A 144,179-nucleotide genomic window follows, 5' to 3' on the forward strand; every position below is an offset into this window, starting at 1 on the left:
TAATAATAACCCTTCCCACTGACCATGGTTGACTGAGTCGGAGGTGGCCAGCTGACCCAAGCAAGGCCCATCGGAATTCTTTCCTAAGACTTTTCAAATTGAAATTAAGAAAGGGAATGAGCCCTCTTAAGATTGAGCCCTTAAGAAGACAGACAGGTGTAGGGGAAGAAAAAATTTTCCTCAACCCTCTTAGGGTCCCTGGCTGGGTCTAAAAATTAAACTGACACAGATCAACAGGACAAAAACGTACACATTTTACTGAATTTTTACATGTACATGGGAGCCTTCACAAGAGAATGAAGACCCAAAGAAGTGTCCAGAGCAAGAAGCTTTTATACCTTTTAGACAAAGAAACAATAAATTTGTGAACAATTGACAAGAAAAAAGGCTTGGGTTAGGGCTGATAAACCATGATGAAGTAGCTAGGAAGGTAAGGGTTGGTTTAACAAGGTTTGTTTGTACAGATTTCTCAGTCCCAAATTCCTGTGTCTGGCGTTAAGAATGTCTCCTTACTCCTGGTGCAGGGAGGGTACCTTCCACTTGGGAGATTTATTTGTTTCAGGGAAGAAGAATGAAGGTGGAAGGGGTCAGGGTGACCTTCCTGCTTCTGTCATTGTTTTTTTTTTTTTTTTTTTTTAATTCCTTCAGCTTAAGATAGTCAATATGCCAAGGAGGCATATCTTGGGGTAGTGTGTCCTGAATGAACTCCATCACAGGGAATCCTGGGCAAGCCTGTTTCCCACTAAGTGAAATAAGACCCCAACTGAATGGAGCTGAGTGGCAGAGAGTAGCTAAGAACTTGGAGCAAGAGAGAGTCTTGACAGTGTCCAAGCACCTGGATCCCACCCTGCCTGAAGCCCAGATGCACCCTGGCCCTGCCCACAGGAGGAAGTGGCTAGTTCCAACCTGAGGGGATGGGTCAGGACATGCTTGGAATGAGACTTGGAAGATGAGAAAGACTGAGAGAGAAAGAAACACAAAGACCTGGAAGGTCAGAGTCACCCAACCCAGAAGTGCCAGTGGTGCAGGTGGCTGAGCAGAGTTTGGGCGAAGAGGGTCAGAGGTACAGAAAAGGCAGGCTGGGGAGGCAGGGCCAGATCTGGAAGGAACCTGTAAGCCAGGCTAAGGAGTTGGAGCTTTATTCTCTAGCCACTGGGACCCAATGACAGGTCTTAAGTAGGGGCATGAAGCTCGTTCCAGTGGGAGTACGGAGGGAAAACTGAAGGGGGATAGGTAGGACCGGGGGTGCCCATTGGGAGGCTGCTGTTGAGGTACAGGTGAGAGGGGAGGAGAACCCAAGCAGGGCGGGAGAGCCTCTAACTCCCAGTATCAGCCCTTCAGCCCTTCCCACAACCGAGTGTGGCTGGGGCTGAGGGAAGAGGGGAATCAAAGGGACGGGGACTATGTAGCAGCCTTCTGGATCGTTCCACATGTTACCCCGGGGCACCTAGAGCACACACGCCCACCCTTTGCCCATCTTGGGTTCCTCAAATGCTAGGTTTCCTCCAAATACACACAAGGTAGCAGGTGGGGCTCCATGACCTGATACTTATTCCATGGCCTCTATCGGGGTCCACAGGGGAAACAGCAGCTCCCAGGAGGGTGTTCCCTCTCTCTCCTGGACACACGGGCTCCTAGCCTATTAATCGCCTTCATGATTCCCTCTTTTGTCTACTCCACAAACCATTCCAAATTCCTGTGCCCAGGCAGTCCTCCCAAAGTGGAGACACCCACCCACGTGGGGCCCTGCCCCTAAATACAGCTCACTTCCCTGACTTTGTTTATCCTCACTTGATGCCAGGTGATAACATGGGGACCTGTTGCCGGGACGATGGAGCATGGCGTCGGGATCCATTAACTCTGGGACTTGCTCTGATTTGTGCCACGTCCTTGGCCACTGGCAGGATGCAAACCACTGCCGCCATCCCACCAGGACCGTCTCCTCTCATTTCACCTCCTCTTCCTCCAGGCTCCCTCTCTCCTTCCCCTCAAGATCTGAGGGACCAGTGCATTCCTCCTGAGTTTGCTAATTCATCTCCTGTATCTACCGGCAAACTTGACTTCTCACAAACCAGAGCTGCCCCCTCTCACCATACGTTGTACACAGCACGCCCTCCCTTTTGACGCAAGGCATTCTAAACTTACCTGTCAAAAGAGGGAGCTCAGAGGTAATTATTTCTCCCATCTGCCCTTCCTGTTTCATTTTTCCCTCATGTTGCTCTGCATGAAAACGTAACACCGATAAAATAATGCCATCCTCATTACCGTAATCCCCTTATTATGCTACATAACCAATTCCTAGGCCCCTTCTGCAAAGGGACAGTCCCCTATCCAGCCCGATCCGCATCCAGGAGCCCCTTCTCCCCCACTGCAGATGGAGGGCTTTGACTTGCTTCTTTGTCCCTTAGTACTCTGTAGCTGGTAACCCCTGCCACGTTTTGCAATGGTTTTTTTTTTTTTTTTTTTTTTTGCGGTACGCGGGCCTCTCACTGCTGTGGCCTCTCCCGCTGCGGAGCACAGGCTCCGGACGTGCAGGCTCAGCGGCCATGGCTCACGGGCCCAGCCGCTCCGCGGCATGTGGGATCTTCCCGAACCGGGGCACGAACCCGTGTCCCTTGCATCGGCAGGCGGACTCTCAACCACCGCGCCACCAGGGAAGCCCTTCGATGGTTTTTTAAGTGCTGTGTTGCTCATTGTAAAGGTAAGCTTCTTTCAGGACAAAAACGCAAATTCCCTTTTTGACACAGCAATTCAGGGCCTTCTGTGATGTCAAGAGGTATATCCTTAAAAGCACCTGTCGCTCAGGACAGGAAGAGACACAGCCGATCGTAGGGACACTGACTCGGTGTCAGCTCCTCTGCAAAGAACTCTCCTCCATCCCTGAAGTCCTTCCACTGGGGCCCATTCAGGATCCCCGCAGGCAGAGTGTCGGTGGGTGTGGCGCAAAAGAACCATGCAAACTGACCTTCCGAACAAGGGGCTTCCGTGCAGCATCGGGGAGATGTGACTGTCTGCCCTCCCGAAGGGATCTGAGCTGTCTCCAGAGGACGCTGTTTCAGCTCCCCGTCAAAAAGCAAGATGGGCTTCCAGTTCTCCAACAGGGACTTGGGACACAGCTTTCCTTACAGCACGCTCAGAGCTGGGCAGGACTCAGCCCCACAGATGCTTCTGGCCCAGCTCCCTAAGAACAGTCCCAGACGATTAGTGGGGACCCTGCAGCACCGTCAGCCTCAGGGCTGGCCACCAGCTAGGCGCTTGGGTTCCAGTAGTTGTGGCTCATGAGCTCTAGAGCGCAGGCTCAGCAGTTGTGGTGCATGGGCTTAGTTGCTCTGCGGCATGTGGGATCTCCGCGGACCAGGGCTCGAACCCGTGTCCCCTGCACTGGCAGGAGGATTCTTAACCACTGCGCCACCAGGGAAGCCCCCCATAAATACTGTTAATCTCCTAGCGAAACAAACAGAATTTGTGCTTAAATAACTGTGTTTCCTGCAGGGTTTGCAAATTTCTGTTTTTGACTCTTGGCTCAGCTTCCTGGAATTGACTGCAAAGTGTGTAGGTGTGGGCCTGCCCTGCCCTAGGGCATCACTTGAGATCCAACTGAGGACCTGAATAGAGAAACTCAAGCCTTTCCCCAGGGAAATACCAAACAGCCCTAAGGTACAGAGCATCCAGTGTCATTTTTTAAAATGTTTTTATACACTTTAAAAAATGATAAAAATGAAAGGGAGAGAACAATAGAAAATATTAGCTCCTGAGGGTTGTTTTTAAATCATCCTCTAATTTTCTCCCCTGGAGTTTCATATATGAATTTGTTTTTGAATAGGAAAAAAATTGTTTCTCCTTTACTCTCACATGCTGCTTCTGCCATGCTCACACTTCCGTGACCAGACGCGTGGGTATTTTCCCACTCCAAGCAATTCTGTGAAGCCAGCTACTCGTCCTACAATTTAACTCCATTCTGACACTGTCTACCTGAAGTTAGCCTCAGATCCCCCAGGTTAAAGGCTCAGCCCCACAAGACCGTCCCCACGCTTCAGACGCCAATCATAAGTCCGTGTTATCACCTGTGCTTCGGACTGACTGGCTGTAAGTCAGAGGTTCCCACCATCCCCACCTTGGGTTTGATAATTTGCTAGAGCAGCTCACAGAACTCAGGGAAACAGTTTACTTACTAGATTACAGGTCTGTTATGAAAGGAACATTATACAGGTCTATTATAACTCAGGAACAGCCAGACGGGAGACATGAATATGGCAAGGCATGGGGGGAAAGGCTTCGAGCTTCCATGCCCTCTCCAGGCACACCGCCGGCACACCGCCAGCCCACCCCCAGCACCTCCACATATCCACCAACCCGGGATTTTTACGGAGACTTCATTATGAACACGTGGTGGTTGATTAAATCCTTGACTACTGGTGATTAAGTTGATCTCCAGCCCCTTTCCCCTCCCAGGAGGTAGGGCTGAGAGTTTCAGCCCTCTAATCACATAGTGGATTCCCCTGGCAACCAGCCCTCATCTTTAGGGCTTTTCCAAAAGTCATCTCATTAATATGAACTCAAGTGTGATTGAAAGAGAATTGTTACGAATAATAAAAGACACCCATTTTACCTTCATTGCTCTGGAACTATTTCAGGAACTGGGATCAAAAGTGAAACATTGTAACAAAAGATGCCCCTATAGCTCTTATCAGTTAGGAAATTACAAGGGTTTTAGGGGTTATGTACCAGGAACCCTGAAGGAAGACCAAAATAAATATACAACGTGCTGGCCAATGGAATGCGGGAAGAATTGTTGAACACCACTTCCAGGTCTGAGCTCTAAAATTCCTCCTTCATGAGGTTTCATTTCCTTTCTGCCAGCTGAATGTAAAGAAGACAAGACCTTAGAAGATTTAAGACCCACATCATGGTAGAAACCTGGGTCCCTAAATAACAGAACAGAACAGACTAAGCCCAGCTGCCCACTTCCCAATAACCAGTAGGAGACCTCATTGGACTGTGACGTGAGCAAGAAGTGAAATTTTACTGTATTAAGCCATTGAGATTGAGGGAGGGGGTTTGGTATCACTCTACCCCATTTGCCTAGTAAAATAATTTTAAAACTTTCACCCAGAAAGTTTACAAAACAACCTCCATATCTGATATGCCTTCCGCCATATTGACTTATACTGTGCAAATCAAGAATCAACCCGTCGGGGCTTCCCTGGTGGCGCAGTGGTTGAGAGTCCGCCTGGCCGATGCAGGGGACACCGGTTCGTGCCCGGGTCTGGGAAGATCCCACGTGCTGTGGAGCGGCTGGGCCCGTGAGCCATGGCCGCTGAGCCTGCGCGCTCGGAGCCTGTGCTCCGCAACGGGAGAGGCCACAGCAGTGAGAGGCCCGCGTACTGCAAAAGAATCAACCGGTAAAAAGCAAAGAAACAATTTGATTATTATGTTTCAGTTGCAAGGTCATAGTGACCTTACATTTAGATATTTCCCAGTATCTTTACAAATAATTACCATATTTTTTCTCCCATCCCCAGGAGTCTGGGGAGCCATACTAAAAAATAAAATAAAACAAAATTCAACAAGTCACAACCACAGGAAGTTTTGGTGCAAATACCTAAATTTTAGCATGAATTAGTACACGTTATGCGCATACACATAATGTACCTCCATTCAGAGGCCTCCTTATTGGGAGGGGAGGGTTTTCAGCTGGCGCATTCTCTCCATCCAGCTCCCCTGGTCCTTTTGTTCAAGGCTGCTCAGTGGTAAGACGTCTCCCTCGACCCCCAGTCTGCACTCACCCAGCACCTTTCTGGCTTGTGCTGTCATCACAGTTAGTGAATGAACGTTGATTGGTACTGTCAATTTGGTTCATTTTCCTAATTGACCATGTTGACACCTGGCAGCTGAACAGTTTGTTCTTAACTGCCTTTGTCTCAGCTCCCACCCAAACAGTCCCAGAAACTCAAAGGCGTTGGATTCGAATGCATGTTGGGGCTTTTTTCCTGCTTTTTTCTTGCCGACTCCCCCTCCCCACCCCACCACCCAACACACACACCCTTTCTCTTTTCTTTCTCCTCCGAATCCTACTCTCCTCAAGATCTGGCTGGACCACGGAGTTTCTCCTGAATTTATCAATTGAGCTCCTATTTCTACTAGGTAATGTTGATGCCTTTCGATCATGCTATATAATGGATATCTTCCTGATCAACAGTTATGTCACAATATCACAATCGTGTACTAGATATGTACCCAATACACATCACATACATGACATGTACTCAATCCTATTGCAAAAATAGATGATGGCCGAGGGGAGGGGAAGGATCGCAGGCAGATTCCAGGGGATCTGGCTTGCGTGATGGGAAGAGAAGCGCACTTAGGGGAAGATGATTGTTTCACTTTGGGACGTGCTGTGTTCGAGGTGGTGTCACCCAACCCGGTGAAGATTCGCATGGGTTTATGAACAGGTTTGCTGGGCACTCTCCTGTGCAGATGGAAGATAAAGGCATGGGTGTGGACCCTCTGCCAGCCATGCTGTTATAGGGGCTTCTGTACCCTGGGAGCAATTGGAGCATCTGAGTCGTGGGTATCAGCCAATTCTGGGCAAAAAAGGAAATGAAGAAGCATTTTGCCATCCAGCAAAGCATGAGGGCGGTCAGCATGTTTTTACCAGGGAAACAAGCTCTGCATCTCACCCTGCTACTCTTTCAGGGAGGAAATACAAGCAGAAAATCGCAGGCCCCAGCTCCCCGTTGCCGAGTCAGAGTGGCCTCACTCAGGCTCTTTTTTCCCCTCCACGGTAAGGATGGAAACATAACTGCCTTCACACGGCCAGCATGGAAACTCGGTGACAAGCCTCCGATGGGAGGAAACAGGGAGGTCACAACAGAGCCAGCTGCAGGTCAGTGGGGTCTGTGCCTTCTGCCCTCCCTATAGCGAGAAGGAAGCTCTGAGCAATAGGGCCATTGCTCAGAGGGGAGCAGGGGGCTCAGAGCTGGCTTACAAATCAGCTGCACTGAATCGGGGAGCAGAAAAGAATCTCCTGTGGTGACAGCAACTCCCAGGACCGAGGCATTCCCTCTCACTCCTGAGCATCCCCAGGCTTTGGCTGGGTGTGGTAGAAATGGCGGCCCAAAGAGACAGTCATTTCTGAACATGCAGCAGGAGAAGATCAGAAAGGGATGGGGCCCACACAGGGGCTTTGGGAACCTGCACGGCCCCCTCAGCCCTCTGCTTTCTGATGCTCTCCAAAGCTAGGAGACCCTCCAAGATAGTGTAGAAAGATTCCCTGCACTAAAGAAACTGGGGAGCTGACACCACATCTACTTCTGACTTGCTGTGTGACCGTAGGAAATCACTGCCCTTCTCTGGGACTTACTTTCCCCACAAGACACATACAAGGCAATTAGCACAGTGAGAGGCTCGTAGCAAATGCTCCATGAATATTAGCTATTCTGATGATGATGATGGTAATGATAATGTCAAATGGGGCATTTGGACGAATGACCCACCTCTAAGGCCCCTTCCTGCCTTACAGCCGAACAAGCAAAACATCTGTATTTAGGAAGCTGATATAATAGTAATCATAGACACTGTTTACTAAACTCCTGTGTGCTGGGCACTGGAGTCACATTATTTCATTTACTTCTCAAAAACACCTTGCAGGGCTTCCCTGGTGGCGCAGTGGTTGAGAGCCCGCCTGCCGATGCAGGGGACACGGGTTCGTGCCCCAGTCTGGGAAGGTCCCACATGCCGCGGAGCGGCTGGGCCCGTGAGCCATGGCCGCTGAGCCTGCGCGTCCGGAGCCTGTGCTCCGCAACGGGAGAGGCCACAACAGTGAGAGGCCCGCATACCACAAAAAAAAAAAAAAAAAAAAAAAACCCCTTGCAAAGTAGGTAATATTAGCCACTATTTGGAAGATGACAAAATTGAGGGCCAGTGAGGTGAAGTAATTTGCCCAATGTTACACAGTTAATAAATGGGAGAGCTTGGATTGGAAACCAAATCTTTTCATTATACCAGTGAAGCCACCTCTGTAAAAAGAGAGAAGACTTATCAAAACGGTGTGGTATTGGCAAAAGACACATAGACTAATGGAACAGAATAGAAAGCTCAGAAATAAATCCAGGCATCAGTAGTCAACAGATCTTCAACAAGGGTGCCAAGAATACACAATGGGGAAAAGATTATCTCTTCAATAAATGGTGTTGGGAAAACTGGATGTCCACATGCAAAAGAATGAAATTGGACCCTTATCTCACACCGTATACAAAAATCAACTCAAAATGGATTAAAGCCTTAAACATAAGACCTGAAATTATAAAATTACTAAAAGAAAGCATAGAGGAAAAGCTTCTTGATACTGGTCTGGGCAATGATTTTTTTGGATATGACACCAAAAGGAGGTAACAAAAGCAAAAATAGACCAATGGGATTGTGTCAAGCCAAAAAGTTTCTGCACAGCAAACAAAATATTCAGTAGAGTAACAGGCATCCTGTGGAATGGGAGGAGATACTTGCAAAGCATATATCTAATAAGAGGTTAATATCCAAAATACATACGGAATCCATACAATTCCACAGCAAAACATTTAAAAAAAAATCCAAATAAAAAATAGGCAAAAGGTTTGAATAGACATTTCTCAAAAGAAGTCATACAAACGGCCAACAGGTATATGAAAAGGTGCTCAGCATAACTAATCATCAAGGAAATGCAAATCAAAATCACAGTGAGATAGGGGCTTCCCTGGTGGTCCAGTGGTAGAGAATCCGCCTTACAATGCAGGGCAGGCTGGTTCGATCCTGGGTCTGGGAACTAAGATCCCACATGCCACAGGTCAGCTAAGCCCACACACCACGACGACTGAGCTCTCGCGCCTCAACTAGAGAGCCTGCACGCGGCAAACTACAGAGCCCATGCACTCTGGAGCCTGCATGCCACAACTAGAGAGAAGCCCGTGCTGCAAGGAAGAGCCTACGCGCCGCAACGAAAGGTCCCGCACGCTTCAACGAAGATCCTGCGTGCCGCAACTAAGACCCGATGCAGCCAAAAATAAAATTTAAAAAGAAATAAATAATAAATAAATCTTTAAAAAATATCATGGTGAGATATCACTCTATACCTGTCAGAATGCCTGTTCTCAAAAAGGCAAAAGATTAAGTGTTGGTGAGGATGAGGAGGAAAGGGAACCCTTGTGCACTGTTGGCAGGTTGGCAGGAATTAAATTGGTGCAGCCATTATGAAAAACAGTACGGAGGTTCCTTGAAAAATTGAAAATAGAACTACCTTATGATCTAGCAATCCCACTTCTGGGTAAATAGCCAAAGGAAATGAAATCAGGATCTCAAAGAGATTCTGCATTCCCATATTCATTTCAGCATTATTCATGATAGCCAAGATATGGAAATAACCTCAATGTTCACCAGCAGATGAATGGATGAAGAAAATGGGAGAGAGATATAGAGATAAGAGATAGAGGAGTATGGAATATTATATATTATATGGACTATTATTTAGCCTAAAAAAAAATAAGGAAATCTTGCCATTTGTGACAACATGGATAAACCTGGAAGACATTGTGCTGATTGAAATAAGCCAGATGCAGAAATGCAAACGCTGCGTGCTTTCACTTATATGCAGAATATAAAAGAGTCAGAGCTGTAGAAGCTGAGAGTAGAATGATGGTTGCCAAGGGTTGGGGGTGGGAGTAGAAGAAACGGGGAGATGTTGGTCAAAGAATACCAGCTTTCAGTTATAAGATGAATAAGTCTGGCTATCTAATGTACAGCAATGTGACTATAGGTAACAATACTGTATTGTATACCTAAAATTTGCTGAGAGAGAAATCTTGAGTTCTCACCACCCCACCAAAAGAGGTAACTATGTAAGGCGATAGGTATGTTAATTAACTTGATCATGGTAATTATTTCACACTGTATACAATATCAAAGCATCAATTCATACACCTTAAATATATAGAATTTTTATTTGTCAATTATACCTCAATAATGCTGAGAAAAAAAGACAGAGAGAGAAAAGCCCTATATCTAAGGTGACAGATAACCTATAGTCTGAACCCAAACATTTCAGTGGATGACCAACTGTCTTGGTTTGCCTGGGACTAGGAGTTTCTCAGGACACAGGAAAGTTGGTCATTCTACTTTTGAAAATGAAAAGGAACGTGACCATTCATTCAATTTGTGATACTTTCTGGTTTTCCTTAGGATTTCTTCTTTGATCAATGGATTTTTAAAAGATGTGTTGCTTCATTTCCCAATATTTGGAGATTTTCTAGATACCTTGTTTTTTTATTTCAAGTGTCATTTCATTTTGGTTAGGTAGCATCCTTTATATGGTTTTAACCTTTTAAAATTTATTGAGACATGTTTTGTAGTCCAGTATATGGTCTAACTTGGTGAATGTTCCATTTGCAGGAGAAAAGAATATATGTTCTGCTCGTTGGGTAGGGAGTTCTACAAATACCGATGAGGTCACATTGGTTGATAGGTTTGTTCAGATCTTCCATATCCTTTGTCTATTTGCTCTATCAGTTACTGAGAAGGGGGTAATAAAATTTCCAACTAGAATAGTAGATTCATTTGTTTCTCCTTTTAGTTCTGTCAGGTTTGCTTCTTATATTTTGAAGCTCTATTATTGGGTACATTTAGGACTATGTCTTCTCAGAATTGATCTTTGCATCATTATGAAGGGCCCCTCTTTATCTCTGGCAATATTCTTTTTTTTTTTTTTTTTTTGCGGTATGCGGGCCTCTCACTGTTGTGGCCACTCCCGTTGCAGAGCACAGGCTCCGGACGCGCAGGCTCAGCGGCCATGGCTCACGGGCCCAGCCGCTCCACGGCATGTGGGATCTTCCCAGACCGGGGCACGAACCCGTATCCCCTGCATCGGCAGGCGGACTCTCAACCACTGCGCCACCAGGGAAGCCCCTCTGGCAATATTCTTTATCTTGAAGTCTAGGTTAAATAATTCATAAGCTCCCTTCCCACTCAGAAAAGGAAAAAGACAAGAAAGCATGTATGACTCTGCAGCAGCCCTGACTTATTTGAAGTCAAAGATAGTCTGTGTTTTTTCCACTCCCTCTCTTGGAGCCTGACAGATCTCAACATTTAGAGCACCCATTTATACAAAAAGAAATGGTCTGTTTGATTTAAACCTTCCCAGATGTAATTCCAATTCAGTTGCAGGGGAAGCAGCTGTTTATGTCAGATGGGCTGATAAGGCCCTTTGTCTTGGGGAAAAAGCAGCAATTTATCATCTCTCTTGGACTTAAATCCCTGGGCTTTGGGGGGTGGGGCGGATGCTAATTCTGCTCCTTGAAAACCTCAAGAACATAGGTGACCTTCTCAGCTAACAACCTCCTTCTCGGTGGCTTGTCTATCATTTCATCTGCACAGGGATATGCCTGGATGGGGTAGGGCCTCGGGTCTTGTGGAATAAAATCAACAGTTTTAAGGAAGGGCACCACAAAGCCAGATCTTACAGAGGGACTACAGGGATATGAGGGGAGTAAAAAAGAGAAGCCACAGCTATATGCATAGTTTCTAGTTTAAAAGACAGGGGAATGGTGTTCCCAAGGACTGGAACAGGTGCTGGTTGGTCCTGTACTATTTCAGTTTTGTGTCTTCCATGTTCAGCACAGTGATAAGTACCTAGTAGACGCTTAATACATCTTTTTGGGTGATTCCATAAATAAATGAATGAAACTGAAGTCAGAATGTGCTCTCAGGGAAAGTAAAGGATAAGTCAGGGGTCAAACCCCTGCTTCTTTAGGGTTCTATTAGTCAGGGTTCAGTTGCAGATAACAGTAAGCATGATAGCTAGTTGAAGCAGCAATGAATTTAATGCCAGGAATCGAGTGCTTACAGAGTCATCGGAACGGATGAAAGAATAAATGATCTCTAGTCTGAGAAGAGATTCCCCAGAATGCACAGAACTGGTCCACCAAGGGAAGGGAACTGCTACTTCTACTACAGTCAGGAAGCTGCAGCTGCCAAGAAGCAGTTGCTGACTGGAGGTCTACACCACCAGGGGGCAGGGGCCAGAAGCGGCCCCCCGCAACTGCTGGCTGCAGAGCTACACCGTGCCTGCTGGAATCCACTGCAGCAAACAGATGCTTAATGCACTTCTGAATCCAAGTGTCAGCAAGTGCATCTGATAGTCAGTCGGAATCACTTCTGGAGCCACACCCGCAGGGAGTTTGGGAAATTCAGATCTTAGCTCCCAAGACTCTGCCATGGAGGAAGTTATCCTAGATGGAGGTTGGAACAGAAGTCTGGGGGTTCCGATTCTAAACTTTTCAAGAAAATCATGCTGGCCAGACAAGACACATCTCAGCCACACCTGCCTCTCTCTGCAAGCATGAGAGTCCTGGCAGAAACCAAGACTGGAGAGGCTGGGCTGAGCCTGGGACAGGGAGAAGGGGCAAGAGAAGCCAGCAAAGGAAGCAGGAAAAGCAAGAGTGGGCGTGAGGGGGAGAGAAGCCAGGAAGGTGGGCGTGGTCGGTGATCATCAGAGAAGGGGAGGCTGGTCAGTGGCCCTTGGATTTGACCCCAAGAAGCTCCTGTGAGACTGGAGGAGGGAGCAACAGGGGAGAGCTGGGAGGGAGGGAATAAGACAACGGTGGCCATTTGGCAGGATCTCATAAAGCTGGAGAAGCACAGCCTGAACCCTTCTGGGGGAAACTCACACACAGGCTCAGAGAGACAAGTACAGGCACGGGGACACAGAATTAGGGGAAATTACAGCGTGAGGGCTGCACAAAGCACTCTATCTATACAGTGAATACTTTACAGAAATGAAAAGGAAGCATGTGTGTTACCTGTCACACACACCAGTACAGATTTCAAAAACAAAATGTTGGGTGAGAGAAGCAGGAAGACAAACGACGTGTACAGAACAATATCACTGATTTCATTTTTTAAAATGCACACACAAAAAGCACTGACCCTGCTTATGGACACACAAGTGTATGCTCACTACAGTGCAGAAGGGTCCACAGCAATCTCGCTCGACATAACCGGGGCGTGGAAGAGTGAAACATGAGAGAGATGGGACCCGACAAGATGGCATCATTGCTAACGTTCACTATTTTTTTAAAAAGCATGGAAGAAAATAGGATAAGCTGTTGACAGCTATTAAAGTGGTGACAATATGGTCGTTGGTATATTCTTTTTGTACTTACTTTTCTGTGCAATTTAAATTTCTCACAAAATAGATTTTTTTTTTTTAAGAAAAGGAGGTGGGTGATGCTGAAGTGGTTTTGCACATTTAATGCAACTCAGTGAACATTTGTTTCTCGCTGACATGTCTGGATCCGGTGATTGCTGTCCAGTGGGGCCCAGCAAATCCTGCTTCTCCGAGGTTTAGGCAAATTGATGGGGCTTCAGGCAACTCATTTCCTCATACGAAGATGCTCCTTAAAATCATCATAGCTTCTGTTCCTGGCGGTGCCTCTCTCCCCACCCCACGAAGGCTCAGCTCCCCATGCCCTGCTCAGATGAGCAGGCTTAGCAGCCTGCGGGGAGGCGGACGGGAACCCCAGCCCCTGGAGCCCACTGCCCCCTCCAGAGCAGGAGGGAGGGACACCTCAGGATCCGTGGTCCCTCTTCAAACCCTCCCCTGAGCTTTCCCCTCACCCTAAGGACTCAGAGGGAGTCATAAAAGGATCTAAGGAAAGCAGGAGAATCAAGGCAGGGAAGCAGCCTCGCAGCAGATGGAGCCTCACCCGTGGGGTGCTCCCCACCTCACGTCTCAGGCTGTCTCCTCCACTTCCAGAAACTCTGCTCTCCTGGGCAGAGACTGAGGGTCCCCTGGCTGAGTACCCACCAACGCCAGGCTCTGAGGCCGGCTCTCTCATCTCCCAGAAAGCCTGTGGGTGACAAGGTTCTCTGGTTACAAGCAAGAGAAATTAACCCTGAAGAATGAAAGCACAAAGGAGTCTATCGGAAGATTGGTTAGCTCATGGAAGTGACAAGAAGGCTGGAGACATGGGATCAAAAGAGGACCTGGAACCCAGGCAGATCCAGGGGTCTAGGAAGCAGCCCTCGCAGTGGTCTTGTCAGGGCTTGGCTGCCAGGATGAGGAGCACCAGTCATCCTGAGGGTGTCCCCACCTGGAGTCACTTCGGCCCGGTTTGGTCATGTGATCACCATGGCCAGGGTAGTGCAGGACACCTTGACTTATGTCCCTCGGAGATTTCACACGGTGGGGAGGTAATTCCCCAAAAGTAAATCAAGGAGCTGTTACCAAAGAAGGGAAAAGAGATGTTGAGCTGCCAATAAACAGCTCATTTTTAGGACTGTTACAACAACACGCATTTTACAGATGAGTAGACTGAGACCCAGAGAGTTTAAATCATTTTCCCAGGGGCACGCACTTAGTGCGGAACTATGATTCCAGCTCCATTCTGTGGGCTCCAAAGGCCATGGCTCCCCACACTGTTCCCATGACTCCAGAGACCACAGCAAGTCGAAGGGAACAAGCATCGCCCCCAAAGTCAAGGCCCTGCCTGAATTTCACCGCCATACACCGGTCGTCCGAAAGCTACAGCTTCTCAGAATGTCCGTGCATTCTCACCCCAGAAGGGAATTAAGGCCATGACCAAGCTCAGGACGTATTGCTGTGATGCAGCACGCTGCTGGAATAATTGTCTTATTATAGCAGGCCCAGGGATGTCATTTCTCAAACCATCTGGCTGGAGTACGTGACTGGGAAGGACAAATTAAGATGCCCTTGGAGAGACTAATCAAATAATAAATGGCAGACACGCTCCAAGAGCTCAGGTTCATGGAGAAGTAGCCTGGGAGCTGTTAGGGGCTCAGCGCCCAGGACAGCTGAGCCAGCCGGGCGGGTGCGCCTGCGCTTCTGCCCACCCCTCTCTCAATGAGGAGGCACCGCCCTCCCGGTGGGGAGCGGGGAGGGGGAAGGAAACTGGGTTCCGAGTGGGAAGCTTTAGGCATAAATGAAATGAGCTTGTTTCTCTCTCGAAGAGCCCAGTTGATCACACCCGGGGTAAAACATCTCGGATACAATCTTGTCAACATGATAATAACCAGTATTTAGGCTGCGCTCTTCTCCCAGAGACGCTGGGAAAAAGCAGGGATGGCTACACTTATACAAACATCTTCCGTCAGAGAGCTGACTTCTGAACACGGAGAGGGCAGCTTGGAACTGGCCTGAATGTGTTTCAGATGAAGAGATGGCATCAGGCTAAATGTTAAGGGACAGTCCTCTTCTGCCTGGCTCCCTAACTCGTGCGTGCATGCCGGCGTGCGTGCGTGTGTGTGTGTCTGTGTGTGTGTGTATGTCCTACAACGCACAGGACAGCCCCGAACAAGAATCATCCAGCCCAATACACAACAGGGTTTCTCCACCTTGGCACTAGGACATTTGGGACTGGTTCATTCTTTGCTGTGCGTGGCCAGGGGCTGTTCTGTGCGTTGGAGGATGTCTGGCTACATCTTGGGCCTCCACCCACTGGATACAAGGAGCTCCCCACCCCTGCCTCGCTCCAGCTCCCTTCTCCTTCCCAAGTCCAGTCCCACCAGCAACTCGGATAACCTAGGTCAGAAATTGCTGAATGGTGGGCCAAACTGGGCCTGTTTTGTTCAGTTTGCTAGTGTTTAATGCTTTTAATCAGCTACCTACTGGCGGAACAAGTCAAATTTCCATCTCATCCTGAGAATTCAAAAAGCGAGAAAAAAGCCGACTTTCCGGGCTGGAGCAGGGTGGGAAGTAGGGGCTCCAGGTGCCTTGTCACCATGGCAACCCTCCCTCCTGCCCACACTCACTTCCACTCCCCTGAGTGACAGCACCAGGTCAGCCTACACGCATATGCGGACGTGCTCCTGGTTGGTGCAGGTGCTGCAGCTGAGACCTGGAGCTCTGGGCATCTCTGGAAAACACCTCCTCCAGACCTGAGGTGGTCCTGAGCGTTAGGGGTTCCCTAATACCACTCCCAGCTCTCGTTCCAAGGCACCTCACCATTCCCAAGGCTCTCTCACAGTCTCAAGGTCATCTTCTTCATCTTTGTAACAGTCCCAGAAAGTGAGAGGCAAAGGTACAATCTCCCTCAGAGTACGGGAGGGGAAACTGAGGAACTCAAAGAGTTCACGTCGGGCTTCCCTGGTGGCGCAGTGGTTGAGAATCCGCCTGCCGATGCAGGGGACACGGGTTCGTGCCCTAGTCCAGGAGGATCCCACATGCCGCGGAGTGGCTGGGCCCGTGAGCCATGGCCGCTGAGCCTGTGTGTCCGGAGCCTGTGCTCCACAACGGGAGAGGCCACGGCAGTGAGAGGCCCGCGTACCGCAAAAAAAAAAAAAAAAAAAAGAGTTCACGTCACTACACCCAAGTGACCCCACATGCAAACAGAGGAGCTGGTTGGAGCCCAGGGTTTGCTCCTTGTTATCAGCTGGATGTTTGGGTCCCCCCACCCGCCAAACTTCACATGCTGCAACCCTAGCGCCCAGTGTGGCTGTGTTTGGAGGTGAAGCCTCTAAAGCCCTACTTAAGGTTAAATGAGGTCATGGAGGGGAGTCTGCTCTGATAGGATTAGTGTCCTTACAGGAAGAGACACCAGAGAGGACCGGCTCTCTCTCCCTCTCCCCCCAGCCCCAAATGTGCATGACCGTGTGAGGATCACGTGACAAGACAGCCATCTGCAAGCCAGGAAGAGAGTCCTCAAAGCAACCAAATCTGCCAGCACCTTGATCTTGGACTTCCAGCCTCCAGAACTGTGAGAACATAACTATCTGTTGTATAAGCCACCCAGCCTGTGGTTCCTGAGCAGACTAAGATATACCACACACCATTTTATAAACTGCTTTTTTCACTGAATAGTGTAGAGTGGACATCTGGTGGGGTCCTTCCCCGTAAGGGCTACCTTGTCACTTTTAATGCCTACGTTCAGCTTCTACTAAGTGTTTCTGAAATCGAGGCTATGGATGTGTCAAAGCAACGCCTTCTTTCTGTCTTGGGGCAGGGGCTCCCTGAGGTCAGGATCCTGAACCTGGCTGAAGGGAGACCCAGGAAGGGCCAGGACCAGCCTCGGGCAGAGAAGTGAAGGCACCACCTGGATGAGACCCCCGTCACAGCGCCTCCTTCCGGTGGCCAGGGAGGGGCTCCCTGTCCAGTTGCTCTGGGGGCTCCCTTCTCCCCTCCCTCAGCACGCCCATCACTCTCAAGCTGCTGCCTTGGGAACTTGCCAGGCGGAGGTTGGTGCCTTCTCAGCGTCATGGGGATAATGGTGCTGAGTCACACAAGAAGTCTGACTCTTTTTCAGCTCAATTTTTCTAATTAGGGCTGGGAGAGCGTTCTCACCACCACCCCGGCTGGCTGCTTGCAGTACCCACCCCTCCCGTCCTCCTCCAGGCACAAGTCCCCCTTCCAGTTAGAGGGCAGGAGAGGCCCAGCTCCAACCACTAGCGCTCTTGACGAGAATCTGCCCGATGCTGAGGCAGGTCCGCTGAGCTCCCAGGCCTCCTGCTCTCAAAGCCCTGGTGCCTATGCCTGGCCCAGCTGGGAACAGGGACCCTGCGGCCTCCAGAGGATATGCCCGGTGGGGGGAGGGTGGAAGAGCAGGCCAGGAAACAAGGGATGCAGGCCTCCCTCCTCTAGCTGAGTCCCTCAGTCCTTGCGATGCAGCTGAGCCGGCAGCCCTCCTCCCTTCCCTCTCCCGGGGCTGCCTCTAAGATTTCTGCTTCCCAAAGACAGCGCGAGGACAAAGAGCCACTCCCAGCTGCTGTGCCCGGGCATCATCCTGAGCCTTCCTCACTTAATGCTCAGCTTATCTCTGTGTGGCAGGTCCTAATGCTGTCCTCCTCCACGATGAGGGAAAGGAGACGCAGAGAGCTTGGGGAGATTGCCCAGTGAGGAGGTGGTGGCAGTGGGCTTTGAGCCCAGCGCGCCCACTCTAAAGCATGGTGCGGTAGAGCCTGGCCGGCTGGGTGCAGTGGAGGAGGTCCTGAGGGTGGCGAGGGCATCTCCCCGGGGTGGGAATGAGCAGCAACTGTCGCCACGCCCCGACGCTGCTCTGCTCTGCGTAACCCATGTCTGACCCTTTGATCAGGCTGTGGTGGCCTGAGAGGGGTCCCCACGCTCCTTGTCATCGGGCAGACTTGCCTGGTGTGGGTCTTTATACACCCCTTTGAGTTCTCGTGCCCAGATGGAGCATCCGCTGGAGAGGCCCCCAGCCTCCCACGGCTGGGCTGGGAACATGCCTGGCCCTGCCGCCTCCCCAGGAGGCCGGGGGCCCTCAGCTGAAGCCCATCCCGGGAGCCTCCCCACCCCATCGGTCTGAGCTCAGCCTCGGGAGGTACAGGCCCAGCCCCACACGCCAGAGGCTGCTCCATCCCCAAAAGCCCGGCAGAAGGTTCCTGCTCATTTCCGCTCCAATTTCCTGGCTTCCTTTCGTCCTTGACACCTGCTTGTCCAGCCTGTTCCTCACTCTGCCATCCACTGGCAACCAGGGAGGGGGAAGGGATGACAAGATGTGAAAGACACCAGGAGACACTAGTCCAGCCCCAGCCCTCCATCCCCGAATCAGAGGGCAGGAGACCAGGTCTGGGTCTGTCTCCCTCCAATCCTGATCAGCTCTGGGGTTCAGCTGCCTCATCTATGCGATGGACATGAAAGTTATTGACCCACCCGGAGGCAGAGGCCTGGACCACAGGAACTCCCGAGGGTATGTCCCGCTCCCCAGCTGTCTGATGGGCTGATTCTGGGGCCTGGTACCCTTCCTCCCAGGTCACAAGTAGCACTGGGGATCTTCAGGTGCACAGAGAAGGCTGCAGGATCTAATCCTTCTCCTGATTTCCAGGGCGGGGCTTGTCTGGCCAGTCTGTGACGCTGGCCCTGGGGTGGAGCTTCAGCAGCCCCTCCCCAGCTAAGGAGGCTCCCCTATGATGAGGTGGGACAGCCCAGCCCCACTGGAGGGAGTGCTTCTCCTCCAGGTGAGAGGCTCACCCTTGGGCTCCTGGGCGCTGCCTTCACCGCTGCTTTGACGTGTCCTTGCCGCCCTCAGTCCAGCACATGGTCCTTCATCACTGCAGGAGGATCTTCTCCTTTAGGGAACAGGCAGCAGAGGAGCAGCAGACGCAGGCCTCTGTTCTCTGACCTCCAAAGGCCACGATGGGTTCAAGTTTAAGAAAAAGCCTTTGATCCCCCTTTCTTGCCACTGCCGCGGAGAGAGATGGAGAAGGAAACCCTCAGAGGCAGACAGTCAATGCCACTAGGGGAGTAGGGGGAGTGAGGGTGCTGCGTCCAAACTCCTCCCAGGCCCCACCCTCGGTCTGGGCAGTCTGCCTGCTTAGCCACGGGCCAGGCTTTGCCCGAGTTGATAATGTAGGGCCTGCAGCACCTCTCTGGTCTGATGGCCTGGCTGTGCAACCTTGGGCAAGTTGCTTAACTTCTCTGAGCCTCATGCCTCTCAACTGTCAAATGCAGCATTTAGATTAAAAAGATTCTGTTTTCAAACACTTTTAGCAGCAGAGCCCTCCAACGTATAAGAAGTGAAGGCAGAGGCTGATAAATCTGGGGGGTTTTAGAACAATCGGGGGCTCAGCCAAAGACCTATTTTTGTGGTTCCTCTCCCCAAGGCTGGCTGAGAGACTCTTCCATGGACACTAAAAGCAGCCCATTCACCAAGAATCATTTTGCCAAATACCAAATCATCCGAAGGAATTGAAAATATCTTACATGAAAAATTAGCATGAATGCTAAAAATCTCAAATGCAATGCTGGTGATAGTCTTTCTGCTGATGAAATATCTTAAGCAAAAGCAAACTCTCCTGTAATAAGCTACTAAATATTGCCTTTACCAAATCAAACAGGAAATCTGATGATGTAGACAAATCGGTCATTTGGTAAATTGATTGGTGAGTTTTCTTAGAATTCAGATTCTTGGGCCCCACTCCAGACTCACTGAATCAGGGTCTGCATTTTTTTTTTTTTTTTTTTTTTTTTTGCTGTACGCGGGCCTGTCACTGTTGTGGCCTCTCCCGTTGCGGAACACAGGCTCCGGACGCGCAGGCTCAGCGGCCATGGTTCACGGGCCCAGCCGCTCCGCGGTATGTGGGATCTTCCCGAACCGGGGCACGAACCCGTGTCCCCTGCATCGGCAGGCAGACTCTCAACCACTGCGCCACCAGGGAAGCCCAGGGTCTGCATTTTTAAACAAGGTCTCCGGGATAGTCCAACTTGTCTTCAAGTTTGAGAAATGCTAATTTAGAGCAATGATTTTCGGCCTTGGTTACACATTAGAATCATGAAATCATGATCTTGAAGAGATATCTGCACCCCCATGTTCACTGCAGCATTAATCACAATAGTTAAGACATGGAAACAACCTAAGTATCCATCACTGACAGATGAATGGATAAAGAAAATGTGAGATATATATGTGTATCTATATACTATACTATACATAATATAATATATAATATATATAATATATTCAGCCATAAAAAAAAGCAGGACATTCTGCCATTTGCGACAACATTGATGGGCCTTGAGGGCATTATGCTAAGTGAAGCAAGTCAGATAAATCAGACAGAGAATGAAAAATACTGTATGATACTTATATGTGGAATCTAAAAAAGCTGAACTCGTAGAAACTGAGTATAGATTGGCGGATGCCAGGGGCCGAGAGATGGGGGGAAAGGAGATGTCGGTCAAAGGGTACAAACTTCCAGTTATAAGATGGATACGTTCTGGGAATCTAGTGTACAGCATGGTGACTATAGTTAACAATACTGTACCGTACACTTGAAAGTTGCTGAGACAGTAGGTCTTAAATGTTCTTGCCACCACAACAAAAAATAGTATGTGAAGTGATGGACTTGTGAACTACCCTTATTGTGGTACTCACTTTGTAATATGTACACGCATCAGACCATCACACTGTACACCTTAAACTTACACAATGTTGTATGTCAATTATATCTAGATAAAGCTAAAGGGGAAAAAAAAGAATAATCTGAGGAGCTTTTAAAAACCGTCAGTGCCCAGATGCCAGCCCCAGAGGGTGTGGTTTCATTGGCTGGGGAGTGAAGTCTGCGTTCCCTGTTTTCCAGCTCCACAGCTGTCTGGGGCCTCTATTTCTCCATCTTCTCCCTCCCCTCTTGTCCTCCTGGGGACCTGGGAGCTCCAAGCCGTGGTAGATGCTCTCACTGGGACCTGATTTCTATCATCTGAAGCTGACAGTCAGTCACAATAAGCCATCAGCCAGGGAGATGCGCCCCTTTCAAAACAACCCACGAGTTGCATCCCTGTCCACACCACTTTCCATGAGACTAATTACTGACAGGATAACAGTCCCAGAAGCAACCCCTGCAGATTGCAGATCAGTGGGACCCGACCTGGAGCTGCGCCAGCAGCAGTGGGGACAGAGGCAGGGCCAGCACTCACTGACCGCTTACTTCCTGGTCTGCTCCCAGGCCCATGAGTAGGTCTGGAAAAGACATAGATCAGGGAGCAGCCAGGGCCAGAGGGAGGCTGCTGGGCTGGGAGATAGAGTCATGTGGGGTCAGGGGAGAGAGCCAGAGGTGTGAGCTCCGGCCGAGTTCAAAGCCAGGATTTTAAAGGCCCCTCGAGAGCATCTACTTTTTTCAAGCTCTAGTACCCCAGCCTCACCTGGAGGGCTTCTTAAAATGCCAATTGCTGGCCACCCCCCCAGAGTTTCTGATTCTGTTGTTCTAGGGTAAAGCCCAAGAGTTTGCAATTGAAACACTCTGAACGGATGCTGATGCTGCCAGTCCAGGGAGCATGCTTTGAGAACCACCGCCCCTGAGAAGATACTTTGAAGCAGCCCCTCAATCACAGACTGCTTGGCATAACGGTGGTTAGTGGAGCAGTCTCAGGGGTCAACCAAACCTGGGCTGGAAGCCCAGCTCCACCACTTCCCAGCTGTGTGACCCAGGACAGGTTACTTAAACTCTCTGTGCCTATTTTTCTTTGTGCCTATTTGCCAAGTGGAGCCAAAGACAGTAGCTATGCCTTAGGGCTGTGGGGAGGAGTAAGAGAAGGAATGCCTGCAAGGTACCTGGAGCACTGAGTGTCCTCTTGGCACTCCTTGCCTGAGCTGTGGCCAGGACGACTCTGGAGAAGAACGTCTATACCTCCTGTGAGCCTGGCCCCTTCCAGTGTTCAAGTGTACTTTTCCAAATTATTTCTTTTAATCTTCAAAACAACACTTAGGAATAGATGCTAGTAATACCCGCCCCACCCCCATCCTCAATTTACAGATGAGGAAATCTGCTCAGAGAGGCCAAGTAATAAGTCCAAGTTCACACAGCTAAGAAGTAGTGGGGCCTGTGCTTGAACCCTGGCTACCGACTCCCTTGCCCTCCTACCATCTGTTCAAAGGCACTGAACTGATGTGACCTCAGCCTGTGAAGCCTTACTGGGTACAAACAAGTTGTGTCCAACAGGGTCTTAAAATACTGAGAATGGCTCAGAATCTCCTAGAACATGGGGTCCTCCAGTTATCAGTACTTTCCTTGCTTCTAGAGCCGTGCTGCACAATACAGTAGCCACCAGCCACATTTGGCGACTGACATTTGACTTTCAATTTACTAAAATTAAATAAAATTAAAAATTCAGTTCTTCATTTGCACTAACCGCATTTCAAAGCCTCAATAGCTACACATGACCAGTGGCTACCATACTGGATGGTGCAAATCTAGAATCTTCCCACCTTCACATAAAGTTCTATTGGGCAGCACTGCTCCAGAACCTTGATCTAATTATTCTCTGTACTTTCCTGTATTATTTTTTTCTAAATAAAAAGGAAAAAAGGAGGGGTGGGGGGGAGGAAGGGACGGGGCGGGGCACGAGTTGTGCAGTCTGCTCTGGGGGTCGTCTGTCTCCTGACACAGATCAGGCATTGCTGTGTGTCTTCCTGAGCTAGGCGAGTGGGAGGCTGTTCTGGGGAGGGTTAAGCAAGAGGCAGGCTAAGACAAGAGAGTCCTTAACAGCCCCACAAGCAAGAGCCCAAACACTGCCTGGGGGAGACCTAGAATCTCCACCAGTACAGATGAGAAGCCCATCCACCGGCCTCTGCAGGGACCAGACCTGCCTCTGCTGGTTTTCCGCCTGTCTGGCAGCCTGGCTCAGAGGGCAGCTGGGGGTGGCAATGAGGTCTTCCCTAGCAATTTCCCCGTCTGAGCCTGACAGGAGGCCTTTGAAGACCATTCATCTGCTGTGTTCCCTAAACTGCGGTTAGGGCCATTTACCTCTCTGTGTGGCGCATGAGTGATGCCAGCAGAGGGACACTGCCAACCTCTCCAGGGAATGGGATGAAAAGGGTGGGATGGGACTGACGCTAGAGTCCCAGACATATGCTCAGAGGCTCTGGGACTCCCATGGGTTTCGAGGACAGTACCTGGCAAAAAATAAGACACTCAACAAAGAATTGCTGAATGAACAACTACCTTGATGGGTGCAGATTCTGCAGCCAGACCACCTAAGATCGTACCATGCTTGCTGGCTGTGCCACCTTGGACCAGGGCCTAACCTCTCTGAGCCTCGTAGAGCTACAGCGAGGATGAGCCAAGAACACGCAGGCAAAGAGAGAGCGTATGTAACACGGTGCTCGAGAAACGGCGGCAGGGCTTCCCTGGTGGTGCAGTGGTTGAGAGTCCGCCTGCCGATGCAGGGGACACGGGTTCGAGCCCCGGTCCGGGAAGATCCCACATGCCGTGGACCGGCTGGGCCGTGAGCCATCGCCGCTGAGCCTGCGCATCCGGAGCCCGCAACGGGAGAGGCCACAACAGTGAGAGGCCCGCATACCGAAAAAAAAAAAATGGTGGCAGCTGTGATAAGGGTGAAAGTCCACCTGCCCCTGAAAGATTGGTTTCCACCTGACGGGCCTTTGACTTCAGCCTGGTCTTATCATCCATGCTGGGTCAGCAGTGTGTCTACAGAGAGAATTCTAGCAGCTGGTACGGTGGCTCGACACCTACCTGGGCTCTGCTTGCCAAAGTTCCCCTTCCCAGGGCTCCCAGGGTCCTGCCTGGCTTGTCTGTAGATGCTGTCTACACTCCCCAGCTCCTGCTCTATGCGCCTCTCAAGAGCCTCACCACAAGGGGCCCCAAGGGTGAGGCAGCACAGAGGGAGACTCTGCTCAGGCATCCTGAGTCCCAGCCAGGGCCCTCTCCTCTGCCAGGTGGCCTCAAATCCTCTCAGGGTCAGTGCTCCAGAGACAATCCCCCTGTTGTCTTCGAATGTCAGAACAACTGCTGCTGGTATTCAAGGGCCCTAGCCCACTAGCCCAGAACTCGGAGGTCATAGAATCCACACCAGACCAGCCTTATTTCCTCTCATACCAAGAGGCCAATGGACCCCCTTGAATAACAACCCTCCTCTCGCCATCCCAGAATTTATTCACCAAGGCCGCGTGAGTAACATCCAGGGATGAGAGTTTACACACCTCTTGGTTAATGGCTTTGGGTCTGCCATATCCAAGAGGTAAGTTCTTTGCCTCTGGCGGGGAAGGAAGCAGTCTCCTTGCTGTTGCAGGCACTGCGTAGAGAACGCATTGACCTTAACAAATTTAGTGGTTGCAAGATTCTGTGTTACCTCATCCAGGCTGGACTGAATGCTCTGCCCAGCCCAGACTCACAGATTGCAAAATACAAGGGCAAGAACAGAGATCCTACCAAGCTCACTCCTTCCCCTAGATAATGAATGCAGCCAGGCCTGGTTGCCAGAGCAACCGTTCAAAATCCATTTATTTGAGGAAATCAGGAATCCTGTTTATGCCCATTAATCTATATTAATAAAGCCTTTGACGGCAGAGGGCTCTGGAGGAGGGAGTCCAAACCAAAGCTTCCTCCCGTCCTGTCCCATCCATCCCCAGCTAGCTGGGGGAATCACTCCACCCTAACTGGGCCAGCTGACAACAGGCCCCCCGGGGCTAAGCAGCAGCAGAGCTCACAGGGCTTGCTGGAGAGGGGGACCCCAATCCGGGGAGGCTGAGAATGCTCAGGGAGAAAACCATCACGAATTCCAGAAAATGTACCCTGCATGCTGGGCCCTCACTGAACGCTCAGCTCCTCCCAGCTACCCCCAAGGGCTCTGTGTGTAAACCTACAACACAAGGTGCCCCATCAGCCCCCCACCCCAGGTCCTGGCACCAGCGTGGGTGCCCAGGGTACAGTGACAGAACTGAATAAAAAGATCAACTAAATCTGGGATTCTAATTTTAGCCCTAGATGAGAAAAGTTGAAAGATGACTTAAGAATTAGTCTTCAATTAGAAGACTTCATAGAAGTCAGAACCTTAGACTTAGTCTAGCCTGTGTCCCCGCGTGGGCTGGGCCCCACGTGCATCCGAGTCACCTGGAGCGTGAGGCTGAAATGCAGGTTTCTGGGCCCTGCTCCAGACCTACAGAATCAGAATCTCCGGGGTGGCGGGTAGCGGGTAACAATCCCCCTGGGCGATGGCTCTGCTCGCCGAAGTTCAGGAGCGCCCCCTTCTCACCAGCGAGAAGAAGAGGGGCCCCCAGTAAAGTGATGCCAGGAGGAGGCCTGGGGAACAGCTCTGAGAGACGCTGCCATTGCTGAGCGGGGACAAGGGCGGTGGCCAGGCCTTGATTCTTCGGGAGGCAGGTAGATGGAAGGTTCTGGACCTAAGGGGACTCGGGCTCTGGCAGCTCTTTCAGCCTGGCAGGTGGAGTCTTAGCCCAGGGGGTCTTCGGGAAGGAGCACACCCACTGGGCTGGGCTCCGCTGCCATGGGGTGGCCACCGAGCTGCAGAGTTGACAGTGCAGGGAATGGCTCAGGTGGGGCTCTGCTTTGGGTCTGGCCACCTTGGCTCTGCCACTCAACAGCTGTGTGACCCTGGGTACTTCTCTGCGTATCAGCTCCTCATCCAAAAATTGGGACTAGCCGGGGCTCCTGCTCCCTGGGGAAGGTGAAGGTGGGGGGCGGGGAGGGGCGAGAGTTGATGCAGCTGTTCGGTTGCGTTTGCTCTCAGGTCCTTGCTGGTTCCCCGATGCCCACCCTCATCTCTCCCTGTTTCTGAGCAGACAAAGGGGAGGAGGGGCGGACGGGAGCTCCAACTCCGCTCCCAGCCCTAAGCCTTCCAAACCTCCCGCCTGCGGGCCGAGCCCCATCACTTCCTTCCCGGTTCCTGGCCCCCACCAGGCTCCTTGCTTGGGAAGAGGCTGCCCACCCTGCAGTTAAGTGCTCACTCATGCGCTGTTTTATTAATCACATCTTTAACTGCCCATCAGGATCAGTTAGACCACAGTGAGGCTGCCAAGATGGCCATTGCAGTTAATAGTGTCCCAGCTGACAAATGAGCCAATCTGGGCAGCATTTTGGGGGTAAATGATTGGTTTCTAGTGAGGGTCCTAAAATGCTGAGGAGGCTCAGAGCCTCCTTCCCAAACTGGGGTCTGCAGTGTGGCCCAGGACTGAGAGCTCAGCCTTTGGGGACGGACCCAGGTTGGACCACAGCTCTGTCCCCTAGTAGCTGAGGGACTTTGAATAAGTTACTGAATTTCTCTGAACCCCATTTACCCCATCTGTAGAATGGGGCTGAAAATGTTCGTAGCTCCCTCCTGGACTGCCTTGGGGATTAAATGCCACAGTGTATGTAACGTGCTTCACCCGCGGCCTGACGACAGTCAAGCTCAATAATTGAAAGCTACTGTTTCTACCCAAGGCTTTCCTTCCCACTCCCGAAGCCTTGGATGCCTAGGTATGGAGGTACTAAGATGGAGCCGCTTCAGATTACCATGGAGATCATCTAATCTAATCTGCAGAGGCTGCTCAGCGGCTGTTTGTTGAGTTAAAAGAAAACAGGAATCTAATTTTAGCCCAAAGAAGAGAAAGTTAAATGGCAACTTGAGTAATGGGCTCTGGCCAGACAGCATGATAGTAACTGCGGCTGTTTCCAGCACTTACTATGTAATAACTGCTTTCCCTTAAAGAAAAAAAGTCGCTTACATTCACTATCATTGTAGCTACTTTCATTTTCCCCAGACAATTACTAGCCCCACTTGTAGTACAAGCCCAGTGTATCTACAGGTGGGGAAACGCAGAGCGGAGTCACAGCTCTAAGTGGCAGAGCTGAAGTGTATCTGCCTTCCTGGAACCATGCTCCTTCCTAACAAGCACTGTGCACTGAATGTCAGGAGGAAACCCCAACGGCAGCTGGCACAGCACCAGTTCTCACACCTCTGTGTCCCCTGGGGAAGGGGACGGAGGGATGCAGCCCAAAGCAGCCCTCCAACATCCCTTGCTAAGTGAGCGGACACAAGGATGCCGCCACAGCAGGCGCCGGCAGTGTCCAGGTGCATGGATGCAGCAGCGTCCGAAGGTGATGGCCCTGTGGGAAAGTGGGGGCACTTGGATTTATCGCCAGCTGGCTCCCCAGGGCCACCACATGATGGAAGCCACTGCGGAGCCAGACAGCCCCGGTCGGGACCCAGGTCTGAGCCTCATGTGGACAACAGGGGTAGTAATGGTAGCAGAGTGAGGACACAAAGTGTGCAAAGTGCCTGGCACAGTGCTTGGCACGAAGCAAGGGCTCGCTAAAGGGGGCTTTATTCCTCAATTGGCCTCATTTCGAGAACAGACACCGAGGCCTTCAATTCAGCGTCCTGCTCAGGACACACAGCAGAAGGGGAATGGAGGCCGAGCAAACCCAAACAACGGTCCCCCACCCCACTCGCCGTGAGCCAATTTCTTTGTTTTACAGAGGAGCCTGGAGGTCAGAGTGGTTCAGTGACTTGCCTGGTGTGAATGAATGGTGGAGCCAAAATTCCCAGCTGGATCCAGATTCTGGGAAGAGGTTTCCCTACAACAGGGTTCAGCCTCCCCAAGTAACTTTGACCTTGGCCTACATCTCTCTCCCTCCAAACAGCAATGGTTAGTCACTCAATCGTGTTTTCTGGTTGTGCTGGCAGGACAGTCGTTTTAGCTTGGGGAGTGTCTCTGGCCCTGCTGAGAGCGCCCACTCTTGACAGACCTGTCGGGCACCTTTCTCTCCGTGTGCCCCATATGTACCCTCTTCCCGAATGCTGGGGCACTAGGCCGGGGCTCTGTCTGCAGGCCCAGAGGCCACTCGGAGCTTAGGGGCAGAGAAAGGTGCTGACACAGAGACGGCCTGCAGGCTGAGGGCTCAGCACCCATGACGACGATGCTGTCTGGTCTCGAGGTGGCTGAGTTCACACCCCTTGGACACCCCTGCCATCTAGGCAGCTCCCACAGGAGGAAAGGAGCACCTGCTGGGCGCCCACTCTGTACCGGGCCCTGTGTCAGGGTTACGTCTTGAAGCCCTTACATCAACTCCTGCCAGTGTGATCATTAAGGACCAGCTGCTTTGTGACAGCTGGCTGGCCTTGGACAGGTCACTTCACGCCTGTGAGGTCCAGCTTTCTCACTGGAAAACGGAGCGGTCACGAGCGTCAATTGAGACAGAGGAATAGAGTGCTTCCCACAGTGCCAGGCATGCAGTGAAGACTGGGTCACTGTAACAGTAGTGGAAGTTGTTATTCTGAGACCTGAGGATGAGAAACATCAAAGCCATGGAAAAAGTGAAGGTGAGAGCACTTTGGTTTTACAGTAGAGGAAACTGAGGCTCAGAGAGCTGAAGTGACCTGCATGGGGACACACAACATGAAGGACGGGGAGCTACTGACCCCAAACGCACCCGAGTCCAGAGCTTACGTCGTCTCTACTGCACCACACGGCCTCTCAGAAGTCCTGGTCCATGTCTGCACTTGCCCTCTAGGCAGTCTGTGTCTCCGGGTCCCCCATGTCTCTTGCCCATGAGAGCTCACCCTGGTCCCGGGCCCAAGATGGCCTAATGCGACTGGCAGTCTTGGGCCCTAAAAATGCTTTTACGTCAGCCCTCCCCAGAGCACCTGCCTTGCACCTGAATTTTCCCATTTCTCTTTCCAAGGCCCCCTCGCACCCCCCAGTAAGATGGCACCCCATAGTGGAAAGCCCTTTCAACGCCTGCTTTCTTCTCTTTGATCTCCTTTCCTATATTAGCAGATGGGTCTGGTGCTTTTCATCTTCTTGCTGTACTTGTAGTTCTGAAGTAATTGCCCACTTCACACTTGATTTAGCATGGTTTTCGGTAGACTCAGAACTCCAGGTCTGTGGGAACTTGGGAGGGTCTGACTCTAACCAGGTTATCCTTGGAAAGCCTGAGAGCGGACAGTGTGAGGAGCCCAGAAAAGAGGGGGCCCCTTCAGTGCCCGGGGACGACCTCCAGCTCGGAGACCGGGCGCCCAGGATGACAACTGCCCCGCCATCAAAACTTCCTCTGATGGGTTGCAATGACATTTTCTCCAAAGTCGAGCCAGTGATACCAATGTCAACCCAATTCTCTAACCCTGACTGGAAGCCAACATGTACCATCAACGACAGCAAGAGGATGCTATGAACAAAACACAAGTGATTCACACGACAGCTTGTGAAGCTCAGACCTTTCAATGTGAAGATGAACACTTTAACTCATCTCGTAACAGACTTTTGATGACAGAGCTTAGAAATGAGCCACCAGCCCCAAAAGCCACGTGCCCATTGGAATTACTGTGGCTCCCTGTATGGCTTCTAAAAGAGGAATTAGAAGCTCAGATTCCTGCAAGAACTATTATTTCATGCCCCCTTATAATTCTCTGAGAAACCCATGGGATTAAAAAAAAAAAAAACCCAAAACAACAACAACTCTCTTGGGGAAACAGTTTTAGATTTACATATGCAAGAGTTGCAAAGACAGTACACCGTTTCTATAAATCCTTCCCCCAGCTTCCCCTAGGGTTAAAACCTCACATAACCAAGGTACACTTATCAAAACTGTGAAATCATCATCAGTGCAACGCCATTAACCAAGCCACAGATTTTATCTGAATTTCTCCAGTTTCTCCACTCACATCCTTTTTTGATCCCAGGATCCCACATGGTGTTTAGTCACTATGACTCTGTAGTTACCTTCACCTGTGACAGCTTTTTGGTCTTCCCTGGTTTTTCATGACCTTGACACCTTTGAAGAGGAGCAGTCAGGTGTCCTGGAGAAAGTCCCCCATTTGGATTTGTTTGACTTTTCTCATGTGTAGACTGAGGTTACGAATTTGGGAGAAAATACCACAGAGGTGAAGTGTCCTCAGGGCATCATATCAGGGGGTAGGATACCAACATGGCTCATTGCTGGGATGTGAACCGTGATCACTTTGTTAAGGGGCTGCCCCCAGGTGTCTCTGTGATGAAGTTAGTATTTTCTCTTTTCCATACTCAGAAGCCAGTCACTGAGTCCAGCCCACACCATGGGGAAGGGTAATTAAGCTCCATCTCCTGAAGGCAGGAATATCAAAGAATTTGTATACATGTGTTAAAATGTAACTAATAAATATTTGGGGGGTGGGATAACTTTGAACTTATGCAACTATCCTATTTCTCCTTAAACAATGTCCATCCACTAATTTAGCATTCATCAGCAGATCTTGTCTATAGCACTTATTACTGCGGTTTTCTAAAGGATTTTCTATTTCCTCCATTCTATTCTATTCCCCCATTTCCCCATGGTTGGTTTAAAAAAAAAAAAAAGAAAGGCAAGCTATCCTGAAAGGAGCGGTGGGACTCCACAATGCAGAGGACTGACAATGACATCAATCTCTTCCAGAAAATTGTAGTCTGTGTGCTCCCACAAGGCAACCGGACTTAGATTTTATTATCTCACATAAGAGTGTCTTTACAACATTTTATGATGGAGAAATTTAAATCCCAAAAGAGGTTTGTTGGTTATAGCAACATTTTAAAAAGTATTGTCAATATTGTTATATATTTTTTATTGATAAAAACACAAATGTCTGCAATTTGCTAACCTTTCTTGAGGTGACAAGTCCCTGTCAGTAATATGCAATCAAGAAGGTATTTAAAAAACAAACAAAAGGGCTTCCCTGCTGGCACAGTGGTTAAGAATCTGCCTGCCAACGCAGGGGACACGGGTTCCATCCCTGGTCTGGGAAGATCCCACATGCCGTGGAGCAACTAAGCCCATGTGCACCACAACTACTGAGCCTGCGCTCTAGAGCCCGCGCGCCTAGAGCCCGTGGTCTGCAACAAGAGAAGCCACTGCTCCGCAACTAGAGAAAGCCTGTGTGCAACAACGAAGACCCAACACGGCCAAAAATAAATAAATAAAATAAATTTATGAAAAAAAACCCCAGACTTTAAAAAACAAACAAAAAAACAGACTTTATCTGACCCTTCAAGGTAAAGATGATATACTAACTATGAGTAAGAAAGCAGCTATTTTTCCTAAAGAAATTCATGTTAAGAGCATGTTGAAAATGGCTAAACATGTCTCCAGCTTTATGAAAATGTTACCAAAAACTGTCACCTATAAAAACTCTCATAAGTGCACACATGAACTTGGGAACTAAAATTCAAAAGTGAGTTTCAGCAGGTTTTGAACCCTTTTGTTAACAATAAAAATACCACTCTTGCAATTATTGAGCCAGAACAAGTTAGTGACAGTGAGAAAGATGGAAATTTATTATAAAGATTTCAACACTTTTTTTAAGACTAGTAGATGGAACTGAAAACTGAGTACTGCCTTCCAGAAAGCAGAGTCATCTGGATCCACAGATCTGAATGAGGTGGCTTTTTCAGCTACAATAGCCATTAAAAACTAGCATTAAAATAAACTTACCTTAGAATCAGACATTAAGTTGTTTTTATCATTAAGGGCTAAAACTAGGAGTTTCAAAAATAATTAAGCATTTTTAATCATACGGCTCTCACTAAACTTTTCCAAAAAAGTAAAAGGTTTTTTTTTTTACCACAATACACACAAAAAATATTTTAAAACATTTTCAGCTCATCGTTTTTCTTTTCTATTTTTTGTCTTACATGTATTAGTATAGTGCACAGACATTAATTTAAAAATATATATGTATATACAAATACTGGGGGTGGTGCTCCACATAGTGCAGTCAGGTGACTGGTTTACACAGGGTTCTGTGTTCAGACCATTGCTTACATTCTTAGAACAAACTTCTCCCACCTCAAGAAAATATAAACTGCATCATCTTCTAGTTTTTATAACTTATTTTTTCCATTTTTAGTCCACCTGGAATTTCTTTTTGGCAAATGGTGTAACTGAATTTTCTCCAGTTGTATCAGCACCTTTTACGGAATAATCCATCATGATCAGAATCATTTCAAAGAGCCACCTTTAACTACTAAAACTTCTTAAAAGCATTTGAGTCTTTTTATTTTAAACCATCTTCTATTGTCTATTTTTATACCAGTGTAAAAATATAATTGTAATTAAAAAAATGTTTTCTTGGTACAGCAAGTTCCTCTTCTTCCCCACCCCCCTTCGATGAAGACTTTCTCATCAGCTTATACTTCCATATGAATTTTTAATTTATATTTAAAATACTTTTGGCATCTGGATTGGCTTCGTGCTGAATTTAGATATTAACTCAAGAACTGACATGTTTACAATGGTCAAAATGTTCCTATTCTCAAATGCTTATAAGCCCATGTTCCTCTCCATTCTCACTCACCTCTACCCCACCCCCAAGGAAACCATGATCTTGAATGTTAATAATTCTCTTTCTTTTCTCTACAGTTTTACTACTTATGAATCCCTAAACAATACAGGCTGACTGGACTCTTCCGACTTCTTTTTAACTCAACATGATTTCTGAGACTCACCCACTGTTGATGCACAAAGCTCTACGCTGCACTTAGGGTTCCACAGAATCCCACTGCACACATATACTTCATCTATTCATTTTTACTGTAGATGGACAGCTGGCTCTCTCTTTCCCTCCTTTTTAGTTATTGCAAATAATGCTGTTGTGACCATTCCTGGGCATGTTTCCTGGGTATATACACCTGACATGAGTTTCTCTAAGAGCAGAAATCCTGAGCTATAAGATACACCTGTTCAACTTCATTAGATAATGCTGTTTTCCAAAGTGGTAGTACTGACTCACACCAAGAGTAGCAGAAGAAAGTTCCTGTTGTCATAATCTCTCCAATTTTTGGTATTTTCTGACTTTTCCCCCATTTATTTTTTTATTGTACTTGATTTTCAATGTTGCATTACTTCTGATGTACAGCAAAGTGATTCAGATATATATACTTGTTCATGTTCTTTTCCATTATGGTTTATTATAGGATAATGAATATAGTTCCCTGTGCCACACAGTAGGACCTTGTTTTTTTATCTATTTTATATATAGTAGTTTGTATCTGCTAATCCCAAACTCCTAGTTTATCCCTCCCCACTTTTCTGACTTTTTAACTGTTGCCAATTTGGTGACTAGGAAATGGTATTATATTTATGGTTTCAATGTGCGTTTCCTGTTTACTAATAAGGTTGGACATCTTTTCATGTTTATGGGCCATTTCTGTTTCTTCTTCTGTGATATGCCTACTTGTGTTTTTTTTGCCTATTTCTCTCCTGAGTTCTTGCTTTGTTACTGATTTGCATGCTGGTGCTTTTTAACAGTTATGTATACATCGTGATTATCTGTATCTTATTCCAGTTTGGGCTTATTTTTTCACTCTGTGGCATGTTTGGTAAACAAAAGTACTTACTATCAATGCAGCTAAATTATTTATCTTTTAACTCATGGTTTGCACTTTCTATCCTCCCTTCCCCAAAGTCATAAAAGTATTCTTCTGTATCATCTTCTAAGTTTTATAGTTTTAATTTTAATCCAGTAAATCTTTAATCCACTTGGGGACTGACTTTTGTGCCTGGTGCAAGTCCAATTCATTTTTTTCCTTTGCGAAGAACTACTGAAGCCCCATTTATTAAATAATCCATCCTCCTCCCCACTGCTCTGCAATGACTACCTTTAAAAAAATTAGGTTCTTGCACGTGAGTGGGTCAGTTCCTGAGCTCTTTATTCCTGTCCATTCATCTACTTATAACCTCTCTGCCAACTCCACAGTGTTTTAATCACTCACAGTATTTTACAGTAAGTTTTATACTCTGGCAGTGCTAGCTCCCCTCACACTTCACCTTTTTTAGGAATATCTTGGATATCCTTGGTCCTTTGCTCTTCCATTTATATGTTAGGATCAGCCTGTCAAGTACCATTGGGATTTTTTTGCTGGAATTACTTTAATCTATTAAAAAATTTGGAGAAAGAGTTGAGACCTAGATGATCTTCTTACCCATCACAGTCTCTCCATTTATTTAGGTCAACAAAGGTGCTTTTAAAAATTATCATTTTTGCATTAAAAGGCTTATATACATTTTATTAAGATTTTTAGGTACTTTATGACTTTTTCATTCCTACTGTAAATTCTATTTAATAACATTAAAAAAGTTTAAAGCCATTACTGCTTGTGGCTGCTGCATGAAAATGTAATTAACATTTGGATATTGATTTTGTTCCAGCAACCTTGATGAACTCATAAGTCTTCTAATTTGCCTTGTAGATATTTTGGATTTTCATAGATAATCTGATCATACAACATTAATCTGTTAATAGATGAGTCATATTAATTGATTTCCTAACATTAACAAATCTGCATTCCTGAGATAAATCCAATTTGGTCATCATTGATCATCATCATCGCACACACACACACACAAACACACACAGAGTTTTTTTTAATCACTGGTACAGAAGTGAAGATGGACACTCATCCTGAGGGCTAATTGACTGTGGTAGAATACTGAGTGTCATTATCATTTATGAGGCATCATGAATGTACTGTAAGCAAAACCATATATTCTATATTAAAACAAAGTTCTAATAAACCAGGTATCAACATAACAAGGCCAAGGACGTCTGTACAAGATTTATTTCATTAACCACGATGTTTTAGAGTGATGGTATGCACCCTAATACAGAAGGAGTGATTCAAAATCCATCAAGAGTTAAAGGTCAGAGCCAAAGTCAGTGGCTTTGAATCCCCGGTCAATAAGAGTTTCATCCACCATTTTGTTTTTCTTGGATTAATAAAAGTGTTGACGTACAGAACACCCTGTTCTAAGCTCCACTATGCTTTCCGACAAACGAGGACCACCAGGGACTAGACTTCATTGCTTCATCCTTGCTCTGGCTATGCTGGTGGGTGGCAAAAGCCTCTTGTCTGCATTTGGCCTCCCGTTTATTCTTAAGCATTCCTGTCTCCAGCCACAGCTCCCCACATCACGTCTGAATTGCACGGCTGTAATATTGACAAACAGGACTCATGAGAGCAATTCGATTGCCATCTGTTTAACAAAACATACCTTCTAAGAGAATATCCAGTCTTACTGCATTTAGTACATAGTCACAACATTGAAATGACATGTGAGAATCAATACAAAATATATTTTTTTTCAAACCACAGAATTCACCCCAGAGCCACACCATAAATTCCCCAGAAATGTAAGCCATTAACATTGCATTTCTAAACAATGCAATCCAACCAGAAATGAAGATAATTTCCAATCAGCAGGGGTACAATATATACTAGGGTCCTAGAAGAATGTACCTCTGACTAGCATGTTCTTTAATTCTCCCACAGCCACTCCACCAACGTAAGTAGTAACGGTATATGTACTTGTGCCACTTGGCTCTGGAAAGAAGTTCAAAATAGGGTCTTGGCCAGTGGAGGTGGCAAAGTGTCAATGACTTAGTTAATAAACAGTGGGGACAGAAGAGGAATCATTTCCTTTGGAAAGAACAAGTGTCCTTTCATATATCCTGGTGGCCAGAAACGGGCAAATTTCAACAAGGTAATGAAAATAACAGGAAAGCCATTTCTCCACAAACTCCTATGACCTCTATTTTAACTTCTGATAAACATGAACTTCAACTTATGCAATCTTATTGAAAACAGTAACCAAAAAGGTCCTTATAAACCTCTTCTAGGTGTCAGTCAAGGGATTCATACTCCAATCTTAAATTTTCAAGTCTCCTTAAGAGGCCTAAACCTGGGTTAAAGTAAACATAATACTCCGAAGCTCAAAGAGACACCATAAAAAAAGAAAAAAAGAAAAAAAAAAGAAAAAAAAGAAAAAGAAACCCAAAACATCAAAACAATGATTAGATAGCTCATGTAGAGGTTCTGTTTTGCTTTTTAATTGTAAAGTTTTTTTAATATCTCAGATTAGTGTATATTCATAAAGCAATGTTATCTAATAATAGCTGCTTTATTAGACAATTGAATTTTAGCTCAAGGGCAATGCCTCTTGCATAATAATCATGGAAATAATAAACTGCAATAAAACAGAAGAAACATAGAAGAAAACAGAGCTAGTCTCAATGAGAAGATGACAAAATCTGGAAGGGTTACCCTGGGAGATTAAACAGGCTTATTTAAATACTATGATACAAGTGCTCCTGTTCACTTTTTAACTCCAGAAACCAATCGTGTTTGTCAGATCACCATTACCTTTGCTAGTACATGTGCACAGACCACCACTCTGAAATTCTCCTTTTGTGCTGAAAAACTTTCACATCCCTTGTTCGGTCAGTACGGAATATTGCGAGGTGATGCATGTGCAAACTCTTCCTGAGGAATTCTTTATGTGTGCAAATTTGCAACCTGACAGAAAGCATGGCATGTAGCACGGGGAGTGACAGCTTTATGGGGCTGTAGTGCTGGAGATGCACGTGCGGTGTTAACAACCACCGGGCATCCAGTCTTCCGCAATCTCACTTACTCACAAATTGGCTTTCATCCCATGCCCCAAAGAAAGGGAGGGGAACCTCCTCAAACTTGCAAAAGGGACAGGAAAAAAAAGTAACTTTTCCACAAAATTTAATAATGTACAACTCATGCACCCAGGTTTTTGTTTCTTCTCACTAACTCTACCTAAGAACTAGTAGATTAAGAATCACAACACCAGGTTTTGCTCTCTGCCCCACAGAAAACAAAGCAGTTGGGTTAGGGTGCAGCTGTGACAACAGAGGATATGAGATGACACTGTTACTGAAGCTTAACGCCAACCTTTAAAATAAGCATCGTCTCTCAAAGCGACGATCATCTACTGATGTTACGTGTCATCATTCCAAGGTGAGTGAATTGGCTTTCTTTGGAGGATCTGGTTTCAGGCTGCACACACACACTAGTCAGTATGGCCAAACCAACTGCATGTGTTGACTCATGAGACAATCAACCTGCTTTACAATTTTCTGCCTTCGATGATTTGGACCCCACAAAAAGCCAGTGTTTAACTGGAGTGCAGAAACTATATACTGTACTGGCAAGAAGAATACAAGTAAACACAAGAAGAAAATACTTTTAGGCAAACAGTGCTTAGTCAATACAAAATGAAGGCAAATCTTATTCCCCTCATGTTGCAAACTAAGACTTTTGTTAAGAATCCCAATTAAATAAGCAAGGTCAACAATGACTTAAAGGAATAGTTTCTTCATACTGCAATGTACCTCAAGGGGCCAAAATGAGTAAGAAGCAGATCGAATGCACTGGGAGAATGTGTATATTCTTTCTACAGTGCCTTCCAATCACAGCTTTGTGCCACTAAGCCCTCACCCACAGCGAGCTGCAGCCACTGTGCAAAAATGTACAGAGAAACTTCTGCAAACTTTACTCTGCCCACTTTGTTAACACATACGTAATAATAAAAAGACAATATAAAATATTTCTCCATTAACTTAATAATGCAAAAAGCATCCAAAGATTTTAATGCCTATCCACATCCTAATACAATGCTTTTAGAGGGAACGTTCCGTTGCTGGCCAAAGGATACTCCCTTCCCAGAAAAAGCATTTGGGTATATTACTAGGATACTGAAGAATTCACCCACATTTAAAGAAACATTCCAATTTCACTCCTTTCAGAAATATTATTAAAACCGCTCAAGAGTTCAGTTGCAGGTGTTATTTATAAGCCTGCAGCAAGCATTCCATTGAGTAAAGTAAAATTTGAACTTCTTGATAAAACTGAATTCTTCCTTGATATCAGAATGTTACTGGTGTAGCAAGTCAAACTGTACAGGGCACAGTGAGAGCCTGTATATATTCTTACAGTAATTCAGTGTTTCTCAATATAACCCAAGATGCTCACGGAGTGAAATGAGCCCAATTCAAAGTCCTCCTCAAAATCCACCAACCCTGGTTGATAAGTACTTAAAAAAATAAATCTGATGACCTTACTTTTACTTCTCTGAATACTCATGTTACAGAGGACTTCTATTAGGTGACTGGATTGCTCCTAACACTTCAACCTCGCCCCCTAGCCTGCTCTCCCGAAAAAGGACCAAGTGAATTGGCAGAGACAGCTCTACGAACAACCTGCAAATCAGAAGCGTGATGGTAGGTACCCCTGATGTGTCTTCTTTTTTTGCCCCTAGTCCTCTGAAGAGGTAAATATTAGTCTAACATAGCTGACACAGCCAAAGAGAGTCAAGCACATGCTCAATTTAGATTTAAGCAAAACTGAGAAGAAAAATGTTTTTCCCTTGTCGCATCTTTCTATTTTACTTTGCCTTTCAAAAACAACTTAGAATGAGTTTCAGAGTCTTTTACAAGGAACTAAGTAGCACTGTGGGTGTATGGGAACAGAAAATATAGCGTGGCCACAGCCAGAAGGAGGCCTTAAAACAGCAGTGCTACTTTTTCTCTATTATACTCGAATATGATGTTTTAAAAGATGCAGACTGCAAACTTTTTTTAAGTACTTATCTCACTCATAAAAATGAAATCGATCAGGAATCCCACACCATTGACTATGTTTGAATTTAATTACCATATCTGCTTCCTAGAGCATCACAGGAATCAGCTTTTACCACTGGGTAATTCTCAACAATACTAAAAAGGGAGCTTTAGTGCTAAAGTACCGGCCAGCCCTAAACTAGCGTAATACCAACACTCCAGCAGTCGGTGAGAGCACGTTAAGTGACGGAGGGAATGGAAATGGCCGACGAGAGTTGGTCCCCAACATTAACACGAACAAGCCACGGTGAGGCAGGAGGAAATCTGACCAACGTGCAACATGTTTCTATTTTCCCACTTATTTAGCATCCTGCTATGAAGTCACACCTGACATCTTGGCAAGTTAGTCTGTGATACCATCAACTTTTTCAGGAAGCATTTGTGAGTTTGACAACATGGTCACAGAGCTGCAAAGTGCACAAAGCTCAAGGCACAGAGTAGAAAAGAGTTATGAACTGATGGTGCGGGCGGGGGTGGGGGGGAGAAGTTATATTGGAAGCAGAGTTAGCATCTTCCTGTAAGAAGACTTTCTAATGCTAAACAAAGACCAACTCTTTTAAAGGGGTTTGTTTTGGCTAGGGGTGAAAAATACTGTATTGTAATGATCTGCTTGATTTTAAAGCAAAAGATATCTTGCTGTATGAAACCAATATGCCAAAGTGCCAAGTCCGCAAATGAACAAAACAAGTGCTTTAAAAAAAAATAAAAAAAGATTCTTCTGCTCTTATATTTTTGGAGGAAGCTGCTGACTTTGGCTGCTGGATCTCACTTAGCAATGGTCACTCTTCATGACGCTTGTTCCTCACGGAATCTGTAGATAAAGTCATTAGAAGATTGTCCCATTTCAAAATCATCCCCAAGTCTAGCAGCAACTGTTTTGTTTTTGTTTGTTAGTTTTTTGTTTTTTTAAAATTACAAACCAAAGTAAGAACTCCAACATCCTTTTCCAAGAACAGCTTGGTGACAGAGCTCCTGAGTGTCTGCAGGACCCTGCTGCACTCTGAATACAGTCTCTGCAGCTCCAGTGTGTCCTCTTTTCAGGAAGGAAAGTACATTCAATACATTCACTATCTGTACCCTCTGGAACTTGCACATGCTGATGAGCTGTCTGAAAAAAACATCGGAAGAGTTAAAGTATCAACAGCAGACAGCATTTGATAATGGTAGGAATCTGTTTATTTGACACATATTTCTCACCCCTCTCCCAATCCCCCAAAAGGAGATCAGAGAAAACCTCAAACCCATGTGGTTTTGAATGAAGTGAAAGGGGACCAAATCATTAGGAGCTGAGTCTGGGCCCTTATCTCATTCTAGTGGAGACTAAAGAACTGGCAGCCTCTTGATAACTGCCTGAAAACTGCCACCAGCAACTGGGCTTCAGAGCTGCCACAGCTTACAGAACAGTCTGACCCTGACTGCACACAGTGCCCTTGGAGACCACCATCAAGAACACTGGACATCTTTATAGCCAGTGGCTGCCTTACATCACAAAACCATCAAGGATGGTAAGGAACATCATTACTTACTATAAGCCAACTCATCCCCAGCTCTCTTCCGGGACTGGTCACCTCTGGGGATTAAAAAAAAAGAAGAGGGAGTCAACAGAACTGACTGACAGCTTCACACAACAAAGTAGGAGAAATGAATTGGCAAAATTGACAGTGGAAGTAGCGCAGCTATTTCAATTCTAACAACCTATTTTAAAACAGACATTAAACTGAAACAGTAGCTGAGTCATTCATAACCTGAATATTCTTAGCTAAAAGGTGCTATCTTTTAAATATAGAAAGCTATTGAATAAAGGAAGGACTATCTATAAAGATGGTTTACCCTGGGTCCTAGAAATCGATTGACTAAAACATCTTTGAAGACAAATCTGGGCTCTACTATCGACATCCCTGGTGACCCGCATATAACAGGGCAAATTTCAAATATGGAATAGAAAAATTCAAAATCTTCTGCTAAAAGCCGTATTATGGGACCAGAAACTGCTTAAAGCTTTTGAAAAATCTCAGAATCTTAATGGACATGAATACCCTTCTCGCAGATAGAAGAACGTGAACCTTTACATAGAATAACCAGCTCATCTTAAACACCCACAGAATTTCTAGTTCCACTTTAGAGATAATAAAATAGAGGTCTGATTAAGTCCTATGCTATCTGTAAATCCTATTTTTGTTTCTCAGACAAATGACTAAAATGCTTAAGTAATGAGTAATAATAACCAATCCACTATCTTTTTCTTTCCCGGTCTCTTAGCAACATCTACACAGTTGACTTCTTCCTTCCTGAAACACTCTGAGCTCTGCCCAACACTCTGTCCTTGGCCACTTTTTCTTCACCATGTAAAATTCTCCTTCATCTAGGACAGCAGTCACACCAGTCCTGTGACTTGAAATACGATCCATATGCCAATGGCTCCCAGATTTCTATCTCCAGCTCTGATTTCCTCCTGACACTTTGGACTTGTAGGTCCAACTGCCTCACAGCCACTGTCACTTGGATGACTTCCATCTACTGCAAATTTACCATGGCCAGAATGCACTCCATCCCCACTCTTTCCTCAGACTTCTTCAATAAATCACACCACCACCCGTCCAATTACTCAGGCCAAAATCCTTGCTCACCCTTGACTTCTCTCTGTCCCTCACTTTGGAGCATTCTGTCCCAGCACATAATCCAAAACCAACCACTCCTCAGCCCCATGGCTACAATCCCAATCCAAACCACTATCATCTCTCCCCTACACCACTGCAAGAGTCTTAGTATTAGTCCAGACAAGAGCCAGAGCAATCTTACGTAAAAGCATACAGGGCTTCCCTGGTGGCACAGTGGTTAAGAATCCACCTGCCAATGCAGGGGACACGGGTTCGAGCCCTGGTTCGGGAAGATCCCCCATGCCGCGGAGCAGCTAAACCTGTGCGCCACAACTACTGAGCCTGCGCTCTAGAGCCTGTGAGCCACAACTACTGAAGCCCGCGTACCTAGAGCCCGTGTTCCGCAACAAGAGAAGCCACTGCAATGAGAAGCCCGCGCACCTCAACGAAGAGTAGCCCCCGCTCGCCGCAACTAGAGAAAGCCCACGCGCAGCAACGAAGACCCAATGCAGCCAAAAATAAATAAATAAAATAAATAAATTTATATATATAAAAAAATCATTTTCCCAGTCCTGTGAGATATGGCTCCTGCCTACCTCTCCAAGCTCATTTTCTACCCCTGTTCATTATACTTCAGCCACTCTGGCTCTCTTTCTGTCCCTTGGACACGTTAGCACTTCTGCACTTACTACTTTCTCTGCCTGCAACACTCTTCCCCTGAGTTAGCCACATGGCTATCTCCTTACCGTTTAGCTGGAATTCTCCTCCTCAGGGGCATTACATCACCAAGTTAGCTGGAACAGCCCCTCATGCATGCCTTGGTCACTCACTCTCTATCCCATAATCTGTTTCATTTTCTGCCTAGCACTTATTATTACTTGAAATAATCTGCTTACATGTTTGTTACTTATCTCCCAACAGCAGAGCATAAGCTCCATAAAAACAGGAACTCTGCCTGTCTTGTTCACCCAATACCTAGAGCAGCATCTAGCACATAGTAGAAAATACAAAATATTTGCTGAATTAATAAGTGAATAATTCATAAATAGCCTCTATAGATGGATTAAAATGCAGCCCAAGTAATTATTTCATGCTTTTGTGTAATCCTCCAGATTACCAAAGTTTCCCACTTTCTTTCTCTGGTTACACTCAAGACCAGGACAGAAACCTCTTGCTGAGCTGGGTGAGGAGTCTTAAGGACCGGCAGGAAGAGAACACACCAAAGGGTCTCTGCAGGGTTCTTCTCTAGGCTGAGCATCTGGAGAAAAATTTAGCACAAACTAGCTTCAGACAGCCTGAAGAGCCCTAAATAGATCTGCCTTAATACCACTTTTAAACACCTCTATTGTTAACACAGTATCTGGCCAAAGCCCGCTGAGAGTCTTATACTAGTATCATCACAGTAGCATTCACCAAGTATTCTGAAACAAGTAAGTTAATGCTGAGCAAAAAGGAAGATACATGATGGATCTTGTATCTGGAACCTCAACTTCTACAGACAGCCTTCATTCCCACCCCCCAAAATTTTTTTAAAAAATGGAACATGCAAAAATAACAGGAGAAAAATGCAGATGGGAAAACAATAGGAGGCACAAAGCATGTAAATGTGGTGTATGCATGCGAGAGGCTGCCAGAGATATTACCTAATAATGCCACAAGTCTAGAAAACTATAAGCTGCCCTCAAAACCAGACCCCTGCCACTAAATGAAAAAGCCCCAATCCTGGAGTGACCCTTTCAGCTAAGAGACCAATAATACTCCTAACAAGGTTCTATTTTGTTCCAGAAATCCAGGTAACAATCACTCAGCAAGAACATTTTACTTGCCTTTAAAAGCTATTTGGTATGCCCTCTGAAGAGGCCCATAGGCTGGTTGGAATGAGGATGCTCCATCTGAGGGCCTGCATGCTAGAAGTTCCCAAATGAGCTTATATTCCATAATGTAATCGTTGACAACAAACACCAACCTGCCCTTCCCCCAATAAGCAATTCAATTATGCAGGTAATACATAAAAAGAAAATATTGCTCTTAGCTTGTATGTTACTTCTAGCTTTGAAATAACTCCACGCTATACTTCCATGAACCTAAAGATGTTTCACCTAAACTCCAGCCCAAACGAGAATCTGTCCATTAACTGCAAAAGAGGATATATTTGACAATATTCACATATTATTTCAAAACATTTCAAAGACTTTCTCTGTGCCATCCACAATAAAGCTGTGTGCTGCCTACTCCCTACCTCACAGAAATGGAACACAGCCTTAAATAAAAAAAGAGTTTGCAAAGCTGAACAGAAATCATGTGATTGGCTAGACACAAACCATAAAATGACTGCTCATATCAGGACAGCCAGTAACAGGATTTTTGTTAGATAGCTTAGACTATATTTTTGCATCAGTGGACATCATTTCTTCCAAAACAATCCTAGCCAAATAATGGTCAAAGGCAGCATCAAGTTTGGCAGGGCAGAATATGGAAGGTCCATAGGCAAGTGCTGGAAGCACAGGCAAACTGTCTTCAGCTGCTAAGTATATGGTGCGGGCACACCCTTTCTGACCAGTCTGAGCCAGTCCAGCATGAGTCCAGAATGTCAGGTAAAGCGGGGCCTACTCTGTGCAAAGCACCCATCAGAATAAGTCACGAGGCAGCCTTTAATCCTCATAGTAAATGTATAATAATTTGTTAGCTTAATTCTAGAAATGGCTCAATTCAGTTTGTAAAATAAAACATTTTAATTTTATCAAGTTTTGGAATACTAGCATTTACATTTCATATGAAAGAATTCCACTAAGAGAAACAAAAATTCATGTTTACACCAGAAATCCAAGGCATTTCCCTGAATATGACCAACTTGGCCTTGTCAGAACAGTGCTAGGCTAATCCTTCAAAGGCAATGTTAAATGAGACTATTTATGGAGTCAGTCATCCCAAGCAACTACACACCAAACAGTCCTGCACCCTGTTCTCTTATTCCAGTTCCAAAATTAGGATTACAAAAATATCTCTGGATATGTTTAAATAGTTCCACACACTCTTCTGGAAGGTGAATTCAAGGTGTTCAGAGAAATCTACAAGAGCTATCTTCCTACACTGCTTCACAGAAATAAAAGTTTTCAGAAGGCTGTTTATTTGTTAAAGGTATCAGTAAGCTCATCTCTAAAATTAAAAGCAAACATTCAAATAAAACATGAAAAAAAGCATAAAAGACTTCAAAATTATGGTGAGCCTAGCAAAAAACATAGGAGGTATACTCAGTTTATTCTGCATTTATTTAAAAACATTTAAGGAAAAACTTTTAATCATAATTCAAAATACATAAGCCATACAGAAAAAAAACCAGATAAAGTTAGCTACATAAAGTAAAAAAACTTCTGCATGATTTCAAATAAAACAAAAAACCACCATAAGCAAAGTCAAAAGAAACTGAGAAAAATAACTCTTATCTTGGGCAAACCATCAATCTCCTCACTAGAGAAAGAGCTCCTAGAAACCAGGAAAAGAAGACTAACAATCAAATAGAAAAATGAGAAAACCAGAAACAGTTTACAGGAAAAGAAATACAAACATATGAAAATATGCTCAGCCTCACTCATATAATAAGAGAAATGCAAACGAAACCAACTCTGACTAATTATTTTTCACCTGCCAGATAGGCAAAAAATTCCAAGTGTAACAACATACTCTATAGGCAAGGCCATGAAGAACAGGCACTTTTAAACTTTGCTAGTGGATATGCAAAATAGCACAATCCCCTATGGGGGGCAATTTGGCAATTTAATCAAAATTACCGCTGCATTTACTCTTGACCCTGCAATCTAACTCAAGGGAGTTATTCTCCAAACATACTGACAACAGGTACAAAGTTATGCACGCAGCGCTCTCTGTAACAGCAGAAGACTGGAAATAATTCAGGTTGCCATCTACGGGGGACAGGTTAAATAAGGTATAGTACATCTACACAATGGAATGTGTAAGAGAGGAATAAAAATAAGAATATATACTGTGTTCGATTATATCTGTATATAAAATAAGCACTGGAGGGAATCATAAGACACTGATAAAAACAGTTGCCTAAAGGCTGGGAGCAGACAAGGAGACAGGTGGGAATAAAACTTCTCAGTATGTACTTTTTATACCTTTTTAAAAAAACCCTATAAATAAATATATCAGCTCTTCAAAAATGAACGAGTAAAATTACTACAGCATTAAATGGCCTCATTCGGTGTATGAAAGTAATTGTCAGAAATATTACAATTGATGTCAGGAGACCCCTGACCACCGGACATCGGGGAGAGAAGTCAGCTGTTAACATGCAGAATCTCCCACTGGCCTTTCCTTGCCATAGGAAAGGCAGGGTTAGCAGGCCTGTCTACACAGCTTCCCTGTGACGGCTGACTGAGCCTTTCCAGTGTGAGCTGCCAGGGAGGGGGGTAATGACCCATGGATTGCTCAGTGCCCCCTCTACCACATGAATAAAGATGCCACCAGGACAAAAAGGGAGTAAGTGCCAATCCATGGGCCAACAGAGAACAAATTATCTGCTTTCTTTCCTAACCTGTGCTGAAATTAGAAACTCAGGAACAGTGATCTTGATCAAGGCTGGTATTCTGAGAATGAGCATGGCCTCAGAGTCTATGAAAGACAGTGTCCATCCTCTGCCCCAGCCAGATAAGCGAGTCAATACCCAACCTACTCCTTGCGGTCACAACTATGCCTCAGTGAGGAACCCAGGTGTCTTCCTTTCTACAACTTTCTTCCTTTAATGCGAGGGATTCAAATAAGAGAAGATACGTAAAAGTGCTAAGTAGAGGGCCAGGATTATGAAAATATAAAGTACTACTTATTCCAATAAAGATATTAAAAAAACAAAAATAAACAAAAAAAAGTACTACTGTACCCTTTAATGATTTGGTGACAGAACAGGGTGCTTTCCCATAGGGAATCACAAAATTTTTACATAATTTTGGTTGAAAATACGCACTTTGAAAGATTTTCCGGGATAAAGCCATGATACTGAATTTCAAATTTTAGAAAAATTAGCAAAGTGTTTATAGCAAAATCAAGGTAGGCTGGACTTCCCTGGTGGCACAGTGGTTAAGAATCCGCCTGCCAATGCAGGGGACATGGGTTCGATCCCTGGTCCGGGAAGATCCCATATACCGTGGAGCAACTAAGCCCGTGCGCCACAACTACTGAGCCCACGTGCTGCAACTACTGAAGCCTGTGAGCCTAGAGCCTGTGCTCTGCAACAAGAGAAGCCTGCACTCCGCAACAAAGAGTAGCCCCCGCTTGCTACAACTAGAGAAAGCCTGCACGTGGCAACGAAGACCCAACGCAGCCAAAAATAAAAAATAAACAGGAGAAAATTTAAAAAAAAAAATCGAGGGAGGCAAATATTGTGGACACATATAAGTGATAACCTACTTTTTAAGAAGAAACAACTAGAATTTAGGGGAACAATGGAAATATGAAAAACAGAATCTGAAGGCTCTTTACCAGTTTAGTTACAATATCATTTGTTAGTTTAGTCATAAAATCATTTGCTAGTTTAGTCATAAATGTACATTATAACTGATCATAAAATTTCTACAAGGTTTTTCCAAATATTCAAAACTAGTATAAGCGGATCAAAGTTGGAAGAGGCTGTCCAGCCTAACTGCCCACCCAATGAGAAATCCCTTCTTCAAACTCCACTTAAGTGAAGAGCAGCTCCCATAAGATCAAAACCCAGCTTCAGCACTTCCACAGAAGGGAGCTTACCACCTCTCCCAGCAACACCACCTTGACTCTCCCACAGCCGTCTCCCATTCTAAGAATGCTGGCATCACTCCCCCGCCAAGCCAAAGGAAATGGACATACTTTGTCACAAAAGGAAAAGAAAACTTGCCTTGTAAAACCATTCTGTATAAGTTCTCTTTGAAGTTTCTGATCTTGAGCAGCATATTCAGAAAGTTCAGACTCCACTGCACGAGGGAGAATGTTTGGAATAAATTTAGAAAATAGAGTCGGAGCCATCTGAACCCACTCTGTGAGGGAAGGAAAAGATTCATTAAGGAGATCGTATAGACAAATTAAATTAAGTAGAAAAGGGAAAGTTTTCCTCCCAAAGAACAAGATTATGTATTAAACCAAACTTAAAATGGGGGAAATAACTAGTGCAACCCCTTCTGATAAAGAGGTTAAGTTTCCTTTCTAAATAGAATTTACAGAAAGTGGGTATTTTTATATTTTTCATGATTTAACAACATTAACAAAAATCCCTAGAGAATTTTTGAAGGAACCTTATCAAAAATTCTAAATATGGAAGAAAACATGAATGAAATAACCAAAGAATTCTGAGCAGGAGGGGACTTGGAGGGAAGGGATTTGGTGGAAATACTTAGCCCAATAAAGCATTAATTAAAACAATACACTGGCCTAAGAATAGAATAGTACATGTGGTAGTAAGCAGACATATAAAAAAAGTACCACAAAAATGCGGAGGGAGATGGGAGAGATAACTGGTAAGTACTTTTAAAATATAAACCTACTTTGACTCACATAAAATTACAGCAAATTAAACATATATAACAGTGAAAGAAAACAGAATTAAATGGTTATCAAATTATTAAGGAAAAGATAAAAGATCAACAGAATAATCTACAGAAAAATAAACATTTATTCATCAAAATAAAAAGACAAAGAGAAGTCTAAGGAAAATATCTGCATCAAACATGACAAAGATAAATTAGTATCTTTATTATAAAGCGTTTTAACAGATCAGATTCTCTTCCCCTACTCAGTGAACACTAAATATAAATACTGCCCATCTCTATCCCCTTTTGGATTCTTTTTTTTTTTTTTTGCGGTACGCGGGCCTCTCACTGTTGTGGCCTCTCCCATTGCGGAGCACAGGCTCCGGATGCGCAGGCTCAGCGGCCATGGCTCACGGGCCCAGCTGCTCCGCGGCATGTGGGTTCTTCCCGGACCGGGGCACGAACCCGTGTCCCCTGCATTGGCAGGCGGACTCTCAACCACTGCGCCACCAGGGAAGCCCTCCTTTTGGATTCTTTTAATCGAGCCCTTTCAAATTTTATCTTTTGGAAAACATCTTGGTTGTGTGTGTGTATATATATATATATATATATATATATATATATATATAAAATCAAAACCCATAAAATGTCAATGCTCTATGTAATCCAGCATGCTCATCTTAAAAACTGTAATCTAAGTAAATAATTCTAAATCTGAAAAAAACACATTTAATGCTATGCAATGCTGGGTCATTGGCAAGTTAAAAAAAAAATGCCCAAAAGAATAGCTAAATTAGAGATGGGGAAAAAAACAAACAAACAAACCAACACCACAAACACCACCAAGGCCAATCCACTCACCCGTTGTACAAACTCATGTCAAAATGTTCTCAATAGTGTCCCTCCTTCAAGCTCAGTTCAAATATGGCTTTAGAAAGAGTCTGAATTCAGTGCCCTGGGGAACCACTAACCCATCAGTCAGAGCTGGCAAGGAGTCAAATCAGTCTGACATTTTATGGAACACCAGGCAATCATTAAAATAAAGATAAAGAAACAATGAAAAGTGTATGTATTAAATGAAGACGTGCAGGATAGGATGATGGGAACTATTCCTAGACTGAGCTTCTAAAGACTAGGTAGAAACACATCTAAATAATAGATGTTATCAGAATCTCCAAGGATTACGGGCCAGGAATCTACAGTTTAACAAACTTTTTTGGGTGATTCAGATGCGTTCATTATATAAAAATCAGCACTTAAGAACTACTGCAATGAAAGAAATTTTACATTTAAAATTCAACTTTTAAAATATTTTAACCTTAATCTGTCAGATGAATAAATCTGCTTTAACAAACTAGGAACACAATGGGTATGGACAAGACAAGTAAGTGTCAAAATATGTTTAATAGTATCTCAGAAAATAGCTAGGACAGCAAAAGGTTAGCCTGTGATAAAATCCACCTTTTCAAAAGGACAGTTCTCAAATACAGAATTCTCCTCACAAGTAGTATGAAACCTATTACAAGAGCTCAAACCTGGATAAAAATAGCATTTAGATAAAGAAGTATCTATAAGTTTTTCTACCCTTAATGACTAGTTTTATTCTGCAATTTTGTTACTTATGATAAAAGCCAGAGCTGATAAAGCTGCCCACTTGGGAGGGAGAATTTAGAAATCTGTCATACTGTATTTGGATGTCTTCCAAAAGAAAAAGAAAAAAATCATTCATAACCCAGCACTAAAAGAAAAACTCGAGCTGTTTTCATCACATTTAGTAAAATGAAATTCAAAATTCTAAGAAACTGGAAAAAGAAATATATCAGTTTATTGGACACATGCAGTATTTTTGCTACTTTATATAAATAATTACTTTATAGGAATAATTTGTCTAAAAACTATGAAGAATAGAGCAAGAACTGATCCAAATTTAAGTAACATTACATTTGACTACTCTAGAAGTCACTAACTGCTGAAAGTAGCCTGAGAAAGACGGTACTTCCGGGTATCACAGTCTACCTCCAGTATCAGTTTTAAATTGGTTTCCATTTTAGCAAGCTAAATTCTGATATATCTTTTAAATTAAGTAAGTAAACTATTCAGACATCAATTAATTAAAATGAAATAACCACTGGACCCAACTGAATAGTAGTAACAACAGTTAATATTAGCATGCTCATTACATTATCAGGTACTATGTTAAGCTCTTTAGATCCGTTTTATTTCATTCAATCCTCAAATGACAAAAGAATTTCGTAAAAAGATAACTGCTATCAAAGAAGCAAACCTTAAGTTTCTACACTGAAAAACGATTTTCTACCCTGAACTTCTGCAATCTCTCTCCTATGGACATTTTTTAATTGGCTAGACAACTATGATAAGTTTGAGGCTCTGGGTTAAAAACAGAAAGATACATACAAAAGCATCTTGAGAGTCCTTTAAAATCACAATTTTTTTTTTTAAATTAATTAATTAATTTTTGGCTGCGTTGGGCCTTCACTGCTGTGTGCAGGCTTTTCTCTAGTTGTGTCGAGCGGGGCTACTCTTCATTGCAGTGCGCGGGCTTCTCATTGCAGTGGCTTCTCTCGTTGCAGAGCACAGGCTCTAGGTGCGTGGGCTTCAGTAGTTGTGGCATGAGGGCTCAGTAGTTGTGGCTCGCAGGCTCTAGAACGCAGGCTCAGTAGTTGTGGCACAAGGGCCCAGTTGCTCTGTGGCATGTGGAATCTTCCTGGACCAGGGCTCGAACCCCGTGTCCCCTGCATTGGCAGGCGGATTCCCAATCATTGCGCCACCAGGGAAGTCCCACAATGTTTTTATTATAAGACAGATACATTAAGATAATTTACAAACCATGCCTTTGAATACAGTGATCTTTGATTTTTGGTTCTGCTATTCTGACTATCTTTCTCCTCAAACTATCCTTATGAAATGACTGTAACTTTACCAACACTTCTAGATTCCTTGTAAGTTATATAATAGGCTTAACAAGATGGAGCTGTGAATGTGTATGCCCGTGCATATTTGTAATATGGGGTAGAAGTGAAGAAGAACCTCACAACAAAAAAAGAGATTAATGCCAGACATAAGATTCGACTTTAAAGTGTCTCCTACAAACTATTTCTTGTATTCCCCAAACTAGTTGGTTTTCACTAGCACAGAAAGATTTCCAAGTGAGGTCCTGAGTTTACATTTCACAATGATGAGTATCTACTCAATTTTTTTGCTATAACAAATCCAAATACCATTAGACCTCAGAAAACACAAAGAAACCCTATCCTCTCGCAGATAGGGCTGGAAGTGCCATAAACAAACATACAAGTCCAACCCCTAAAGAAATGATGAATGTTTACCTGGTCTGAGGGTGTACAGGCCTTTCACAATATTTGCCATAGTTGAAGGTGTGACCTGAAATGGTGTTGACTGGGCTTCTAAAAGTAAAGCTGAAATAGAGAGAAAATGGGTTATAAAAATGATACAACACTTTATTGATTGTCAAGGTTTCACTTTCTATCACTATTTCTCCCAAAGACTGAAGGGTAAACAAGGGCAAGAAAAGAACAGCCCAAGAGGGCAAACCAAGTATTTGTACACTAAAGATTTTTTTTTTAATCCAGTGCAGTAGAGCTCAATCTAACAAGTAGATATGTGTGTATCTGTTGAAACACGAACGGAAATGATTCAATTGATGGAGGTTCTGAAATTAAGTAAAGCTTTCTAAAAGCAACAGTATTCATGGTACTTAGTGAGTGAGCTATAAATACTTCCCATTAAGTTCACGATTCAAAAGATTTACATTTGGGGAATGAAATATTCTCTAACTCCCTCAATCATTTCCCTTTCCCCCAAATCACCCATATATGAGGCTCTTGGAATTTTTCTGAAAGACATGATATTAGTAATTCTAGTAACTGAGATCACAGTCAGAAACTCACTTTCCCAAATGCTACAACTGCAGGTACTTTTTCTTACTAAAGGTAAAGGAAAGAGATCACACTGTCCAACCATGTGACCCTGACTAAACATGACAACACAGAGTCAGTTTTCTTTTAGGTTATCTATGGTCACACAAAAATCTTATTAAAATATGTTAAATGGATACAAATACTTCCTCTAGACAAAACATATACAAACCAACTCCAGCATTTAATGAATATGACAGATACTACTGACTCAAAACGGCTCATTTTTAATTCATCTCTAAAAGACCTGTAATTTACTAACCAAATACCCATGAAACTTGGCATACTTTTCATCTAAGCCAGCTTGTAAAATTATGTAAGTTGTTTTCTTCTATCCCCACCTTTTTAAAAATGGAAACACCAGGCTTCCCTGGTGGTACAGTGGTTGAGAGTCCGCCTGCCGACCTGTGAGCCATGGCCACTGAGCCTGCGCGTCCGGAGCCTGTGCTCCGCAATGGGAGAGGCCACAACAGTGAGAGGCCCGTGTACCGCAAAAAAAAAAAAAAAAAAAGGAAACACCATCTCACTTGGCCAACAATGATTTCTGTAGTTTCAAACATGCAATATGAGTTACATTTGCAATGCCAGGCATTGCAGAATAATCATATTTTAAAATGTCATGTTTAAAAATTGAAATTCTAAATTTTAGATTCTTAGAGGCTCTTCTACTCAAGGTTCTCTTTAATTTCAACATGTACCCCAAACCCAGGGTCTATCTCTATTAATTCATCTTCCTCTTACTTTCTTACCAATCGTTTGGTTTTCAGTAAGTGTTGTTTCCACTAACTCTTCATGTTCAATCACACATTCATTATGTGGTCAAATATATACATTTGCAAACAACTTCTACATAACTATAACCACCTATGTCGAATTTGATAGCTATAAGGAAATGATAAATTCACAGGTTGTTATACGTAAAATGTACATAAATTTGGGATGAATTAACTGAAAAATAATCACATTCAGTAACAAAAGGTAAGGTTAAGAAGGTATAACATTTCACTAAAATCCTCTCCACTTAAAATTCGTTGTAGGAAAAGCCTTTAAAAGTAAAATTTTCTAGTTGAACTCCCCTTTTAAGGAAAAGAAAATGGGAATTTGAGGGAGAAGTAGCTTGAGAGAGGGAAGAAAATACTTATTGAGCATTTAACAGGTGCTAGGTACTTTACATATGTTTAATTCTCATACGCTTTATTTAATTTAGGATTTACTTTTTCACAAGCTTAATTGTCATCTACCTTTTTTTTTAGTACAAATAAGGAAACTGAGAGGATACTATGCTACCATTTCAAAGATATTAACATTACACTCCTTCTAGAATTACCAGTAACCAAGTTACAGGTGAACTCCTTAATATTTCCCCCAATGTCAGAGAAAAAAAAAAAGGCAGCAAGTATCATGCCAGATATGAAGGCACTGTCCAATGACCTGGCTGCTCCCAGCTCACTGGGTCATCTTCAAGTCACATTTTCAATTCCTCAGTGTCTCTCTGTATAGAATTGGTCTTTATGATCGCTACAAGATTCAGAAGACATCAACATTGGGGTTTAGATGCCAATGCTCTTTGATTAAAAAAAAAACCCCAAAACACTGCTAGTGTTATGTCATCCCCGTAAGTTTAATTACTTACGCATTAGGCTGTAAATGTGCTTTTCTGCAACATGTTCCGTAAACAGCTTTATAAGGTCATCTTTTAAGTCTCTGTTAAGCTTGGTTTCGATGTAAAACTTATTCTGAAAAAGAAAATAAGTTATTTTTCAGTGTATCAATTACAGAGAAATGATTAGTCTAATGAACTGAAGCACTAAAAAATAAATTATTTTAGGAAACAATTCATAAAGGCATCAATTAAAACATAAAACCCAACATCAGAAAACAAAAGCCCTGCCACTATTAGTTATAGTCTTCCTAGCATGGGGTTAAAAGCACATAAAGATAAAATGCCATAAATCATACAAAGGAACATGGGAAGATACTCAACATTAACTAGACAGGGATTCAATGGACCATACTGTATGACAGGCACTTAATATGCCCTTTTAAATGACTACATCATCATCTAAAGACAACACCAGGAAACACTAGTGAAAGGTACCCTATTTATCAATGATCTAGGCTGAAAGCATGCAGTGGGCATGCACTGGTTGACTCCCCTACATTTCACTTTAATGATTAGTCTAAGTCATTCAGCTTATGGCATTCCTTAGGGATGGATGGTCTTTGGTTCAAAGGTAGACAAGTGATCCAAGGTAACCCAATCAGACTAAGGGAAGCCTAGGCTTGAGTAAAAATCATCTTACAACCATGAGGAGAACAAGATGAAACAGATGTGTAAAGCAAAGAGACAAAAAACAACCTGAGACTTTGGTAACATTGTTGAACCACGGATTCAACCAACCCAGAAACTGCCGTATTTCTGGAGTTTTATTACAAGAGATAATACCATTCTCATTTACAAATCACTTTGAATCAGGTTTTCTGTTTCTTGCAGCCAAAAGCATCCTAATTAGAATGGTTGGCAAGCAAAAAAGATTGAATTTGTTCATGTTTAAATGTTAACTCAACGCACAGGAGTGGAAAATACAAAGAGGAATGAATGTCAATAAGTTGGCTCACTGATTCTCTCAATTCTTAACATGTTTTTTTCTCTCTAAAAAAAATCATAAGGGACTTCCCTGGTGGTGCAGTGGTTAAGAATCCGCCTGCCAATGCAGGGGACACAGGTTCATTTCCTGGTCTGGGAAGATCCCACATGCCGTAGAGCAACTAAGCCTGTGAATCACAACTACTGAGCCCACGCCCTAGAGCCCTAGAGCCCATATGCTGCAACTACTGAGCCCACGTGCTGCAAATACTGAAGCCCGCGCGCCTAGAGCACGTGCTCCACAACAAGAGAAGACACTGCAATGAGAAGCCCGTGCACCATAATGAAGAGTAGCCCCCTCTCGCCACAACTAGAGAAAGCCCACGTGCAGCAATGAAGACCCAATGCAGCCAAATAATAATAATAATAATGATTATAAAACTAACATGCACATAATTACAAAATAAAACCATGCAAAAGGGTTTGAGATAAAAAGGAGTCTCCCACAGCAGACCATCTGTCCCATTCCCAAAGGTCCCATTCCACAATGCGAAAACTTTTGTATATTCTTTCTAAAATGTTCTTACATTTTTTTGGATATGCTTTTTTCTTCTCTAAAATGAAGAAGAAAACACTTGCTAATGAAATATAACACACACTGCTTTACATCTTGCTTTTTCACCTAACATTGTATGTTGAAAAGATTCTCTCCAAAATAACACAGAGACATGTCATTATTTTTAACTGCGTATTTTTCTACAGTAAATATCCTCCATAAATTATTTAAATAGTAGTCTCCCACTGATAACACAGATTCCTCCCAATGTTCTGTTTTTTTCAGTAAAGCGTATCTTATGGAGAATAAATCATTTTGAAGGTTGGTCTTACACACATAGTTTATCTCTAGGCTACAACCCATTCTCTAGGGAATGGGTTGTTTAGGTTGTAGGATCAACCTAAGCAACCCATTCCCTAATCTAATCAACAAAGAGAAAGTGGGACAACGGTTTCTAAGGGCTGTTCTGTTCAACAGGAACACTAAAATTAAGATCCTATAGCTTTATATGTTTAAAAGGCGGGGGTGGGGGACAGGGCAGGGACACTTCAACAAAGTCAACAGACTACAAGACGTACTCATGGCGTAATTCTCCAAGTGAAAGAGATTATCAGAATGAAAGCAAACTTTACTGTTCTACTTTTTATGGAGTTACCTCCTTGGCATTTATTATACATCATGTTTTTAGATACATGTCTTAACTCTCTATTTTCTGAAGGTATGAAATCTTTCTGATATATCTTTATTTTCCAAGCACAGTATCTTCCATATGGCAGAAATAAAATAAATGTTAATTGGGTGACTGCTGATTATTAATGCCTGTCTGTTTCAGCAATGGTATTTATGAAATTTTAAAACAGAGAAAGGCTAAATAAGTCTTCTATGCCAACACTATCAACATTGCTGAAATAGATTAATTTCCATTTCTAACATAATACATAGGAAAAGAAAAATAGAATATGCTTAACTTTCTGCATCTATCTGCACTTAGACCAATAAACAAAGGTATTTGGAAAGGGGAAACAGCTCTAACTTACCATATATATGAAAAGAGGCACAATGCTCTGCAATGCTCCCATATACTGTCCAAGAGCTATATTAAATCTTTCAATATAGAGATCTGGAGGGCTGGCCTGTGAAAAAGAACATAAATGTGATCATTCCAGGAAACCAGGTATAAAGATCTTCCGGCACAATCTAAAATGCAAACGGACTTAGAACTCAATCAAAGTTCACACTGAAATTCACAATAAAGAAAGAGAGGAGGCTTACATCCTGAAGTTAAGATTTCTATCTCTATTCCAATATCCGCTATGCAAAACTGAGGTTTGATTTAGCTGCCTTTAAAATGTGTGTAACCTTCCCATGTCAGTTAAAAGGCTTGCTCTGTTAACAAGTAAAAAGGTGAATTTACACTTAAGATAAACGATATGATTTTTTAAATCACCACTAAACTATAGACATTTACTATGAGAATCAAACTATATTTGGGCTTGCAATAGGGGGGAAAATTCAAGGAAGTGATATAGGCTTAATATACTATGAGAATGGCTGTTGATATGTTAGAATTACCTTAGGCACAGTAATATTCTAAGTTGATACTAACTTGGTTGTACCACTCCTGTAGCTAACCAATTATAAACCTATTGGCTAGAAATTAGAAAGCAGGACTCAAATTTTGGTCCATATACATCTGCAGCTCTGGAGAGCAGTTAAAATAAATATAGTAATACATGACTGGCATTTAACTCATTGTTACCAAATACCATGTCATAAAGCCATCAAAAGAGAACACTTCCAATTTAACTGCACGTTGTGGAATGAATGTGAATGTGTGTGTCCCCACACAAAAACCCCTATGTTAAAACCCTAACCAGTGCAGCTCTATTTAGAGTAAGGAAGTAATTAAGGCTAAATGAGGTCATAAGAGTAGAGCCCTTATCCTACAGGATTAGTGTCCTTATGAGAAAAGACACCAAGGGGCTCATTCTTTTCCCCTTCCTCTCCCTCCCCTCCCCCAAAGCACACTCAGAAGAAAGGCCATGTGAGCACACTGCAAGAGGATGGCTGTCTACAAGCCAGGAAGAGAGCTCTCATCAGGAACCAAATCAGCTGGCACCTTAATCTTGGACTTCCCAGCCTTCAGAATGGTGAGAAATAAACTTCCGTTGTTTTAACAACTCAGTCTGTAGTATTTTGTTATGGCAGCCCAAGCAGACCAAGATACTGTGTTTTACAAAAACGTATCCATGTACTATTTCATTTTATTCCCTAAAGCTAAATTAATTAAGTACCATTTTAATGTTGAAGAAACACACTAATGGGCAAGGATTTGCCTAAAATTAGAATGACAGATCCAGATTTTCCAGCTATGAATTCATTCGTGGGCCAGGGAGTTGGGGGGAATGGGCATGGCACAAAACATCGCACAAACAAAACTGATTCCACACAAGGGCTAACTCATGACAGTCTCATCATCTGACAACCACATCATATACACAAAGTCTGGCTTTCAAACAAGTATATAAAGAAACACCACGTTGAAAGACTCCTAAATATTAAATTTAAACACTGAAATTATAAAACCATTTCAGCTAAGCTGTTTTAGAAATGTCCAAATAGTCCAATAATATTTTAAAATAAAATTTAATTCATTTTTTTCAGTTCTACTTAGAAGCTTAGATATGTGCAGTGAGCTGTCCTTTTAATTCATCTTTCATTACTGAGTTCTTACATACAGGTTTGGTGTACACTTGGTGCTTTTTTAACATTTATTTTTCTTAGTCCTCCTACTTCAATAAATTGAATGTTATTTCCATTTAACATCTGAGGCAACTGGGGCTCAGAAATATTTGGTCAACTGATTACAGTCCTACAGCTAATAAGCCCAAGAATTAAGACTCTAACCTTGTTCAAACTCAGTCCTTCCAACTATTTATAATCAATTTTAAGCACCCTGAAACTCTTAGAAAAAAATTCAGACTTCCAATTCAGGCCACTATCTACCTCTCTGCTTTCACAACCTGCTCATTCTCCCATGTAGCCCAGCACAGTCATTACATGGAACTACTAACAGTTCCCAAACAATGCCCGTGTGCTGCTTAGGCCTCCTTCACTGTATCTTCCACCTGACGCCTTTTATCACCACCCTCAACCAAACTCACCCTGGCTAACTTCTCCTACTCATCCTTCAAGATCTGTGTCACTTCCTCGAAACTGAGATATACGGCCCTTCAACAGGGCACCACCACACTTACTCACTTCTCCACTGGGTAGTCTCTGTCACTAAACTTTCAGCCCCTAGAGGGTAAGATCTGTGTCTTATCTTTGTATCTCTAGTGCAGACCACAGAACCCGAGCACAGTAGGTATAGATAAGTGCTTTTTTTTTTTTTGTACTTAGAACAGTCCTGCTTAAATCTGAAGTTGTTTAAATCTAAATCTAATCTAGCCTTGCTTAAATCTAAATTGCTATTTTATCACTTAACAAGGTTATATGACAATTCATTTAGCCCTCTGAATTTCAATTTCCATACATATAAAAAATAAGAAAAACACGAATTGTGCTATTTCCAAGATGTGCCGAGAATCAAAGAAAATAACATGTGCTTAGAAAAATGTCAACTATTACACATGCACACGCAAGTAGCAAGAGTAAACTCCTTTATGGATTAACTACCTATTTGTTTAATACTTCAGAAAAACCTATTAACATTATTAAAGGCATTCTTTGTTAACTAAAAAAATTGGGGAAAATAGTTCCACATTATGGGCAAAATTTTCACTATAACTAATGAACAGAATCACATGTAGTATCTTTCTCTAAACTGCTTCGAAGAACTCTGGAAATGATATTTCAATATTCAAAGAAATAAATTTTAGAAGTATGATATGAAAAAAGAAAATCTGAAGAGTTTTTGCATTAAAATAATTTTCCTTTTTCATAAAAGGATACTTTACCTATCCAAAAGTTAGAAGTATGAACATTGATCAAAAGCCACACTTAACAGCAGACAGAATAAATAAAATTGAATTCCTTAGTTATTCTTTTCAAGACTTCCCAAAGCCGCAAAGGTTATGAGTATTAAAAAGTACTTTTTGTACTGAATCAAATGTCAGAACATTTACTTAGCTTTTTTACTTCCACATTACATGCAGCACTTATTCAAAACCTCTTAAATGACAGACTACAAATTATAATAGTCTTCTAAAATAAATCCATGCTCTTTACTAGAAACCTAGAAATACCTGTTAGTAAAAAAACTAATCGAATTGTTCCTCCTTAAAACTTAAGTTCAGTATACTTTGGGTCCCATTGGGGAAATTGCTACCTACTTGATTTACATAATTTCACCATGAATGTATTTGGATTGGACATTAAATGAAATTTTTTACCCCTAAAATAAGCAAGCTTCATTTTCTTCTCAAATAAAATAAGAAAAAGCAATTGGCCAGAAAAATAACCATTACTCCAAACATGCTCCAACTTCTCATAACAGACTTAGATTCCCTGAAATTTGTAATATAGCTGGTAGGAATGTTTTAATTTCTTCTTCTTCTTCTTTTTTAAATCAGTAATTCATTCATCTGGTTTAAAATTCAAATTAGTTTTAAAGGGTTTAGAGTAAAGAATTTACCTTTTATTCCTTCTGCATTGAACAAACCAACACTTAATTCCTTTATAACCTTCCAGAAGAATTTTACATATATACAAAAAAATAAGAATCCCATTCATATCCTTTTTCACAGAAATGCTAACTTACAATCATACTGATCTGCATTTTTCCTAACAATGTATCTTGGAGACTGTTTTATTCTAGTGTTTCTCAAACATTTTGATATCAGGAACCCTTTATACTCTTAAAAATAACTGGAAATTCCAAAAAGCTTTTACTTATAATGTAGGTTGTATCTATTAGTATTTACCATATTAGAAACTAAAACTGGGTTTTAAAACTATGTATTAATATATTCTAAAATGACAATAAGCTCATCACATTTTAACAATATTCATGTTAAAATACAGTTAAATATTTTATATTATAAACTAAGTTATATGTAAATAACTATATTTTCCCCACAAAAAATTAGTAAGAAGAGTGGTATTGTTTTTACAGTTTTGTAAGTCTCTTGAGAGTGGCTTAATAGAAGACAGCTGCATTCTCATATCTGCTTCTGTACTGAGTCAGTTGTGATGTGATGTTTTGGTTAAAGTAAATGAAGAAAATCTACCTTCACTCAGATATGTAGTCAGAAAAGGAAGGCATATTTTAATAGCCTTTTCAAATAATTGTAGATATTTTTCTCTGAAACTTGACAAGTGGTAGTTTCTTAAAGGTTAGTTGGGATATGAAATCTGAAACTATCAATGAATTCTTGATACTCTATTATATTAAAACTCATTGTTCTATCTTCTACTTTGAATGGGTCTTTTACAGATATATTTTATAGCATTACAAACCTGTCATTTGAAAAATACTGACTCACTGAGTTATGTAGATCTAAATGTTGACACATTTCACTATACAACATCAAAAAAAATTATCACCATCTATCTCATCAGAAAAGTCTTTTTAAGTATTGGGATGTTATCAAGATCATCATTGTAGATACAGGTTTTCCAAAATTCTAATTTTCACTTCAAAGCTCAAATTTTATCATTGGCAACAAATACCATCAGTTGTTTTCCTCGAAGTAACACACTTCTTTCATTTTTCAGAAAATGTCTATTAAACACCAGTCTAAATAACCATAGTTTGTCAATCATTCTTTCAAATAAAAGGAGTGTTTTATAGGGGAAAACACTAGCTTAATAGCTAGTTTAGCTCAAAACTCATATAACCACAGAAGTGCTATTTCTCAAAACAATCATTGTTACTTTAGTACACAGCTTCCCATTTCTTCACAAAGAATATTTTTCTAAGTATATGCAAAATCACAATTCAATAAAATTAATATTTTTCACTGCTTCATCTAGGACATTCTTAAGTGAAATGCTTTTGTTTTCTGCTGTGAGTTTGTAGAAGTTAAGATGCTAAGGCACCAAGCAGTTTTACCCACCATTGCTTTTGTTCCATCAGACCAAATATTCACATAGTGAAAAGGGAAAATAAGATCTCAGTAGTATTAGAAAAACAGTTTTGATTTTACAGACCCCCTGAAAAGATTTCAGGGACGCTTAGAGGTCCTCAAACCACTTTTTAAAGAAATCTATTCTTTTAAGTACAATGTTTGAATGTACTATTTATTTAACCGGTCCCCCATTTGATAGCTTGTTGCTAATCTTTTATTACCACAAGATGTTGCAATGAATTACTTCATACAGATGCTATTTTGTAGAGAGTAATTTTAAAGAAAAATTAAGTTTAAAAAAAGTAGAATTAGATGATAATCATGTATCATCATTTAAAAACAAAATAATTTTGGTACTTAAGAGTTTTATAGAACCAATCTGCTAAATATCCCTTAAAAATATATATACATATTCACACATATATATATTTGCTTACTAAGTATATTCCTTAATTATCTTTAATTTTGCAAGCTAGATAAGGAAGCTTGGTCAGTTACTCTAATTAGACATATATTAATTTGTAGAACAGCATGACTTGTTTAAATAATTTTACTAGCCAACAGACAAATATACTATGGTCTAGGTCAGTACTGCCCAACAGAACTTCCTGTGATGATGGAAATGTCCTCTATCTGCACTGTCCAATATGGCAGCCGCTAGTCATGTGTGACTACTGAGCACTTGAAATGTATTTAATAAAACTAAGAAAGTGAATTTTTATGTCATTTTAATTTTAAAGTTACATGTGACTAGTGGTAACCAAACTGGACACTGCAGATGTAAAATAGAAATAAGTTCCACAGTTTCATAATTATATCCCTCCTCTTCTATCTACGCCCTATCCCCATCCCACCAAAATGAAACATGAAAAAAATTTAAGAATATTTGCTTTTATGTTCACAAAAACGTTGTAGTTGTCTTTAAATAAAGAAATGACTTTCATATGTTCTAATGAAATAAGGAGGAAGAAAAGATGGGAAGGAGGGATCTAATAAACATAACAAGGCCACTAACATATATCTTTGTGGAAGTAATACATGTTCACTGAAATTTTTAAAATTAAAAATGCAATTAAGAAGATGTGGCACATATATACAATGGAATATTACTCAGCCATAAAAAGAAACGAAACTGAGCTATTTGTAATGAGGCGGATAGACCTAGAGTCTGTCATACAGAGTGAAGTAAGTCAGAAAGAGAAAGACAAATACCGTATGCTAACACATATATATGGAATTTAAGAAAAAAAAATGTCATGAAGAACCTAGGGGTAAAACAGGAATAAAGACACAGACCTACTTGAGAATGGACTTGAGGATATGGGGAGGGGGAAGGGTAAGCTGTGACAAAGCGAAAGAGAGTCATGGACATATATACACTACCAAAACGTAAGGTAGATAGATAGTGGGAAGCAGCCGCATTGCACAGGGAGATCAGCTCGGTGCTTTGTGACCGCCTGGAGGGGTGGGAGGGAGGGAGACGCAGGAGGGAACGGGGAACAGATGTATATGTATAACTGATTCACTTTGTTATAAAGCAGAAACTAAAAAAAAAAAAAAAAAAAAAAAAAAAAAAGAAGAAGTGAACTTGAGACTAAAAAAAAAAAAAAATGCAATTATAGGAAAACGACCACTACCAAGAATGGTAGATAACTACCATCAACATTTTCTTCTGTTCTTCTGTGTGTATGTTTTATAACAAATATGGAATTATTTTGTAATCTGCTATTATCACTCAGCTATATATATCATTGACACCTCACAGACCAAATGTATTTCAACAACGTGATTATAATGACTGTCTGGCCCCACCATTATCTACTTCACCAGTCCCTTTTCATTAGATACTCAAAACCAAGCTCTGCTGTCTGCATCATCCAGGTTTGCATGGTACTTCAACTCCAGATTGGCACTTCAGTGGTGCAAATGTGTTGCGTGTCTTCAGCAACAATACAATCTTACATGTAAACAAAAAATGACATCACTAGTTGCTTGAGAGAGACCAGGTTTGGGAACTATGGTACATTTGCCTAGGCCAGTGAATTTCAAAGAATGCTGCTCTCCAAGTCACCTGAAGGGCTTGTTAATGATGCAGATTCCTTTGCCACAAAGTCCAGACTCAGAAACTTTCCAGAAGTGTATATTTTTAAAGAGAACTTCAGGGGATTCTTTAAACAGCTGGCCCAGCAGCTGTTAAGCATTTAGAAGCCTGTACCTTAGACCACTTCAAAGGAAAGAGAGGTGCTCTATGGGAAGGAAGTCTAGAGGATCCAAGAGAGGGCAGGGCAGTAATTACCCACCCTACACAAGGCATTTATTGCATGACAGTAGTGACACTGCAGCTGCAAACTATACTGAAATCAATAAAAATATGATACACTAACATTTTAATATTAGTGTTAAGACTATAGGTGAATTGTTCTTTTTAACTTAACAGCTTCTTGATTATTATCAACTTCAGTGATTATGAAGTTATTAAAGTGCAACGGTGAAGTTCTAACTCCACTTAGAATGCAGAAAGCCACCAGAGAACATCAGTCCTGCCCTGATGATAAGAAAAAGCTAGTTAACCTACATAATCAATTTTCTGAGCTCATCAGAGACCTGAGGTCACTACATTTTACAACTGCCATGTCCAACCAGGTGAACTGAATTCCAAAGAGTTACAAGCTCTTCTAAGGAAAGAAAGGACACGTGAACTGTTTCTCTCTAGTGATGGCAGCCATAAAAGCTGGTACAAGAACAACAGAAGCTGAAATAAACCATGAAAGGCCAAGTGTGAACTAGCAGTATAGAATCCCTGGGAGCCTCAACACAAGGGCAGTCCATACCTACTCCCCAGCTCTTTTCCATGGGTTTCCACTGGGCCTTTGAGACGAATAATTGAGGGCAGTGAAAGAGATCAGAGAGCCACCTTCTATGGCACAGATGTGCTAGGCCTGTCAAGGTTTGAGGGTGGGGCAGGAGTCCCTAAGGAAACCCACGCACACTGCGGGCCCGTCACGAGTAAACAGCTGCTGATTAGCTGCCAATGGAAGACATGAATGAAAACTGCCTATGCGCCGGACCCTACTCACCTACAAAGCAAAAGCCATTTGTTGAAGGGAAGGGGTAAGAGATCCACCTGAACCCTGGTGACCCTTCTTTTACCTGAGGCAAAAACTGTCTACTGTGGGGGGATGGACAGGGGATCCTCTAGCCCTCCTGTCACAGGCAAAGGTCACCAATCACCGGGGAGGGGGCAGAAAATCCATTCATGCCCAGGTTCCTGCACTACTACAGAACAGAAGCATCCTGCTGCTGAGGGAAGTGCAGGAAACTTGCTCATTCCTAAAGCCCCCCATGGATGCAAGGAGAAATTTGGTTGCCACAGGGTGTAGGGGACAAGAGGTGCAGGGGTAGGGAGAAAGCAAGAAACCCTCCGGAGCTCTAGACCAGGGGTCAACAAACCAGAGCCTGCAGGCCAAATGTGGCCCACCACCTGTTTTTATAAATAAAGTTTGACTGGAACAGAGTCATGTCCATTCACGTATGAATTGTCCACAGCTGCTTTCATGCTGCAACAGCAGAGTTAAACATGCTGCGATAGAGACCACAAGGCCCGTGAGGATAACTACTATCTGGCCCTTGGCAGCAAAAGTTCACCACCCCCAGTTCTAGACCTTGAACTGAGAAGGAAAAGGCTATCTGCAAATGGGGTGAGGAAGAGGGAGATGAGAACACTGAGAAAGCCCCACTTCCGAGGGTTCAGGTGCACGGGGACTACCTGTGACTGAGGCAGGAGCAAGAGAACCAGGGAAAAAACCCAAACCAAAAACCCTGCTCCCCACCCCCGAAGACTTGCACCAAGTAACAAGCAACAGCCATCCACTCACTGCTGGGAGAGGGCAATAGTGCAAAGAAAGGCCCCCGCCACAAAGCAGGGCCTGCTAAGGGCTGAGGATAGAGCAGGAGCACTGAAAAAACCCCCTCCTGATTCACACTAAGAACAGAGCAGTCACTGTCCACCGCTAGAGAATCTGAGGCCTTACTGTTTATTGACATGATAAAACGCAAACCCAAGTCAACTACTAATACGACTGATTCAACTCCTCGCACCAACAGCCTGAAAGAAGAGTGGCAGGCCCACTACTAAGCATAAATATTATTTATGTCAGTCTCTACGGATGTTTTTATACAATGTCCAGCATTCAATTAGAAACACCAAAAAAGTAAGAAAACACACCCACTGTCAAGAGTTAAACAGTCAACAAGCCCAGACACAGAAATGCCCACAAGTTGGAACTATCATACTACAAAACAGAAGCATCCTGCTGCTGAGGGAAGTGCTTTAAAATAACTATGATTAATGTATGTTATGATCCAGTAGAAGAGGTGGGCAACATGCATAAAAAGATGGGGAATTACAGCAGACAAATGAAAAGGTTTTTTTTTTTTAAGTCAAACAGAAATGCTAAAAGTTTTCAAATAGTTCCTTCATAATCTTTTAACATTTTAACATTTATTCCTATATTACCAAGTATGACCTCGGCATTTTGGATACGATACAAATGGACCTGAATGCTCTCTTAATATTATTTTCTGAATCAAACTGGAAATTACTTTTTTAAAAAAATTTGCCTCTACATGACTAACTTTAGCAAAAATGAATAGCGTGTAATATACTTTTAGTCTAACCAACTTATTCCATGACTTTCCAGAGCAATACCACTCTGCCAACAGACAGATTTATCAAGGCTCCAGAAGCAACACTAATTACACCTAAGGCTGACAGAGACGCTATATAAAACTGGAATTTCTTTCCAAATAGACAAATACATACATCTGGCATTATATTCTCATCCATTCCCATTCCTGCTGTGTAGATACTGTTTCCATAGTAAAGTATCCAAAAAACGGTAGGTTACGTAGAAGGTAAATGAATCTCGGAAGCTAGTAAGAACTATAATGCACATATCTGATGCTCCTAATATAAGTTGTAAGGATGATTTTCTGATTAAAAGCAACAATAAAAAAGTCAAAGTAAGTCTAAAAGACAGTAGAAGACATTTCTCTCTTAGGTCTCTTAACTTTCAAAGTTAATGCTACTATCATTACTATTACAATTATATGGAAATTTCCTCCCTGCTTATTTCTAAGATAAGACTTTCCTCCTTTTCCAAATACTATTTGGACTTGAACACTAAACATAATTAAAGCCAAGCCTCTGTGATCCTGGATTCCTTTAGCTTATCCACATAACAATGAGATAAACCTAGGTTCTAATCTCAGCTTTTTAACTGACTAGCTAGGTAACAAAGAACGGTTACAAAAGGTTCAAGATTACTTCATAAGAGAAAATATCCAAAGTCAGATGAAATAGGATGACTTCTCAATTTCCTATATGCCTCATCTCTTTTACCACTGAGCAAAACTTCCAATTTAAGTACGTAACTGTCTCAAAACAAAGTTTGTTTTAAAAAGAGTACAACTCCTAAATGTACTCTTTACACTCTGGTAATAAACAACCACAAATAATTATTCATTATTTAAGTGATTTGATGCTCCTGCTCATCATAAATTCCATTTCCTGAGTTAAGGATGCTGTTTTAACTGGAATAAGTAGACGGTTTTAATAATCTCAGCTGTAAGGCAAGCATATGGTTTTTATTTTTGTCAACTAGTAAGTACTTTTACTGGATCTCTTTGGGGCCTGGCATTATGTTAAGTTCTATAAGGACACATGAAAAGAAAATACAGACCCTGCCTTCAAAGGATGGTAGTAAACTTATTAGAATTATGGTCTGAATGGAAGCCTGTAGACTGATAGAGGGTTAAGGCGTCTCACTGGCAAATTCTCTAAGAACAACTTCGCTATAACAACTATTTTAAGTTCTAGTTTGGACTTAAAAATAGATCTCCAAATAACTTATTCAGAAGGACTTTCTGGGGACTTCCCTGGTGGCACAGTGGTTAAGAATCCGCCTGCCAATGCAGGGGACACTGGTTCGAGCCCTGGTCCGGGAAGATCCCACATGCCGCGGAGTGACTAAGCCCATGCGCCACAACTACTGAGCCTGCGCTCTAGAGTCCACGAGCCACAACTACTGAAGCCCGCGCATCTAGAGCCCGTGCTCTGCAACAAGCGAAGCCACCGCAATGAGAAGCCCGAGCACCATAATGAAGAGTAGCCCCCGCTCGCCACAACTAGAGAAAGCCCGCACACAGCAACAAAGACCCAACGCAGCCAAAAATAAATAAATAAATTTATTAAAAAAAAAAAAAAAGACTTTCTGTGAAGAAATAGTTACCAGTTGGCAGTGATATTTTTACCTTACTTGAAATCTATGTAGAAAGGATAACAATGTTCTCACTATCTAAAAATCTTCCTCACTATAGCAAGGAGCAAACAGCATTATTTTGGGAGAATGAAAGATTTTTTAAAACACACTTTGTAGCTCAACAGATATAGAAATTATAGCCTTGAAAAGGTATACAAGCTTTCAAATGACTGCATACAACTAGTTGAATTATGCTGCCACCCACTGGACAAAACACAAATAGCAAGGCAATCCTTGGCTCATTTTAAACATGAAGATAACCTGGTTTCATTTGTTGGCAGTTGGGCAATAAAGCTTTTACAGGTAATCTGGGGTCTATGAAGACTGAATCAAAGTTAAGTCATGTTGACTGATTATGATTTAGTTTCTATTAATTTCCATTATTAATTGGTTTGAGAGTCAAATTATATTTAACTCAACCAAGATATATTTGATATATTTAGCTTAAAAGACATTAAAATTACTCTAAATTCATTTAAATGACTGGTTTAAATGCAATTAGTTAACTTCCTTTAAAATAGTTGACAAATACTCATTTAAACTATTCTAAAGTCTGCCTTATTTGAGAATAAAAATTGTACCATTTTCCTTTTCTGCTTCTGTCTTTGTGGTCTCTCCTCCTCAGGACCCTGCACTCAGGTTAGTATTATCAGTGCTGTTCCTAACAATAAAATGTTATTGTCCTGGCCTGGGAGCCAAAATCTCTGTTTAAACACGGTTTCTTGGTGGTAATGTACAGTGTAAGTTCCAAACCACTGACAAAGAAACTGTTGGAAGAAACACACTTGCTAGTGGGTTCCTGACTATAAAGCTACTAGATCAAAATATCAGAATATTTTTATTTGGCCAAAGTGAAAATATACTCTCAATTTGATAAAGTATATTAACATATACAATAAATTTATCAACATTACGTGGGGAGAAAATGCCTCCCAACTGCTCTAGTGGATTCCAGATTCAGATGTACACAAAAATAATCAAACTGTCTAAGTGTCATTTAAAACAGTTTTAAGAGTAAAGGATGTTATATCCATGAAGTTCAATTATCCAAATGGTAGTGGGATAAAACAGAATCTTCTAAGTATTATCAATTCAAATACTGATTTTACCAGTCAACGCCCCCCGAAAATCTCAGTGACTTAACAAAACAGAGCTTAGATAAACAAAATGTGGTATAACCAAACAATGGAATGTTTTTCAGCCAAAAAGATGAAGTATCATGCTATAAACATGAATGAACCTTGAAAACATGCTAATAAGTTAATTAAGCCAGATACAAAAGGTCACATATTGACTAATTCCATTTCTATGAAGTGTCCAGAATAGGCAAATCCACAAAGTAGATTAGTTACTGCCAGTGGCTGAGAGGAGGGGAGATAAGTGAGTGGCTGCTAATAAGTGCTGGCTTCTTTCTGGGGTGACTAAAATGTTCTGAAATTAGTGATGATGGCTGCACAACTTCATGACTATACTAAAAACCACTGAGTTGTACACTTTAAAAAGGTGAATGTTAGGATATGTGAATTGTATCTCAATAAAAAAATTAAGTTTTTTAATGTGTTTAAAAAGAAAAAAAATATAGCAAAGTTTTCTTTCTCCCGTGTTACATGCCCATCTTGAGGGTCTGCTTCATGTTATAATCACCCAGGGACGCAGGTTAAGGGAGCCTCTACCACCTAGAACACTTGGCAGAGAAAAGGAAACATGGAAAATTGCACTGCCGATCTTAAAGCCTTCAGATCTTTGGGTATACACCTCACCAAACACACTTCTCTTTCTCTTACAATTCACAGGCCAAAGCACTTGACCAGGTCTAACTTCAATGGGATAGAGAAGTACACTCCTGACTGGAAACATTTGATTAATAGCATTAAGACCAGCGTATTTACCGAATGAGCACTTAGTTCAATACCACACAGGCCGAGAGAAACAAGTAAGTCAGGATTCATGCACTTAAGAAGCTCCCATGGGCTTCCCTGGTGGCGCAGAGGTTAAGAATCTGCCTGCCAATGCACGGGACACAGGTTCGAGCCCTGGTCAAGGAAGATCCCACAGGCCGCGGAGCAACTAAGTCTGTGAGCCACAACTACTGAGCCTGCGCTAGAGCCCACAAGCCACAACTACCGAGCCTGCATGCTACAACTACTGAAGCCCGCGTGCCTAGAGCCCCTGCTCCTCAACAAGAGAAGCCACCGCAGTGAGACCCGCGCACCGCGACGATGAGTAGCCCCCACTCACTGCAACTAGAGAAAGCCCATGCGCAGCAACAAAGACCCAACGCAGCCAAAAATAAATAAAATACATAATTAAAAAAAGAAGAAGAAGAAGAAGAAGAAGCTCCCAGTGTTGCAAAGGTGACATCCTGCTGGTAACTAAATATAGCCACGTGCTAAACTAAGTACTCTAGCAGCAACACAAATAAAGTGCTACAGCAGCAAAGAAGAGAAAGTGATTAGTTAAGCCTACCGGGAATAGAGAAGTTAAAAACTGGGAAAACCCTAACAGACAGCTAGAACACCCCCTCTGCAGAAAGGGAAGGGAGGAAAGAAATAGTGGCAAAAGAAACTAAGAAAATACACAAAGATAAAAAGACATCCTCTCCCACATTTAAATTTTAAAAGCAAAATACTGTTACACTGTCTTGCTGAGTTCAGGTGTAAGAGCCTTGAAATTCTTGTTAAGGAGTATGGTCTTTGCTCTTTAGGTAAAAGGAGAAGCAGAAGGTTGGGAAAATGAATGACATGACACGTCTAAAAAATAAACAAAATGGATTGGGGGAAGGTGCAGGGTCAAGATACAAACTAGAAATCTTTTTCTATTGTTCCAGAAAGTACGAATAAGGACCTAAACTAGGGAAGTAGCAGGGGATAAATTTGAGACATTTTACAAGGGAGAAAATCAGCAAGACTTGTGACTCATTTCATATCTCTATCCTACTACTCATCACATTTCAGTATATTAAAATGACCATTGCACATTTCCCCTAAACAGTACAAAGAAAAATCCATCTAATTTATCACTGTACCCTTTGCATCTAGCACAATGCCTGGCACGTGGACACTAAATGTTAGCTGAACTAAACATTCTAAAACCACTATCATTCTCCTTCCCTCTCTCAAGTCCCCACTACCAACTTCTAACGATTCCACTGAAACCAAAATGATCTTTAAATCCTCTCATCCCACCTCTCTTCCAACTTAATTATTGTCTTATCTATTCTGTTTCTTTGGTCTCTGCAATGTGCCCCAGACATCTCCATCTCCCTTTTCATTGCCAACAGGTTCACAATTTCTTATCCAAGATTCCTAGGGCCAGATGTGCCATAATTCAGAGGATTTCAGATTTAGAAGGTATTATGGTACATATACCATATACTATGTAAAATACCCAGTAGAGATTGGGAATATCAACCCATTGATATTTCTGGGAGAAAATACATGAATGTTCCCAACTAAGTTCCTTCCTCACATGAGTTCAAATCAAAGTTTACTCCAAATGAGTTTTGGCACCAAACTTAGAGGGAAACAAATCCATTTTCAAAGCTTTTTTTCTATTTTGGAATTACAGAGAAGGGGCTGTGGACCTGTAATTCACCTGGTCTACTGTCATCACATCTCATTCTTTCCTACTCCAATCCATCTTGTATCGACCTTCCTAAAATGTAACTCCTGGCCTTTAAAGGCTTCTACAATTTGGCCCCAATCTGCCTTTTTCATCCTTATCATCTCCCAATCTCCCTCAAATACCTCACATTCTATCCGCATAGGACCACTCCTTGTTACCCAAACCTCTCTTACCCATAAGCCTTTACTTATGGAAGTTCTCTCAGCTCAAAACACCCCCTCCCCAAATATCAGTTTTCATGACATATTTTTAACGCCACCTTCCTCTTCATCCCTCCATCTGTCTGTGATCATATCACCTTTAGTCTGATACAGCACTTTCTTTATTCTGCTTTGTACCACAGTTCCCTGAATATTTTTTATTGTTCCAAAGGTACACTAGCAGAGATTGTGACTTAATTCTTTTTTGGGGGTTTCATTTGTTGTTCTTTTTCTAATTTCTTGAGATAAACGCTAAAGCCACTGATGTGTTAATTTCTCACTATGATTGTGGAGTTGTCTGTTTCTCCTTTTGGATCTGTTGATTTTTCTGGGTATTTTGGGTCGATACAAATTTAGAATTATTACCTTCCTAGTAACTGAACGTTCTGTCATAATAAAAGGTTCTCTTTATATCCAATAATACTTCTTGCTCTGAGTCTACTTTTTATGATATCAATGTAGCTATATTGTTTTTCTTTTTGGCTAATGTTTGTATGGTGTATCTTTTTTCATCACTTGCTTGCAATCTTTCTGTCTCCTTATATTTTAGATGTGTCTCATGTTAGCAGCATTTAGTAAGGCTGCAGAATGTCATTCAGTCCAGTAATTATTTACTTTTTTAATGCAGCATTTTCTCTTTAACATTTCACATAATTGATACACTGAAGTTTATTATCTTACTATTTTTCTATTTGACCCATCTGTTCTCTGTACCTTTCTCTATCCTGCTTGACTCCTTTATTTTCAAATTATTCCATTTTCTCTATTATCTTGTTAATTACACTTTTTACTGTTTTTTTTTTTTTAGTGATTACCCTAAGGTTACAGACTGCATCCTTGTCTTACCATAGTCTGAAATAAATGAGTAGTTTTACCTCTTCCTCAACAATGCAAGGGCCTTAGAACATTTTAAATCCTTTTACCTTCTTCCATCTTCCATGCAACTGTCATGTGTTTGGGTTATTTATATTATACCCTATAAGACATTACCACTATTATTATTCTATGCTTGCATATTTATCTTTGTTTTCCTTCATTCCTACTGATTCTCCAAATTTTCATCTAGGGACATTTTCTATCTGAAGAACATTCCAGTATTTCTTTAAAGCTAGAGACTACTGGTGATGAATTCTCCCAATTCTTTTTTTTTTTTTTTGCGGTACACGGGCCTCTCACTATTGTGGCCTCTCCCGTTGCGGAGCACAGGCCCTAGACGCGCAGGCTCAGCGGCCATGGCTCACGGGCCCAGCCGCTCCGCGGCATCTGGGATCCTCCCGGACCGGGGCACGAACCCGTGTCCCCTGCATCGGCAGGCGGACTCTCAACCACTGCGCCACCAGGGAAGCCCTCTCCCAATTCTTGTCTAAAAAATGTATTTCTCCATTTCTCTTGGCTTTACGATCACCTCACCTCCTAATATAACTACATATTTCTGAGTGAACGTCAGACACTGTTTATGAAAAATTATGGAAACAATTTGATGTCTAGGATAATGTTCTTTCTCCGAGAAGAATTTACTTTCGCTTCTGGTAAGCAACTAGAGGAGCTAGCAAATCCAGACCATCTTAATCCAATCAGGAATCAAGTGCCAGCTACAACAAGCTAGTCTGTAACTTATTATTCTTACTACACCTGGGATGTGATCCTTTAGGTTTGGTGGGACCTGACCTCCAATTTTTATTACTCTATCCCCATAAACCCATCAAAGCTCTATTGAATTTCTCAGCCTAGTAGCCTCCTCTTCCAGAATAAATAGGTGCCTCTAGTAGAGAAATGGCTCAAGTGCTAGTCTCCCGTCTCTGGATTTCCTTCTCTTCCCAGGTCTTGGTCCTACAATTCTTCATTTTTTTATTAGCTCCCTGGCCCATTTTAAAAATTGTTCTCAGCAGGAGGTTTGGTCTAAAATTATCTAGCCTTATCAATCATATGTCTACGGCTGTACTTAACAGAGTACCTTGCATAGTTATATAGGAAAGAGCTAGCTATACTAGGTTCCCCACTAGGAAGCCCTGTAACCAGTCAACCAGCTCAGTTGTTTTTATACTGTCCAAGAAATCAACTGTGATTGAGAAAAGCAACAGGGAGTGTTTAAGGTTTGGGAACAAGAAAGTATGCCCATCAAAAATTAGCATTTTTAGAGGATTAGTCAGTCAAAAGAACAGACTGCAGAAAGGCAGACCAGTTAGGAGAGTACTGCTCTAGTGCAGGCATGAACCAATAATAAGGAAAAAGATGACAGCAATGGGAATGAAAGGCGACAGAAGCAAATGAAATTACCATATTCTATCAACCTTGACTATCACCTGGAAATAACAGGTAAGGGAGAAAAAAGGAGTCAAAGGTGAATATAAAATCTCAAGTCTGAGAGTAAAACTGACTTGAGAGAAGAGGAATTTAGATTCAGACATGAAGTATCTGTAAGAAGAAATCCAAGTTGAAATGTCAAATAGGCATTTGGAAAAGCTGGTTTGAGCGCTCACCAAAAGTACAGTGATTGCTAAAAGTTTCAACAGAATTTGCCAAAACTAACCAGAATATTGTTTACTGAACTAATAAACCAATTTTGGTATATCAAAAAATCAGAACTGGAAATTCACATTTTGAGGTTCTGGAGGCATGGAAAAAGGAAAATAAAATAGAGATGTTCATTACCACATTTAAAGAACAGAGGAGTGAAGCACAAGCAGAGAGAACGGTTTAGAAAAAAACTAATGCAAAATGTATGTCACAGTTCAAACAATTTAGTAGTAAGTAAAAAGTATAGATATACATGTAATAAAATACAAGAGTAAGCAGAATACTAAGTAGGTTTAGCTATATAAGTAGTTTAATAAATTTAACAAAAAAAAATTTTTAAGTTACCAAAGTGGTCAAAAAGTCACTGTTTCCAAAATGAAAACAATATATATTTTTTTAAAAGAGGAAGCAAGTTAGATTATGTTGTTATGTTAAAGCATTTAGGTTCAACAAATTAAAATAATCTTTTACAATCTCTAAAAACCAGTATTCTCTAGCTTTTAAATCAGTAACTGGGGAATAGGAAACATTATTTCATACACTCTTCAGTCCCTCCAACACTGATATGGCTTTTGATAGAGATAAGTAAGTCACTCTGGGCCATGTAAACTATACACACCAGTAGCTATTTTAAGATGCCCTTGAGAGATAAGAGGCTGATGCCCTAAAGGTTCAACTCATTGATTTTATCAACCCCAACACTAAATTTCTGATTATCTGTCAAATTCAACTCATCCCACACTCCTGTTTTAGCTCATAATAACAATATATCATTACTAAAATCAGAGCTGCAACTGCAAACAAAACACTCCACCCAAATAAAACTCTTCTGGCTCATGGGGCCTGGCATACACTCTTGTTCCGTCCCCAGTGAAAACTGCCCTTAAGGTCTCTATAAAGTAGAGATTACACCAAGATTACGCCACATACTTGCAACACTGAATAAATTAATGTACTGGATTAACTGAACAATGAATGAATTCACTGCCTAAGCATCTAGAGACACAAAGATTAGTGGTCATACAAGGCTAATTATGCTACTCTTCCCACTGGTCAAATTTGATGCTGAGCATTCACTCAGCATTTGCTGAGCTGTAACTGTGCCAGGCACTAAGGATAAAAACGCAAGCCCTCAAAGGAGGACACGGCTGTGAGGTGGCCAGACATGGACGCAGAAACAGTGCAGAGCTGTTACTGCCAAGACGTTACACATGCATAGAAGAAGAAGTTCCAATGGCCTTTTTGTTTGTTGGTTTGAGGGGAGTGTGAGGGTTCTAGGAAGATTTTACACAGGTGGACACAAATGAGTTTAAGCCTGAGAAAAGAATGAAGAAGCATCTGCCAAGCAGGAAGCAAAGAAAAACTATCTTAGAACTGAGCTTAAAGCAACCAGATGTTTCAGTAAAGCCACTTCATTTTAACGTTGAGAAAATTCACAAGATATTAGCATGTTTAATCAAGAGGCACACAGTTGCTGAGTGGCAGAGTTGAGACCAGAGCCCAGGTCCCCATGTTTTTATCCACTTTACCCTGCTATTTAATAATGGTTCGAGTTAACACTCTTACAAAAAAGATCATTTCAAAGTAAGATTTTTTTATAGTCCCATATTGCTGAACTCAAAGTAGGACACGTATGGATTCTAAAAACAAGCTAAATTCCCTGGTTTTACATTGTATATTACCTTCACATTTATCAATATGGTTTTTTAAATACTAGCATCAAAAGAGCTATCACCCTTGTCTATGTTATTTTTATAAGAATTATTCCTATTATTAGTATAAAGCAAAAATTCTTTAGTTACCTAATATGCCATATTAGTAATGGTAGAGAAAACAGGCACTCTGAAACATACAGAACCAGTGGGAGCATATAACTTGGTACAACTTTTGTGAACCACAAAATACGGACATGGTAAATGACATGACAGGCAGACCTCGGAAATACTGCAGGTTCAACTGCAGACCGCCACAATAAAGCAAATATCAATAAATCGAGTCACATGAATTTTTTGCTTCCCAGTGCATATAGACGTTATATTTACACTATATCGTAGTCTATTAAGTGTGCAATAGCATTATGTCTAAAAAAAACCAATGTACATACCTTAATTTTAAAATACTTTATTGCTAAAAAATGCTAACCGTCATCTGAACCTTCAGCAAGTCACAGCAGTAATATCAAAGATCACTGATCACAAATCACAATAACAAATATAGAAATAATGAAAAAGTTTGAAATATTGCGAGAATTACCAAAATGTGACATAGAGACAAGAAGCAAGCAAATGCCATTGGAAAAATGATGCCGAAAGACTTGCTCAGCACATGGTTGCCACAAACCTTCAATTTGTAAAAAATGCAATATCTGTGAAGTACAATAAAGCGAAGCACAATAAAACTTACAAGACTGATTATTCCCTGTAGCACTGTTAGTAACAGCAAAAGGCTGGAAGCAACCTAAATATTCATGGATTAAAAAGTGGTTAAACAAATTAAGGTACCTCAATAAAGCAAGGTACAATGAACTATTATGCATTCCTGATAAAGAATAAAGGAGCTCTACGCACACTGACAGGGATCACTCTCCAAAACCTCAGAAACTTACTCTCTGAACCTCAGTGACTCTCAAGTATTAGTACCCTGTGCAGCCCATCCTGGGCAAGTAACAGGTTACCTTTGTATTACTGATAATTGATCAAGCAAATTTATGCCAGGGAATGTAGCCAAGTGGCCTTCCAAAACTGCCAATTAGACTGAGCTTGATAACGCAGTACTATAGTGCCCTCTAACTTTAAAAAATATTTTTCAGTAATATTCTAACTGTAAGAATGAAATGTAGTCGTATAGTGCTTACAAAATTAAGTACAAGAAAAAATTCTACTCAAGCAGAAACTGCAATATGACAAATAACTAGCAAGTCACAATTCTATCAGTCAAATTAATGACTCACGGGATGGTAAAGCATACGTGTAAAACATATTATAAAATTTCCGGGGCTTCCCTGGTGGCACAGTGGTTGAGGGTCCGCCTGCCGATGCAGGGGACACGGGTTCGTGCCCTGGTCCGGGAGGATCCCACATGCCGTGGAGCGGCTGGGCCCGTGAGCCATGGCCACTGAGCCTGTGCGTCCGGAGCCTGTGCTCCGCAACGGGAGAGGCCACAACAATGAGAGGCCCGCGTACCGAAAAAAAAAAAAAAAAAAAAAAAACCTCTACATTTTGGGGCTTCCCTGGTGGCGCAGTGGTTGAGAGTCCGCCTGCCGATGCAGGGGACACGGGTTCGTGCCCCGGTGCAGGAAGATCCCACATGCCGCGGAGTAGTTGGGCCCGTGAGCCATGGCCACTGAGCCTGTGCGTCCGGAGCCTGTGCTCCACAACGGGAGAGGCCACAACAGTGAGAGGCCCGCGTACCGCAAAAAAAAAAAAAAAAAAAAAATTTCCAATTCACATTTCATAGATAACTTTTATAAGCAAGACAAGTAATTATTTTATCCTTATAATTTGAATTGAAATGGTTCGCTTTCTGTTTTAGAATATTTAATATTATTTCAAAAATAGCAAAACAGTATTCATAAAACAATCCTTTTTGAGATGAGTTCTTTATTGATCTAATGAAATCTCTGGTACACCCTGCACCCCAAAGACCACCAAGACTTCATGTTAAAAAACGAAATCAAACTCGGATTTCTACTAGAAAAGCTTTCACTATCCAACAGAGAGTAAATATTTATAAACATTCATTTGCTATACATTTCATTCAGCAAGTGATGCTTAGTATGTATGAGATACTGGGCAAGGTACTAACAGCACAATAATGAAAACAGACATGCTCCTCCGCCCTCTCAGGACACAATACTGGGGTGGGGAACGTGGGGAAGGGGAACAGCTAAACCAGAAATTACACAATGAACTACCATGGAGTATTGGGTGTTACAGAAGCACAGATGAGGGGCTCCCAAACCTGACTTGGGGAACAAGGTATCAGAGAATGTTTCCCAAAACAAATGATGTCTAAGGGGCAGCCTAAATGTTAAGTGCACACTGACCGAAAAAATAAGAGGGCAGAAGAAAAGGAAGAATGTTTCAGACAGTTAAGTTAACGTGGCAAAAGCCAAGATGTGAGATAGTACCTAAAATGTTCAAGGAACTGAAGTAAGTTCAGTATGCAGGAGCAGAAAGGTAAGACATCAGGCTGCAGAAATAAGCAGGAGTCAAAAAGTGAAAGCCTTCCTAAATCATATTAAGAAATTTAGACTTTATTCTAATAGGAATCTGATAATCAGAGCTGTACCTTAGAAACAGTCGCTCTGAAACGCAAGATTCTAGTTAGATGTGTTAAGACTAGAGGCAGAGAGCACCAACTAAGATGAGCATTTTAGTAAAACACTTGAGATGATGTGGCCTGGACTGGGCGGTGGCCAAGTGGACAGGAGCCAAGAGAGAAACAGAACAGAAATAGGATTCAGCAGTAAACTGAACGTGGGGATTCAGAGAGAGGGCAGAGTCGAGAATTAGGAAGCAGATCATTCAAAGCTACAATGCGCAGACCTTAGGCTTCATCTATGGTTTACATACAATGCCTAACACTAAATATATCTGTTAGATGAATAAAGGTTTTGTATTTAATGGCAAAAAGATGATGAAAACAATTTACACTAGCACCAGGAAAAAGATATATTTGGCTATGATAAACACAGGTCTGGCTATACTTAAAAAAAAAAAAAAAAAAAACCCCAAGGTAAGTGAGGAGAATATCCAAATAGCAACCCAGCACTTGCTAGAAACTGTGGATATTTCAGAATTGCTGGAGCACTTCCTAATTGTGGTGTGGACCCTGGTGATCTACTGCTGAGTGACTTTTCTGCACATCTTGTAACTTCTACACCACAACGAAAATGTGATCTGGTCCTGGAATAAAGATACTACCTGACCTTCAAGCACTGGAAACTTTACTGAGGCAGGGAGGGGCAGGGTAGGATCAAGAAGCCAAGTGCTTCCTTAAATAAAATATTTCCTGCAACTTGCCCCAGATTTTACAGCTGGGATGATGTTCATCTGTAGAGGGTTTATCAACAAAATGCTGACTTCAGTTGTTTATATTAGCAAATATTAGAAACTGGTAGGCAAATAACACTTCAAAGATAGTAATTTTCAAAAAAGTTCCAGAAAAAAATTAGAATGTACACGTTTATAATATAAAAGTCACCAAATACTGAGGTTAACAGAACAAATAAGGTTTTACATAAAAGAAATATTGCATGGTAATAAACAGAATTAAAGTTGGAAATACATTTAATCCAAAAATGTCCACAGTTTATGTCCAATTTTCAAATTAATCTATTCCAAAGATAAGACCATTTGATCAATATTCATCTATAAAATATTTATAAATTTATATCATAATCAAATGAACAAGCCTCCAAAGGTATACTATACAAGCTAATTCCAACCAGTCAGAAAATCCCAAAGAAGCTAAAATCAATACCATAAGTTCTTTACCTGCAGCTCCTTTGAGACTCTTTCTAAGTGATTAGTTATCTTTTTAATCAGATCACTATACATCTGTTCCGAGTGCTGCTGGCATACACATTTATACACACAACTGTGGGGAGGAGGGAAGACAAAAACCAAGTTAATGATTTTAAGGTTGAAGCACTTAATTCAACCTAAGGTTAAGGCATACCCTCAATATGTAACCACTGGTCAAATAATTAATTCAGGCCTCAAAAAGTGACCAATTGCAACTCTTAAAACAAAAATTTATCCTGCCCCAATCAGTGTTCATATGGAAGAGACATTATCACCAGCTACAAATAATCTTTTTGAGTATTCTATTTAATTTTTTATCCGTATTAGATAATCTGATATTGGGTGATTATCTGAGAGTCTGACTATGATAACTACTTATAAGCCAGTTTCTCTCTCGTTTTAATGAATGTCAAAATAAGGAAGAGAGAGTGACAATCAGCAGAAGGTTTCTAACTAACAAAAACGTTTGCTAAATAACCTCTTTGTGCATCACTTGTGCAGAACAGCACAGTTGTCACTTCCTCCTCTTGTGACTGGGCTGATCTCACAACGCACCCCGGTCCTCACTAATTTGCTACTTCCATTTACCAGGAGCTGGGAAACAAAATAACCAAAGATAGTTAAACTTGTGTGCCACAAACATCAACAGATTAAGCTAACATCTCCCTGTGATACTAAAACTACATATTTTTTGCCTTTTTCACTGACCTCTACAATTTCTGCATTATGTATGGTGGGCGTGGCAGGCTGAGGTAGGATTAACACTATCTTCATTTGAAAAACAATTCTGAAGCAAAAAGTATAAATCAAACCCCCAATCCACAAGTATGGAACATATAAATAACTTACAGAGCCTTAATGTACGTATATTATATGCATACAAACTGTCGTAATTCAAGTTGCTGTGAACTTCACTATACACTCTAAAACCCAAGCAAATTAAATCTTGACTTACCTGTATATCTGTTCATAGGATATGGGGATATAGTCACCAGGACTCTGAGTTAAAAGCTGATCTATGGCACCATCCAATTTTGGCCAGTATGTGCTCTTATAATCTTCAATAGTTATAACATTCATTACTAAAAGTAAAAAGTAAAATTAATATTACTATGTGCCACATGTAAAATAAACAAATCAATTCTGTATTCTCCAATTCCTCCCACTTACTTTCTGATTTTACATTGACACTGTGTCACCTAAATACAACTCAATTATTATCCCATTTCCAATTTCAAAAATCCCAACCTGGACAGGGATTTGAAGCAGCCATTAATTATGATTTAAAAAAAAATTACTATGAATCTGTTCATCTTTAAAAATAAAAACAAAACAGCAATTATCTCTGGTTCCCTCTCCCGGTTTCCGTTATCAGTGGAGTTCTTAACATGCACTGACCCTCAAATACACGTTGCCAATGATGTGACAAGATGGCCTATGCATGAACCATGATAAAGTTCTGGGAAACTATGACCTCCAATCAATCTTTACAGACAGCTCTGGGAAATCTACCTAGGGAAAGGACTATGGGAATTAATTTCCAAATGCTACGGTGCTAAAAACTCACAGAGATTTATCGCACCACCAGTACCTCCCGGACATGACTACAGCTCTGACTCAGGCTCTCCCTAGCCTACCCTTTAGAAAAGCCCAACAGAAAAAAAAAACGTGGATGAACGGGAGCCTTACATTGAAGGCGTACCTCATTCTTAATGGCTGGCTCTTATTCCTCCATGATAGGTTTAATAAAGCATTTGTAACAGGTTGTCCTAACAACGGTGAAATCCAGGGGTGATGGGTGCTTCACAACAATGAAATGCTAATGTAAAAAAGAGCTACCCAAAGCACCTAAGATACCCTGTGTCTTTATGAACCATGGTAGGAGCTAACAACTACTAGATCAGCCATTTTACTGTTTATTTTTATCAGAAACTCAAGAGCAGAAGGTTGACTTCCCCAAGTGCACGCAACTAATCACTGGCAGAGGTACCAGGTAAAGCAAAGCCTTGATTTAGCATCTTTCTGTCACACTACTGAGTTCCAAATTTTAGTCATTCAGGTTCAAGACGTTTCTCATATCTATGTGCCACCTATATCATGTTTGTTCAATATTTTCTTTAAATCAGTTCACTTTTTTTTTTTTTGGCTTAAATATACTTAAAGGACACTTGAGGAGTGAACTATTGATTTACACAACACAGAATAATCTTAAATGTATTCTGCTAAATCAAAGAATCAGACCAAAAAGGCTACACATGGTAAGACTCTCACTTATTTATAAAGGCATAACTATAGGGAGGAAAACAGATCAGTGGTTGCCAGTGGGACTGGAAGGTGGAAAGAAGGACTGTCTGCAAAGGGGAAGCAGGAAGGAATTTTTAAGACAATGGACTCTTTTGTATGGAACCGCGGTAGTGGATACACCATTCCATGCATTTGTCAAAACCAACAGAACTACACACTATAAAAAGTACATTCACTGTATGAAAAAAAAAAAAATTTCACCCAGGATGTAGTGGTAAAGATGGAATGGCAAACTGTGGCAAATGAATCTAATTTACAAATGAATCACATAACCCACACTAAAAAAAAAAAAATAGGGAAGAAAATGGAGAGGAAAGGAATGTTTTGACTACATATAAGGCTAAAACCAAAAAGAACTGTACATGCGTGTGCACACACAGGCACACACACAAACGGGAGCAGGAGGCCAGATGCTGGAGGGCCTTATGGGCAATGCAAAGACTTTGCCTTTCACTCTAAGATGAGGACACGTGGAAGGTTTTGAGCAGTGATGTCATCTGACTTTGATTTTCTATGGATCATTCCAGCTTCTGTACTAGCAATAAACTAAGTTAGAAGGCTGTGAGATGATGGGGGATTGGAGCAGGTGGTAGCAGTGAGGGCAAGAGGAGAGGTCAGATTTTCAATATATTTTAAGGTAGAGCCAACAAGATTTGCTGATGGTTTGGATGTGAGATGTGAGAGAAGGGTCAAGGATGACTCTGAAGTTTTTGGCCTTCAGCACCGAAGGATGGGGCTGCCGTTGACTAAGATGAGGAGGATGTAGGAGAAGCTTAGCATGTCTGGGAGTGAAGCTGAAACTGTTGGTACCCCACCCATTTACAGGGATCCACAAAGGCCACTGTCAGCACCTACCATTATTTGCCAGTGTTCTCTCTGGCTGCCGGGGTTGCTTTGCCTGAAGGAGAGGCCGGTTGGAAGTTGTAGAGAATTAACACCCCCAGAAGCCATGATCAAGTAATGACTAATGAGAACTCAGTGTAAATACCCAGCGTCTCCCTTTACTCTGGGTGAGTATGCACTGACTCCCAAATCCCCGCTGGGATTCCACTCCAGTCGCCGCAGTGCTGCCTTCTTTACGGCCTCCTTACCATCCCTGTCTCTGTCTCCACACTCCTGCAGGTGCTTCCTAGAATCACCCCCTTGTGCATAAAACTGCTCACACTTAAAACAAAGTAAGAATGGATCAAAAACAGAAAAGTAGTGTCATTTGCAATATAGAAATAAACACAGTGTTATTAAATTCTAGCTAGGTCCTACTGCCTTTAAAGGTTCTGAGTGAAGCTTGCTTTCCCTGTGAATAAAGGAGATCGGCAGATGCTGAGAAGTGTTACACGCTAGCTCCAAAATACCACCTTTCTGCTTTCAGAAGGATTAAAAAAAAATTTTTTTAAGTAACTGAAAAAAAAAGAACTTTCTCACTATGTGATTCTAGGTTACTGAACCTCCTATCAAGTGTTTATCACCTAAACCACATCATACACCTGCTCTACGCCAAACGCTGGGAATGAAGGAAGGTAAGTGACAAGCTCAGAAAGAAAACTTCAAGTACTGAAAGCCAAGAATGAACACACCAACCCCATGGGTTCCTGGACCACTCGGTTCAATTAACTCCACCCTGCGCTGCGGCTGGGGAGACACCTGCTTCCCAAGCACACGTTTCACACTTTGGCAAATCTCCAAGTCAAAGATATGACAGAGGAAAAAGAACCTAAGATGTGAAGTCCCGCAGCTGTCAGGACAGAATGAAGCTCCACAGAAGCAATGATCTCTGATGCCTCTCAGGTATCTTTCATGTGGCATTGAAAAAAAAAAACAAAAACTGCTCTGGTTTTAAATATCTTTGAAAACAGACTTTCAAACCAAAACGAAAAAGGCACAAGTCACAGTAGAAAATCTTAAATCCTATTTCCACATCTAAAAAGAAGCTATATTTCCACATATATTTTGCTTGAAAAACAACAGAAAACCAATTCACTTACATGCTAGCTATTACGGAGTGAATGTTTGCGTCCCCCCAAGACTCATGTGTTGAAGCCCTAACCCCCAATGTGATGACATTAGGAGGTGGAGCCTTTGGGAGGTTTTTAGGCATGTGGGCGGAACCCTCACATGAATGGATTTAGAGTCTCTAGAGAACTCCCTCACCGCTTCTGCCATGTGAGGACCCAGTGAGAAGATGGCCTTCTATGAACCAGGAAGCAGCCTCTCTCACCAGACTCTGAATCTGCCAGCGCCTTGATCTTAGACTTCTCATCCTCCAAAAGTGTAAGAGATAAATAAGCCACCCAGTCTATGACAGTCTGGTACAGCAGCATGAACAGACTAAGACACTGGCTAACATGACTTTCTTCTCAGGAGCCACCCAATCTTCACCACGGTAGCAAAGGAAAGCAGAACACAGAGAAGCATCTGCAGAGCTACAGGGAATTTGAAGAATGAGCACTAGTTGGTATTCATACGCTTAGCCAAAGATTAGGAAGGTTTTTCATAGCAATCTGTGGTCAACACTTAAAATGACAATCCAGAAAATGCTAAGACATTGAATTCCTTGCTAATCTCAACCCAATCTCTGACTTAAAACAAACAAAATATATTAGCTGTTTGGTTTATCTAACATTTGACACGCACAGTCTAAAAGTGTGTGTGTATGTGTGTGTGTGTGTGTGCATGCGTGCAGTCCTGAATTCTAAAACTAGAGCCTCTAGCTAGAGAAATGTAATCAATCACTTTCAACTTTGCCCACAAAAAAGTTCAGATTAACCAAAAAAAAAAAAAAAAAAAAAAAGAAACATGGAACCTAAACAAAAATGAAATTACCATTAAATAACTAAATTTTATCTAGGTTAGATTTTCCAGCTTGAAAAAAATGCACTATTTTTCAAACTGTTTAAAGAAGGTATTCTAAACTCAAATGCCTACAAGGCCCAGGCCATTAACATAAATGGGTAAAACAGGCCTGGTATAAGAATAAAAAAGAGCAGTGAGCATTTCAATGAGCTGGAGAATGCATATGCCCTCTAGAGACATTCAAGTTCACAAAATGTAAAAACCCTCAGGTTGCCCTCATAACATCACGCCACAAGGCTTAAACCTTGAAACTCATAAGATAACAAGCTCACACAGCCTCAGTTCTATTGAGAAAGTACTACAACTGACCTTTACTAAAATAAAGTGACATAAAATCTAAAACACATGGAATAGCTGGAATCTAAGGTTCAGGAAATACTATCAGATTGCTAACAAATGAGAAACTATTAGGGATATGTAATTCATACCAGGCAGGAATAAATATGTTCAACTCTCATACTTTGTTATCCAAGTAACTTATCGACACTTGACATGTTATGTGTTTACTATCCATCTTCCTCAAACTAGACATAAGCCCCTTGGAGAAGGAATTCAGCACTAGAGCCCCAACTCCAAACTATCATATGATACGTATTCAATAATGTATGTGAAGTAAATTAATTTAATGGAAGTCAAAATAAATGTTTAATATAAAAACAGTCCAAGGCATACTACTTATTAGTAGCTCTGGAATTAAAAATTGAAGTGCATTTGGTTTCACACAGGCTAAAGCAAACCAGGTAAGCCCTACCAGATATTTATTCCTTTTGAGTTTTTTTCTTGTTATTTGTAAGGGGAGGATATATTCAGAAACTATAGCAGGTATTATTAATTCATTCTTGGTCTACTGCAAAGACTGGCCACTACCTACTATCAGTGGCTCTCAAAATCTGATACCAGAGCAGCATCAGCATCACCTGGAAACTTGTTAACTTAATGTAAATGCAACCTGCCAGGCCCCAACCCAGACTTAGGGAGTCAGAAAAGTGGGGCGCGTGTAACACGTGATACAGAAATCCATTTGAGCCCCCCAGGTGATTCTTATGCCTGCTCCTTTGAGAACCACTGCCTAATGCTCCTATTCAAGCTCAGGACAGCCAAGGGTCACAGGGGCTCCTCTGTTCTCAATTGCTAGCACATGGTTGTTGGCCCCGAACAACTCGAACTGGAGAGTCAGGTAAAGGTGTAAATGTAGCACAGAAAAAAATTTAAAGGGCAGCTAGGAACTGTTTTATGTCAAAAAAGCATTAAAGTTCTACTCTTCCATGTCCCTTCTCCCCACCAAAAAGGCCACTCTCATTAAGAACTGGCTCCTTAAGAAGAATACAGTATTGGCAATTATGAAATAAATGATTAAGCCCAATTAAACAGGCTAAATTGTATCTCAAACATAGTGACCTTTTAGATTAATTGTAACTAATTACAATTAGATAATCTGACAAATGGACTAGGAGAAAAAAGCTCTGGGCTTTCCTTTTAACTCTGGCTAGGGTATGTGATCTCAGAGAAAAATTACGACTTCTTGTTGTCACAGCAAGCCCATCTATCAATAACAATCCTGTAAATCTGTGTGGTCCAAAACATTACCACCTGGTAGAATATTATTCTTCCTCCAGCACAAGGGGATGTCTGAAATCTTTCAAGTAATGGACAGAGAGAAGCTGAAGGCCAAGAACAAAGCCTGCAGAATGGGGAGAAGCCTTTGGGAATAAAGAAAAAGATCAGTCAGAGTGGAAGAGAATCAGAATCAGAACAAGGTTGTGTAGTCTAACAAATAAATGGAGTTTTACTCTTTATTTAAAAAAAAAACAAAATCCCAGTTACTTATTTCTCTCAAAAGGAAAATAATTTAATCCTGGCAAAGGAAAGACTAATACTTAGCTGCTCCTAAGAGAACTGCCAAGTTGGGGAAAAAATAGTAATAGAAGTGACCAAATCCTTTAAAGATCCTTTTCCATATTAGGAGGAAAAAAACAAAAGCTGTGCCAGCTACTCGGGTATATTTTGATTCACCAGTAAAAGATGATAGCTAATGTTAAGTCCTTAATGAAGCAATTGTTTCTGAAGTAAGCTAAAAACTTTTAAAAGTTGTATGCTCTATGGGGAGTTTCTAAGTTTTAAGTTCTAAATTGCATGTGTTTGGGAAGTTTCTAAGTTATAGGGTTTGGGGTTTAGGGTAAGTTACATTTATATAAACAAATAACTAGATAACATTTTGGTCCAGATAAGGCTTACAACATACTAACTATATGAAACCATATAACCTGCTTTGCCTTGTTTCAAATGACATGTTTCTTTCCCCCAAACACTGTAAAACTTGTGGAGAAAACACACTCCATTGTTGTTTTCCTGCTTAGAAATAGACACATTTCTCAAATTGAGGAAAAAACAGAACAGTAGAAACTTCCTTCATCACTACTATCTTAAAAACAGAAAGTAGCTGCAGTGGCCTACCAGCAAGATTGAAATCTATCAATACATTACTTTAGAATAGTTACTGCATAACATTATTCTACAATTACAACATCACATTTGAGCCGGTGACACAGTTCTCACTATGAACATGTTATGAAAGTACATATATGAAAAGGTCAAGTGCTATCAAAACATCCATTATGGCTCCAACTCCAACTAATCCAAAATCTCACAATATTCAAATAGAAAGTATCTGCTCAATTGTGATTACATATGTGCAAACCATGCTAACTGCACATCTGCCATAGTTTTAAAATTCTGTTTTACCTGCAAGATTTAAACAAGTCAAACTCTCCACGGCATTAAGGCCAGGAAAGTAACTGTGAAGTAGTAGCATAAGGCAGTGTGTGCTGAGGTGGAAACACCAATAGGTGAGCTAATCTTGCCCTGCAGGACCCTGAGAAGTTCAGGACCTAAGGACAGGATACAATGAGCGAGGTTTAGAGGCAGAGAGTTGGTGGCTGGAGTGGGAAGGGTGAAGATTGGTTGCAAGTCTGTAGACTAAACAGTAAAAAAGAGAAGAGTTATTCTGCACAGAAACTGAAAGGTAAAAGCTTGGGACTCCAGGACAGATACATGGTTGGTGGGTTGGTGGGTGGGTGGGTGGGAAGCACAGGGCTGGCAGATTTAAGTTAAGTCAAAAGTCAAAATAAGAAACGTTCAAACATCTAACCCTGCTCCTTTTCTTTAATTCTAGAATGCCATCGGCCAGGAGAAGTGTCTTTACTTCCTGCCCCACCTACCCAACCCTACCATTCTCCCAGAAAGGAAGAAGATCCTTCCCTAGAGAAACGGAACTGTCCCAGAGAAAAGACATTCACATACTATTTGGCAGTTCCCCAAGAAATAGCAGCTTTGCATCCAATTAACCCGGAGTGAAGCCCAACACTTACACTTGGCAAGGTCCCTTGTAAACACAGAACTACCAATTAGCCTTTTTCACTTTTAAATACGAATACACAGCTAAGGATCACGAAAATTTGCAAAGTCTCAGACATCAGAGATCAAAACAAACAAAAATTGCAAAGATAAAAGCAAAGAACTAAAAGAACAAAAGAAAACTTTTTTAAAAATCCTATAATTACTATGCTGAGAAGATAAAAATTAGTAACAGTAATGAAAAAGGAGAATTCCAAATGCTCTTAAAATTAAAAATATAGCCATTGTTAAAAATCCAAAAGAAGGGCTTCCCTGGTGGCGCAGTGGTTGGGAATCCGTCTGCCAATGCAGGAGACACAGGTTCGAGCCCTGGTCCAGGAAGATCCCACATGCCACAGAGCAGCCAAACCCACGCGCTACAACTGAAGTCCACGCATCAGAGAGCCCACGCTCTGAAGCGGGAGAAGCCAGCGCAATGAGAAGCCTGCACACCACAACGACGAGTAGCCCCTGCTCGCTGCAACTAGAGAAAGCCTGTATGCAACAATGAAGACCCAAAACAGCCATGAATGAATGAATGAATAAATAAATAAAAGCATTTATCTCATCATAAATGCCTTTATCATAAAAAAATCCAAAAGAAAAAAGTAAACACCTAGAAACTCTCCTAGAACATTAAGAGAAATAGAATATACTAAAAAATAGTTAACAGACTTAGAAGATCAAAACAGGAAATTCAACATTTGACTACCAATAATTCCAGAGAAAAGGGAGGAGAGAGAAAATGTAAAGGGAGAAAAACACTGACTCATTAACCTAAGAAAACATCCCAATAATTTTCCAAAGGGAAAAAAAGATCACATGCAAAATAACAAGAATAAAAATGGCACCTGAATTCTCCACTGTAACACTGCAAGCTTAAAATCAATGAAGCAACGCTTTAAAATTTATTTAGGGGGCTTCACTGGTGGCGCAGCAATTGAGAATCCGCCTGCCAATGCAGGGGACACGGGTTCGAGCCCTGGTCCAGGAGGATTCCACATGCTGCAGAGCAACTAAGCCCGTGCACTGCAACTAGTGAGCCTGCGCTCTGGAGCCCGGGAGCCAAAACTACTGAGCCCATGTCCCACAACTACTGAAGCCTGGGTGCCTAGAGCCAGTGCTCCACAACAAGAGAAGCCAATGCAGTGAGAGGCCCGCACACCGCAGTGAAGAGTGGTCCCCATTCGCTGCAATGCGCAGCAACGAAGACCCAACGCAGCCAAAAAAAAAAAAAAATTATTTAGGTAAGAATTCTGTACCCAGTCAATCAAGTGAGCATTTTTATATATTCAAGACCTGATATTATTATCCATACACATTTTCCCAACAGACAGCCAGCAGATATGTTCTGTACATACACACACATACATGGGAACACACCAGTAAAAAGAAAGACATGAAGTGAGGTGGCCAAGACAGCAGAGTAGGAAAACCCTGAACTCACTCCTCCTCCCATGGATACACCAAAATTACAGCTACTTACAGAGCAACTATCTATGACAACAGCCTAAAAACTAGCAGAAAAGATATTTCACAACTGCATGCCTAAACAAGGAACCACAATGAGCTGAGTAAGAGAGGCTGAGACGCGGTATTGTCAGGATTCACAATTCCAGGTCAGCGATCCACAAATGGGAGGAATATCACAATCAAAGAGGTTCTCCCCAAGGAGTGAGGATTCTTTCTGAGCCCCACATCAGGCTCCCCTGCCCAGGGTTCCTGCATCAGAAAGGTGAGCCCCCAGAACATCTGACTTTGAAAACCAGCAGGGCTTATGTCCAGGAGAGCCAGAGAGCTGTAGGAAACAGACTCTGCTCTTAAAGGGCATACGTTAAATCTCACACACTTCAAATCTCAGCACAGAGGCAGTAAATTGAAAGGAGCCTGGGTGAGACCCATTTGCTGATCTTGGAGAGCCTCCTGGGGAGGCAGGAGGCAACTGGAACTCCCCCTGGGGATGGAGATGCTGGCAGTAGCCATTTTGGGGAGCTCGTTCTACCAAGATAACACAGCACTGGCAAGTGACATTTTGGAATCCTCCCCCTAGCTTATTAGCACTGGGGGCTTACCCGCCCACCAGCAGGCCAGCCCCAGCCCCAGGGCCAGGCAGACAGCTGGGAAGCCTACCCTGCCCTCCAGCAGCCCGGCAGCCACTGCATGAGGCAGGGCCTCACAGCCAGGCTGGGGGCCAGCCCCGCCTACCAGCACACCCACCATAGCAGTCCTGCCATAAAAGAAGGGCACAGGCAGCCCTACGGGGGCACCCCTTGAGCATATAGCTCTGGTGACCAGAAGGGAGTGTGCTACTGGGACCCATTGGATGTCTCCTACATAAGGCCACTTCTCTAAAATTGGGAAATGTAACCAACCTAACACAGAAAACTGGGCAAAATGAGCAGACAGAGGAACATGTCCCAAACAAAGAAACAAGACAAAACCTCAGAAAAAGAACTAAACAAGTGGAGACAGGCAATCTACTCAACAAAGAGTTCAAGGTAATGATCATAAAGATGCTCCCTAGCTCAGAAGAATGGATGAACATGGTGAGAATTTCGACAAATAGTTGGAAAATACCGAGAACCAAACAGAGCTGAAGAATACAATTAACTAAAATTAAAGTTACACTAGAAGGAATCAACAGTAGATTAGATGACACAGAGTAACAGACTGTGATCTGGAAGACAGTAGTAGAAATCACCCAAGTTGAACAGAAAAAGAGAAAAAATAATTTTTAAAAATGAGGATAGTTTAAGAGACCTCTGGTACAACATCAAGCATACTAACTTGACAGGGGTCTCCGAAGGAGAAGAAAGGAGCAAAGAACTTATTTGAAGAAACAATAGCTAAAAACTTCCCTATCCTGGGGAAGGAAACAGACATCCAATTCCAAGAAGCACAGAGACTCCCAAACAAGTTGAACTGAAAGAAGTCCATGCTAAGACACATAATAATTAAAACTGCAAAATTAAAGATAAAGAGAGAATCTTAAAAGCAGAAGAGAAAAGCAACTAGTTACATACAAGGGAACTCCCATAAAGACTCACAGCTGACTTCTCAGCAGAAACTTTGCAGGCCAAAAGCAAATGGCATGATATTTGCAAAGTGATGAAAGAAAAAACTTACAACCAAAAATACTCTACCTGACAAGGTTATCATTCAGATTTGAAGGCGAGATAAAGAGTTTTACAGACAAGCAAAAGCTAAGAGTTCAGCACCACTAATCAGCTTTACAAGAAATGATAAAGGGGTTCTCTAAGCAGAAGAGGCCACAACTCAAAATATGAAAATTATGAAAGGAAAAATTTCACTAGTAAAGACGAACATATAGTAAAGGTAGTAGATCAGCCACTTATAAAGTCAGTAGGAAGGTTAAAAGACAAAAGTAGTAAAGTCATCTAAAACCACAATCAATAGTTAAGGGATATACAAAACAAAAAGATGGAAAATACAACATCAAAAACATTCAACATGATGGGGGGAATAAAAATGTATCGTTGTTAGAAGGCATTCAAACTTAAGAGATCATCAACTGAAAACAATCACATATGTATATATGTTGTACCATGTATACAGCTTAAGATACGTGGTCAATAATATTGTAATAATTTTGTATGGGGAGAGACGGTTACTAGATTTATTGTGGTGAACATTTCATGATGTATGCAAATATCAAATCACTATGCAGTACACCTGAAGCTAACATAATATTGTACATCAACTATATTTCAACTTTTAACAAAACTTTTAATAAATAAATAAAAGGAAGATATCAAGTAACAATCATTCCACCTGTTGGGAAGTCCATGAGTGGCAACTGTGGGCCCTAAGAAAAAAACAGGAACAAGAAGATTAACAGCTCCACAAGCAGGCAAAAAGAAAATACTGATTAACTGAGCATTTCAAAAACACCAGTGACAGGTATATGGTGGATGTGATAAAGATGTTGAAAAACTTTAAGAATCAGTTTTTCAAAAACTATGCAAGTATAAACAAGGCGACTTACTAGCAGAGTTCTATGTGAAAGAAAATGTAATCTGAGTACACTCCTGGCTCTTTAGTGAATATTTAGTTGTAAATATGGTTTATTTTGAACCAAAAATTGTGGTATTTAAAGAATTAATGAGGTAAGGTGTGTAGAGGTATAAGAGAACTAAAACGTCGTGGAAATAACAGGTCAACAGGTAATATAAAACTAACTAAGTAATCAATAACAATATTAACACATTGAAATGTGTGGATAAATACCAGAAGAGACAACTAAATGAATTAAAAATAATTGACTCTGGGTCACAGGTCCAGGAATGGGAAGGAACGAAGGAGGGAATCACTGATTTTCATTATATATCTTTTCATACAGTTTAAGTTTTTAAAGTATAAGCCTATATAAAAGCAAAGTTCTGTGTTGTTTTGTTCTAAGACCAAAGAGTTTGGTGAAACTCAAATCCTCTGAAAGGGAAAAACAAATCCGGTGAAACTAAATTTTTGTTTCAGCACTTCCAATATTCTAAGGCGCATGAAATGAGAAAGCTCAGCTTACCCACTGCCTACTGGATCTCTCCACCCAAAGGTTCCACAGACAACTTAAAAAAGACACACACACACCCCTACCTATACGCCTACCATATCCTTATCTTCCCTTCTTCCCACCCAAATTTTACAGACTGTAGTCCCCAAAGGTTTCCAAAGTCGAAAACCACCTCTCTTCCAATGCTTTATTTGTTCAGGCTGTCATCTCTTGCCTAGACTACAATAATTAAACCCCCTAACCAGTCTCTCTGCCTCCATTCTCTCTCCTTTCTAATCTATATTAACATGCTAAGACAAACTTTACCAAGTTGACTCCCTTAATATACTTCAGTGGCCCCTATTTCTGCAGAAGAAAATCCCACCTCTAACCTGGCATGCCCTTCGCATCTAGACCTTTCTATCGGTCTAGGTTTAATTTGTGCCACTCCCTCCTAACACCCTATGTTCCTACAATAATTTCAACTCTGGGTCTTCCACACAGGCTTCTCCCTCTGCAAAGGAAGTCTCTTCAAGCCCAACCCTGCCACCTCAGTCCTCCTAACAAACTTTTGTTCATTTTCAAAGATTCTTTTTCCCTCCATGCTACCATGTACATACATAACTTTACCACAGCATTTAATTATAATGTATCACAATCATCTGTCCATCACCCACCACACTAACCTCTGTCTCATTCATCACCAGGGGCTACAATATTACCTTGGCATACAGAAGACGATAAATAAATATCTGTTTGGATAAAATGCCATTCTAGTCAGCACACCTGCAACTACAAATTACGTATCTATACTCTTAACTACAGAGGTTAATAGCCAAACAACTACAAAAGTAGGAAGAAAAATGGAAGGCCAGTTTTCCCTGCCAAGGCATATTATAAGAGAATATCCACAATCATTTTTTATATAGCATTTAACAGTTCACAATGTGATTATATATGGTCTGCGGCTTACAGAGTTACAGTTTAAAGAGAAAGTAAACAGCATTCATTTTCTTTAGGGATTTGGGACTGGGCCTTACATAAGCATTACAGTGGCCTTCTCTTACAGTTTCATCACCGTCACTTTGTGCAATTCATGTCAAAAAACGGCAAGACAAGATCCCCAATGAGATCCTGAAATTTGGACAATTGATCGATACCATAGTGATGCTTGCTGCAGCACAACTCCACTAAGCTGGAAGGCAAGAAGATACCAAATAACCACCACGGATGCGGCAAACAGTGCATATTTTAAGGCCTGAATACATTAACTGATCCACTTGTAAAAGAATCCACCAATCTGGAAACTGGCAGATAGGACCTGATCAAGTAGAGCAACTTTATTTAGGATTTACTAAAATCAGTTAACACTTTCACTAAATTCAAAAGTCAATTTTAACATACTTCTGAGTCATTAATTTAAAGAAAAGAATAATTTCATTGAGTTCAATTAAAAAATACTGTGAAGCTTTCATCCATCTGGAGAAGCTTTTGGTGCAGTGGATTCATAATTATCCTGAGATCATGGCACAGTACCATCAGTCAAGGCAAGGCCCCACCCACCCCCTCCCTCCTTCCATCTAGCCATTCAGTGCCTTTTATCCTCACGCTCCAGTCCCACCTGCCCCAACACATTCAGACAGGGAACCATTCTAGCTTGTTTAATATATCTGGAATATAAACAGATGTGACATATGCTACACCTGAGCAGAGGCTTTAAAAGCCATTGTGTGTTGCTGTCCACTCTCTTCTCTTTGTCTCTGCCAAGAGTGACAGGACCCAGAAAAGAGCTGCGCTTCAGAATGAGATGACATGTGAAAAGCCACAACCAACTGTCAGCCACTAAAATAACATGAGCAAGAAATAAGCCTTTGTTGGTCCATAAGCTCCTGAAATTTGGGGGTAATTATCAAGCTGACTAATGTGCAATGAAAAACTGAACTAAATAATTACACTTCCCAAATTACATTCCATCAGTGAGATACATCTGAATGAGATTTGGAAGGCCAAAGGGAGGCAATGGGCAGATTATTGCTGCTGGTGGTTCTGGCAAGTAAGGTTGGAGACGTCAGAATTTGTGGCCGCCGAACTCCAAGTTCCAGTGTCTGGTCACCAGCTTCAAGGATGAGGGAGGCAAGTGTGACGATGTAAGAATGGCGGTCGTGGCAGCAGAAGCAGCAGCCTGTCCTCTGGAAAGCAGCTTTAGGCGAGCAGCCTCACTGACTTCATACCTCTGACCTTTCCAACAATTTACAATGGACCCAATTTCTGCTGTTAAATCTCCTGTTGCTTTAGATACCTAGAGTGCTTTCTTGCACTGAACTGACTGATAAAGTATTTGGTACCAGAGTAGTTACAGGACACAGACTCTTAAAAGCTAGGAACCTGGCTTTGCCTTTAAATCCAACTAGATTGGAAAACCAATGATGACACTGCCACCATTAGAAACATAATACTAATAGTACATGGCATGTAGCAGCAAAGAATTACTTATCACCTGTAGATACCTGGAATAAAGTTCTTCTTGAAGAAAACAGCATGGCAGACTGCTAAGTGTATTATGATGGAAATAATAAAGACAGGGACTGTGGAGTGGGCTGATTCTGAGGACAGAAGAAAGCTTTAAGAAAATGATTAACTCAATAAACAGAGGACCAAAGAGCATCCATGAATGCATAAAAGAACCTCTTAATTCTTACAGGCACAGGGTTGATATAGCCAAAAATCAAACAGAGTGATTCTGCAAGTTACAGAATTACCATATAAAAATAATTCAAAGCCTAGACAGATCTCTTAAGTAAAAGTTAGGGCACTGATTGTGAAATGATAAGACCCTGAGGCCTGAAATGGGGTCAGTTTGGTGGAGTTTGATCAATCTGAGAACCCTGCCCTCACAAAACTCACTGAGCCTTCCCTACCTGAGAAGCACCCCTCCCACCCAATATAAGGCTAATCTTTACTTGACTGAAGCCCCTGGAGCCTTGCAAGGGAATGCAGATTCTCCTCATGCCTTACCTCCAAGCAGCTCCCACCACCTCTAACCCTCCAACTATTATAAATCAAATTTCCCAGGGGAAGAAGCACCAGATCTAAACAAACAGGAGCTAGCCTTCATTCCAAAAGAACTACAGGCATACCTCATTTTGTTGTACTTTGCAGATACTGCGCTTTTTACAAATTGAAGTTTTGTGGCAACTCTGAGTCTAGCAAGTCTATCGGCGCCATTTTTCCAACAGCATTTGCTCACTTTGCATCTCTGTCACATTTTGGTAATTCTCGCAATATTTCAAACCCTCTACCAGCGAAAAGATTATGATTTGCTAAAGGCTCAGATGATATTTAGCATTTTTTAGCAATAAAGTATTTTTCAATTAAGATATGTTCAATTTTTTTTAGGCATAATTCTATTGCACACTTAACAGACTACACTATACTGTAAACATAACTTTTATACGCACTGGGAAATGAAAAAATTTGTGTGATTCACTTTATTGTGATATTCACTTTACTGCGGTGGTCTAGAACAGAACCCATAATATCTCTGAGGTACACCACTGTGGACTTTTGGAAGACTTTAAGAATTCTAAAGACTGAAACATAACTTTAGGTAAGACTTAAGTTATCTAAAGGAATACACTTCCTGAAGATTCTTTATTCACTGCAGTATCTCAAGAAACTAGATATGGTTATAACAATTTGCTCAGTTAACTGACTGAAACCTGGACTCAGTGACAGTCTGTGTTAAAAACAGTTGGAACTCTTGTTGATTAAGAGTGGATTAACAACAGATTAGACACCAGAGACAACACAGCAATAGAAACTATCTGAACTGAAGCAGAGGGGGGTGAAAAAGCTGAAAAAGATAATGAACAGAGCCTCAGTGATTTAGTGTACAATAACAAGTGGCGTAACACATATGCAACTGAGGGGCATGGGGCAGTAATTCTGAAAAAATATAAAATGAATGATAATGTTCCAGATTTGACAAATTCTAGAACCCCACAAATCCAAGAAGCTCAAAGAACACTAACAAGAATAAACCTAAAGAAAACTCTACCACAAGGAATATCACAATCAAATTAAATTTGATTTAGTGAAAGATAAAGTGAAAATCTTAAAAGCAGCCAGAAAAAAAGGATACATTACTAGAGAGGAACAAAGATAAGAATATTCAGACATTCATTAAAAGAAATAATGCAGGCCAGAAGACAGTGGAAAGACATCTTTAAAGTACTGAAAGGAAAAACAAAAACAAAACAAGATTATCAATCTAGAATTCTATATCCAGCAAAAATATCCTTAGAAAATGAAGGTAAAATGCTTTTGGGGACAAACAAAAGCTGCATAAATTCAAGGCTAAATCCCTTGGCAATTTTGGGCACTGCAAATATCTTCCCTAATTCTTTCATCTGTCTGTCACTGAATGAAAACCTTTAATTTTTATATAATTAAAGTCATTACTTTTTTTTTTTTTTTTTTTTTTTTTTTTGCGGTACGCGGGACTCTTACTGTTGTGGCCTCTCCCGTTGCGGAGCACAGGCTCCGGACACGCAGGCTCAGTGGGCATGGCTCACGGGCCCAGATGCTCCGCAGCACGTGGGATCCTCCCGGACCAGGGCACGAACCCGTGTCCCCTGCATCGGCAGGCGGACTCTCAACCACTGCGCCACCAGGGAAGCCCAAAGTCATTACTTTTTCACCTTTATATGTTTTAGGAGATAAAGCTTTCCCTAGGGAAAGAGCTTCTTCAACATTGTCTTCCATTAATTTTATAACTTTTCCTTTCACATTTAGACCTTTAATTATCCATCCCTTTAATTAATTCATCCCATCTGTGGTGTTAGGTTTTTCTCCATAAAGTGAGCCACTCTTCTAGCAACATGACTCCTTTCTCTGATGATTTATGATACCACCTTTATCTTAAGTTCCTGAACATATAGGTAAGTCTCTGCTCTCCAATTTGTTCCCCCAGTGTACTTTTTAGGTTCTTGCACTTATACTAGTTTTTATTACTATAGTTTTGAAACAGTATCTTAACCTCTGGTAAGGCAAGCCCCCACGAAAGCAAATCTTTAAGACTGATTTAGCTATTCACAGACTTTATCCCACCTGCCATATAAATTTTAGATCAGGTTATTGAGTTTGTCAGACAAACCAACTGGAATTTTGATGGCAATTTAATCAAATTTATAGATTATAGATTAAATTTATAGATTTTTGATTAAATTTATAGATTATAGATTAAATTTATAAATAGATTATAGATTATAATAGATATATATAGAATATAATAGAATATAACAAATATAGATTATAAATAGATTATAGATTAAATTTATAAGTAGATTAAATCTATAAATTTATAGATTAAAATGGAGAAAACTGACTTCCTTACAATAATAAGTAATCTAATCCCAAGAGCATGGAAAGTTTTCCCATTTATTTAGGTCCTCTTCTAGCTCTTTATTAAAGTTCTCTCCTTAAAGATCTTATGTACTTAGGGTAATTCCTAGAGACTATAGTTTTCTTGCTATTATTCTATACAATATTTACTTTTAAAAAAATTTATTTATTTTATTTATTTATTTTTGGCTGTGTTGGGTCTTTGTTGTTGTGCGGGGGCTTTCTCTAGCTGTGGCGAGCGGGGGCTACTCTTCCTTGCGGTGCACGGGCTTCTCATTGCGGTGGGTTCTTTTGTTGTGGAGCACGGGCTCTAGGCGTGCGGGCTTCGTAGTTGCAGCACGTGGGCTCAGTAGTTGTGGTGCACGGGCTTAGTTGCTCCACAGCACATGGGATCTTCCCAGACCAGGGCTCGGACCCGTGTCCCCTGCATTGGCAGGCGGATTCTTAACCACTGTGCCATCAGGGAAGCCCTACAATAAATATTTACTTTTGATTACCTTTACTAATTGGTTATTGCTAGTGTAGTAAACGCTACTAACTTTTGTAGGGTGATCTTAAGTCCAGTAACCCTGCTAAACTCTTACTAGTTCTAATAGCTTCTCTTGATTCTAATGGTTCTTCTAGATAAGTGATATTAACTGCAAATAATGAGTTTTATTGCTTCCCTTCTTATCTTTATCCTTTTAATTTTTTCCCCCTGTAGTGTTCATCAGGACCTTTCTTATCATGTTAAACAGTAACAATGACAGAAAGCATCCTTATCTTGTTACTGATCTTTTTATTTTTTTTTTTGCCATGCCACATGCAGGATTAGTTCCCCAACCAGGGTTTGAACCCGTGCCCACTGCAGTGGTAGCGCTTAGTCTTAACCACTGGACCACCATGGAAGTCCCTTGTTACTGACCTTAAAGTAAATGTATCTGAAATTTCTCTGTTAAGTATTATTATTTGCTGTAGGTTTTTGGTAATGACCATCATTTAGTTATCCTGCGTTCCAAGCTTGCCAAGAGTTTTTATCATATATGGGTGCTGGATCTTATCAAATAATTTTATGGTATCGAAATAATGATGACTTCTCTCCTTTAGTCTATTTTTTTTTAAACTTTTTAATATGGGAATTTTCAAGTACATATACAAAAGTAGAGAGAATGATGAACCCACATACTCTCCTTTAGTCTATTAATAAGATAAATTACATTAACAGATAAATAGATGTTGAACCACACTTACATTACTAAAATAAACTCTACGGATCAAGATTCTTTTAACACATTGTTGGGTTTGAAGAGCTAGTATTTTGTGTAGGATTTTTACATTTATGCTAATAACTGAAAACAGATGTATAACTTTCTCATATTAACTTTACCTAGTTTTAGAATCAAGGTTTCACTAACTTCATATAATGAGCTTGGCATCTCTCTCTCTCTTTTTCCTACTTCCCAGAACAACTTTGAAAAAGGAATTGTTATTTAAAAGCTCACTGCACCTCAATTATAAGATTATCTTCATCCAGAGTTTTTGAAAGGGGACGTTTTACTATTTCAGTTTTTAGATATTTATTAGTCAGCTCGGGCTTCCCTGGTGGCTCAGTGGCTAAGAATCCGCCTGCCAATGCAGGGGGCACGGGTTCGAACCCTGGTCCGGGAAGATCCCACATGCCGTGGAGCAACTAAGCCCATGCGCCACAACAACTGAGCCTGAGCTCTAGAGCCCGCAAGCCACAACTACTGAGCCCGTGTGCCACAAGTACTGAAGCCCGCGCGCCAAGAGCCTGTGCTCTTTAACAAGAGAACCCACCGCAATGAGAAGCCCGCACACCGCGACGAAGAGTAGCCCCCGCTCGCCGCAAATAGAGAAAAGCCCACACACAGCAACAAAGACCCAACGCAGCCAAAAATAAAAATAAATAAAATAAATTAAAAAAAATATTTATTAGCTCAAGCTATCTACTTCTTCTGTTACCAACTTTCATAGTTTGTAGTTTTCTAAGAATTTACACATTTCCTCTAGGCTTTCAAATTTATAAACCCATAGCAATTCATAAAACTCTTCTTCTAAACACCTCATGTTTGTACCTATTTCCCATTATTGTATTTGCGTTTAAAAAATCGGAGGTCCGTTTAGCTTATTAATTTCAAAAAACAATCTTTTGGTTTGGCAAATCTTTCTTTTGTTCCTAATTTCACTAATTTTTGCTCTTAGCTGTATGCTGTTTTTTGAACTCTTAAAATGAACTTGGTTGAAACACTAAAGCAAGCTTCCTTCAGCATTTAGATAAGTCACCCTGCCACTGTGTCCCAGCTCTGGTTTCACTGCATAGACTTCAACACACAAATTATACAATATAAACATTATTTTCATGTACACATAATACGGAAAAAATCGTAGACATATCTTACCAACCATACCTACATATGAACGTCTCTGACTAAAGCAGTATCTTGAAGGCAAATAAATAAGGTTATGTGCTTGTTCCAAAAAAAAAAAAAAAATGTGTAAAGCTATGACTATACATCTGAACCAAGGCAGATATTTTCTCTGCACAGCTAATTGGACAATTACTGGTACAGCTTGATAAAATTAGCAACTAGAAATGAAATCTCCAGTTGCTTTACCAGATGCCATTCAAAACTTGCAGTTATTAATAGGAGAGAAAAATCTCGCTGTGATGGTCAATTTCCACCATCAACAGCCCCCAAAAACACCACTTAAAGCAAACGCACTTTTCTTCCTAGCTGTGGAAGCATACATCCCTGGTTGGAGTTAGTTTCGGTTACAAAACAGATTTGGGTCTTAAATCTTTCTGCCTGCAGTTGAGCGTTAGGGCAGATCACTAACATAAAAGTTCAACATTGAACAGAATCTTAGATTTGGACACATACCGAATGGCTTATTCTTATGAGTGCAGACTTTGAAAAAGTAATTTTGTACATTATTAGCTTCAAAACGGATGTCGCAGCTCCCACTGCGCTGTTACTCAAGAAGCAACTCATACATTTCCCTATCGGGATGCAGAAGGCGTGCACTGGAGAAGGGAAAGAACGAAGCGTAGATATAGGTCAACTTTCTAATTCCTGACTTGTTTAACGCAGACTGGCTAAAAGCACAGAAACACAAGGGGCCAGATTTCTCTTTCCCCTGGTTGCAAAAAAAAAAAAAAAACCTGAAGGCCTCTCCCTAACGAAACTCGGACAGCCTTATTTTCCCTTCACGTTTGAGGGTGAAACTTAAGGGGGAACGGAGAAGAAAAGAGCTTCCTGATGCTGAGAGATAGCCAGTCGTGATACGGCTCGCGTTTGTAGGAGAACTTGGGGCTGTGTGCGTAACCAGGCTGCTCTTTTAGGCCAGGTAATACAAGAAGCCAGGGCCGCTCCGGCGCCGGCCGCGGACACCAAACGATGGGGGTGGGGGGGGAGGGGGGGGGGAGGGGGGGAGGGGAGGAGAGACCCAGGCCTGAAACAAAGGAAGCGGGATGGCCGAGAGGGAAGGATTCGGCGTCCGGGTGGGGAGGAGAAAAGCCAAGGCTGCAGACGAAAGGCTGGACTCACAGAACTTGGAGGTGGAGGTGTTGATGTTGATGCTGGAGCTGGGGGTGGCGGCGGGGGCCGCCTTGGCCACGGCGGCAGCCGCGTCGCAGCTCTTCAACATCATGATCACCCCATTCGGCTCCGGCGGTGGCCCCAACGGGAGCCCCTCCTTGGGGCCTTTCCTGTCCACGGAGACCGCAGGCATCGCCAGCAGCTGACCCCCCGGAGGCTCTCGGGCAGGGGCTGGGATCGAAGAGGGGGGCGGAGGGGGTGGGGGGGGCTGCCGGAAGCCGTCCACGGCGGCCTCCCAGTTGTTGTGGTTCTGGTCGTCCATCATCGCCTCGTAGCTGCCCCCCTCCTCCTCTTCCATGCTTTCCTCCATCCTGCAGGCCCCCAGCACCCGCCCGCCTCACAGGCACCTGCCGCCCGTCTCAACCCCGGGCCGGGGGGCACCGCAGCCTCCTCGAGCTCACATCGCCGAGGGCCGGAACGGGCGCGGCGGGGAGGGCAGCGGCGCACCGGGTCTCTCAATCTCCCCCGGCCGACTCGTAGAGACAGGGCTGACGGCGGTGGGCGCTCCCGGGCTCCAGTCAGGGAGAGGCAGCCGTAAAGCAGCAGCGCCCCTCACGACATTTTACAGCAGCTTCCAACAGGCAGTTGCAAAGGGCAGCTGGGGGAGCGGCCAGGAGGGCACGTGGTGCGAGGAACCAGCCGCGAGAAAGCTAAGCGAAAAGGGGCGGGAGCTGTGAGCCACCCCGACGCAGTACAGCAGAGGTTCGCCCCGCCTCGACTGGTCCCATGCGGAGAGGAACTGGGCAACCAGTCCGGAGGAGCATTCGTCGGCTCCGCCCCCGGCCCGGCCTCACATGATAAGGGAGTTTGGCTGCGCAAGCGCGTTCAGAGTTTGGTTACCAGGACTACGGGGAGATGAGCGGGCGAGTAAGACGCGCTTAAAGCCTGGCCCTGGGTTGGTGTGCCCCAGGCTCCCCGTCTCACCGGTGTTTTTCTTCCGCTCGCCCGATTTACAGGGTTTCGCACTGCAGCGGGCCTTGCAGCCCCAGCTTTTGCTTGACCACGGAGCTAGGGGGCCAGTAGAAGCTCCGCTTCGCCATTATAAACGGGTGGGAGTGCCCAGGGCGACCCTTGGCAGGATTGCTCGTGAGCCTCAGCCCACACGACCCAAACCCTCAAAATCGAGGAAAACAACCGAGACAGCAGAGTGGCTTAAAAAATAAATGTGTTTGAGCTATTCAAGAACTTTTTAAAAGTTCCTTAACTCCTCCGTACACAGGCCAGAAATTTTAAACTTAAAAATGCCACTCTCCGTATGCTGTTTCACAAGTCTAACCACAAATTTGGGATTATGTACATTAAAATATTTATTTTGGCTTCCAGAAACAGAAATCTCAAGTAAAAAATTGCTTAAAAGTCAAGGCTGTTCCTTGGCTAACATACTGATAAGGTCTAAGAAGGGCAAAGGTGAGGCGTGGTTCAGTCAGGTCTCCAGCTCTGTTCTCTGCTTTGTTATTTGACCTGATCTCCTCTTTTGCAAGCTTCATCCTTAGGCTGCCAACATATTTGGACAACAATGTCCAGAAGAAGAGACCCATGACTTCTGGTAGACATCTATTGTGAGCAAGCAAGTTCTTTCACAGAAGTCCTCAGCATACTTCTTTTCCAATGTCTCATTGACTCATTCCTGAACCAATCTACATGGCATTTATGCCTGAATTCCAGAGCCATTTACTGGAAAGGATATGGATTTATTCCTGGAAAATGAGGCCCACTCAGAGTGGGATGCAAGAATAAAATCTGGGGTCAAGTAAGGAGGTTGAAATGGGTGCAATGCCCATTATAGGCCCAAGTACCTAAGCCCCAAAGCCTATCCATTACATTACCTCATCCCAACCACTCGACTCCCTCCCCCTCATAAATATCTCCCTAATAAATATATGTATGCAAAATTGTGTATGTTCTGATCAGAATCAAGAAATACAATTACAAAATAAATATGTAGCTAATTATCTAAAATAGTTAAAATGGGGGTGGAGGTCGTGGCACAGAGATTTTGTCACTAAGAATTAGTCTTTGTTTATTATGGCTTTAAATACCTTTATGTCGCCTTTCCCACAGAATATTTCATTACAGTTGTTAACATTTTTGAATGAATAAATTCATGAGTACCTTAAATCTACTTGAAATCTTATTTTATATCAATAGTCCTTTTTTCTTTAGTCAACTCTTAAAACATCATCTGTATGATGAGAGATACATTTTTCCTAAGAGAAAGCAAACTTATTATTGCCATTTTTACATCTTTTCATCCTAATTCTTGCATTGTTAGAAAGAAATGAAATTGCTCAGAGGTGAGCAGGAAGAGGAAAGAAGAGATGAGAAATTATATGAAAAAATCCACAGACCGTACATGCTTCCTCTAAGTGGTCAAGTCTGAACTCATTGAATCAGACAAGCTGTGGTAGACAACATACAGACCTATAGATGATGTTTTAATTTTAATTATTTTAATTTCTATTTCATTTTAAATTTACTATTAATTTCATGAAGGCATTAGCACAGAAAAATTTAAAACACAACTTCGATGGAGACAGATAAACTATATTAGGATAAAGAAGAATGAATACTTTTTTTATAATCTCCCTAGGAGATTACAATACAGCATTTGACAAAGAAATGACTTGTGAATGCATAAGGCAATTGGAAGTCTAAAGGCAAAGCTATTGGAATGATCTCAGTTAGAAAGTAAGAGGATTAGAGATATGTAAATAACTCAAGCCTCAATAGCTGCACACTGAGATTACTGCTTACAGTGAAGATGTGTAGCCACTCGGGGGAGTATTCTTTATTCGATATTTCTTTCCACGTTGGATTTTGTTCCTTCCTTTTATATCTTAGCATCTGAATCCAAATTCCATCCTAGCAGGGGAACAAAAATAATGATGCAGATTCTTTCTGTAAACCTGATGAATCTAGGAGCTGAAGGAAAGGACGTCAGGCTGAAGGAGGCTGTAGGATAAAAGCTTTCCCTACCAGCACCCTGTTGCTGGCCTATTCCTTTCACTCAGTCATTCACAGATATTTCTGTGTTCAGGCACTGTGCTGGGGCTACAAGAGTAAACAGACAAAAAGGGTTTCTGCCCCTCATGGAGTTTCCAGTGCTCTGAAGTGTCCAGATTTAACAGTTAACCACAGGAACCAAAGCCTGACAAGCACAATAAAGGAAAATATTGATACCAGGTGCTATGAGAGGGCATAACAGAGAAAGTTATTTTACTTTGGGTGATCAAGGAGAATCGTCCTGAAAAAAGTGTACTTCTGCCAAGATAAAAGGATGGGTAGAAGTTAGTCAACAAGTTAGGGAGAGAACTTTCCAGGCAGAAAGCGTCTGACATCATCTAGGAACTGAAAGAAAGGTAATGAGACTCTAGTGGCGTGAAGGAGAGCGAAAGGGATAAGGCATATGGAGGAAAGGTAGGAAATAGCCACGTTATGGGTACTCTTGTAAGTCCTGTTGAGGATTCTGTGTTTCTGTGTGAATGGAAAAGAGGTAAGGAAGTGCTGTAAGATGTAACTTACATTTTATAGGAGCATCTCACTGCCCTGAGGGGAGTGGCCTATAGGGAAGGAAAAAGTGGAAAGAGAGACCAATTAGGGAGTTAAAGCAATACTTCAGGAAAGAGATGATGGTGGCTTGGACTATGGGGACGGTAATGGTCATAGAAAGATGTGGTAGACTGCAGGTTTCTTTGGGCGTTTAAAAAAATATTTATTTATTTGTTTTTGGCTGCATCGGGTCTTAGTTGAGGCATGTGGGACCTTTCGTTGCGGCGGGAACTTTCGTTGCGGTGCGCAGGCTTCTCTCTTGTTGTGGTGAGCGGGCTTACCTGCCCTGTCACATGTGGGATCTTAGTTCCCTGATAAGGGATCAAACCCACGTCCCCTGCATTGGAAGGCAGATTCTTAACCACTGGACCACCAGGGATGTCCTTCTTTAGGCATTTGAATGGACAGGACTCGATGGGTTAAAGTTTGAAGGTGAGGGAAAGAAAGGTTTCAAGGATGACGCAGCTGCTCTGATATAGATGATCATGTTTCTCTAAAGCTGGGGTTTTGTCAGATGCGTGCAATGGAAGGGGAGTTGGATTAGTTATGAAAAAGATGAATCAGCCATGGGCTTCAAGCTGGATAAGAAAATAAAGACAGATGGGGCAGATGGCTAGAGAGAGAAGGGAGAGTTGTTTATGGATGAGAGGTCTCCATGATGTTGAAGAGCTACTGCAAGGATGTCTGTCCTTAAGAAACCAGCAGGATAGATGATAACCAAAAGGTAGAATGTTTGAATTAGCAAGTCAGTATTGCTTCTCCCCATCCCACATCCTTAAAACAACAAGCAACAGCTTCTGGATGCCATTAAGGTTTCTGAGTGGTGTCTACCACCTACACACAAGACAGTGACATATCAGAGTGCAAGGAGGATCTGAGCAACAGAAGCACTTAACTGAAAGAGAAGACAAATTATAACTCCTGAAATCCTTTCTGCTTGGCATTAATGTGATAGATTCTTGCATAACAAAGTATCATCTCCCAGCTGTGCCAAGTGACCATTTTCGTGTTCTAATTCATAGTCTTGGAGCTACTCCCTATGTTAAAGCAATTTGATTTAGTTGAGACAAGATAGATGACATACACTTGAAAAGTTAAGTGAAACAACAGAAGGTCCTCAAGTATGAGTGAACTGTAGTTTTTAGTGGAAAATAAAATTACTTTTTTTGTGTATTTGCATTTGCACTGTCTGCAGGTGTTTGGTGTGAACTGCTGCTTACAAAAGAAAACCGTACACAGTTGTTTGTGTATTTCACTTTTTAAAGCATTAATATTTTTATTTTTAAAGAAAAAGTTAAGGGAAACAAAAATGCTTGCAGACTGCAGAAAGTCTTGGACGAAATTTCCCCAAACTAGTTTTTTGGAGACTATTTTTGGCCATTATAGATCAAAATGCAATCTGAAGAAAGATTTTAACAAATTAAATAACACGCTGCCATCGTCAATTTTCTTATTCTATCTCAGCATTGGGGAATTTGAAAGGAAGATACTTTGAGATAATGTATGGACAGCGCGGCGGCGTGGCCGGAGGGAGGCGAGTGCCCCGTGTGCACGTGTGGCGCAGAGGCTGCACCAGCGCGGCGGCGGGAGGTATCCCCGCCCCCTCCGGAGACGCAGAGCCGCGCTCCACTGTCGCGGCCTCGGTCACCCGCTCAGCTCCCTGCCCTAGGCGAGGAGGCCGGCTTGCCGGGTTGAGTGGCCCGAGCTGAGGGCGCGGAGAGCTCAGAGCGGCGACGACAACGGCGTTGATATCGGGGGTAACGACGGCCTCAGCTGGCGGGGAAGATGAAAGGCCGGATCGAGCTGGGAGATGTGACACCACACAATATTCAACAGCTGAAGAGATTAAACCAGGTCATCTTTCCAGTCAGCTACAATGACAAGTTCTATACGGATGTGCTGGAGGTTGGCGAGCTAGCAAAACTTGCCTATTTCAATGATATTGCAGCAGGCGCAGTATGCTGTAGGGTGGATCGTTCACAGAATCAGAAGAGACTTTACATCATGACACTAGGATGTCTGGCACCATACGGAAGGCTAGGAGTAGCAACTAAAATGTTAAATCATGTCTTAAACATCTGTGAAAAAGATGGCACTTTTTTTGTTTGTTTGTGGTACGCGGGCCTCTCACTGTTGTGGCCTTTCCCGCTGCAGAGCCTGTGGACGCGTAGGCTCAGCCGCCATGGCTCACGGGCCCAGCCGCTCCGCGCCATGTGGGATCCTCCCAAACCGGGGTACGAACCCGTGTCCCCTGCATCGGCAGGCGGACTCTCAACCAGTGCGCCACCAGGGAAGCCCAAGGTGGCACTTTTGACAACAACTATCTGCATGTCCAGATCAGCGGTGAGTCTGAAGTTGACTTCTACAGAAAGCTTGGCTTTGAGATTATTGAGACAAAGAACTACTGTAAGACGATAGAGCTCGCTGATGCTCATGTGCTGCAGGAAAACCTCAAAGTCCCTTCTGGCCAGAATGCAGATGTGCAACAGACAGACAACTGAACAAATTACAGAGGAACTTGCTTGCACTTGCTGGTCACCAAATAAAAGAGAGGCCCACTGATTCCCCCCGCCACCCGCTTTTTTTCTTTTAAAGCTTTCCCCCTTCCTTGTTCTTGTGTTTCTTCCTTTCAAAACTTCCTTCCCTTTCCTCTAAAAGTTTTAAACTTTTAAGGACTTATTAATCGGGTTTGGATTGTTTTAGTTTTCTTATTTTTGTGAGGTGGTTTGATTGCAGGAAGGATAAGGTATAGATCTGTTTAGTTTCACAGTTAAGATATATGGTCCCAAAAACTTGAGTGTCAATTTCAATTTTTTTTTAATGTCCTGCTGTCACATTGAAGGGCAGAGCCTACAAAATACTGTATATTTCAAAGGACAAGAAGAAGCAGCAGCAATATCCTGTTCTCTAACTCATAGACAAGTTTAGTGTGTTTGCGGTACTTTGGGTTTTTCAAGATTTTGTGGGATACTAATCCCTATACATTGCCTTCACGCCACCTATTGTCCTTCTGAGTCTTAGCTCAGGAGTTGGACCATTGTTATCCTCGTAAGAAATACTAAGCTTATTTTGTTCTGCTAAGCAGTTATTTCTTCCTTCCTCACTGGTGGCTGACGGTAGGTGGGACAGTTTGAGTAGGTAGTATTATACTTTGGTCTCAGCACTTGAGTGGAGCTGCTTTTTGCTAATGAGTGGTGTGGTTGTTAGCAGGCTTATTTTTCCTGCTGTTGATTGTTAGAAGTGGCATTAACTTTTAGAGTGTGGGCTGGTGAGATTCATTTTTTTTAATATCCTACCTAGAGATAAGGCCTTTAACTGACCTAAAGAGGTTTGTTGTGATTTGCTATTTTTTTTCCTGTCCTTTTTCTTCAGTAAACCCACAACAGTTAGTCAAACCTTAAAAATGGAGTTGATGTCCTAATAGGTCAATGCCCCTAAATAAACCTGAAGCAGGTGCTGTCTCTTGGATATATTAAAAAATACCTAAAAGGAAGCTTAGATGGACTTGTGGCACAACAAATGCATTTAATGTCAGCTAATGCAGACTGTTAGAAGTGTGGCCACTGAGCATTTGATGTTAGAGGAAAGAATATCTAGACAGTATTTTTGAGAATAACATAGCTGTGCTATCGCTTATCTGTTGAAGAACACCCCAGATTTGCTTACACTCTGTGCTTGTGATATTGAGTTTAAGGATTTGGGGGTGGGGGAATTATTAAACATATTTCTTCTATTCTTGGAAAAAGTAAAAGTCTAGAGTGTTAATAATGCAAATGGCACTGTGACCTCCTCTAGTGACAGGACTGGTTTATGCCAGATCGTTTTCTGGCACATAGGGAGTGGCTTTGACGGGTCGATAACTTTTTGTAAGATAGAAGACATCTGAAACTTTCATATTTTCCTCCATAATCCCATCTCCAATATTTAAATTTTTCTACAAATTCGCACAGGTGCTGGTGTTTCCCTCATGGGACTGATGGCAGAGGCTGATGTGGAGATAACGGAAATCTGGAAACGAAAGTGATGGGAGTGCTAATGACCAGGAGGTGGTCACTATGAGGGGGTGGGGTAGAAAACTCCAATGGTGTGAGCCTCAGTGGAGCTCACGAGGGGCAAGGGAAGGAATGGAATGGAAAAAGGAGGACACCAATGCCACGTCCCCATCAGAGGAACACAGGCAACAAGAAATGTGTCCCTTTGGGAGGTCTCAGGGAAGCTGAGCTCAGGGGAGAGCTAAGTCTGGGTTAAGGCAATGACGTGGAGGGAATATTTGAAGGAAAAATACATGAAAGAATATGCTGATATGGAACAAGTATTCTAGAAGGCACAGTGAAAGGGATTATGAAGGAGGAAAGGGGTGAAGGATTGTGTCAGGGGAGAAGATTACAGAGAAGTTTGGAGATGAGAATTAGAAGTTTATTAAAAGTTATCACTCGCACATAGAGTGATAAAATGGCATTGAAAGGTCCAGTGCATCCAATCCTGATGGAGCCTTAGGGGAAGGGAACATCTGGTCCTAACATAGTTCAGCTGTGGCCTGGAAGTAAGGGCCTTCCTGGGATTGAAATTCAGGACTGGCCCTCCGCCATCAGCCAGCACCAGCAGGTGCCATGGACATAAACATGGTTGGCAGCAGGGAGCACAAAACACCTGGTTCTTCATGGCCAATCAATCCAAGCAATTCTCATCAGCATTCCAGGTGGTTGGACCAAGATGCATCATGATCTTGGGGCCAGTACTCAATGGATTAGCCCTGGGCAGGGCCCAGAGCCTTTTAAAGGCCACACTGATCATGTGGTAGCAGCCGACATCCATCTTGTCATGTTTAAGAAGGGACAGACATAAGTGGGCCTCAACTCCATCTGTTTTGCACACAATTGGCACTTTCCTACATTATACCCCCAATTGCCTTTCATATTCTAAACCCAAACATTTCCAGGTTTGGCACAGTTGTGCCTCCTGTCAGCCAACTGGTCAGTTTGGGCGGCTCCCTTTCATTATCTGGTCAACAGATAATGTTTATGTTATCAACAGATATGTTTATGAGAATTGCATGTTTTTGCTGTATTGTTTTGTAAAAATGAGTGGAAAATGGAAAACTGGATGAACTGATACTAGTGATTTTTAGAAAGCTGTAAAGTTAATCCCGTTTAGACATAGATGGAAACGATCAGGAGTGCTGCAGGAAGTCTAATCTCTGCTGGTCAGTCAGTGGACCTCAGCCAGTTACGTGTTTAATTGCAAAATAAAAGAACAAAATGAAATTCAAAAGGCAACAGAATATCATCAAGGCGTGTTAAAAAGGACAATTGTGATTGAGGATTTTATGGTATTTTTAGCTTTCTGAGAATGGAACAGCCTTTTATAACTTTGTGGGTCCAGTGTTCAACTTCATGCATACAGTTGTCCCAGCATCTTGAAGAACACGTTTTGTAGGGAAGCGGAGGCTGCCTGGGCTATCAGCAGAGATTCAAAATGGAAACCTCTCTCCTGGAGCGCAGTGTCTCCAAGGTGATCGCTTAAGCATCATTCTGGAGGCTTGACAGGAGACACAGGCAGCCTGGTATGGCAGAACACTAGAGTTTGGGTCAGAAAGATAATACCACCTTAGAGGGAGCATTTCCTGAGGTGCTGAGGGCCAGTCCCATTCTCTCTGATACCCTCTTCCCAAGGCAGAGCTCTCGATATTCCCCAGAGGCAACGTGGGCAGCTTGGCCACCCTCATAGCCATACGCACGTCTCTCTCATCCTCCAGTCAGCTTCTAAACAGTCCTCTCTTTAACCACTCTTTTTTAAAAAAATTTATTTTTGGCTGCATTGGGTCTTCGTTGGTACATGCGGGCTTTCTCTAATTGCGTCAAACGGGGGTTGCTCTTTGTCCCTGTGTGCGGGCTTCTCATTGTGGTGGCTTCTCTTGTTGCGGAGCACAGGCTCTAGGCACGCGGGCTTCAGTAGTTGCAGCACGTGGGCTCAGTCGTTGTGGCCTGAGGGCTGTAGAGCGCAGGCCCAGTAGTTGTGGCGCACGGGCTTAGTTGCTCCGCGACATGTGGGATATTCCTGGACCAGGGCTCCAAACCATGTCCCCTGCATTGGCAGGCAGATTCTTAACCACTGTGCCACCAGGGAAGTCCCTCTTTAACCACTCTTTTCCATCCTTTTTCCCTGCCTTGCTGTGCCTTATATTGCCAATGCCACCTATAAGCAAAACTAAAGCTTAGCCCTCAGGAAAACAGAGATAGCAGACAACGGATGGAAAGTCAAGAAGCAATGATTTGCAGCTGGATTCCCTTGATCATAATATTGCAGACCCAGGCTGGGTCCAGCCAGATCTTCCTAGGGGGTGGGCACACTGGCTCCAGGCAAGGACAGTTGGTAGCCTAACCACTCCCTCTCCCCACAGATCTACTAAGTGGCTGGCAGGTATCAGGCAACCATGGGCTCTACAAAATGAGTCTTGACTTGCCCAAGCCAATCATGGTGATTCCTTAGGAACAGTGGTTGCCTTAGGAATGGGCGTGGGTGGCAGTCCTGCCAAGGAGTCATGATTAATCTACTGGAGACTCAAGGGATGCAAGGAAGGCATGTCCTCTTCTAGGGACATGGGAAAGCTTGGAGATGCAGCAATGGTCACACAACCACAAACTTGAGGTTAGAAGCCAACATGCTGAAATTAGTAGAGCAGGAAGATGGAATGAGCCCGGGTGTTTCGAAAGTAAATTAACTAACCCTGGAACTGCCTTACCTCCATACTTCTTATCACGTGAGACTTTAAGTCCCCTTGAGGTTCGAGCCTTTTCTGGTTGGATCCTCTATTACATGCAGCTGAAATCACCCTGCTACAACAGCTCAGTAACATCTGGTGGCCCTTGTCATCGATGGGGTACCAGGTCCAAATCTGCACCAGGCTGGGGGTGCCCTGGGAATTTAGTCCCATTACCACCGCCCTAGACCTGTGGGTAAAATGCAAGTGAACAAGTGGGAAATTATACAATGAACTTTCCTTGAGGCCGGGAAAAGTGTCAAAGCACTTTACAATCAAATCTAATTGAAAACAGCAGCTCTTTAATCTAAATTTACAACATAATCAGCCCTCTGGTTAACTAATTATAATTAAATTAGATTGGCAGTGTATTTCATATTTGCTAATTAAAAGCACCAAAAGAAAAAGCTGCATTTGGAAACTGCTGTCTCTTCATTTCCTATGAGAACCAAGTGTGAAAGGAAGCTCCCTGAGCTGTAAATTTGGAAACCTGGGTTCTAATCCTGCCTCTGCTCAAACTGGCTGTGTGACTTTAGGTGAGCCCCTTAGCCCCTCTGAGTCTTCTTGTTTGTAGGATTCCAATCAAACACAAAGTGTCATCGTTGATTCATTTTACCTGTTCTTGAGCATCATGTAACTAAAATCACAGACGATGCCCTTTTTTGTGGGTCTAGTTAGAAACCTACTACAATTTTTTAGGGTATTTTATTGCCAAAGAAATGATGAGCCCAAACTAGCAATGATTTTGACTGTTCAAGCATTAAACCACCCTCAGGCCCCCAAGATTGCACAGGCAGGAAGTTGGCTTGTGCAAGCTGTACAGCCTCTAAATAGGGCAAACTCCCCCAACATTCACTTTATTTTTTTTTAATTAATTTATTTATTTATTTTTGGCTCTGTTGCTACATGCAGGCTTTCTCTGGTTGTGACGAGTGGGGGCTACTCTTCATTGTGATGGGCAGGCTTCTCATTGTGATGGCTTCTCTTGTTGTGGAGCACAGGCTCTAGGCGTGTGGGCTGCAGTAGTTGCGGCGCGTGGGCTTGTGGCTCGTGGGCTCTAGAGCGCAGGCTCAGTAGTTGTGGCTCACGGGCTTAGCTGCTCCGCGGCATGTAGGATCCTCCCGGACCAGGGCTCGAACCCATGTCCCCTGCACTGGCAGGCGGATTCTTAACCACGGCGCCACCAGGGAGGTCCGACATTCACCTTAGATGTGGCCCAGGAGATAATAATCAAGGAGAAATCTCCCAGAGGGTGGAGTCAGCCATAAAGAACAACGCACCAGGGAGCTCCTCCCAGTAATCAGAATAGGGCGTCATGAAGGAGCTTCTCCACCCATGGGCCCACCTTCCCAGTGCCTGCCCGGCAGGAGCTCATAATGGCCAGGGGCCAGGAGCTGCTCCGTAAGCCAGCCTTCCCCTTTCTGAATACAAGTTGGTACTGCAGCCATGCTGTTTCTGCTCTACCTCTGTGTATTGGGTATGGAGGTGGAGAGATTCAGATAACTTGCCCTTTTAGTTTATAGGTCACCAGAGCAAGAGAAGCCACATCCAAACTCAAGGGAGGACCGCACACCCTCAGCTCTGAGCTGGGTACAATGACCTGAGAGGTCTTCAGATTATCTCCTTTGGGGAGGAGATGAGTGTGTTCTGGGAGAAGGAGGAAGAAAAGTGCACCCAGATGTTTAGCTGGTCACCAATGATACGGGACCCCCTCCTGGACTGGGGAGCTGTCACTGGGGAGCAGCAGCTGCCCTGCCAGGGATGACGTTTCCCAGCCCCTTGCATTTTTTGTTTGATTGACACGAAATTCACATAACATACAATTAACTGTTTTAAAATGTACCATTCAATGGCATTTAGTCCATTCACAATGTTGTGCAGCCACCCTCTATATCAAGTTCCAAAATATTTTCATCATCCCCAAAGAAAACTCTGTACCTATTAAACAATTACACACCATTCCTTCGTCTTTCCAGCTCCTGGAAACCACCAATCTGCTTTCTGTCTCTATGGATTTACCTATTCTGGATATTTCTTATAAGAGGAATCATTCAATATGTGGCCTTTTGTGTTGGGCTTCTTTCACTTTGCATAATGTTTTCCGTGTTCATCTGTGTTGTAGCCTGTGTCAGTACTTCATTCCTTTTTATGACTGAACAGTAGTCTATTGTATGGATTTACCACAAGTTGCTTTTTGTTGTTGTTGTTGTTTTTGTTTTGTTTTTTTTTTTTTTTTTGCGGTACGCGGGCCTCTCTCTGCTGTGGCCTCTCCCGTTGCGGAGCACAGGCTCCGGACGCGCAGGCTCAGCGGCCATGGCTCACGGGCCCAGCCGCTCCGCGGCATGTGGGATCTTCCTGGACCGGGGCATGAACCCATGTCCCCTGCATCGGCCGGCGGGCCCTCAACCACTGCGCCACCAGGGAAGCCCTTGTTTTTAATTTTTATTGAAGTGTAGTTGATTTAACAATGTTGTGTTAGTTTCAGGTATACAGCAAAGTGAATCAGTTACATATATACATATATCCACTCTTTTTTTTTCTTTAGATTCTTTTCCCATATAGGCCATTACAGAATATTGAGTAGAGGTCCCAGGGCTATACAGCAGGTCTTTATTAGTGATCTATTTTACATACAGTAGTGTGTATATGTCAGTCCCAGTCTCCCAATTTATCCCTCCCCCCCCATTATCCCCTGGTAACCATAAGTTTGCTTTCTACATCTGTGACTATTTCTATGACAAGTTATTTATCCATTCATTGGTTGATGGGCATTTGGGCTGTTTCCACCTTTTGGCTATTGTGAATAATGCTGCAATGAACATTCGTGTACAAGAATTTGTTTGAACATCTATTGTCAATTCTTTTGGGTATATACCTTGGAGTGAAATTGCTGGGTCAGGTGGTAACTCTGTTACTTTTTGAGGAACCGCCATATTGTTTTCCACAGCGTCAGCCCTCTTGCATTTTGGTGGGATTGTGTGACTGACAACTTAGTCTCTACAATGGCAAGTGGGTGGAAGGGATCTTCATTACATCTGGGCAGGAGTATTTCCCCCCAGTCTCAGCCTACTCAGTGGATTCCAAAGTTGTACAGGCGGGAGGAACCATAAGATGGAGGAATCTGGGTCCCTCAACGAAGGCTGCCTGACCAGGAACACCCACACACCATGGTGTAAACAAGAAGTAAACATCTATTGTGTTAAACCACTAAGGTTTCTAGGTTTACCTGTCCCAGCAGCCGGCATTATCTTAACTAATTCCTGAATATCCAGACCTCACTGGCTTCTTCGTTGCCTCTGAAATCTTAAGTGCCACAGGGCCCACTCCATCTCTCACCTAGAATTATTGCCTTGTGTGGCTGGTTCCCTTTCTAGTGAGTGTTTATCTCATCTCTGCAGGGAGAATATGGGGCCAGAGTTTCATGCCTGGGTCAGAACCTGGCACCACCACATGTTATTTTGTGATCTCAGGCAAATTATATAGTATTTCAGGGCCTCAATTTTTTCATCTACAAAATGGGTAGAATAATTGTACCTACCTCAGAGTTCTTGCAAATAGTTTATATATATACATAGTTTAAAAGGTAATGCAGGCAAAGTGCTCAGTAGCGTTCCTGATACACAGTGAGCGCTCTCAATTTCTACGGTTCCATCTCCCTCCTCGGCCTTGCAGTGCATGGGGAGTAGCGGATGTGATCACTGAATCAGTCTGGTCCTCAGACCTTCAGACGAGCCGAATCAGATGAGGAGCTTTGGGAAAGGTTCCTGCCCTCTCTCTCCCCCATGCACCTGGATCAGAATCCCAGGGTTGGGCTTAGGAATCTAAGATTCTAATAATCAGCCAGGTTCAGCACCCTAGGGGAGACCCCACCGGGCTGGCGAGGAAGTAGGGAGAAAAGGCCAATCTCGGCCTAACGTAGCCATCCCCCTGCAGCCACAAGACTTCCTCCTCCCTCATTCAAGCCCTTGCTCAGATCCCTTCCTTGGAGGGGTAGCTGTCTCCCTCCATCCCCTTCCTTGTCTTTCGTAGCATTTTTCACTACCCGACCTGGAGTGTGTGTTTATTGTTCATCATCTGTCTTCCCGACCCCTTGAGGCATGGGGCGGTGACTAGCACATATGGTGAAGAAGAGAATGAACCAGCCTCTACTGAATCTCCCATTCCCATCCCTTAACAAGGTGTGGGGCAGATCTCAGAGCTTTCAGGTCCCTTTCTTTATTAAAACCCAGCCCAGTCTGGTTTAGAGCTCTAATCTCTTATCTGATTCCAAGGTCACCCCTTCCCCATCACGATTGGACTCGGGGCTCTGGGGACTTGAAAGGGGACAGGCAGTCTGCTTTCCACCTCCTCCCCCCACACACCTGAGAGTGAAGGGGAGCCTGGTGTGACTTGGAGATAACCCTCCCCTCCCTCAGGTTGTCAGGGGTTGGGGGCTGGGAGTCAGCGATTCAAGGGAAAGGGGTGGGGGCCACATCCCCTGGTGTAGCTGGCGCTTTGCAGTCCTCTCTGGGTTAGTAGGTGTCGCTGGTCTGGCTGACCCTCACTGGGAGCAGCTTCTAGATACCAGTGCCTTGGTTTGCTGCAGGCATGGGTTCCCCTGGATGTTCCCGAGTGAGTAATTCAGTTCTACTCCACCACACCTAAGCTGCCCCCACTGGCAGTTATACTCGTAGCCTGTTGCTACTGGGGTCCTTTTGTCTGGAGGCAGCCACCTCCCACTGTGTCCTCTGGATGCCTGAGAAACTCACACACGTGGGTGTTCGGGGCACACATGGGTAGACAGGCACCTGCCCTAGCCCTGCCCTTTCTCTCCAGCCCTCTTCTCCCCTGCTCAGTGGGGCTGATCTGGAGATCGGCACGTCCGGGGACTGAGCACTATCCGATGGGGATGGAGTGCCTCCCCCCAGTCCCCATAAGGGATTCTTCTGCAACGCTTGATTGCACAATGAGGGTAGAAACACAAAGGAGCAACCGCCCTCCCCCACCACACCTTGGGGAGGAAAGGAAGCTGTCCCTTGTGACCCTCCCTCACACAGCCCAATACGGTGACTCTGTGTCCTCATCAGTCTTGGGCCCAGAGCCACAGGACAAGTCCCAATTTACAGCCTGTCCAACAACCAAGCACTTCTTGATCTCCTGATCAAAGCTTCCAGGTTTGGAGGCCCTGCCAAGTGCAATGAGTTCATGAACCTTGTAAAAGCCAGGCTCCTAACAGAGCCATAGGAATAAAATTATTGGTTCCTCCCTCCCCTCCTTCCTTCTTTAGTTCTCCATGGGCTGAAGGAATATAGACTGACTTTTAAGAAGTGACCCTTAAAGAAAGGAGCAGGATCTTCCCTACTTCCTGATGGCTAGAAGGTGGACCTGATGGACATGATGGCTGGAGCTACAGCAACTATCCTGGGCTATAAAGTAGACTCTACATGATAAAGATGCCAGAGCCACAGAGTAGAAGGAGTATGGCTTCTTCACAATCATGGAACTGCCTTTCCAACTCTGGGCTATTTGGGTCTACTTACATAAGAGAGAAATATACCTTATTATATTCAACCAATCTTTTCAAACTTTCTTTCTCTTACAGCCAAAACTCATGCAGATAGTCTGGCTCTAAACTTGAAGTCTCTCTTTATTGGAAAAATTATTTTCTTGAGATAACCAGGATTAAAAGATAAATGCAAAGGACATGACTTTTGCATTATGATTTGCTATTCTTTAAACAGGTTTGTGCACTACTTAACGTTATTTCTCCTGCCATAGGTGGTATCTGCCTCATGCTTTAGAATAAACTCACAGATTCCAAAGTCAGCCAAACCCAGGTTAGAATTTGGTTTCTAAGGTTTCCCTAGCTGTGTAACCTTGAGCAGGTTACCCAACATTTCTGAACTTTAGTTCCTTGTTCTATTCAATAAGAATAATAGTCTGTCTGGAAGAGTTCACCTAACAAATTTTTATTGAACATCCACTTTCTGCATGACATTAAGCTGGAGATACCATGGAGAAAAAAACAAGGGGCTTGAAGTCCAGTGAGGGAGAGATGATAAAGGAAGCAAATAAATAAGCAAACAAAATAATCACAGTAACCAGTTTACTGTAACGGAGAATAACAGAGTGTGGGAGCCCTGGGAAGTGGGAAATCCTCCCCTTTGAGGGCTAAAAGACAAACCTCAGGTAAAGCTCTGAGCGCACGCACTAGTTACTATTATAGCCCTCACCTGGAATCTTCCACACATGCTCCCCTCACGGGGAGTATTAACAAAACCAAAGACCAGCCCCATACGCCCTGTAGCTTGTGCACAGCTCCTATCAGGGTAATCCAATCTGTGTTTTTTCTGTCCATCTGAGGATGGAGAGACGGAGGCTGGGCAGAGGGCTCACACAGACTGCCAGCAGGGAAAGCTATTGGCTGCACACCCTACATGGCACAGACCCGCCACTGAGCTGGCTTTGTCCCTGTGCCTAATGGGCACCACCTGGGTCCCAGGGACGGCAACTGGCATCAATTAGTTCTCATTGAGCCCAAGCTGGAGCAGCACCCTGGATCCCCTCCCAGTTAGTGGCATCGGGAACTGCCAGCTCCTGGGCTGTGTGTCGTTTACTCCTAACAGCCTCCATTGGTGACCTCTTTTCCATCAGGCAGGACCCACCAGGCCCACAGCTGTCATTATCATGAGAAACCTGGTTCTCAGAGCTAAGTGATCAGACCCCGTCCACCACTATGTGCCTGGAGGCGCTGGGTGCGTGCACTGTGGACAACTTAAGCAACAGAGGGACTCTGAAAATTCCCTTTCTGGCATTCCTCCTTAGAATTTCAGGCAGTCCAGAAAGATAGGCAGTCCAGAATTGGAGGGAATGCATATAGCCGAAGCAGGTACTGTGAAAGCAGACCTGTGGGAATCCTCTTCAGCTGCTTCCAGGTGCCCGGTCTCGGGCAACGTCCTTAACCTCCCTAAGCCTTGGTTGCCCCATCTTAAAATGAACATGGTAATCACAATACCTACCCCAAATTGGAGGGGGGGAGGAGTAAGTAAAAGAATCCACTTTTAGGAAATGTGTGTTTTCTTTGACCCATCTTTTTCACTCCACAAATGTTTCTGAGCATCTAATGTGTGTGAGGCTCTGTCCTAGACTCGGGAAATGCAAAGACAAATAACAAAGCTGGAAGGACTGTTGAAAGTCATCTCATCTGGTGACCATCCGTTTTTAGACTGCAATGCATCTAAACTGGGCGAAAGGCCCAATGATCTACCTACCCCACTAGCTATCACTTAGCTTACGCCGGGTAACAAACCGTTCCAAAACTCAGTGACTTCCAGCAATAAACGTTTCTACTTTCTCATGACTCTGTGGGATACCCAGGCAGTTCTTCTGGTCTGGGCCAGTCTGGCCAGAGCTGGGTGGGCCAAGTTGGCTCCACGCACAGGTCCTGGGCCTCAGCTGGGACATCTGCAGCTGCTCTCCCTGTGGTCTCAGAGCCTCCGGGAGGTTATTGGTGGGCTCGTTCACTAGGTGCCAGAAGGCCCCACAGTAAGAGAGGAGGCAAGCTCCAACTCACCAGCACTTTCCCAGCCTCTGCCTGTGACACATTAGCTATTGTTCCATTGACCAAAGCAAGTCACAAAGCCAAGGCCAGGGTCTGTATGGGAGGGGACCACCCAAGGGCATGGAATGAGGGAAGCATGAACGAATGGGGGCTGTCACTGCTACAGTCAACTACTCTGAGCCATTTCCACTTTCCAGAGGAAAAAGAATTAGATGATAAAGAATCAGAGAAGGACTACATGGCAACCACGTATTATGTACTGCAGTGATCCCCACATGCCTATGATCACTTATCCCTGTATTAGTCAACTCCAGCTGCCGTAACAAATACCACAGACACGGGGGTGGGGTGAGGGGCTTAAAGAACACAAATTTTCTTCCCACACTTCTGGAGACTGGAAGTCTGAGATCAGGGTGCCATCACGATTGGGTTCTGCTGAGATCTCTCGTCCCGGCTTGCAGATGACCGCCTGCTCGATGTGAGCTCACATGGCCTTTCCTCTGTGTCTGTGTGCATGGAGAGAAAGAGAGCTCTCTCCTCCTCTTCCTGTAAGGCCACCAATCTATTAGATTAGGACTCCATCCTCATGACCTCATTTAACCTTGATTACCGTCTAAAAGCCCTAATTCCACATCCAGTCATGATGGGGGTTAGGGCAATTCAGTCCATAGCAGTCGCTAATTTTTTAAAATTTTGCATCTCTAATATATGCATACTTAACATATACATTATATACACACTCTATTAAATAGAAAATTTAAGCAGATGAGTTAAAGGTAAAAAGTAATATGTTAAGTGTTCATTTTGATGACTCTATACTATTAATTACTAATATTCCAAGGCACAATATACACTAAGGGTGAGTTTCATCATTAGTGACTCTGCATGTAAATCCATCTTTCAAGTAACGTTCTTGATAATTTTAAATTGGGGGGCAAAGGGACTGACTTCTTGTCTGATCGCATTTCTACCTCATGATGTGCTGATACAGAGTTCATCCTACCACATCAGCTAATGTGTTTGGTTTTTACCAGGTCTTGCACTATTAGTATTGTCTTCAATCCTCAGTCTCTCTACAATAATCTATTAAAACCATCTTTCCATTTTAGAGGGATTAGTTTAGCTAAAGCTAGATGGCATAATTTGTAAATCCACCTACCCAAGCACATGTTGAGCACACTACCTCAAATTCCCCTGGGAGGTAATGCATATGTGAGGTTACTGCCATCAGCCTCTCATTGTGGAGCCCTTGAAAGGCCTACCTGTGCCCTGGGTGACATCGGACCCTTTGACATTCCCACTGAAGGAAGTTACTAGTGCTGATCTGAACTTCAAAAGATTAGGAAAGTACAATTGCGTTTTTTTTTTTTTTTTGCCCCAAAGTTTCACTTTTCCCCCAGAACCCGATTGTGTTGATCACCCCACTTGGAGACCAATGATTTGTTTTGTAAAGACGAATATGAGGTTTCACACATGATACTAAGATTTAAATTTATTTATTTATTTTTGGCTGCACTGGGTCTTCATTGCTGCGCGCGGGCTTTCTCTAGTTGCGACGAGCAGGGGATACTCTTCGTTATGGTGCACGGGCTTCCCATTGAGGTGGCTTCTCTTGTTGCGGTGCACGGGCTCTAGGCGCGCCGCCTTCAGTAGTTGTGGCTCGCGGGCTCTAGAGCGCAGGCTCGGTAGTTGTGGCGCACGGGTTTAGTTGCTCCGCGGCATGTGGGATCTTCGTGGACCGGGGATCAAACCCTTGTCCCCTGCTTTGGCAGGCAGATTCTTAACCACTGCGCCACCAGGGAAGTCCGATACTAAGATTGAAAATGCTTAAAAGAACAAATTTATTCTCTCACAATTCTGGAGGCTGGGGATCTGAAACCAAGGAGTGAGCAGGGCCCTGCACCCTCTGGTGGCTCCAGGGAGAATCCTTCCTAGACTCCTCCAGCTTCCAGTGTCATCAGCATTCCTTAGCTTGCATCACCCCGCAATGTCTTCACATTGACTTTTCCCCCGTGTGTTTGTCTTCTCCTCTGTGTGCCCTTTACAAGGACATTCGTCATTGGATATAGGGCCTACCCAGATAATTCACGATGACCTCCTCATCTCAGAACCCTTAATTATATCTGCAAAGCCCCCCTTTCCAAATAAGGTCCCATTTGCAGGTTTTAAGAGTCACCATTCAACCCAATGCACATATCCTTCCCACAATTTCAATGGATGCAGTGGGGCCCAGAAGGGGAGTCGGGGCACAGTGTGGACCAGCTTCTGTCTCTCCCTCCCTCACGGACCCGCAGAGCTTCTCTGAACACAGTGCTTCTCTACAGAACCCTTCCCCTGGCAAAGAAGCCCTTCCTGGCTGTCCTTCATAATTAACTCATGTCTTCCCATGTGAAGGAAATGCCTGAGGCTTAGAAATGCAACTTCTTGCCCTTTAAGGGCCATTAAGGCTCCTTCCTCCTTCCTCCTGTCTTTCCACTACCACTTCTATACATTTCTTCTCCTCTAGGACTCTTCAAAGCATTCTCTCGGAAACTACCAGCCTGGTTTCTGATTTCCAAGGAAGGAGACAGCTATTGGGGTTTTATCATTGGGGTTTTATTGGGCACAACAGCAACAAAGCCTGGCCAGCCCCAGGGCAGAGCTCTGGCCAACGGGGAAGGGAAGAGTGGACTGGCGACATTGCGTCTTGGCCTCAGAGTCCAACTGCTTTCAAGTTCAACTAGGTGTTTGCCCTATGATCAAGGTTGCTGTATTTAGCAAATAAGAATGCAAGATACCCAGCTGAATTTGTATTTTGGATAGACAATGAGTAGTTTTGTAGTATTTTTAGTATACTTGTTTCTCATGCTTATTTAAAAATCTACTTAAGATGCAGTATCTGGAACATACTTACTTTTTAAAAAATTGTTTATCTGAAATTTAAATTCACCTGAGTATCCTGCATTTTATCTGTCAACCCTACCTATGACCTTCCCTCTCTCCCTTCGGTCCCTCCCTCCTTCCTCCCTCCCTCCCTCTCTCCCTTCTTCCTTCCTCCCTCCCCTCCTCCCTCCCTTCCTTCCTCCCTCCCTCCCTCCCTCCATCCTTCCTCCCTCCCTCCCTCCCTCCTTCCTTCCTCCCTCCCCTCCTCCCTCCCTTCTTCATTCCTTCCTCCCTTCTTCCTTCCTTCCTCCCTCCCTCCCTCCCTCCATCCTTCCTCCCTCCCTCCCTCCCTCCATCCTTCCTTCCTCCCTCCCTCCCTCCCTCCCCTCCTCCCTCCCTTCTTCATTCCTTCCTCCCTTCTTCCTTCCTTCCTCCCTCCCCTCCTCCCTCCCTTCCTTCCTTCCTCCCTCCCTTCCTCCCTCCTTTCCTTCCTTCCCTCCCTCCCTCCCTTCCTTCCTCCCTCCTTCCCTCCTCCCTCCCTCCCTCCCTCCCTTCCTTCCTCCCTCCCCTCCTCCCTCTCTTCCTTCCTCCCTCCCTCCCTCCCTCCCTCGCTTCCCTCCTTCCTTCCTTCCCTTCCTTCCTTCCTTCCTTCCTCCCTTCCTCCCTTCCTCCCTTCCTCCCTTCCTTCCTTCCAAAAAGCCTACTCTCCTATAGTAGGCAAAAATAAAGCATACGGCTTGCCTTCAAGGTATTCACAGCCTAGGGGAGGAGACAAACAGTAACAGATGCCTCCTGCACAATGAGATCCATCCCTGTCCTAATAAATATTTATGCAAATGATTTGGGGGACACAGAAGCAGCAGCAATTCTGTATGGGGAAGAGCCAGTTGAGGTGGAAGAAAAGCTCGAGAGAAGGCACAGGGGTGGGGACTCTTGAGCTGACTCCATGGACAGGTGTAAAGCAATGGAAGGCACGACCTGAGCAGGACATGTTGGGCTCTGGGAGCGTGCAGCCCAGGTCCCGCTGAGGCCGGGCTGCTGAGGTGGGAGCTGTCTGTGTCTGGGAGAGAAACGGGTGGGGGGATTGCTGGCACCACTGATGTCAGGAGTGGGGGCCAGAAGTGTTGTTTGGAGAGTGAAGGGGTCTTTACGCCATGCTGAGGAGTTGGGGCTTTCTCAGATGGGTCCCGAGAGACCGAACACACAAATGGACAAAGTTCAGATCATAGGTGGCTGTAGAACTCAGACCACAACCTCTGCAGCAACCTGCGGGTAAATCCAAATCACAGCCTCTGCAGCAATCTGGCCAGAAAGGTCAGGACTCGGTCAACGCCTCCCAGCTTCCCAAATTTTTTGTCCCTGCTTCCAATTCAGGACCAATCACGTAAAATGCCCTATTTCTAGTTACCTGCTTCCAGCTTCCTCAGGACGACAACCTCCAATCAGGGCACACCTGCAGCCTTTGAAAAGCTTTCCTCTCCCCCACTTGCCTTTGAGTTTCTGCTCTAAATAAACAGCTTGCTTATTCTCATTTAAAGTGGTGTCTTCGTTTATTTCCACAGTATAGACCACAGGTATTGCTTTGTAGAAGAGGGAGCGGGGGCGATGGGAACAGTTAGCTCTGCGGAAGCTGATACCCTGATATGTGGTGTTAATATAACCACACATAGTGGGTTATTCAGAGCTAGGAAAATCTGCGTTTTAAGACCCTTTGCAACCTATACACACACACACACTTTTTTTTTTTTTTTTTTTTTTTTTGCGGTACGCGGGCCTCTCACTGTTGTGGCCTCTCCCGTCGCGGAGCACAGGCTCCGGACGCGCAGGCTCAGCGGCCATGGCTCACGGGCCCAGCGCTCCGCGGCATACGGGATCCTCCCGGACCGGGACACGAACCCGCGTCGCCTGCATCGGCAGGCAGACTCTCAACCACTGCGCCACCAGGAAAGCCCACACACACACAAATTTTTAATGTTTATATTCACCTGAATATCCCCAAGTTCTTTTATATTCTAAAGAAAGGCTTTGTATCTTTAAAGTGCAGTTTAAAAACAAGAGTATTGTTAAAGTGGCCCTTAATTTTCTTTTTGACAACATTTTGTTTCCCCTTGTGGTAAACTGCATCAACTCGTCACCCTTCCCTGCATCCAGGCCCTCAGCCCTTTAACTCTGCAGCACCTCCCACTAAATGGGTGGAGCCTCGTGATGTTGAATTTGGTCATGTGACCTGCTTTGGCCAATGGGATATTAGCAGATACCATACAAGCAGAGGTTTGAAACAGGCTTGGTCTCTGGGGCTTGGGCCCCTGTCCCTCTGCCACCTCCATAAGAAGAACATGCTGGGCACAGGAAGAGGATGAGAGTCAGGTGGGGCTGAGCCGCCCCAGCCAAACAGTCTAGATAGACAACCACCAGCTGATCCACAGACCAATGAGTTAATTACTTTTCAGTTCCTCTGAAATTTTGTGATTGTTTGTTATGCAGCACTTCTGTACCAACAGTTGACTGTCCCAGCCTTTGATTTCAGAATTTCAAGAAATTTTTCATTACCATGAATATATGATTATTAATGGCAAATTCTAATGGTTGTCTACCCAAATCCATGTCCCCTGCCATTCTTTCCTGCTGGTAGAGCCTTGATTTTATTTTCAGGAGTTCACCCTATGTCCAGCCCAGACAAGTGCTCAGAGAAGGTATCCTCTTCAACCTCAAGGGGCAAATCTCCATTCATCTAAGCCAATTGTAGTTTGCTGGCGACTGGTTTAGGAGAGAGCATATAACACAATTATGGGCAATGTGAAGAGGCTGCTAGGGGCTTTCTGAAACGGCTTCTCTCCTCTTTATAAGAAACTCATGAGATGATGCCTTTTTTTTTTTTTTTTGCGGTACGCGGGCCTCTCACTGTTGTGGCCTCTCCCGTTGCGGAGCACAGGCTCCGGACGCGCAGGCCCCGCGGCTATGGCTCACGGGCCCAGCCGCTCTGCGGCATGTGGGCTCTTCCCAGACCGGGGCACGAACCCGTGTCCCCTGCATCGGCAGGCGGACTCTCAACCACTGCGCCACCAGGGAAGCCCGATGCCTCCTTTTTTTATGCCACTAGACTCTTAGAACTGCTGCCGCCATCTTGGGACCATGAGGGGAGCTGACAACAGGACAAACCAACATTTTGAAGAAGACAGATTGGGAAAAGCCTGTGTCCCAGATGTTACTGAGTAGCCATCCCATAGTGAGTCTTTGGCACTGCCCTAACTCTGGGCTACTTGTTATTTAGGCCTCGTTTCCTCACAGCTTCTGTCCCTTACAACTCAAACTTTCCTGATTCAGATGCTTCCTCAGAAAAGGAAAATCCAAGTTAAAGAGAGGGATGTGTTGATTTTCCTTTCTTTCGTATGTTTTTATCAAGTGATTCATCACTTGGGCAAGGCCTCTCACAAAATCTTTAAAGATGAGCTTACAAAATGTTTGCTCCAATAGATGTCTCCGAAATTTGACTTTAAGGGGTGTCACCATGGCTACAGTATGTTATAAAAGGACTTCTGACCTCACCACATGAGTCTGTGCTGCTTTGCCCACTGATGTGAGGACGCCCTGAGGACAACTTCAGAAGCTGGGGCTGACAGGTAAGTGCAGGAAGAATTTCAACACGCATAAGGTTCTTTGGTGATGGTTCCTCCTTCCAAAGAGAGACTCCCAGGGGTGAAATTGACCCTTTTAAAGTAGTGGTAGCTAAATTATAAAAAGCAAATTCAATCCACAAGCATGCTCTTTCTCCAGCACAACAAGCACGTGATACATCTGCTCAGTATGGTACATCTCACTGCAGTAGACGGCACCTTCAGAAAGCACATTAAAATGTCATTAGATTTTATTTAAACTTGCTGATAATTTGGGTAATTTGATTATCTCCCCCTCATCCCATGCTGTGCTCAGTAGAAACCAGCTCATGCCAAATTATCATTCATTTTATTAGAACAAAACTTCAGGCCACTCTCTGGACTTGCCATACTTTCTCCTGCCCTGGGGCCACTGCCCTCGCTCTTTTTCTCCCCTGGAATATCTCTCTCCCACTCACTGCCTGGCAAACTCCTCAGCATCTGGCAATGCAAAATTCGAACATCAATTCCTCTCTGAAGTTTTGCCTGGACCCTTGAGACAATGCTGCACAAGGCGTGAAGTCAGGCCCAGCTGATTTTGGATTCACTTCTGTCCCCAATTAGCTAGGTGTCCTCAGCCAAGAAGCCCAGCTTTTCTGAGCCACGTCTTAGCTTCCTCTTCTTGTAAAATACGTATCCTGATTGCCGCTGCCTCTGGCTTGTGCCGGGAATGAGCAGAGCTCATGGGAGAGGCCCTGGCACAGAGTAAAGGCTCAATATGTTTTGGCTGTTGTTACTGGATACCTTCCTACAGAATCGTAAAGCTTTATAGCCAGAAGGGGCTTCAGAATAGCTCTTCTCAACCTTCGATGTACAGCAAATCACCTGGGGATCCTGTCAAAACACAGGCTCTGATGCAGCAGTTCTGGGGCTGTGCCTGAGATTTGTGTGCATTTCTTACAAGCATTGCGGATGCTGCTGGTCCCAGAACTGCACTTTGACGAGCATGGCTGTACATGACATTGAGTTCCTGCTTGCTTTAGAGAAGAGGAAGATGAGGCCTGAGAGGGGATGTTCCTAGCCCAGCGAGATCTAGAAGGCTGCCTGGCATGGTGGGTTCCACTTCTTTCTTCCCACACCTGAACTCTTCTCTCCTTTGGCTCAGCCCAAAGCTCAGCCCAGGTTCCTCTGCACAACTGGGAAGGAAACAACTACAGAAAACATACAGAGCCCCCGTTCACAGAAAGTGCTGGAATCTACCAGTCCCTGAATGCAGTCCTTTTGGGAGGGCATGACTCAATCCTAAGGAAGATCTGACAGTTACCAATCTTCCATCATCCACAAGCCCTGTTGGTGTCAGCAAACCTTTTCCCATCAGCTGCTGGGAGGAAGAAGAAATGGAAGCAAGTCGGTATGCCAAGGGTTGCTTATGCCCAAAAGGCTACGAGAGTCCAGAGACGTAAGTACCTGAAGAAAATATATCAATTCTTCTGCATTATAACAATAATGATTCCAGCAATTCTGCTCATTTCCTATCAAAGCACAGCCAGCAAACTCCCTCAGGTCTCTGTGCTGTTTGCTGGCGCTTGTCTTCGGAGAGTTGACAATCTAGTAGAAGGAAGAAGAAATGATACAGATAATGAGGAAACAAGATGAAGGGTGGCTCCTGCACTAAAGGGGCAGGAGAATTGCTGAAGGAAGGGAACATGAACTCTGGTCTTAGAAGTACAGCACCACCCTTCAGGCAATTTTCATAGTTTCACGGTCCAGCTTTCTCAACCTTCCTAGGGATGTCTTGAATATGGGACAACTTGCCTAATTTAAAGAGTAAATGAACAGGAAATACTGTATATAGGCAGTCCTCTGCTTTCATAAATATAAAAATATGTATGAAAGTAACTGTATAGAAGCAGAGCAAAAGACTTTTACACATTATAAGTAGTAATTTCATCCCAAATGGCACTGTGAGGTTGGGTAGGTTGTGCACTGTGCAAGGGCACCTGGCCAAGGGGTAAGTGAGGACTGAAATCCAGCTATGTGCCCTGGTGCAGGGTTGTATTTATCCAGGAAAAAAAGGAGTCCTTTTTCCTGATTTGCACAAGACACCATGTTGGCTAGAAGTGGCCCTGATTCTGAGAGGTTAAAAAATATTTTAAAATTCCAATCAAATATTTATGGCATTTTCATTCATGATGTTCTTTTCCTTTACCATTGAGACTATAGTAAACCACATTCCCCATGGGGGCATATGTTTTTGTGTCAGAATGAGACACAAAGGGCATTAGGACACCTGGTTGTCTGTGGACTCAGGCCACATGAAGACAAACTCTTCGTTAGAGGCTGCCAGCTCAGTCCAGAAACTGAACACCTACTACGTGCCCACACTATGCCAGGCCTGGGGAAAGAGCAGACACAAAGTGCAATTTTGTCTCTTCTCCCCAGGACCAAGATAAACATAATTCTCACAACTGTATACCAGGGGGAAGTGCTAAAAGGGGTGGGAGTAGGCTTCCCTAGTGGTGCAGTGGTTAAGAATCCGCTGGCAATGCAGGGGACACGGGTTCAAGCCCTGGTCCGGGAAGATACCACATGCCGCGGAGCAACTAAACCTGTGCGCCACAACTACTGAGGCTGCGCCCTAGAGCCCATGAGCCACAAATACTGAGCCTGCGTGCCACAACTACTGAAGCTCACATGCCTAGAGCCCGGGCTCCGCAATAAGAGAAGCCACCGCAATGAGAAGCCCACGCACCACAACGAAGAGTAGCCCCACTTGCTGCAACTAGAGTAAGCCCGTGCGCAGCAACGAAGACTCAATGCAGCCAAAAATAAATAAATAAATAAATTTATTTATTTAAAAAAAAAAAGGGGTGGGAGTAACATGGTCCCCGAGGAAGGGAGAGATTCTCTATGGCCAGAGGGACTGGGAAAGCTTCCTGGAGGAGGCGGGAATTGATATGGGGAATTGAACAGTCCAGAGGGGCCATTCCAGACACGACAAACAACTTGAGCAAAAGATTGGGAAGCAAAAGAAAAGTGGGCTTGTGCAGGGAGAGAAGAGAGGCTGGGACCCAGAATGCTACGGTGGAGGGGGTGGGTGGAGGGAAAGGTGGGCAGGAGAGCCAAGAGGTCAGAGCGGACAGTGGAGACGGGGGCTGGCCCTGCGAGTGCTGAGGGTCAGGCGTAGAGATTTGTACTTAATTCTGTGGACAGTGATGGTTTTTGAGTCCAGGGTAAAAGGGTCAGAGCTGTGTTTAAGACTCACGTTGATAAATGAACTTATTTACAAAACAGAAATAGACTCACAGTCATAGAAAACAAACTTATGGTTACCAAAGGGGAAAGTGGCAGGGGGGTGGGGGGGTGGAGGATAAAGTAGGAGTCTGGGATTAACAGATACACACGACTATATATAAACTAGATAACCAACAAGGACCTACTGTATAGCACAGGGAATTCAATGCCTTGTAATAAACTATAATGGAAAAGAATCTGAAAAAGAATAAATATTTTATATATATATGTATGTGTATATATATATATATAACTCAATCACTTTCAATCACTGAAACTAACACAACATTGTAAATCAACTGTACTTCAATTAACAAAAAAAATTTTTTAAGATTCATGTTGATGACTGCCTGATTCGTAAAAGTCAGTGTCACCTTCCAGAAACATCCGAGTGCCTATGGAGTGGGTGCTGGTACAAAGGGAGTGCGGGCTTTGCAGAGGATGCAGCAGGGCAGCAGGACTGGGCTCTGGGGAACATGGTCTGCTGGGGTCTTTGTCTCCCTGCTCACCTGGAGCTAGGATGAGGATTTCCGCCTCTCTGGCTTTGAACCTCTGCACTTCCCTACCAGTTGCTGCTCTAGAATATTCAGCTCAGCCGCCCACCCCAGAATCAGCTCTCCTGGTCATCCGGTGACAGGTTAACATGGAACAGGCAGTCCAGGACCTCAGGCAGAGATGTTACCAGGCACACAAATGAACTTCAACATCACTCACTTGAAAAAAACAACCAAAAAAGCAGATTTCCTGTTTGCCACTCTGAAGCAGAAGTTTTTTGTAACTTCTCAAAAATTTCAGCCCTTATGCTGGCTCTTCTCTCCCTTAGGAACCTGCAGCCTCAGCGCGGCTGAAAGGGTCCCTTTATGCAATCGGTGTCAACTACATTCAGCTTTTTAACAGCTGATTCCAGCCAACCATCTCCTCTTCCTGTTTCCAACCCCGCGAGTATTGCAGAGATTAATTAGAGAGAAGCTGTCTGCAAGAAGGCAACTACATTATGAGTCTCTGGAGAGCAGGGCCCCTGTCTAATTCAGCCACTCGTTCCATATATACTTATTGGATGTGCCAGGCATTCTTCCAGGTAATAGAGCAGAGTGGTTCTGGGCACAGACTCTGGGGCCAGACTGCCTGGTTCCTGCCTCAGCTCCATCACTTACAAGCTGTGTGACCTTGGGCAAGTTAATTAACTTCTCTGAGCCTTAGGGATAGTAATATTATCTACCTCATAGGGTTTTAAGGATCATATGGTATATATATAAGTTTCTGAGAACAAGGAATGAGAACATATATCCACACAAAACTTGTACACAGATGTTCGTAACAGCCAAAAAGTAGAAACAACCCAAATGTCCGTCTGAAGAATGGGTAAATAAAATGTGGTACATCTATACAACAGAAGATTATCCTGAAATAAAAAGGAATGAAGTACAGACAAATACAATAAGGGTAAGCCTTGAGAACATTATGCTAAGTGAAAGAAGCCAGTCACGAAGGATCATGTATTATATGATTCCACGTGTATGAAACGTCCAGAACAGGGAAATCTAGAGAGACAGAAAGTAGATTAGTAGTTGCCTGGGCACGGGGCGGGGGGAATGAGGAGCGACTGCTAGTGGGTGCAGGGTTTCCTTTTGGGGAAATGAAAATGTTCTAAAATTGACTGTGGTAACGGTTGCACAACTCTGTGAATATACTAAAAGCCACTGAATTGTTTACTTCAAATTGGTGAATTGTACGGCATGTGAATTATATCTCACGAAAGCTGTTTTTAAAATGTCTTAGAACAATGCCTAACACATGTTAAGTACGAAATAAGTGTTAGCTAATATCATCTGGTGCTCGGAAAGTTAGGAATGTAAAAGATGAGCAGAACCTCTGCTTCAGGAAGCTTGCGTTCGTGAAATTCACTTCTGCATGCCACCCATTGTCAAGCACAGGGCTGGCACATAGTCGACATTCTCCATTGTCTATTAGACTGTGTGCCTTCCATAAGTTCCACCATGTGAAGGGGTGACTTGTGATGGCTGGTCAGGGCTGTCTGCCTGGCCATTCTTGTCCCATAACAAAGCCCACCCTCTCTCTCATGGTCCACATCGTCAACTCAGCAGTCTTCCTCTGGATCTTCTCAACTCCTGACCTGGCTTTGTCTCATGCTCTTAGAAGTCCTTGACCTCTTCACTTCCTACCCAACCCTTGGACCTGACAATGCCTCTGCTTCTCTGGTTTGGACCGTAAGCTCTCAGGGACAGGCTCCGGTCCCCCCCATCCAGGGGATGGGATGGTGCCAGTGACATGGGGCCATCTCATTCACAGGGCACTGCCAAGGTTCCAAGCACACCAGTTCTTGGCACATTCACCACAGGGGCTCTGAGTGCAGAGGCAGATGAAGACTTCAGCCCCCAGCAGCCACAGCCAGATTCACACAGCCAGGCGACCACAAAGCTGCATTCCTGGAGAGGCCGAGGGGGCAGGAGAGACAGGCTGTTCTTCCAGAGCCTCGAGGCGCTGCTTCCAGCGCCACCCACCCCCGGCTTTCCACACAGGGCGACCAACTCATCCCAGCTTGCCAGGGACTTCTCAGTTTTAAAACGCAAAGCCCCACTTCCTGGGAACCTCCTTGGTCCCAGGCAAATTGAAGTGGTTGGTCACTAGTTGCACAGCTCGATGGGAGGGAGTGTCCCCTGGGAGTCAATGACCCCTCCTTCCTTCTCCTCCTCTTTCTCCCTGGTAACAACGAGGGTGGAAATCATACTGATAGCATCAGGCTAAAGACAGCAGGCAGAGCCAGCACACGGGTCGCCAGAGACTGTGGAGCCACCCACAGGGGGCAGGGAGTGGGGGAAGCAGGGCAGCTACAGGACAGCCCGTGGTGCCCACGTACCACCAGCCTGCTGGTCCCAAGGGGAGAGGCTTCCAGAAACAAGGAAAAGTCAAGGAGGTCAGAGTGGCAACTGCATTCCACGAGAGGGCTGGGCTGGGCTGGGGCGTCCGTCCTCCCAAGAGCCCCATACAAGCTCCAGCCTGTCTGCATTGGCCACCTTTGCCCCTTGTCACCCCTGGTCTGTGCCTCTGCATCACACACCTGCCTGGATGACAGCAGCCATCCATCTTCCTGTGCAGGCGGCAGCGGTCACCAGGTGGAAAGAAGCTGGTGGAGCAGAGACGGGCGTCCACAGCTGCAGGCAGAGGCCGGCGTGGCTGACTTCCAGCGCTGAGGGTTTAGGGGTAATGAACGTCACCCAGGGGAGCCAGACAGCAAAGAGCCCCTGAGGTGTGGCCTCCCTCGTCTCTCCCTGCGGCTTTTTCTGTAGCCGGCCTCTCAGTCTGGGAGAGCCACGTCACAATGTGTGAATTCATAATAGGCCAGAACTACGGGACAAGCGTCCAGGAAGCGATCCCGGTGTGTATAGCATCCCCCAGCTTCATCAACACCCCCAGCCCCACATCACACCAAGGAGGGGCTTCTTTGAGGTTCTTAGACCCTTTTTGAAAAAAACAAGTAGTCCTTGACACTTTAGTATGAAGTCCTGCAATCAAGTTATCAGGTTCTTATCTCCAAAGCCCGAGGTGAAGCCATCCCTACGTGCTCTTGAATGGCAGTTTCGGGGGGCCTGGGAGCTCTGGATAATATGTTGGGGAGGGAGAGCTCTGTGTAGCCAGGATCCTGTGGTGGGAGAGGTAGGGTGCCGAGAGGTGTCAGCTTCTTCTCTTCTCACAATTTTTCCTCCCTGCTCCCCAAGCTGGAATGCCCATGCAGACTCAGCACTACCCAGGTCTGAGACCATTCTGACGGGCAGCAAGTGTCTTGGCAGCCTGAGTAATGCCAGCCCCTGGGGCTGGGGTAAAATTCTATTGCCCATGGGCCTAAGGCTTGTATAGCCAGGTCACCCGGGGAGTCAGAAGCCTGCATGGGGACCCATGAGTTGACCCAGCATGGAGGACAAGATTCCTAACTCAGTTTCCCAACCCAGCACTCTGTTGCCCTACAGACCTCAAGCCCAGCTCGAATTCCCCTTAGCCTGCTGAGGTGGGGACCTAGCACTGAGCTTGAGTTTTTCCAGCCCTTCCCTAGAGGCTGGAGCTTGCATCCCAGACTGTCCAGAGCTTGCCATTGGACCCTGGACAGATGGCCTTGCCAGGACCACACCTGCCCCATTCCCCTTGGTCCTGGGGCCTTCTCCCTTCTCATGAGCCTGTCGACCACACGGCTGTGGCCCCAGTCGGTCTCACACCTGGGCTTGTTTCCTTTCTTTCCCTTCTCTTTCCATGTGCATTCAGTGGACTGAAAGGTGTGGCCCAGTGGCTGGTCAAGTGGCCACTGCCTTACTGAGGGCAGAGAGGAGTCAAAAGGGAGCAGAGGCAGGAAGTGCCCCGTGTCCCTGAGGAAGGCAGGCACTGCTACTCAGGGGAACCAGGGAGAGGGGTGTGAAGGGGAGCTGGGAAGAGGCCCAAAGCAAATACAAACACAAATATGACAACAAAAAAGGACTGCACGTGGGGTAAATGCCCAAGCTCTGGAATAAGACTTCCCAGGTCCAAATAACCTATGCGATCTTGGGTAAGTTACTTAATTTCTCTGAGTCTCATCTGAATTTCCTCGGCTGAAAAATAAGGATAATAAAACCTTAAAGGTTGCCATAAGAATCAAGTGAGAAGCATATAGCCCATGCATGGCATACAGTAGACACTCTAGAAATAGGGGCCATTATTTTATTGGACAATACATACAACCAGCTTTGGTTATAGGAACACCACCTCCAGGAAACCCTCTAGGCTCTCTTTCAAGTTTCTGGAGTACTTTGCGGGGAAAGAAAGGGCAGAGGAGAGTGTAGGGGATGGAGGGGGAGGCGAGGAAGGGAATAAGGATAATAAACAGGGGCAAGCATGCATTTTGCCCCTCCCTGGGGCGGGGCCCTGTGCTGAACCCTTGGGATACAATACCCCATTCTATCCACCAAGGAGCCCAAAAAAGGGAGACATTCTGGTTGACCCAACAAAACAATAATCCAACCTTAGTCATTGACCAGTGAGTTGCCCTTGAGTGTCTGATGTGGGGACATGCAAGGCCCAGAAGGAAAACCAGCTCAGGATTGGCCTTCAGTGACAGCTCAGATCCAGGGAATCGGCCTCATCAGCACAGAGAGTAATGCTCTTTTCTAAGGCCGAGGGGCTGTGAGCATCTGAACATCACACTTCCTTCCCCCAGAACAGCAGGTGAAGCGAAAGCTTTGTCCAGGTACAAAGCAGGAGCATGAGCAGTGCCTGTCAAAGGGGAGGTCACACACTGAGCCCAGATGCGGGTTAGGGACTTGGCATCTTCAAAGCGTAGCCTATTCACTGTGCTCGGTCACAGGGTAACCAGTGGGGCACGGGTTCTGGAATGATCTGCTTGACTCGCAGTAAATGGCTGTTTGCCATGGCAACGGGCACCGTGGAGACTCTGAGCCTGATCAGATGGGAATCTGCTCTCCAGGGATGACTCAGACCTCTTTCTCCTCATTGTGTGGGGCAGGCTGTTCACAGAGTGAACCCAGGGGCTGGGGAGAAGCCCAGAGCTCCCCATTTCCCCTTCGTAGTGGCAGCCCATATCTCCCTGTTTTCTTTCTCCAGGAGATTTGGATCAAGTGATGATAGAGTGAAGAGAAAAGAAAAGGCAGCATAGAATCTGGTCAGACCAGCCCCTCTGAGAATTCACTTTCCACATCCCACTCCCACCAGCAGAAGTCAGGAAGCCCAGAAAATGCTATCACCTCATCCTTAGCTAAGCCAAGCATCACTTTTACCTGAATGATGGGACTTTGCTGAATCCCTTCATCCATGCACCCATTCCACGAGCAGTTACTCCAAAGATAAACATAGACACAGCCCTACCTTCCAGAAGCTTGCAGAGCTCCAGAGAGGCTTCCAGAGCCTCAGCGGTGGGAGTTCAGCTGAGTACAGCCCCAAAGAGTGCCCACAGGGAGGGATGGAGTCCTGAGAAGGTAAGGGGCCCCCACCCCAGGCTCCCTTCTCTGTGGTTCCCCCATCTCATAATGGCCAAGTCCATTCTTCCGGTGAGTCGGGCCAAATCTTGGTTCCAGACCCCTCTCTCTCTCACACCTCACGCCCAACCCATCCTACCCTCCCTACTGCGACCGTAGCCTCTTGGCCGGTTTCCCTGTTTGCCCCTCACTCACTGCCTGTTCTCCACGAGGCAGTGAGGGCCAGCCCTTGATCTGAAGTCAATTGTGCCCTCCTCTGCTCAAAACGCACCAAGGGCTTCCCCTCTCACTTGGGGGAAAAGCCACATCCATGGATTCAAGGCTCTGTGTGATCTGCTCGCTGCTGCCACCGCCGGCCCTTCCTCCACACTGCTCCAGCCCTGCCACCCTTCTTGTCATCTCTCCTCAGAAAGCACCTTCTCCCAGAGACCTTCCCCAACCCCCAGTGGGAGAGGTTTCTTTTGTTTGTTTGTTTGTTTGTTTTTGTGGTATGCGGGCCTCTCACTGTTGTGGCCTCTCCCGTTGCGGGGCACAGGCTCCGGACGCGCAGGCTCAGCGGCCATGGCTCACGGGCCCAGCCGCTCCGCGGCATGTGGATCTTCCCGGACCGGGGCACGAACTCGTGGCCCCTGCATCGGCAGGCGGACTCTCCACCACTGCGCCACCAGGGAAGCCCTGGGAGAGGTTTTGATGCTCGTCTTGAGAATTAAAAAACGCAATCAGAACAAAGGACAGCCCTCAGCTGGCAGCGCCCTCCAGGATGCGCAGCCGAAGCAAGCGCCTCAGCCAAGGTGACACGTCCTGCCCCATACAGTTCACGTCCAGTGACCGGTGGACGTGGGGGCATAAAGGCCTGGCCCTCTCGCCTCGGACTGGAACAGCCCTCAAGCGTCATCCCAACTCAGAACTCCCTGCAGGTCGGCGGAGGTTCCTCGTGAGCCGGCATCACTGCTCAGCCCACCCTGCTTCCTGCCCCCTCCCCCATCCTCCTATAGGTGCTGAGCTACCCACCCTGACAAATGGCAGCATCGGGCTTCCTGGAGCTGCTTTAATGCCCCGCCACATGGGATTCTTCTGCCAGTCTGCCAGTGTTCAAATCCCAGTTCCCGCCCTCCCTAGCCGTGTAACTTTGGGCAAATTCAGTAATCTCTGTGTGCCTCAGTTTCCCTACCTATACAACAGGGTGATAATAGTATCTACCTCATAGGGCTGTTGTGACAATTCAATGAGCTAGCACTTGTAAAGCCCTTAGAGCCGTGCTTGTATGTGGTAAACGCTGAAAACAGAAAAAGATATTAATATTTCTTATCACCCATCCCCCAAAGCTCTGTGCTCCAGAGCACAGACTTTCCCCCGCTTGGCCCTGTTGCTGGGGACCCAACCCCCATGAATGGTTAGGTATCCAGCTCCACCGGCCTCAAAAGGCCTAAGTTTGTAGGTCCACAGGGGCCAACCTTATGTGACAAGAGAAAAGGGTTGGTACAAGGTCAAGGCTGGGAGTCTGTTCTTCCATAGATGAGGGGGCAGGGTTTGCCCCAGGCTGGTCAGTCCACTCACAATGGAGCTGGGGCAAGAATTCCAGAACATGGAAGCACCACCATGGATAAAAGCTTAGGCTCTGGGTCAGCCCTAGGTTCCAGTCCTGACCCTGTCACCCACATGTGTGGGTCTTTGGTCACTTATTTCTTATGTCTCTTGGTGTCTGCATCTAAAGCAGGGCTATCAGTGGTGCCTGCTTTTCTGTTGTAAGAATTGAACGCATTCATGCCAGTGAAATATCTGGGAAAATGGCTGCTTAATAGGTGGTAGTACCCTCCTCCTACCCCTGTATCAGTCAGTTATGGCTGCATAACAAACACCCCTAAATTTCATGGCTTAATACAACAACACATTGCTTTTGCACATGAAGCTATAAGACTCTTTGGGTTTTAATTCCTGCCATTCACTCCCCATCCACTGAGATAAAATAAGCAGAATAAAAGAAACACTCAAATGTCCCAGCTCTTGCTCCATGCCCAGAAGGGACGGCTGGTGCCCATTCAAAGCATTCCTTCACCAGGCAGAGACCTGGGCTGCCGACTCATCTCTTGGCTTCAAAAGCCGGGGCTGTGCAGACAGTGGGACTGGCTGGAAACTGGCCAGGAAAACGGGTCAGCGTCCAGCAGAGCAAAGCCACTATCCACCCACTTTGGGCTCAAGGGGCTCAAGCCACTTTTCTAGAGTGGACACAATCCACTTGTCACCTGGGCTCTCTCTGCCCCTTAAAATACAGACAACATGGGCTTCCCTGATGGCACAGTGGTTGAGAGTCCACCTGCCGATGCAGGGGACACGGGTTTGTGCCCTGGTCCGGGAGGATCCCACGTGCCGCAGAGCGGCTGGGCCCGTGAGCCATGGCCGCTGAGCCTGTGCGTCCGGAGCCTGTGCTCCGCAACGGGAGAGGCCACAACAGTGAGAGGCCCGCGTACTGCAAAGAAAAAAAAAAAAAGAATCCAGACAACATTGCCTCAAATCCCCTCCCCCATCGCAGCCCTGGGTCCCCATAGTCACCCCGGCTCTAATCCTTGCCTCCCCTGATTTCCTGTTTTCTGCTCTACATACTGTGGCTGGTTTTTGTGCCCGTGTGGCCCCCCAGCCACAGGGCCCAGACCCACCAGGCCGTGAGAGGGCAGCAGTCCACACCAGTGATTTGGAAACATGAAAGGCAGATGGATCCACAAAACAGGTTTAAAATTAAATCTTGGATGTGCTTGCTCTCAAATAGACCCTAGCTATTTCACCAGCCTGGGTGCCAGCACCTTCCAGGCTGCTCAGGCTCCTCTCGTGGCTGGCTCCCCTGCAAATGCAAAACAATCCCCCCCGCCACTTTATAGTGCACAGGAGCCCAGCTTTCTCCAGCTCCAAACAGCCCCAGAGCCCCTTTGTGTGTCCACCACAGCATGTCCTCGGAACAGTACCCCGTCCAGGCGACCTCTGCCTTTCTCCCATCCCACGTGATACAGATGCACGTCCGCTTCCTCAAGCAACTGGGAAGGATTTCCCTCGCTCCCCCTAGGAAGACAGGCACCCTAGCGTTGGCTTGGATTTTTTTTTATGATGATATTTTTTCCATCCTCTGGAGCTGGATCCGCCCTCATCCAGTCCTGTTCTCTCATCTGGCCTGACCTATCTGGTCCTCCAGCCCAAAGGGACTGGGGGTGGGTCTGGAGGAAGAAGACACTGGCCCAGGGGTCACTGGATGTGTTTGTGAACTGGCCTCTCTAGCACGATGCTTGACGCCATCAGAGGATGAAGTGAACGTCGATCACAGCCCTGACGGGTTAGGTCAAACCATTTCACCTGAACGGCCCAGCCTGTGGCTCAGGATGAGCTGCAGAGCCCGTTTGTGTGATGGCCCCACTCCTTGACTCCTGGAAGAAAGGAAGGCTGGGCTGCTAGGACATCTGCAGGTACGAGGCCACTGAGCAGTTCCCTCCCGGAACACCCTGGCCTGGGCCTGTGGACTGCACATGCCTACCCACACCTTGCCTTTGCTTGTCCTTTGCAAGGGATAAGTGCCCAGCTGGCAGGTCCCTGGGTTTAGTGACAAGGAGAGGAGAAGAGGGACGGCTGGCAAGGGGTCAGGAATAAAAGCAGTTGGCCCGAGCAAAGGCAGGCCACACCTGGAGCCCTCCCCACGGCCATGGTCAGGGTGCCTTTGGCTGGCCTCCCCCTACTGCTTCGTGCCCAGACCTTCCCAGGAGCTTTTCACCCTCCGTTAGCCACCATCTGCAGGTGTCATTGAGAGCCTGGAGGGTGGCCAGGAGCTGGCACAGGCTAAGCGCAGAGATTTGCTGGCCTGTGTGCTGGGCCTGGCTCCGGGGACCTGGGCTCTCTCCTGATTCGATGATGATGTGGGGTGGGGGGATTCAGCTGCACCGAGAGTGATCCCCCAGGGCCAACAGATGGGCAGCCCTGGGAGGAAGCCACCTGGCAGGGCCGTGTTGTTAACTGCAGCTCATCAGGTTTTATCAGCAAGATGCTGCTCCGTTGGCGGGAACATACCTGCCCCCAGCAAGTGCAGCCTCCAGAAGCACCGATGGCTCTGGGAAGACTTTGGTGGGAAGGCTGGAGCCATGGGCTTGCTCTTGGGGCTTGGTACCCTCTCCCAGACCTACCCCTCTGTGCTTGGGGGTGGGGCCTTAAGAAAACGTGGATGGCATGTGCGTACACTGAGCCTGAGGCCAAGGAGGTCCGGCATCCCACACCCCCAGGGCCAAGACGCAGGCAAGGCCAGGTGTCTCCACCAGCAACCTGTGGCCCCCAAGGTTGGACTCTAAAGACCGACCGCCCCAGGGGCCAACAGACTTTGTAAAGGCCTAGGTAGTAAATAGTACAGGCTTTACGACCCAAGAGGCAAAATTTGAGTATACCGTGTAGGTACTTGCATAAATATTTAAAATATAACCACTTAAACATGTAAAAACGATTCTTAGTTCACAAGCCATACAAAACCAGGCCGTGGGCCAGACTTGCCAAGCCCTGGACAAGGGATCCTGGGCAAGGGATCCAGCACGAGAGGCCACCTACAGCTTTCCTCCAAGGCAGAGCCATGAAGGTCTGGGGCTAGCCAAGCTCCACAGCCCCTGTGCATGGCTACCTTAGCTGGGGACAGACTGTGTGTGTGTCGGTCTCTTCCCTCCCCAGCCCTGGCCTGCCACCTGTGCCATGCTGTGGCCTCTCTCCCCACCCAGGGCCCCACTTAGTCCCAAGGGGCCCCCGAGCTGCAGCGTGACCATCCCGACACCTCCCGGTCCTTACTGGAGATGCTGCCCTACCTAAGGGATTGCCAAGGCCCCCAGCTGTGCCCAGGCCGCTGTGGTCACGAAGCCCCCCTCCCCTGTGCCATGTTCGGTGCCGGGCTAAGGCTGTCTTCTGGATTCCCTCTCCCTTAGGTGACTTCTCTCCCAGCAAACTCCTTAGTCCATCAGACAAACACACTTCTGGTAGCTCCAGTGCCCAAGCCCAGCCGCATCTGAATCTACTTAGCCTCGTGCTGGGACCCTGGCCTTCTAGATTATATTGCCCACTCCACCCCATCTTACAGGGAAAAACTAGCAGAAAGAGGCCTGGGGGTGGCACCGGACAGCCTGGGTCAGAGCCCTGGCCGCAGGACCTGGGAGCCAGCCTCTCAGCCACAGCTTCCCATTTGTGAAATGCAGTGATCGCTGCGCCCAGCTCAGGTGCCCATAAATCAGACACTCACTGGACGAGGAGGGGCCCAGCATAGGGCGTCTATGACCTGGAACATGTGTAGTCTTCAGCAGCTGCTTATTGGACCTGCATATAAAATTGAGGTCCAGAAATAGGACGAGCTGTGGAGATGCTGGTGGAGAAACAGCCGTGGGAAGGCAGAGTGCAGCTGATCTGAGGCCGATGAGGACGGAGCACAAGCAAGGCTGGGATCAGAACGACCCCGCTTCATTTCTCAGGGCGGTGCCTGGTGGTGCAGCGCACAAAGGTGGGGGCGGGGGGCGGGGAGGCAGGAAGTGGGAGCATCACCTGACCACCAGTCACCAGGTAAGGTATCAAGACTGAGAACGGCATCCAGCGTCCTCACAACCACCTCCATCCCTGAGTGGGAACACACGCTTTCCCTCACCTGCGCCTGGCCAAGGCCGTCACCATCAACCCAGCCTCAGCTGGCCTGGCTTTGGCTGCAAGTAGCACCTGAGTGAACCAGGCCTAAACAGTATGTAATGAGAAACCTGGAGGTAGGAGGTTCCAGGGTAGGTTCACAGCTCTATAACGTCTGGGCTCCAGGTCACATCCTCTGAGAGTCTGTGTTGTCGGCCTCGCCTGCCTGGTTGCAAGGCAGCTGCTGCAGGCATCACTTCCCCAAACAACTGCGTCCCAAGACCCGAAGCTGGGGGCGGAGGCTTCTCAACCAAATCAAGTCCTCAAGAGACTTCCCTTAAGTCCCATTGGCTAGAACTGGGTCACATGTCCAGTCCTAAAGCAATTGTTGGTGAACAGGCGAGAGCCGGGCTCCAGGCTGACCCCCACTGAGTACACTGCACCCCATCCTGAGCACAGCTGGGTTTCTGTTGGAAGGAAGATGGTGGGAGTGGACATGAGGTTGGAAACCAACCGAACTGCCAGGGATTGTTGGGATTTTTGTTTTTTAGCTTCTGCGTTATTTTTAACTAGAGATATTATACTGTCAAAACAAGTGAGTCACCATGCCCTTCTGACTGAAGCCTGGTGGCTTATTAATACTGCCATCCAAATTCCCAGGGAGACACATATGTCTGGGTGGGATGAAGCAAGGAAATGTTAGGCTGCCCTTGGAAGGGTTTGATGTCATCACACCAGGAGCTGGGACTCCGGGTTTATGGAGAGGGGCTGGGCTGAGGACCCATGTGCAGGGACTTGGTAATGAATGGCTTTTATTCATTCACTATGTGACAGGCACTCCATTAAGACATGAAGGAAACAGTCCATAAAATATTAAGGGGATAAAACTAATTGAATTGTCCAAATACTCCATGGGTGGTCCCAACAGGGAAGGGAGCCTTCTCCTGGCCCCTCCTAGACACTGAAATGGTTCAAGATCACCAGGCCAGGGGACAGGTTACCAGCACTCTGATTCCAGATGACCACTAGCTCGGCCTCAGTTTCCTCATTTGTAAAATCAGCCTTTGGTGTTAAAGGTCAAGATCCTTGCAGCTCTGATCCTCACTAACTGCAACCTTGAACCACAAATGACAAGCAGGACCCAGAGGTTTGAAACCAGCAGATCTCTAGACTGATGGAGATGATGTAGTGGTGATGGGGATGATAAAAGTGATGGTGATGGTACCTAGCACACTGAGTACTTGTTGTATGCCATCATTGTCCTCATGTAATACCTCACTGAATTCCCTCAAAAACTCTATGGAATGGTTACTTTTATTAACCTCATGTAACAGACGAGGAAACTGAGGCTTAGGGAGGCACACGCCTATGTTCACCTATTACGGACGGAATTGTATCTCTCCAAAATTCTTATGTTGAAGCCCTACCCCCAATGTGACTGTATTTGGAGATAGGACCTTTATAGGGGTAAAACAAGGTTAAATGAGGTCATATGGGTAGAGCCCTAATCCAATAGAATAGGTTTCCTTATAAGAAGAGGAAGGGACAGGAGGGATTCGCACATAGAAAAGACCACGTGAGGACGTGGAGAAGGCGGCCACCTGCAAGCCACGTAGAGGGGCCTCAGAAGAAACCAATCCTGCTAACGCTTGATCTTGGACATCCAGCCTCCAGAATTGTGAGAGAATAAATGTCTGTTGTTTAAGCCACTCAGACTGTGGTATTTTGTAATGGCAGCCCAAGCAGACACATCTCCCGATGGCAGAGCCATCACTGGAACCAGGCAATCTGACTTCAGGGCCATGTCCATAAGAACCTCGCCATCTACACGTTGACTCTGATTGGAGAGGTGGGTAGTGGGTCTCCTTATGACTGGGCCTGTGTGTACAAAGTATACAGATTGCCACATCTCACCCCCTTCCCTCCTATTCTGCATAACAAAAGACAGTCCATTCAGGACTAGCCAACACCCATGTTTTGGGTAGAAATGATCCCAGGGAAATACAGGCCAGTGCTCAGTGGGTGGCTAGAACCATCTGGGTAACCTGGGTCATGCCTCAAATGGCTGTAGGCACCAAAGAGATTTCAGTCAGATTTTAAATGGTATCACCATCTGCTTCCAGGGAAGAGTCCTCGATGCTGCCCAAGTTAAACGGACCTGAATTGTAATCCTGCCTTCCCTAGGTCTGGGACCTTGGGCAAGTTACTTCACCCCCTGAGTCTCAGTTTCCCCATCTGTCACGTGGAGATAATCATCCTGACTGCAGCAGTGCCGTGAGCATAGAGAAGTCAATACATAGAAATCCGCGTCACAGATGGTCTTAATTCAGTAGCACCTAACCCAGGGGACCACCTGAAATCCCCTTGGCTTCATCAAAGCAAAATCCTCCGTTACAAATCCCCTGGCAGGCAGCCGCCAGTCTTTTCTGGAAGGAGTTGGGGATAAATTATAGATCACAGTCTTTTGGATCAGCCACTGTTCTGGTTCTCACCCCCTTGTGGACAGAGGTCTGGGAGGGTGTCCTCAGGGTGCTGTTCATGGCCCTGGGGCAGGGCGGATCTCGCTTCCCCTGCACGGCCTACCTCCTGCCCCTAGCTTTCCTTCCCCCACGCATTTGCTATGCTCCTCGGGCTGGGGGTGAGGGGGTACCCTGGAAGGACCCCCAGAAAGCTGCCCACGCATTGGGGGGCCACAGCCTGAGCCCCAAACCCCAGCCCCTCTGAGCATGCCCATGCCATCCTCCAGCCCCTGGGAAAAGCTCCATCTCCAGAGACCTGGAAGAGGAGCCCAATGCCCTGAGGGAATTTTGTGTCTAAGACTGGGAGGCTGCAAGAGGCCAAAGTGAGAGCAGCCCTGTTTTCATCAGCAGGGTCTGCCCGCCTGAGGGGACTGAGCAAGATTCCGCACTTCCTTCGTGTGGCCACTCGCCCTCCCCACTCCACACACACACATCCCAGCCACGTTCCCAAGACCCACCTGCACTGGGCTTTCTCTCCCTTCCCCGGCCCCTCTCCGAGGAACCCCCAGCCAGGGCAGGCCAAGCAAGCAGCCTGTGGGTAGATGATGTCCAGGTCCAAGCATTTCTCCTCCTGGGAAATCGGGGATTCTGCCTCAAGTGCAAAGGCCCTGGAGCCAGCCAGCCAGGACTCCAAACAAGTTCTGCCTTTCCAGCCCCGTGACTTTGGACAAGTTATTCCCTCTCTAAGCCCCGTTATCCTCGTCAGTAAAAATGGAGACACCCAAAACACCCATGTCACCAGGTCGTGAGGATTAAATAGTGCATGAAACATGAAGAAGTAGCACAGGGCTTGGACGCAGGGCCCGGGCTGGAGTGCAACAAGCGAGGTAGCGCGGGCACAGAGTGCAGGGGCCCGAGAGTGAAGGCACCTTAAATCTCGTGGCCTGACCCCTGGCTTACCTCACTGATAATGCGCAGGTGAAGCTGAGAGACACAGAAAGCCCAGAATCAGCCATTTGCATCCGTCTTCACAAAGGGTAGGAAGACGCAGGGTCCAGCCTGCAGAGGGTGCAGTCCCTGGTTTGTCTCCACTTTCTCAACTCTCCTCACATCTCTGGGCCCGTTTACACATCAGAGATGCTGAGGCTCCCACGGTGGGTCCCTCCCCACCATCCCCATCCCAAAGCTGTGTGGGGACCAAGTGAGATAAGGGAGTGAAAGGGCTTTGTAAACCAGATGGACCAGACCACTCAGAAGATGGTGCTCGCCATCTGGGTGGTTAGTATTACATTCTGGGAGGACTTCTCCATTCTCCTCACCCCAGCCCACCCCTCAG

General features: G+C 44.2%; 2 protein-coding genes across 3 annotated transcripts; one reads left to right on the forward strand and one right to left on the reverse strand.

Moving 5' to 3' along the window:
• Positions 1 to 39,732: 39,732 nt before the first annotated feature.
• On the reverse strand, positions 39,733 to 101,502 carry CACUL1 (CDK2 associated cullin domain 1; the record flags this gene model as incomplete). Of its 2 annotated transcripts, XM_079705965.1 has the most annotated exons (9): positions 39,733 to 39,773; positions 40,192 to 40,235; positions 47,150 to 47,288; positions 51,125 to 51,214; positions 53,367 to 53,469; positions 55,914 to 56,009; positions 79,107 to 79,209; positions 80,092 to 80,218; positions 101,142 to 101,502. In XM_079705965.1, 9 exons carry the CDS (start codon positions 101,500 to 101,502, stop codon positions 39,733 to 39,735), a joined length of 1,104 nt encoding a protein of 367 aa, XP_079562091.1. The 2 variants fall into 2 exon arrangements, with proteins under 2 accessions (XP_079562091.1, XP_079562092.1); XM_079705966.1 differs by lacking the exon at positions 51,125 to 51,214.
• A 5,024-nt stretch (positions 101,503 to 106,526) lies between these two features.
• On the forward strand, positions 106,527 to 107,242 carry LOC307060242 (N-alpha-acetyltransferase 50-like; the record flags this gene model as incomplete). Its single annotated transcript, XM_079714694.1, has 2 exons — positions 106,527 to 106,830; positions 107,043 to 107,242. 2 exons carry the CDS (start codon positions 106,527 to 106,529, stop codon positions 107,240 to 107,242), a joined length of 504 nt encoding a protein of 167 aa, XP_079570820.1.
• Positions 107,243 to 144,179: the final 36,937 nt, after the last annotated feature.

Source organism: Hyperoodon ampullatus, assembly GCF_949752795.1.
Source record: "Hyperoodon ampullatus genome assembly, chromosome: 1".
NCBI lineage: Eukaryota > Metazoa > Chordata > Mammalia > Artiodactyla > Ziphiidae > Hyperoodon > Hyperoodon ampullatus.